The following is a 139567-nucleotide window of genomic DNA, read 5'->3' as shown; positions in this document are numbered from 1 at the left end:
AAGCAAACTCGACAATCCTTCCCAAAAGCAACGGCGTTTAGAGCAAAGCAGGCATTAGAGCTCTTACAAGCAGACTTCTGCGGTCCTATCTCTCCAGCAATCTTTCAACAGGTACATCTTTGTCATCATTGACGACTACACAAGATACATGTGGTCTATACTACTGAAAGATAAGAGTGATGCGTTTGATAAGTTTAAAACATTCAACAAAACTTGTTGAGAAGGACTTAAACAAGGAGATAGTGACATTGCGTACATATAGAGGTGGTGAATTTACTTTACAAGAGTTTCAGAGCTACTGCAACGACAATGGAATAGGAAGACACTTGACATCGCCTTATACACCGCAACAGAATGGTGTGGTTGAGCGTAGAAACCGCACATTAATGGAGATGACTCGAAGCATACTAAAAGCAATGTGTGTGCCTAACTATTTGATACGGCCTTAGTATGGCTGTCTTTGTCTGGATCACTTGAAGGGGATGGGATGACTTATATTAAGATGGTAATGAGGGTTTGTAGGCGATTGGATGGGATCAAAGTCGTTTCGAACTTGACCGATGAGTGGTTTCTTCACGCAAGGAGTATGAATATTCCTTGTGCTGCTGTGTCGGCTATCTACGAGTGTAACCTCGCTTGTTGATGCTTGATGGAGGTTCACGTATTCAGATGGGTAACCTTCCTGGTGATCGAATGAAAGCTCAAGAAGGATGAACTAATAGTCGAAGTTGCTCAAGGAGACTTTAGGTTTGCAAAAGAAAAGTTTATAAAATTCAAAGTGTCTTTTGTGCAATTGCACTTACATAAGTATATAAAGAAAACTTAAACCGACTTTAAACACCAAGTTGATCTAGAATAAGGAAAACTAATAAAAAGGAAAGTTTAAAACCAAATCTTATTAGAATATCTCCTTCATGATTATCTTCTTTTTTATCTTCTAGATAATAACAAACCAAAAGGTTGTAGATTATCTTTGGATCATTCACTTGATGATTATCTTCTTCTTGAATCAGCCTTATCAACACGCCAAGTGACTTTCTCAAGGCTTTGGTTCGAGCCCTTGTAATTGGTCCGGTTGAGTAGACAATCGGATCATCGGTCGAGCCTTGGTTGTCTGGTTCGTGACTCCTAGGTTGGTTTATTTGGGGTGTACCGGACGCACCAAGATCACCCGTAGGTTGACTCTCATTCGATCCTGTCTTTGGTTTGTCCAAGCGTCCTGAGCTCTCTCGATCAAACTCGTCCGACGAGTTTTGGTCAATGATGGCCGCATCATCCCCTCCTCCTTTAAAAGGATTTGACCTCAAATCCAAGTTATCTGCCACAAAAAGTTCAAGATCAGCAACATTGAAGGAATCACTGATTGGGTACTTACCCTGGAGATCAATCTTATAAGCATTGTTGTTGATCTTCTCTAAGACTGTAAATGGTCCATCCTTGCGCAGTAACAAGTTGGACTTTCGTTCCTCAGGGAACCTCTCTTTACGCATGTGTATCCAAACCTGATTACCCGGGGAAAGAAGCAACTCACGACGCCCTTTGTTTGCCTTCCGTGCATACATCTCAGTTCGTTCTTCAATGTTTCTCCGAACCTGTTCATCTAAAGACACCACAAACTCGCCCTTGCTCTTGACATCAAGATTAGCTTGTTCTTTCAAAGGTAAAGCAAAGAGATCCAATGGACAAAAAGGATTAAAAACATACACAAAAGGATTAAACCATACACAATCCTCACAAGTTTTGATATTTCGTTTTACCAAAGCGCGCAGTAAAGTAGACAAAGTCCTATTTACTACCTCAGTTTGCCCATCAGTTTGCGGATGACAAGTTGTAGAAAAGAGTAACTTAGTACCTAGATTAGCCCAAAAAATTCTCAAAAAGTGATTAAGAAACTTAGTATCTCTATCAGAAACAATGATTATAGGTAGTACATGCAACCTAAAGACTTCTCTAAAGAACAATTCAGCCACCATAGTAGCATCATCTGTCTTATGACAGGGTATAAAGTGAGCCATCTTAGAGAATCGATCTACAACCACAAAAATACTATCCCGACCCTTCCTAGTTTGAGGCAATGTGACACCCCCGATCTGGTCTAAGTATAAGTTGACTCGACCAGCCGTGCAACAATCAAACAAGAACATACACAGCCGATCACTCGTAACTGAAACCAAACCGAGAAGCCACAATGTGTACATAAACGACTAACCCGAAGTTCCCGAAATAAATCCAGGTACCTTAAGCCAACTGCCTAAGTACACATATCCTATTAGGTACAACCCGAGGCTTTACAACCTTAATAGTAATACCCAATAGTTGGTTCGTCCGGACAAGGACTAATATCATTTGGAACCCGTACTTTAAAAAAATTCTTTATACACTATATACTTATTCATTTAAAAGAATCTTACAAAATTTTATAGATTAACCTCGAGGTTTTCGGTCGACAAACCTTATACATAAAGTATATCAAAACGACTGCAAGGATAATAAAACTACTGCTGGCTAATGCCGTTCCTTCCCGTCCTAGAGTAAAGGTCTCCCACCTACTGGTTACCTGCATATCGAATGTGTCATGAGTAACTAGTTTACTCAGTGAGTCTAATCCCACACCCAAACACATATCAATAGTATCCCGAGCAAGCGACACCATTTGAATGCAGTGAAATTATATTCCATAATTAATATAATTATAAGGCCTCTCAATCCATCCATGTGAATCTATCGTAAACATCACCTCCACGATACCCGCCAATCACTTATACTCTTAATATATATATATATATATATATATATATATATGCTAAAACCGGAAAGCCACCAAGGCTAACCGAGCCTAACGGGGAATAAATATAACCATCATCTCCATCAGATATTCCAAGACAGAACATCCAACGCTGCATGCAGTTACACGGCCTCCAGGGTGCGACCCCATCATCGTGTCTTCATGATCTTGATCCATATCGCAGGACCAATTCACGGTAATGCGGGACTTTCGGGAGAGTGAGTATACAATAAGACTTCACATGATTCACACTTATTAATAGAATACTTCTAGATTAGTACTTGAGAACAAGTACTAAGGCTCGGGATAACCTCAAAGAATTATTCTTATTAATTCTTAAGTATTTAAACTAGATAAATACTTCATATATAAATATAGATCAAGGGATAATACTTAATCAATCAACCATAATTACTCCTTAATTAATCTATGATTAATTCTTAATTAATCAATGATTATCCCTTAATTAATTCTTAATTAATCAACCATATTCAATATGCAATTATGCATACTCATTCATAATTCATTCATCATCTATCAAGACTCACCTTTAAATCCACGAGATTGGCTAAGGAAGACTAGACTCGAGCTCAAGCTAAACACACTTCACTTCTGGATCACTCTCGGTTCAGAACCATCACAAGGATCCGGCTGATCCGAATACTCTCCTTGGCCATCTGAATTCAAAACATAAGAGTTGGAACATAAGGTTCACTAGTATGGTTCAAGAAGAAACTCAACTCAGTTCATAACATTTCAGTTCAGTTCTCTCATATCAGTTCGGTTCAAGACAGATTGATACCATGTTCAGCTTGGTTCAAGCTTTAACAATTTAACTTGGTTCATATCAGCTTAGTTCATGCTCAGCTAACTCCGGTTCTAATCAGTTCCCAACAGCTTAACTCGGTTATACTCAGACGACATCAGTTCAAGACAATTTCAGACGATAGAAAGCTCGGCTCAGATCAGATCAGAACATACTCAGCTCAATTCAGTTCTAAACAAGATCAAATCAGTTCGGTTTAATTCCCATAATTCTTGTCAGTTCGTCTACTGGTTCTATGAGATTGATTAAATCATAAACCAACCAAGACTGAAGAGAACAAGACCTTAGACAACTGATCCTGGCAGGTTAACCAACATACAGCAATTGGTTCTAATCAAAACATGGCTAAATCAAGAAGCTGAAGCTTACCGGTTTTACTCAACTAATTAAACTTGACTGGTTGTCTCTCTTCAAGCTAACCACGAATTAACCTGATCAACACCACAAGAATCCATGGTTGGATTTATTCAGAATTTATCTCCAGTGTAGGCAAACCAACAAAACTTCTCACAGAAACTAATCCACAACCATCTTACCGATCAAAATCAAAGGCTTAAGAACATGGGTGATTCTCTACTTCAGGACGCCAAATCTTCAGCTCTTAAACACTCCAACACTCACTGATTAAATTCACAGAAGGGTGAGAAAGGGTCGTCCATGCTCACTTCTCTTCTCTGATTTTTTTCTGAATTTTTGCATGAGTTTTTCTCACAGATTTTTCTCTTTCTCTCTGAAATTTTCTCTGGTTTTTCTTGTGCAACAGGACGTCCAGAAGAGAGAAGATGGTGTTTTATAATATAAGAAGTTGCTTCAGGTGAGGGTTTCACTCAGCACAAAGCAAGGCTGAGAAAGGACATGTGGAGAGCAGTTTCAGCACTTCCAACAGCAAGCTGCTGTCCTTTCCCTCCCAAGAAGAAAGCTGCAAGCAGCTGGTGACAATCATGTGACTGAATTAATGAGGAAGCAGGCAAGAAAGTAGGTGCAGGTCATGTGACCTAATTACTGAGGAAGCAAGTAGACTAGAAGTTGCAAAGCATGTGACTGTTCAGAAATAATTTTAAGAGTTTTGTCGATATTTTTTGGACTGTTTCTACTAAATATTTTTCATCATTCGAATCTCGTCCTGCTCTGAATCAACTCACCCAGCATGAATAAAAATCGACAATAATAATTAACACTCAACCAGAACCATCAAAAGATGGTTTTTCGACCAAAAGACAGCCCCGTCGAGATTAATTCACCGTGTTGATTTTTATTTAAATTCTGATCGATCAATCCTCAAACTGATCTTAAAGAATTTTCTCAACCAAAATTATATTTGCTCGTGAGGGTTATTACATTCTTCCCCCCTCAAAAGAATTCGTCCCCGAATTCTGAAAACATAATTGTACACTCTTTACTGAACAGTCTCTGAAAGGAGTTCTGGATATTAGCTCTTACCTTATCTTAATCTTCTCATATCAAAACAACTCATGGTCGATCTCTTGTTTCCCCCAACCGATCCTTTCTTTTCTGAGCAGCCAGTTTCAAGATAACCAAATTCTTTACTCTGCACAACTCTTGTCAACTGCGGTCTGCATACTTTTTCTAACAATTTTGTATCTGTAGACTATCACTTCTCAACCTTTTCTATGTGACTTTCCCCCCATAACAGCAACATGAAATTTGGAATGTGAGGTGATGTGCCATACGTGAATGTAACATCTCCAGTCTAGTCAATGTTAACTTGATTAACCGTGCAACAATCAAACAAGAACATGCACGATCAATCACGCCAACATGATTCGGACCAGGGGTGCTACTCTCAAATAAACACATTCACCCACTTATTCCAGGAATGATTTCCCTTACAGTATTCCATACCCTTCTTATCTATCTAAGATACTCTTCAAAAACTTCTGAACGACTCAATCTCACTGAAGTTTCGCATATCCAAGTCTTGTTTTATTACTTTCTGATTTCCTTCTTCTGTCTAGTAACAGAGGAATCAACAAGTCCGCCTATACCAAACTTGATTTACCAACGAAGTACTCTTGTATGATGACTTCACACTTTCTCTGTTAATACATCTTATGATCTCTTAACAACTTGAGCATTTCCATATGCCTTATGGTTATACCTTTTTCCTTGCACTCTTCAATCTTCCTTGGGATTTACTTCACATCTGCTTAATTTTAGGTTGAATTTGGGTTCCTTCTCCCACATCTCCACTTTATGAACTTGTACATGACACAGTCCTCATACTATTCTTCGAAATTCTCTTCACCCAATTATGATGATAATGGAATACGCCACTTCACTGTTTTCCAAGAGGTTCCCAACTCTCCAGACTGATATGAGCGAGGCTCCAACACTTAGTAGAATACCACTGCAGGCCAACGGTAACTGGTCTTCTCTCAAAGACTTCCTTCCTCAACAACATCCTAATTGAGCTCGATAACTAGATAGCCAATCTCACTCTAGATAGAAACAAACCGCTCTAATGGAAGTACTAAGGAATGGGGATGGGATACGAAGGCATACCATAACTCTAAATGGCAGCCAGTACTTCCACGAATAAGAACAGTGTACCTGAATTCACTAAAGTGAATCCTTCCTAAAACAATGACACTACCCGAGAACTACATCTACGTGTTGTTCCCGCATCAAACACAATATGGGCGGAAAATTCCGTCCATAGGCAAGGTCTCATACGACACCTTGACACTCCTTCACTTATTTATTTAATCAATCATAAATTTTTAAAATGCACACAACACGAAATGGGATAAGAAGCAAACCTGTGATTGGACCTTTTCAGAGGTTTTGACGGTCCAGGCAACTATAAAGTGTAGGCTCTACCCAAATAGCCAAACATTTAGTTAGTGACTAATGGTAAGGAAAGCGAACAAGTTTAACAAGTGGTACCCTAGGTATATGTAAAAAGATCGGGTAACTTCATGGGCCATGGTAGGATAACCTTTTTACTCATTACTGGCACCACCGAAGCGCGAAAGACGTAAGCGATCGAGGATTTTATATACTTGAACAATCATCACCTTACTCTCCTTGCTAGCCAAAACCAAAACAACTCAGGGTCCTCGGTCTTGATCTGATGAAACGTCCAACAAAAATTATCTCCATCGACTTTCTTGATTCATTACTTGAAACTGACCTTCTATCTGAATAGGTTGATAGTTAAATAATCTGCATGACTTGGTAAACTTCTTCAGAAAAAACGGCTTCTATAGAATTCATGTGATCCTCCACCAACTCCTCATAGCTCTTAAGCTTTATAGTTTAGGTTACTCTGAGATTAATGGCTAAGTCACAATAGTACATCTTCATGATCTTTAGCTCATCCTCCAAACCATAATGGATGAATCAGATTAACTTGACTTCGAAATCTTGGCGGAAACATCTCACTGTGCGAACTCCATATCGGTCCCATGTTTTGGGTAGAAAACACTCCATCTTGAACTCTTGAAAGAAATCCACCTAACTTGGACTAACATTTCCCAAATGATGCTTGACGCTTAATCACCAACTTACTGTATCATTCCTGATGATGTATGGTTCCATATCCTTCTTGCAATCTTCTGAACAATGGGCCACATTAGTTGTTCTGCTCCTAGTGTTGCATTCAAAATCTTCCTCTATACAAAATCTACATCGAATGGTTTAGTACTTGTCGGTGTTGTCCCAACTTCTTTATCTTGTTCACAAACTTCAAGATGTCTTGTTGCAACGGAATGGTGCTGGTGCATCCATCGTCTTGTACTACTGCTGAACTATCTCCGCCACCAACGTTAAGCTTGAAACAAGTGCTGAATCAATCAGGCTTGTACGTCGCTGGTTCTGGTACGTTTGGGCATAAGCTGGATTGAAATGAGCAGCCGAAAGAATAAGTCATATGAAGTCGGATATTCTGAACCGGATCATCACCAACAACGTCAACTTTGACTTCAATAAAACACAGGCCGAAGGTGTAATTGATGTGTCAACTCTGTCTCATATATCTTTGAATATCGATATCCACACTAGAAATTGTAGGAACCGCAGGAAAGCATGATGATACCAACTCCGAGCATGATGGTAGCAAACCCGAGCACATCGTTAGCTCACCCGAGCATGATGATAATGGATTGAAGTATGACCGGATTGAACCAAAACATGACGATAACAAACCGAATCATGACGGTAGAAAGCTCAATCATGACTGTAGGAATCTCGATCTTGACAGTATCAAAATTGGTAAGTCACTCCAATCCGTCGAGCTTGTCTTGATGCATCTCGTATGAAAGATAACAGTAAGGTAACTACCCATGACTATCTATCCTAAGATAAAGGAACCAGCCAACACATCCTAATTATCCTTGCGACTCATTTTGACTCGAAAAACGTTTGAAACAAGTTCCATTCAAGCATCGTATAACCATGCTCTGATACCACCTTTGTGACACCCCCGATCTGGTCTAAGTATAAGTTGACTCGACCAGCCGTGCAACAATCAAACAAGAACATGCACAGCCGATCACTCGTAACTGAAACCAAACCGAGAAGCCACAATGTGTACATAAACGACTAACCTGAAGTTCCCAAAATAAATCCAGGTACCTTAGGCCAACCGCCTAAGTACACATATCCTATTAGGTACAACCCGAGGCTTTACAACCTTAAGAGTAATACCCAATAGTTGGTTCGTCCGGACAAGGACTAATATCATTTGGAACCCGTACTTTAAAAAATTCTTTATACACTATATACTTATTCATTTAAAAGAATCTTACAAAATTTTATAGATTAACCTCGAGGGTTTCGGTCAACAAACCTTATACATAAAGTATATCAAAACGACTAGAAGGATAATAAAACTACCGCTGGCTAATGCCGTTCCTTCCCGTCCTAGAGTAAAGGTCTCCCACCTACTGGTTACCTGCATATCAAATGAGTCATGAGTAACTAGTTTACTCAGTGAGTCTAATCCCACACCCAAACACATATCAATAGTATCCCGAGCAAGCGACACCATTTGAATGCAGTGAAATTATATTCCATAATTAATATAATTATAAGGCCTCTCAATCCATCCATGTGAATCTATCTTAAACATCACCTCCACGATACCCGCCAATCACTTATACTCTTAATATATATATATATATATATATATATATATATATATATATATATATGCTAAACCCGGAAAACCACCAACGCTAACCGAGCCTAACGGGAATAAATATAACCATCATCTCCATCAGATATTCCAAGACAGAACATCCAACGCTGCATGCAGTTACACGGCCTCCAGGGTGCGACCCCATCATCGTGTCTTCATGATCTTGATCCATATCAGGACCAATTCACGGCAATGCGGGACTTTCGGGAGAGTGAGTATACAATAAGACTTCACATGATTCACACTTATTAATAGAATACTTATAGATTAGTACTTGAGAACAAGTACAAAGGCTCGGGATAACCTCAAAGAATTATTCTTATTAATTCTTAAGTATTTAAACTAGATAAATACTTCATATATAAATATAGATCAAGGGATAATACTTAATCAATCAACCATAATTACTCCTTAATTAATCCATGATTAATCCTTAATTAATCAATGATTATCCCTTAATTAGTTCATGATTAATTCTCAACCATATTCAATATGCAATCATGCATACTCATCCATAATTCATTCATCATCTATCTAGACTCACCTTTAAATCCATGAGATTGGCTAAGGAAGACTAGACTCGAGCTCAAGCTAATCACACTTCACTTCTGGATCACTCTCGGTTCAGAACCATCACAAGGATCCGGCTGATCCGAATACTCTCCTTGGCCATCTGAATTCAAAACATAACAGTTGGAACATAAGGTTCACTAGTCTGGTTCAAGAAGAAACTAAACTCAGTTCATAACATTTCAGTTCAGTTCTCTCATATCAGTTCGGTTCAAGACAGATTGATACCATGTTCAGCTCGGTTCAAGATTTATCAATTTAACTCGGTTCATATCAGCTTAGTTCATGCTCAGCTAACTCCGGTTCTAATCAGTTCCCAACAGCTTAACTCGTTTATACTCAGACGACATCAGTTCAAGACAATTTCAGACCATAGACAGCTCGGCTCAGATCAGATCAGAACATACTCAGCTCAATTCAGTTCTAAACAAGATCAAATCAGTTCGGTTTAATTCCCATAATTCTTGTCAGTTCGTCTACTTGTTCTATGAGACTGATTAAATCATAAACCAACCAAGACTGAAGAGAACAAGACCTTAGACAACTGATCCTGACAGGTTAACCAACATACAGCAATTGGTTCTCATCAAAACATGGCAAAATCAAGAAGCTGAAGCTTACCGGTTTTACTCAACTAATTAAACTTGACTGGTTGTCTCTCTTCAAGCTAACCACGAATTAACCTGATCAACACCACAAGAATCCATGGTTGGATTTATTCAGAATTTATCTCCAGTGTAAGCAAACCAACAAAACTTCTCACAGAAACTAATCCACAACCATCTTACCGATCAAAATCAAAGGCTGAAGAACATGGGTGATTCTCTACTTCAGGACGCCCAATCTTCAGCTCTTAAACACTCCAAAAATCACTGATTAAATTCACAGAAGGGTGAGAAAGGGTCGTCCATGCTCACTTCTCTTCTCTGATTTTTTTCTGAATTTTTGCATGAGTTTTTCTCACAGATTTTTCTCTTTTCTTTCTCTCTTTCTCTCTGAAATTTTCTCTGGTTTTTCTTGTGCAACAGGACGTCCAGAAGAGAGAAGATGATGTTTTATAACATAAGAAGTTGCTTCAGGTGAGGGTTTCACTCAGCACAAAGCAAGGCTGAGAAAGGACATGTGGAGAGCAGTTTCAGCACTTCCAACAACAAGCTGTTGTCCTTTCCCTCCCAAGAAGAAAGCTGCAAGCAACTGGTGACAATCATGTGACTGAATTAATGAGGAAGCAGGCAAGAAAGTAGGTGCAGGTCATGTGACCTAATTACTGAGGAAGCAAGTAGGCTAGAAGGTGCAAAGCATGTGACTGTTCAGAAATAATTTTAAGAGTTTTGTCGATATTTTTTGGACTGTTTCGACTAAATATTTTTCATCATTCGAATCTCGTCCTACCCTGAATAAACTCACCCAGCATGAATAAAAATCGACAATAATAATTAACACTCGACCAGAACCATCAAGAGATGGTTTTTTGACCAAAAGACAGCCCCGTCGAGATTAATTCACCGTGTTCATTTTTATTTAAATTCTGATCGATCAATCCTCAAACTGATCTTAAAGAATTTTCTCGACCAAAATTATATCTGCTCGTGAGGGTTATTACAGGCAACCCTAAGACAAAATCCATAGATACATCTACCCATGGTGAAGTAGGAATAATTAAAGGAGTATACAAACCTTGAGGTTGAACCTTTGATTTGGACTGCTTGCAAACCACACATCTCCCGCAAACATGTTCTACATAAGATTTCATGCGCGGCCAGAAGAAATTATGTTGTAAAGAACTGAGTTTCTTGGCAACGCCAAAGTGCCCCATGAGCCCACCTCCATGGGTTCCCGAACGAATAGCTCGCGTAATGAACAAGCAGGGACGCACAATCGGTTGCTGTAAAAAAGGAAGCCGTCCGTCTGATAGAATTTATCAACCCCGTGCTTTGTTGTCGCCTGGTAGGTATCATGGAAGTCTGGGTCTTGATCATAATAAGACTTGATTTGCTCGAATCCTAGTAGTTGGGCTTCCATGGACGAAAGCAATGCATACCTCCTTGAGAGAGCATCAGCAACAACATTCTCAATAAACTCAACCCACCGAGCATATCTCTTATTCAACTTTTGTTGTCCCTTTAAGTGTTTGAGAGACTGATGATTTGTATGAATAACAAACTCTTTTGGCCATAAGTAATGCTGCCAAGTCTCAAGCGCCCTAACCAATGCATACAGCTCCTTGTCATAGGTCGGGCAATTGAGAGTTGCGCCTCCCAGCTTTTCACTAAAGAAGGCAATGGGACTTTTATCTTGCATAAGCACGGCGCCAATACCAATCCCAGACGCGTCACATTCGAGTTCGAATGTTTTGAGAAAAACAGGTAAGACCAACAATGGCGCATTAGTAAGTCTCTTCTTTAGTAACCGGAATGCATGATCTTGAGCAGGTCCCCAAGTAAAGCCTATGCTCTTCTTGATGATTTCCGTCAATGGGGCTGCTATGGTACTAAAGTCTTGAACAAACCACCGGTAGAATCCAGCAAGGCCATGAAAACTCCTTACTTCACCCATGGTTTTTGGTATGGGCCACTCCTTGATAGCTCGGACCTTTTCTTTGTCCACTTGCACGCCCTGTGAGGTAACTACAAACCCCAAAAAGACGAGACTATCAGTACCAAATGCACATTTTTTATAGTTAGCATATAAGGTCTCTTTGCGGAGAATGTCGAGTATCTCTTTAAGGTGAATCAGGTGGTCGGCCATTGATTGGCTGTAGATGATAATATCATCAAAATACACCACCACAAACTTCCCAATATAGGCTCGAAACACATGGTTCATCAGTCGAATGAAAGTACTAGGAGTTGTTTAGTCTTGAAGGCGGTCTTCCACTCATCTCCCTCTTTCATTCGTATCTGGTGATAGCCACTCTTCAAATCTATTTTAGAAAAAAATGGTTCAGCCATGAAGTTCATCGAGCATATCGTCCTGACGGGGAATGGGATGCCTATATTTCACAGTTATGTTATTGATTGCTCTGCAGTCGACGCACATGCGCCAGGTACCATCCTTTTTGGGAACCAAAAGAACTGGAACAGCACAAGGGCTCATACTCTCACGTATATGCAATTTTTCCAAAAGCTAATTGACTTTCCGTTGGAGTTCTTTGGTCTCGTCCGGGTTCGTCCTGTAGGCTGGCCGGTTGGGTATTGAAGCTCCTGGAACAAAGTCTATCTGATGTTCAATACCTCTGATGGGTGGTAATCCTATAGGGCTGTCTCCTGGAAAAACATCAGTGTATTCCTGCAAAAGCAACTCAATCTCTCTCGGTATGACCGAAACATCGTTAGAAGAGGAAGTCAATGACTCCCGAAAGATTAGTAATACCATGGATTGTTGATCGAAAATAGCTTGCTTAATGTCAGATGGTTGAGCAAGGAGACTTAAACCTTTTACCTCCACTTCCTCGGCGTTAGTTTCGGCTCTAGCTGCTATGTCTACTTCCCTTCGTTGCTTAAGCTGTATTTGATCTCTGTGTACTTCCACAGGTGATAAAGGGACCAATGTGATCTTCTTGTCATCGTGCAAGAACGTACGTATGCCTGTTGGAGAAACCATCGTGGATGGCTCGTTTATCAAACTGCCAAGGTCGGCCAAGAAAGATGTGGCTGGAGTCCATAGGCAGTACATCACATTCGATTACGTCTTTGTATCGTCCAATGGTAATGGGTATCTTAACCTTATTAGTAACACGCAACTCCCCTTCTTTGCTAAGCCATTGTAGGAGGTAAGGCTTCGGTTGTTTGTAAATCTGAAGGCCAAGTTTCTCTACCAGCACTTCGCTAGCTGCATTGGTGCAACTCCCTCCGTCTATGATAAGACTGCATACTTTTGTCTTGAATGAGACAACGAGTATGGAACAAGTTTTCTCGTTGCTCTTTCTCTTGTTCTTCCGTCTTTGGTTGAGCACACAGGGCACGTCGAGTGACTAACAATTCTCCCTGGACATGATAGTCAACGGCATCCTCTCCTTCTTCCTCGCATAGCTCCTCGTCGTCGGACACAACCTCCCCACTAGCTAGAACTAGCATAGTCCTCTTGTTGGTACATTCATTAGCATAGTGTCCAAATCCTTGATTTTCCGTGACTTTTTGGCTGTTACTGGGCCTTTAAGTTTATCGTCCTTGACTGGTGCGGTATTACTCCCCTCTTCTTTAGGTTTGTTGAATGCTTTGTCGTCTCGAGTGAAAGTGTTCTTGGAGGAACCAAATTGATTCCTAGAGATCCCCTTTCGTTTGTGTTGTTGTTCAATGAGAGAAGCTTTGTGAAGCATCTCTTCGATACTCTCAAACTCCTGCATCTCCAGTCTATCCTGAATATCTCGGTTCATGCCTCCTTGGAATCGAGCCATAGTAGCTTCTTCATCTATAACCACATCAGCTTTGATCATTAAATTATCCATCTCTTGGTGATACTCGGGCATGCTCTTAGAACCTTGTGTTAAACGCCTGAGTTTCTGATGAAGTTCCCGTCCATAGTAAGTAGGGAAAAACCACTTGCGCATCACTTTTTTCATCTCATGCCAAGAAGATACTTGGTTCTGATCATGACGCCTCCGAGTGTTGCACACCTGCTCCCACCAGTTGATAGTGTAGCTGTCAAATTCCATAGCTATTATCTTCACTTTACGTTCTTCAGTGTAGTTTTGACACTTGAAAAGATATTCGATCTTCTTTTCCCATCCAGATAAGCATCTGGATCCATCTTTCCCTGGAACGGAGGAACCCTCAACTTGAGTTTTCCTGTGATCTCTTCAAGTTGATGGCGTCTATAATTATTTCGTTCATGTCGTCCATCTTCTTCGTCTGAGTCGACAGGATTATCGTCCATCCTACGCATAGGTCGATGAGCAATCATTGGTTGTCAAGCAGGTCCAGCTCCCTCAGCACCAGGCCCAACAGCTCCGACTCGTTCATCTTCAGCGGCAACACCTACAGCCTGTATAACATTCTGAGGTGGAACGTCAGCATACATCTGTTCATTCTGTCGAGATAACTTTCTCCTGATTTCAGCAATCATTGCTTCTAGCTGAAGCGGATTGATGTTCACCACAGGTGGTGCATCAACATGTTCTTCTTCGTCATGTCCGTCCACCATGTTTCCTGAAAGTGGTTAGAAAATAAATAGGACAAGTAAACTCTCAATTTCACGTGTGTCTCTCTTGGTTTTCTGGTGACTCCACAAGCAACATTTTCGCTATAGGTTCAGCAGTGAGCAAACCAATCACCTAAGATCAAGAAACCCCAATCCTACGTGAACAAGATAGATAGATTGCAAGATTTTTGTCGTCAGGCCATATTAACCAATCCTGACCGGATTTCTCTTCGGTCGGCCAGATTTCTCTTCAGCCTCTTTCTTGGGTTTTTTTTTGGATTATAGGATGGTCTGATCTGACTAATACACGAGATAGAAAGAAAAGAAAAGATGGATGCGATGAGTACGAAACACAAACCCTAAACCCCCTTCAAGTAGTTCTGATACCACTTGATACAGCCTTAGTATGGCTGTCTTTGTCTGGATCACTTGAAGAGGATGGGATGACTTATATTGAGATGGTAATGAGGGTTTGTAGGCGATTGGATGGGATCAAAGTCGTTTTGAACTTGACCGATGGGTGATTTCTTCACGCAAGGAGTATGGATATTCCTTGTGCTGCTGCGTCGGCTATCTACGAGTGTAACCTCGCTTGTAGATGTCTGATGGAGATTCACGTATTCAGAAGGGTATTCTTCCTGGTGTCAAATGGAAGCTCAGGAAGGATGAACTAAGAGTCGAAGTTTCTCAAGGAGACTTTAGGTTTGCAAAAGCAGAGTTTATAAAATTCAAAGTGTCTTTTGTGCAATTGCACTTACATAAGTATATAATGAAAACTTTAGCCGACTTTAAACACCAAGTCGATCTAGAATAAGGAAAACCAATAAAAAGGAAAGTTTAAAACCAAATCCTATTAGAATATCTCCATCATGATTATCTTCTTTTTAATCTTCTAGATAATAACAAACCGAAAGGTTGTAGATCATCTTTGGATCATTCACTTGATGATTATCTTCTTCTTGAATCAGCCTTATCAACACGCCAAGTGACTTTCTTAAGGCTTTGGTTCGGGCCCTTGTAATTGGTCCGGTTGAGTAGACAATCGGATCATCGTGACTCATTGGTTGCTTTATTTGGGCTGTACCGGACGCACCAAGATCACCTGTAGGTTGACTCTCATTCGATCATGTCTTTGGTTCGTCCAAGCGTCCTGAGCTCTCTCGATCAGACTCGTCCGACGAGTCTTGGTCAATGATGGCTGCATCATTATTTGTGGGGAGAGGCTGTTCGTCACGCTACATATTTGATTAATAGAGTTCCCACAAGAGCTCTAAAGAATCAAACTCCCTATGAATGTATAAGAGGGAAGAATCCAAGCCTATCTCACATTAGAGTCTTCAGGTGTATGGCATATGCAAAGATAGATTCAGGAAAGCTGAGAGAGCTCGATGACAGATCAGAGGCTGCAGTTCACTTAGGAAATGAACCAGGATCCAAGGCTTATAGACTGTACAATCCTACTTCGAAGAGAATTATTGTAAGTAGAGATGTGGTCTTTAATGAAAAGGCTCATTGGAATTGGAAGGGAGGAAGTAAGCAAGTCCAAACTGAGCCGGGTATGTTCCATATGACATGGGAAAACACAGAAGACAATGGAAGCGATCCTTTTGTTGTCGGAGCCAGTAATGAAGAAGAAGTAACAGAACCAGTCGCTCAACCTAACAAAACAGAGGAAACAGAGGATGTAGTCATCGAACCTGAAGCAGATGAACAAGAACCTATACAAGAAGTAAGACGTTCATCAAGACAAGTTAAGAAACCAGGCTATCTCGAAAATTATATCTTATTGGCTGAGGCTGAGTGTGAGGTCCTACTGCTTGCCTTAAACGATGAACCGGGGAGTATACAAGAGGCACTTAAGAACAAGAAGTGGAAAGTTGCGTGTCTGGATGATATAGAGTCTATAGTTAAGAATGAGACTTGGACCTTAGTTGCGAAGCCACACGGAGTACAGGTGATTTAACTCAAGTGGATCTTTAAGATCAAACGTAACGCAGACAGAAGCATCAACAAGTTCAAATCAAGACTTGTGGCAAAGGGCTACGTTCAAGAAAAAAGAATTGACTTTGATGAAGTCTTTGCACCAGTTGCTCGAATAAAGACAATTTGATTGTTGATTGGCTTGGCTGCTGCGTGTAGATAGGAGATCCATCATCTAGATGTTAAGACATCCTTCCTACACGGCGAGCTAGTTGAAGAAGTGTATGTGACTCAGCCAGAGGGATTTGAGAAGAAAGGAGAAGAACACAAAGTGTTCAAACTTAAGAAAGCTCTAAATGGTCTGCGCCAAGCTCCTAGGGCATGGAACACAAAGCGGGATCAAATCCTAAAGGGTTTAAAGTTCGTTAAGTGTACTAAAGAAAGCTCTGTGTATCGCAAGGGAGAAGGAGACAAGTTACTTATAGTGGCTATATATGTTGATGATCTGTTTGTTACAGGCAACACAACTCAGAAGATAAGTGAATTCAAGACTGCAATTGTCTCAGAAGTTTGAGATGTCTGATTTGGGTCTATTGACCTGCTATCTCAGTATAGAAGTGAAGCAAGGAGCGCAAGGCATCATGATCAAACAAGAAGCCTATGCTCGACGTATACTAGAAGAGGCTGACATGGATACTTGCAACTCAACGCACATTCCAATGGAGTTTGGAGTCCATCTCTCAAAAGCAATGGATGAACCTGAGATAGATGCAAGCGGGTACAGAAGAAAGATAGGGTGCTTGAGATATCTAATGCATACAAGACCAGACATGGCATTCAGTGTCGGTAGACTAAGCAGATTCATGCAGTCACCAAGAGAGTCGCATGGGAAAGCTTTAAAGCAAGTGCTGAGATACTTGAGAGGTTCTTGTGGGTTCGGTTTGAAGTTTAAGAATGGAGGATCTCAAGAAGTTGTAGGATACAGCGATAGCAGCCACAACACTGATCCAGATGATGGAAGAACCACTACTGGACATCTGTTCTGTCTCGGTGACACACCAATATCTTGGTGCTCGCAGAAACATGACGTGGTGGCACTATCCTCTTGTGAAGCCGAATACATGGCAGCGACATAAGCCGCTAAGCAGGCCATTTGGCTTCAAGAGTTACTAAGTGAGATCACAGGAAGAAGAGCTCAAAGAACACTGATTCGTGTGGACAACAAATCGGCTATAGCACTCGCCAAGAACCCAGTCTTCCATCGACGCAGTAAACACATTCATAAGCGGTTCCACTTCATCAGAGAATATGTTGAACGAGAACTCATTGATATGGAACATGTACCGGGAAAAGAGCAACATGCAGACATACTAACAAAGGCACTAGCAAGGATCAAGTTCAAGGAGATGGGGGAACTGATCAAAGTACAAGATCTAAGTGAAAATGATGTGAAGCTTAGAAGGGAGAATGTTGGATAAGCTTCAAAGAAAGATTACTTAGGAAACAAGTTATTCATTAAAGATAAGTAGAATAACTTATATGTTTAGGATAATGATAAGATTCCTAGATATACTTGTAATAGGATAAGCTAAGAGGGTCCTATATAAAGAGATCCAATGTAAGATGATCTCATAACACTATTAAGAAGAAAGCAAAGAAAGAAATAAAACAAAGAAACTGTTTTATAGTTTTGTGTCTTGATCCACTTTAGTTCTTGCTAGCTTTGTATCATCCTTCAAAAACATTCCACCATGTACTCCTTGATTATAATATAATTTCAGTTTTTAAAGAAAAAATGAAGATCTTTTAAAGGATTTTTTTAAGAAAATAATATTATTTAAGTGGCAATCCGTAAAAAATTAGGTTAGCTTTAGAGATTCCGAGAGTAGTAGTTTATTTTACGAAAGAACAAACGAGAATTGCACAACTCTAGTTGTGATACCAAGTTGTTTTTTCCTGCTAAATTTTATTAGTTTTTATCAGAATATTACACAGAATGAAGATAGAAAACATCAAAAGCTATAAAAACTAGGGAAAAATGTTTTTTTAGGCCAAAAAATGATAACATTGTCCCATCAGGTTAATTTCTATTTTGTACCATTTTTGCATCTAATAGATTTAAGTATTTTCAAAAATAATTAAAATAAATAGTCTTAAAAACAAAAAAAAATTAAAAATAGTATCTACTGATGAAATATCTATATCAATTTAGTGTTAGTTTTTATAAGTTCAAAAAATGTTATAATCATAATTTCATGCTAGAGTTTGACCTGCACACTTGTGCGGATGTTATTTTCATTTTTGCATATAGATGTCGAATATTAGTTGTACAATCTCATTTTTTTTCTGATCTGTCCTCCTCTTGTTAACTCAAAAACAAAACTTTGATGTTTATTTATCAATGACATGTTAGAGTTTTTCCCTTTTAGGATATCTATGCCTTTGTATTTTACTGAGATTAAGATTTCTAAATTTACTTCCAAATTTCTCTTGCCATGTTTACATATTTAAATTACTCAGTTAATTGTTTTTTGAAAATAAAATATCATAAATATCAAAACAATAGAACAAAGATGTATCATAATGTTGTTTCTAAATATTTGTTTGTATTTGTCATGTCTCCATTTTCTTTCATCTCTAAATTCCATATGATTGAAAATAAAAGGATTGAAAATAAAAGGATTGAAAATAAAAAAAATTGAAAGTTGTTGACACGCTGTTTATTACTTTGGTTGAATGAAAGGAATAGAGACACACTTCTAAAACTTTTGATAAATCTTAAACATTTTTAATTAAAGTAAAATATACATTTCAAACAACTCATGGTATAAAAATCAGGTAAAAAATCATCTCAAAATATTAAAAGTAAGTACTATTGACCAAAAAAACAATATCTTGGAAAACATATCCTACAACATAACTTTGTCACATATTTTTGCTATTAAGTTTTATATTTGTTTAGGAAATGCAAGATTCCAATCTTTTATATTAGCTAAATATTATGTAATCTGGTGTAGCACATACGATTTTTTATGGAAACAATATTTATTATGTATTTTGTGATTTCATTTATTAAAATTATTTTTGGTTAAGAGTAAAAAAAAGGAGTGGAATTCACTTGTAATTCTTTAGAAAAAATCAGGGTTATTTTAAATTCGTACTCCTGTTTTAATAGTTTAGATTTTGTTCTACATAAAGTAAAATTAGCATTCAACGAAGTAGAAAATAAAATCCATTTTTTTCATTGTATCTACTATGTTCAGAGTACGTGATCTAATTAAATAATAGTAATATTAAAATATTTGGAATATAAATTTCGTGTTTAACCTATCGTTCTAAAATCTGCAGAATTCGGAATCTACACATTACAATAAATCTAAAAATTGTTGAAATCAGAATCTACACATTATTATAAATCTAAAAACATGTAAAAACCGAGTTCAAACATGTTTATTATATTATACGGATAATGATAATCAGTTTCAAAAAATATGGAAAGAAAATATTTGGAAATAGTTCGTTTCCATATATGAAAAAAAAAATCGATTGGTTCTACTAATTGAGGATTTTTACCAAAGATAACATGAAAGATTCAGTAGCCTAGTGGTTGGTTTATCTTCAGATAACGCCTCTATCCGGGTTCAAATGCCTAATCTAGCAGTTTTTTTCCTTTTTTATAATTTAGTTAAATTAAAAATCATTTTTTTTCATTCGAAGATGTTGTATTTAAAGTCTCAATTTGAGACGTACGCGTTTATTCAGGTCGGATTTAGAATATTGTTTCAGTTTGAAAATTATGTTCAAACAAGGTATTGTGTTTAGGACGTCAAATCACACTTGAAAAAGAAAGATTTTTAAATACTATGGTCTGATAAATTTCATTGCCAAAATATTTTTTACCTTACACTTATCTTTTGAAATATTTAAGGTATTTTCGATAAATCTCTAAAGCTCTTAGACATTTTGTTAACCTGTTGGTCACAACTTATCACTAAAAAGTGAAAAACACTGGCAAATAAAGCTCAATTCACCGGCCATGTCAATTACTTGAGTGAAGCCCTTTTCTCTGGCACTCGGTTGATAAGAATCACGAGAACAACATAGGGGCTTAAAGTCATAAATCATCATTTCAATAAAGTTTTAGATCATAGGAGATAATTGTTGTCGTCGAGACATTCAAGTCGTAAAGGTTTCTTAACATTAAACAAAAGATGAAAGTTGTAAAGGTTTCAAAACTGAAACTAAAATCCATTCAACAGAGTAGATCATTGCAAAACACTAGTAATTCAAAACCGAAAATACAAGAGCTCTTCTCCCACTTGTTCTTCATGTCTGCAAACAAGTTCCAGGATCAGATTGCAAGACTTAACAAAATTTCAACATTACAATACTAAAGAGCAACAAAAACCGAATTGGATGGCGGCTCCTAGGGTTTTGGCGAAAAAAAGGCGATCTTTGTCTCTATCCAATCCGCCGGCTCCTGTGTCAGAACATAGTTCTCTACGACATAAAGGACAAAGGAGACTCCTACACTCTTTGTTTCTTTGTTATTGCAGTGGATTGTGTTCTGTTTTCTCTCTAGCCTCTGCTACGTTTGCTTTTCACCAAGTTACAATACACTTTTAGGAGCACTTTTGCTCTGTTTGAATTATCTAGCAACTGCTACGATTTGACCACGTTCTCTGGTTGGTGCTAGTATTGCGTTTTGCATCTGTTTCGGTTTTTCTTTCTCAGGATGAGTAAATCTACTAGCCGGATGGGACGTGACGGAAGTTCTTCCTCTGTAAGAGAAGGGCGTGAGCCGGAGGAAGAGATCATCAAGATCCCGGACTGTGATATGACGGAGATGGCGGAACGGTTTAAACTGACGCTCATCGGCAGAGTCCTACACCATGGTAGCAGGAGCATTGAAGCTTTAATCACTCAACTTCCCAGGCCGCGTATTTGGAATGTCGAAGGAAGGGTACGGGGAAGGAATCTGGGAAATTGACGTTTCCAGTTTGATTTCGATAATGAAAAGGATCTACAGATGGTCCTTAACAGGAGACCATGTCATTTTAATCAATGGAGTTTTGCTCTTGAGAGATGGGAGCCTTTTACGAGGGACGACTTCCCAAACACTATCCCCTTTTGGGTGCAAGTGACTGGAGTACCGGTACATTTTTGGAATGACGGAACTTTTAACGAGATAGCAAAGGCTCTAGGAACTAAGTTGGCTGTTTATGCAAAGAGCGCTCGTATTCAAATCTCTGTCAATATTGACAAGCCCCTCCAGTTTGAGAGAACGGTGGGTTTCCCGAACGGAGATACGGGGAGGGTTAATTTCCTCTATGTGGGCCTACACAGATACTGCTTTACTTGTAAGATGATTTCTCATGATGAGAACAGCTGCCCAGAGTTAACAGAGGAGCAGAGAGAGCACAAACGTCTCCAACGCCTTACTGCAAATAATCATGGCTCTCAGCGACAGCTCCTACCTCCCGGAGCTGACTATGATCGTAGTTCGAATGGTAAACGACCACGATCCCCTACACTGGAACTCTCAAGGAAGTCACCTCCCCGTAAGCTTCACTATGATGCTTTCCATGGGAGGCATAAGAGCTATGGCCGTTTCAAAGATTCTCAGGGATACGAGGTAGATCAAAGCAGAAAACGGGGAGTAGAGCATAGAAAATATGGAAGCCCTCAACGATCCGGTGACAACGCTACTGGGAGAAACAAGCCCAGATCTCCTAGAGACTCCCCCCCCCCCCCCCCCCCCCCCGTCAAGCAGTTTGGAACCGTCTTGAGAGACAAGCACCGCTGCATCGTACACGAGGGAATGTCTCGAATTCAGACTATCTTTACCCAGGCAGAAAATATGGGGTAAAAGATCAATACCATGAGAATGCGGAAGGGGGTCGTAGTTCCAAAAGAACCAGGAGTTTTAAGGATTCAAGAATGCAGGAATGGCGCCCAAGAGAGTCTCAGACCCCAAACATCAATCGCTCTCAAAATGCTAGAGATGATCGGGCATACTTGCCTAGGGCTACGTCATATGAGAATCAGACGCCAAGACGTGTGGAACAAGATAGAGCAGATTCTCAAAGAACCATCTCAGAACAACCAGGAGCTATGGTTTCGAGAGAGAATCCCAGGAGTGGACATCTAGTGTTACACAAGAATGAGACGGAGGAGGAGAAACGCAGAAGACTGAAGGGCAAGGGAATCATGACTGCAGCTGACAGAACTCCTCTGTCCAAGGATAAAGCCGCAGCAAGTTCTGCTATCCTTATAGGCAGAAATACAATCATCATTAGAGAACCAACAGATGGAATCTCTTCCCAACAAAATCCTCAAGGGTCATACCAAAGAAGAGACAGTAGAGTGATAAGACGTCTCGAGGAAGGGGAGATACAGAACGTGGAATTTTTGCCATCACTTAGTATTCTGCCATCACATGGTAATAATCTGACAGCACATGTTACTACTGATGTAGGAGAAGATGGGATGTTAACGGAAGAACAAGCTAATCTGTTCCCCATGACTGAAGAAGAGGAAGCTGAAGTGGACAAGATGGTATCTGAATTTGATGGTGTTATGATGGATGAGAATATGATGGAGAATGATGATTTCTTGGTTGATGAACCGGGATTCAATGCTGAGAAGATTGATGCAATATCACAACTGTCTCCTATGAATATCCAGGAAGACTTTACTGAGGAGCGGGGAGCTAAGAACCATGAACAAACTGATGTGGAGATGGTTCATGTTCCAAATAAGACAACTGAGAACAGAGGAGGCCATTACCAGAATCGTTTGGAACTTTCCTCAGAAGGACTGGAGCCCACTAGGGGACCTCTGAAGAAGAAGCTAGCTACAAATTCTGAGGTAAAGGGTGCGCGTGCCTCAAGGAAGTTATTGGCACACAGGGGCCGTTCCTCCCCAAAGAAAACCAAAGGAACGGGTATAGCCTCGAGATCCTTTTCTCAAAAAGTCCCTCGTACTGAGGTGTTTCCTTCTGCTGTTAGTAAGAAATCTCTATCTCTTTCAAGTTCGGTGGTGTCCCAGAAACCACCCAGTAAGAAGATATGAAAATCATCTCATGGAACTGTCAAGGGGCGGGAGCCTACTTGACGAAGCAACACTTGCGAGAGTTGCACCGTTTTTTTGCACCTTTTTTTCTTTTATTATAAGAAACAAAAAATTCATTTTCTTTTATGCAAGACTTTCAGCATTCTTTTGGTTATAATAAATTGTTCACTGTCGAACCGGAAGGTCGTAGTGGTGGACTAGCTCTTTTTTACATGGATTCGCTTGATGTTAAGATAATATATTCGGATAAGCGGATGATAGATATAAAGGCGTCAATTGAAGGACGCAAAACCTGTTTGACTTTTGTCTATGGTGATCCGGTCATTGAGTGCCGTGAATATGTATGGGAACGCCTTACCCCGTATGAGTTTAGGGAGAACTGAAGCATGGTTTATGATAGGGGATTTCAATGAGATAAATAGTAATGTGGAGAAGAAGGGAGTTCGGAAACGACAGGAGACATCTTTCATCCCCTTTAGAACAATGCTTGCCAATTGTGATATGATCGACTTTCCCTATAAGGGTAACCCGATGTCGTGGGTTGGTTTTAGAAGCTCCGGAAAAGTCCAGTGTAGATTAGATCGGGCTATAGGTAATGAAGAATGGCACCACCTCTTTTCCCACACAAATGTGGAGTACCTCAAGTTGTGGGGCTCAGACCATCGGCCAGTCCTAGCCAGGATACAATCGCGGGATGTTCAAGTTCAACGCAGTTTCAAGTTTGATAAAAGATGGTTGGGGAGAGACGGCCTGGAGGAAGCCATAAAGGACGGATGGGGGATCTCTTCCTGCCGGAACTCTAATGAACTTCATTTCAAAATAAGTACTGTTAGAAGAGCCATCTCGAAATGGAAAAAAAACAACCCAACAAACTCTGCAAAAAAGATTGAAGACATTAAAGTCCTACTCGAGCAGGCACAAGAGGAGGACGGTGTCAGCAGTGAAGAGATCTTGAACTTAAAATGGAACCTGTGCGCAGCTTTCAGAGAGGAAGAGTTATATTGGAAACAAAAAAAGCCGTGTTCTGTGGCTGAAGGAAGGAAATCGTAACACAAAGTTTTTTCATGCAGTCACAAAGCAGAGACGAGGAAGAAACCGCATAATCAAACTCCGGAATTCTTCTGGAGGATGGGTGGAGGACAAAGAAGGTATAGAACGTGTGGCGACAACCTTTTTTCAGAATCTTTTTACCACATCTTCTCCAGGAAATCCTGAGGAAGCACTCCGGTATATTACCGCGCAAGTCACGCCTGATATTAATACATCTCTCACACGACCGGTGCTTGACTCTGAAATTTTGAAAGCGATAGGAGAAATCAACCTAGAGAAAGCTCCGGGACCAGATGGTCTAACGGGCACTTTCTATCAAGCGTTTGGGGAGATAATTGCGGACAATGTGATTCACACAGTTAAAGATTTCTTTAACTCGGATTCTTTCGATCCTCACTTAAACCAGACCAACATATGTCTGATTCCTAAGATGGATCGCCCTAAAGATATGACGGAATTCCGACCGATAAGCTTATGCAGTGTTAGCTATAAGATCATCTCAAAGATAATGTGTAAACGGCTAAAGAAATTCCTCCCGAAGCTTAAATCGGAGACGCAGTCGGCCTTTGTGGCTAGAAGACTTATTTCAGATAATATCTTGGTAGCTCAAGAAATCTTCTATGCGTTGAGAACTAATCCGATTTGTAAATTAAAGTTTGTGGCTATCAAGACAGACATGAGTAAGGCCTATGATCGCGTGGAATGGAACTTTCTCAAAGCATTGATGTTAAAGATGGGATTTGCAGCGAAATGGGTCACCTGGATCAAATGGTGTATTTCGTCAGTATCGTACCAGGTCTTACTAAACGGCGAGGCAAAGGGCAACATAAAACCCACACGAGGACTGCGCCAGGGAGACCCTTTATCCCCATTTCTTTTTATCATATTAACAGAAGCACTTATTTCTGAGATTAAAGGAGCAGAGGATGAGGGAAGACTCACTGGTCTAAACATTGCCCAAGCCAGCCCGGCAGTGTTTCATCTCCTTTTCGCTGATGATAGCTTATTTTTCTGCAAAGCAGATGTCCAGCAATGTGCTGAGTTAATGAAGATCATTAACAATTATGGAATGGCGTCCGGACAGCAACTAAATACCTCAAAATCCTCTATTCTCTTTAAAAGTAAAGTCTCAGTGGAAGTGAAACAAGCGATCAAAGCAGCGGTGGGAATACAAAAGGAAGGAGGGATGGGGACTTATCTAGGTCTGCCGGAAAAAATATGTGGATCAAAAAGACAGGTGTTCGCCTTCATACGAGACAGGCTAAACATCAGAATCAATTCCTGGACAGCCAAGTTCTTATCAAAGGGAGGGAAGGAAATTCTCATAAAATCGGTAGCACAAGCATTGCCAACCTACGTCATGTCGTGTTTTCTTCTGCCTCAAGATATTCTGAATAAATTAAAAAGCGCAATAGCTAAATTCTGGTGGAGTACGAAGCAAAATAATAGGGGTTTGCATTGGATGGCCTGGGACAAACTATGTAAACCAGCTGATAAGGGTGGCCTTGGTTTCAGAGACTTAAAGAACTTCAATCTCGCATTACTTGCGAAGCAACTATGGCGACTCCTCCATCATCCGGAGTCACTTCTGGCCAGAGTCCTCAAGGGAAGATATTTTAGATATACGGATCCTCTGGAGATCAGTAGCTCAAATGCTCCCTCGTACGGATGGAGAAGCATGCTCGCGGCCAGGGATCTCTTAAAGAAGGGCCTGCGACGTACGATCGGATCGGGGTTTAACACCCGCGTGTGGTTTGATCATTGGATACCGTCACAGACGCCTAGGCTAGCTCAGGACAACGGTACGTGGAGGGATCCTAAACTGTATGTCAACCATATTATAGACCACAATACGGGAGAATGGAGAATGGATTTGATCCGGAATATTTTCTCACCTGAGGATGTGAATCTGATACTGAATATCAAACCTAGTCATCGTATCAAACCTGATGGCTACTGCTGGACTCACACAAATTCCGGGTTATACACTGTGAAATCAGGGTACGAGCTCCCGTCTCTGACCCAGGAGGAGAGTGCCGAGAAGCAGATCCTCGAACCAAACATAAATCCCTTACTAACTAAGGTGTGGAGTTTGAAAGCGCCAAGGAAGATCAAACATTTCTTGTGGCAATGTCTAACAGGATGTGTGGCAGTTTGTAGTAGATTATCGGACCGACACTGTGGTAATGATCGATCATGTCCTAGATGTGGAGGGGATGATGAATCTATTAACCACCTACTCTTTCAATGTCCCCCAGCCCTCCAGACATGGGCTTTGTCAGACATCCCATCAGGTCCGGGACGTTTCCCGAGTGAATCAATATATGAAAATTTTGACTTCCTTCTGTCCCGAGTTCTGGAAAGGGGTGTCTCGAAACAACGGTTAGCGAAGTTCCCCTGGATCATGTGGTATGTATGGAAAGCAAGGAACGATAAGCTGTTCAATGGTGTTGAGATATCGCCACTGGATTCCCTTCACAAGGCGACACAGGAAGGAGATGAATGGTTAGTTGCACAAGAAGTTACAAAAGTCGCAAAGGAGAGAGAGAGGCCACAGTCGATGGAACAAGAGGAGATAAATAGGTTGCATAAACCAAGATGTCAAGTGGATGCATCATGGGCAATCAATCAATCTACTTTTGGTGGTGGTCTCATATTGGAGATGGAAGATGGGAGCACTTTTACGGGTTCCCTTGGGAGCAGGCAAGTCCCCTCCCCACTTCACGCGGAGTTCCGAACCTTGCTGTGGGCAATGAGTTACACGCTCCATATGAGTTACAACAAAATGCATTTCGAATCAGATTGCCTGCAAATGGTTAAGCTGATCGAAGAAGAAGAATTCTGGCCATCTTTGGCTTCGGAATGGGATGAATTCTCCCGCCTCTGGTCTTTGTTTAATTTCTTTTCAATTTCTTTTATTCCTCGAGAATTAAACTCCCGTGCTGATCTCCTTGCCAAAGGAGCTCGCGCGAAAGGTTCTATTTCCTCCCATGTAAACATTTTGGTTCCACCGGAGTTAGCTCAAACTAACCTTTTCGAACCAGTTTAATGAAATATGGTGATTAGCAGTCACAAAAAAAACAATACTAAAGATCAACACTCACCAAAAGTGTGTTTCTAAAATCACGTTAACTTAACCAAAACCATATAACCCATGAATACAAAACAAAAGAAATCTTATCATCTCTGCATTGAATCAGTTTGGTGAGTTTATTTTCTCTTTTCATATCATTTTTCATTCTAAAAGCCATCGAATTTATTTCTCCAAACATCATGATGATAATAACGCAAGAGACTTTTGTATAATAGTGTATCTATCTTTGTCTTTCAGCTGTCCATACTACAGGTTCGAAAAGAACATGAAAAAGACCGGTTTTTGTTCTTGCTTTCTTCTGGTATAAAGACGTATTAAAACCCGTTAGCATTTGTTGATCAATAAAATGGATCTCTAATTTTTCTGTACCTCGTTCTTGACTTGGAATAATTGAAAGGTGTTGTTTTGTTGAAATTGAACACGTGCATTGAATCCTAGAAAAGAAGAATAAATAAGTACAAGATACATGGAAGAAGAAGAAAAAGAAGAAAGCTTGAAGTGCAAAATAAAAGAAGAAGGAAACTTGAAGCACAAGAGACGGAGGAAGAAGAAAAGAAGCAAAGCCAATGTGGACAACAAGAAGTCAAGGACAAGGTTGGTTTGTGTAACCAGAAGTTGCACACTAAGAAGAACAACGTGTGTATGCTCTGTAGAAGCCGGTAAAAAATAAAAGCGATGTTAAGGAAATTAGACGAATGTAAAAACGAATACAAGAACGATAAGAAATCGTATTCGCTAAGAGATATGGAGTCGAGATATGATATATTTCCTTAATTCAAAATATTCGCTCCGTTAGTGAGATGGGACTGCACGAATATAGAGTCCTATGATACAACCATGGCAGACGAATCACGCTTCACTCTTGATCGCCCTATCGAACTATAAACTCTACGAAACACTCTCGTATTTACGACTTACGCTAAGGGATTTTCGCTGTTGGTTTGAAGTGAAAAAGTTGAGAAATGAGGAAGACATTCGCTCGGTTTATAAAGGGAAACAAGAGCTCTGTTGGTTCCGAAAACGAAGGCACGTGCGCACGAGGCGACAGGCTCGGAAAGTTGCTCGACATGCAGAGAGAGGGAGAGATCGTTGGGCGAAAAATCCGGATAAGATTTACTTCAAATTTTTTAATGTATACTCGTTTTTCGAATTTCAAAAAAAGGAAAAAAACAAAACACAAAAAAACTTGGTTTGGCCCAACAAATTGTTAACCTAAACTGGTCCAAAATGAATCATATTGGGCCGGGGGCCCTCCACCAAGACCCAAGCCTACGTCCACGCCGAGCCGAGCCGAGCCGAGCCGGCCGAATGGCGGCCGTGGTGCGCGTGTGGGGAGCCATCCTCTCCTCTGCAGCCTTTTACAACCTCATAACACAAGGGCATATTTATACTTCTCTATCTCTCTTCTCCTGGCCGATGTGGGACTCTTCCCCATAGCCATTTTCATTTAAATGACATTTCTTTTGGGCTGAGACCCATGTCATTTGTTATTCACAATATAATAAAGCCCAATAGCATTTATTGTTCCAACAATCCCCACATGAATAGAAATTACTCTAAACATATGCAGACTAAATGCAGACTCGATAAACACTAAAAGAAAATAAACTTATTCTAATCCTGACTAGACTAGACAGATTTATCGAGAGTGTTTGCGAAAACTTCACTGTGTTTGAGTTGGTGGCATTTTTAAGCTTTGAACCACTCATAGTTAGTATTTGCCGGGTTTACTTTACCAGAAGGTGAACATGATGTCTTAAACCAACCGGTGTTTTATGTAAACCGAGACAACATGCATAACGCAGCTTCATTTTCTCGTAGAACTTAGTTCTCTATTATGTTCATTGTGGCCCTGAACTATTCCTGGTTTTCATGAGTGAACTTAGAGAATATAGCCTTGCATTAATTCTCCTAGAAACGGCCCCATTTCACACTCATTAGGTGATTAACCATGGAAAGTATTGAGTAATATTCCGCTTAGAAGCTATGGAATCATTAAAAGCTTATGATTATCCTTCACACATTGTTAGCACTTTTATCATCTTAGGAGCTGGGAAGAGACTACTTTGTCTCAAGTGTTTGGTTAGATTCTGCTTGATTTTGTTTTTCCTTTGAACCTACGTCTTGGGATCTCCAGTCATGATAGGTAGGGTTGCAATCAAGCATCCTCATTCGTTATAGGCTTTAAACCCATTCCTTTTGATGATTTAGCAACGACATCTCGTGACAAACCTTTAGTAAATGGATCCGTTAGGTTGTCAGCCGATTTGATGTGGTCTATTGTGATTACACCAGTTGAGATAAGTTGTCTAATGGTTTAATGTCGTCTTCTGATGTGACGAGATTTACCATTGTAGAGATTATTCTGAGTCCGAGCTATAGCTGATTGACTATCACAATGTATGCGTATAGCTGGCACAGGTTTCTCCCACATAGGAATATCTTCCAAAAAATTTCTAAGCCATTCATCTTCTTCTGCTGCTTTGTCTAAGGCTATGAGCTCAGATTTCATGGTTGATCTGGCTAACACTGTTTGTTTGGTAGATTTCCATGATATTGCTGCTCCTCCTAGTTTAAATACATATCCACTCGTAGATTTTGAGTTTTTCGAGTCTGATATCCAGTTAGCATCACTGTATCCTTCTAAAACTGCTGGTTCTTTACCATTGTGAAGCCCAAAATCTTTGGTGTAGCGCAAGTAATTGAGTACCCTCGTTATAGCTTTCCAGTGTGTATGACCTGGATTACTTGTATATCGACTAAGTACGTTTACTGCATGCGCCAAATCTGGTCTAGTACAATTGGTCAAGTACATGAGACTTCCGATCACATGTGCATACTCGTTTTGTGAAACTGCTTCACCTGAATTCTTTGTCAAGTGCATTTGGGGATCTAACGGAGTTTTCGCCGTACTATTAGAGTAATTTTAAAATCTCTCTAATATTGTTTGAGCATAATGAGATTGGATTAAGATAATTTCGTTTGAATTTCTTGTGACTTTAACCTCGAGAATTACATCTACTAATCCCAAGTCTTTCATCTCAAATGTCCCTTTGAACATGTTCTTTGTTTGATTGATAATGTCTTTATTGCTTCCAATAATGAGCATATCATCTACATATAGACATAGTAAAACATACGCATTTTTGGCTGTTTTGTAGTATATGCATTTGTCACATTAATTTATTTTGAAACCATTTGACATCATTGTATTGTCAAATTTTTCGTGTCATTGTTTAGGAGCTTGTTTAAGTCCATAAAGTGACTTTACAAGTCGACATACTTTGTCTTTCTCTCCGGGAATGACAAAACCTTCAGATTGTTTCATGTAAATTTCTTCTTCTAAATCACCATTTAGAAAAGCAGTTTTTACATCCATTTGATGGATTTCTAAGTCTATTAAGGCTGCGATTGCTATCATCAGTCTTATTGATGTTATTCTCGTCACTGGATAATATATATCAAAATAGTCAATGCCTTCCTTTTGTCGGAATCCTTGAACTACAAGCCAAGACTTGTATTTTCCACCAGGTTTTCATGTCATTATCCATTTATTCCCTAATGCTTTGCAGCCAGGTGGTAAATCTGTTATGTAATAAGTATAATTTTGCATGATCGAATCAAATTCACTCTTGACAGCTTTGTTCCAAAATGGAGCTTTTGGTGAAGTCATTGCTTCTGCCAAAGTTTTTGAAATATTTTCTACTAAAAATGCCATTAGGAAATCTTCTCCAAAAGATTTTTCCTTCCGAGCTCTTTTGCTCTTTCGAGGTTCATCTTTTTCTTCATTTTTTGAAATATCAATTCTAGAAATCTCGACGTTTGTCTCAGTTTCTGAGTTTTTGTCATTGTCTCTTTCTTCTCGAGTTCGTTTTGAACCTTGATTTTCTTTATATGGAAAAATATTTTCGAAGAAAGATACATTTCTTGATTCCATGACTGTATTTTCATGAATGTCTGATATTTCAGATTTATGTACCAAAAATCGATAAGCATTACTGTTATGTGCATATCAGATGAAGATGCAATCCACTGTCTTAGGTCCAATAGTGACCTTTTTTGGTGGTGGTACCGCAACTTTTGCCAAGCACCCCCACACTTTGAGGTATTTATACGAAGGTAAATTACCTTTCCATAATTCATATGGAGTTTTGCCAGTTACTTTGTGTGGAATTTTGTTGAGGATATAATTAGTGGTAAGCAACGCTTCCCCCCCACATGTTCTGGAGTAACCCAGATTCCTGCAACATTGCATTCATCATCTCTTTTAGAGTTTGATTTTTGCGTTCAGCAACTCCATTAGATTCTGGTGAGTAAGGAGCTGTAGTTTGATGGATTATACCATGTTCTTTACATAATGCATTGAATGGACCATCATACTCGCCTCCTCTGTCGCTTCTAACTACTTTAATAGTTGTTTTAAGTTGATTTTTGACCTCGAGTTTAAATTCTTTAAATTTTTCTAAAGTTTCGTCTTTGCTATGTAATAAATATACATAGCAATATTTTGTGCAGTCATCTATGAAGGTCACAAAGTACGTTTTATCACCTTTAGTTTGTATGTATTTTAAATCACATAAACCGGTGTGAATTAAATCTAGAGGTTTATTAGTTCTTTCAACACGAGGTGATGGCGTTTTTGTGAGCTTGGCCTGTACGCATACTTCACATTTTTGTTTACTTGTTTTTCATTTATGAATTAGATTTAAATTCATTAATCTTTGTATAGATTTGTAGTTTACATGGCCTAATTTTTCATGCCATATATTAAAAGACTCAACCAAATAAGTAACTAGCTCTTTCTTATTCATTGAAACTTTTGGAGCTACAACTTTCGGAGGGACTGTTATTACATTCAACTTGACAAGTCCACCCTTAACATACCCTCTTCCCAAATACATCTCATTCTTTCTAATCACGAGCTTGTCCGCCTCAAAACTTGTGGCGAATCCATTCTTGTTGAGCAAGGTTCCCGAGACCAGGTTCTTCCTCATGTCAGGCACATGCTTCACATTCGTCAGAGTGACCTCACGTCCAGATGTCATCTTCAAAATCACATTGACGCGTCCTTCAATCTTGGAGACTGCAGTGTTTCCCATCCTGAGCTTCTCATGAGTCTCGCTTTTCTGATAGGTGTTGAACATCGCCCTATCGGTGCAAATGTGGGTGGTTGCACCAGTGTCATACCACCATTCATTGGGGTTGTTGCTTTCAACCACGTTGGCTTCAGTCATTATAGCAACGAGATCCTCCTTAGTGAGATTTGCATGAGCCTTCTCATCCTTGATCTTATTGCGACACTCAACAATCTTGTGACCCACTTTGTGGCAGTAATGACATTTCTCCTTGAACTTGTCCACATTCGCATTGATTCCAATACCTTTGTTCTTGAAGTTTTTTCCAGAAGCCTTTAAGGCTGCAGCCGTTTTGGAAGGCTTGGCAGGAGAATGGAGCCTTTCCTTTGCCTTTGTGCTTAGCCATGTTGACACTGTGCTTCTTAGCAGTGACCTTGTCAGCAGTTTGGTTTCTGGATTCCATCTGAACCCTCGTGATGAGCTCCTCGAGCCCAATCTTCTTCTTCTTGTGCTTCAAGTAGTTCTTGAAATCTGCATAGCTTGGAGGAAGCTTTTCAATGAAGCTGAGAGTTGTGAATGTCTCGCAGATGGACATCCCTTCAACAGCGATTTCATGGCAAATGAGTTGAAGCGCTTCCTTTTGATCCATGATGGGTTTTGAATCCACCATTTTGAAGTCGTGGAATTTTGAGACCACATACTTCGGGCAGCCAGCGTCATCACCTTTGTACTTCTTGTCCAGTGATCTCCATAGCTCTTTCACCGTGGGAATCTCACAGTAGATACGGTACAATGGGTCAATGAGACGATCCAAAATGTAACCTTTGCAGATGAAGTCAGAATGCACCTATATGTCAACAGTTGCGAGGCTGTGAACATCATCAATCTCGTAAGGCATAAGGGGCTTCTCCTCCTGGATGAACTTGTCCAGCTTCATCTTTGTCAGGAAGAACATCATCTTCTTCTACCACGTTTTGAAGCCTTTGCCATCAAACTTGTCTGGCATCACTCCTTGAGTGAACACACTAGGGACAGCCGGAGGAGTTTGAACTGCCACCGGACCACTTGCAGTTGCTGAAACTAAATCCGTCTGATAAAGACCAGCACCGAATAGGCTACGGCGAGTGGTTTCATCAGCAGCATTTCCCGCATGGAGGATAGTGCTTGTTGTTGCTGCAGTGGTTGATGCTGTGATGTTTCCAGCGGTTGTCACTGTTGCATCAGTGGCTGCAACGTTGAGTGGAGTTGTTGTGACATCGGTGGTGACAATGGGGGTGTGTTGTTATCGTTTGTCATTTTTCTGTAGAGAAAACATAAAAACGGATTAGTACTTCATTCAATAAATAACATATTATTTAAAAGAAAATAATAGTCTAAAATCGATGTTCATTTTTGGTGTTTGAACCAAATCATATCGATATAATTCTTGAGAAAGAGTTTTGCAAACTCGCTTAAAAGCGTTCGCAGAAACCATTTTTATAGACTTAGAATGTTTCACAAACTCGCTTAACAAAGCGGTTACTGAAATCCTCCCTTCCCATGAATTCCTCTTGTCCCATAGACTTCCCAATTGCAACAGCAGAAGAAGCCCTCTCTTTGCCTGTGCGAATCTCTTCTTTCCCAGGTACACTTGACCCCACGCCGGAGTGGAGTCGAGAAGAAGAGATCGGCGCCGGAGTATCCTTCGATTTTAGCCGGTATTTTCGTCGCCACAATGAGACACAGACGAAGTCACTTTAGGAGGGAGAGACGCATTCTTAGACGCATTTTTTTAATTTGGAAATTTTTAATGTTTTTTTTATTTTAACTAGTATTCAAAGCGCTTTGTGTCATATATACAAATGATCACGTCGCATGATCTCTTGCTCTTTTTATTTGGTAAGTATGGTAGAATAACACGTGTCTCAATATAACTATAAAACTTCCATATTTGAAAAACAAAGACGCGTTGATAGTATAGTAAAATAAAAAGAAACCCAAAAATATATTTGAAGAAACTGCTGTTGTATAGGCCAGAGTTTCTAAATCCAATTTAGATGTGTCAGGTGTGTTTATGTGATGATGAAGAGACATAGTTAGGGAGACAACAAGTACCTGGGTAGTGTCCTTATTGTGGAGGTAAAGTGCAAATGTTTTATGTCGTTAGAAAATAGATGTTTTGTTTTGTTTCTCTCTGTTTCAAGATCAAGAGTAGGTATTTGTGTTCTTCTTGCGATCGTCGTCACGTTTTGTAACATTAACATTCTTATAAACTAAATTGGGATATTATTATTCATGGGTTTGTTTTGTTTTGTTTTACAATAGCGACAATGACAAGATGGACACAACAATAACATGAAACGGATATAAACAAGTTTGTATGTATGAAGACAAACTTTTTCATCTAGCATAAGAAAATTGAGACTAATGATTTCGTTTTGGATTTTTAGCTATCCAAAGAAATAAAACTCTTCCAACGTTAAAAAAAAAAAACAAGTAAAACTCTTTCTATTATTTTTTTATTTATAACGTTTCATTTGAATATCTTCTAAAAATTTGTAACTAGTTAACTGCTTAGAATTTTTTTTCCACCATTTTATTATTCGCTTGATTAGTGAAAATTTTATTTTGAAAAATGCAAAGACTATTTATAAATTTTAAAAATCTATTTAAATAGTCTAAATTCTTCAATTTGAAAAGTCACATTCTTCCAATTTAAAAGTAGTTAATTTGAAAAGATACTTATAAGAATAATCACAATTTTTCATTTTTTAAAAGATACATATATGAATTTTTAGAAAAGACACAACATTCCAACATTAAACTTTTTGAAAAGATACAACAACCCTTCTTGACATCTTTTAGAAAAAACACAACCTTTCAACATAAGTTAGATTCACAATCTTTGAAATTAATTAGAATTGCTATTATTAGTAGATTACTTAAATTATTGATTATATTTTAATATTCAACAATTGTTTTTTAATTGTACTTTCGAATTTATAATTGAAATTTTAAAAATATTATTGTCATTTTGAAAATAATTATTTATATAAAATTTACGAGATCAGTCTAATGTGACATAGTTTTCAATTTTTTGGCCTAAAAAAAAACAATTTTCCCTAAAACTATAACAATGAAAACTAAAAACCATGACAAGTTGACCAAAAAATACAATAAAACAGAAAAAAAAAAGGAACAGAGCTAGAAAAGATTTGGAGAAACACCAAGTACGAAAATGCTGCAATAGAGTTTGACATGTTAAAAAATAAATAAACTTTTAAGCCATTTGGCACTGGACCAGCACTTGCCTTTCATTTTTTATTTTAGAAATGGCTTTTGGAACTTCCCATGAACCCAAATTCTGTACATATTCTTATTCTTTCTCCGGTTTACTGCTTTGACACAACAATTTTCAAGCTCGACCTGCACTCAAGATAGAAACATTAATAAGACATGTGATCCATTCAAATGTTTTTGTCCCTATCCATAATTTTAAGCCATTAATACAGAGGACTGCCTGATAGAAACACCATGTAAATTGTAGAATATCTGAAAAGCAATGCATTAGTCGCAAAAGAAGAAGGATTACCTCGATGAATCCGGCATCTGTAAATAGTCTTTTAACAGTGTCGAGACAAAAGAAATAGGAAAGGGTTCCATCTGACCGCACGTATTCCCTAAACCCAATACATTTCTCTGGCTCAAACCGCAGCATAGTCATGTCATATAAGCCTGAATTTTACTTCCAAGTGTTAGTTTCTCCTTATTTGTATAGCATATGTGAACTCTTAAATGGTGAGTAAAGAATTACCGTAATCTCTGAACAAGAGCAGACCACCAGGTTTCAGCACAGCAAAGCATTCTTTGATAGCTCTCGGCATCCTTTCTTTAGGCACTGCCGACAATGTGAAAATCTGACAGAGCATAACAAGCCGAGTTACAATGAGCCTAAGAATCAGTAAATGAGACACAAATCTAGATCCAGTGCAGAAATGATGTTAACATACCAGAGTGACAAAATCCACTCCACCGATGCAATGCTCATTCAAAGAAGTATCATCACTCTCCCCTATTTAATGAAAAAAGCATAAAACGTAAAAGATTAGCAGATGAGAGATCAAAGTGTATCTTATCTGAAGGGACTGAAACCTGAATGGTGGCAATGTTTGTTGTGTCGACAATGATGACACGCCAACCAATTTGGGAATGCAGACGTTGAAAAGTCACAAGTGAAAGAATGGAAGTTATCAACTGTAGCAATAGCGCGATTAATGTTCTCTTTAGTCCTAACGAGGGCCTCACTGCTACAATCGCAAGCGTATACGGTAATGTTCTTGCTTCCACTGCACACAATAAGACGCAAAGATAAGCAGGGAACTGGTTAAGGAAGTAGCTCATAACTTAAGAACAACATAAATCACTATACCGTAAAACTGGAAGGACAGTACTCCCATTACCGCAACCGACTTCCAAGAGTTTAGTGTTTTCGCCACATAAAACTAACTCAGGAAATTCCTTCAACAGATACCTTCTTTCCTACATGCATTTAGATGAGTCGAGAAGTCGAATAAATCATTCTGCCAAAAATCTAAGACCAATTGATAGGATCCAAATTATATACACTAATATGAATAGCATCGTCAAATTATTTATTTAAAAAAAAGGGGTTTGGGAATGGGAAGACCTTGAAGAACTTTCCAGAGGAGTGACGGGAGTGGAAATCTTGCCATGGCTTCGAAACAGAAGAGGAGAAGGAGGAGGAGGAATCTACTAGATGTGGTTCTTGTAGATGGTGGGAGAGAGAAGGATCATTCTCGACCAAATTCTTCACAAACTCCCATTCGAAATCCTTTGAATGATACTCTCCTGCTTCCCCTCCTTTCTCCATCCTCGAGCAACGTTTTGCTCTCTTTCGCCGAAACTGAACCCTACGCTGAAGAGTCAAATTAGGCTCGACATTAATCTATTTTGGACCAATTGGCCAAATTCAGGCTTTTTTATTTCTTTTCGTGAACATATTTAATTTCATTAAACCCAATGGACTACGCTACATACAGAGGCAATAAAGTCTACAAAGGCCCAATTACATTAAGCTTAGTCGGTAAGGAAACTATGAACGTGAACTGTCCACCTGTTTATCCACCGAACAATACATGACCACGAGACAGCTAATGGAAACTGGTCTAGCGCTTTCCACGGACACCTCAGCTCGCCGTTCGCCGGCGAACTCAGCTCTGCCTTTCTGCCGTTCCAAGCTTCAACGCTTCCAATTTTTCATCACCTACAGACTTCAAAATACTTCTGAAATACCCTTATAACAACCACCGAAACATATGACCAGGTTCTCCGGTCTTCATCTTCAATTAATTCCAGAGAGCTTGAAAGAAAGAGATGTAAACCAGTTGTTGAGACATCCATTACAAGACCCCAACTCTTCTTAGTCTAATCTCATCTCCTCCAAGAATCTCCCATCATCTCGATTTACAGTCAACGAAACACTTCATGCCAAGCAAGCCCAGAATATTAACCATAAAGCATGGAGATTTATAATCAATGAAGCAATCCAGCCAAGATGATAACAAAGAAAAGATAGGGTATAGTTGTCGGACTTTTGAATGAAGAACATATAGAGGGTTACTCCGGTCTCTGGATCGGACTTTATTATCTCAAACCAAATCGGAGACAGAAGATAAACAAGAAGATCAGCTTCGATATTGGTTTGAAGAACAACACAAAATCGTCAAACGATATAAACAAGAGAAAAAGACTACGATAGCACCAAGTTTTTGTTCCCAAAGTAGCATTCAAGGTTCAAAGTCACAAAAATAAGTTTCATTAAAGAGGTAAATATATATTTATACCTATTGGGTTAATTAATCCAAATTTTAAGGTTTAGAGTTAAGGGGTGGGGCTTTAGAATTAGGGTTTAAAATTTTATAAAAAATAAATACTAAAATAAAAAATAAAAGTTTTGAAAACAGTTTCAAAAAGTATTTTTTAAATTATAAAAAGAAAATTTGAAAAAAAATAAAAAAAAATTTCGAAAAAAAAAATTTATAAAAATTTCGAATCTGAAAACATATAATCTGAAACTATAAAAAAAAAAATTTATTTTTTTTATTTTTTTATTTTTATTTATTTTTATTTTTATTTATTTATTTTTGTTTGTTTATTTAATTTTAAACCAATGGTATTAGAGATATTTCACCCTTTAATGAATGTCATTTTTGTGACTTTCTCCTTCTAGTGCTATTTTTGAGACATAAACTTCAAAAGATGCTATTATTGACAATTGTCCTATAAACAAGTCGCCTAGCCAAAACAAATCCGATTAAACTGCAAAAAAAAAAAATTAATTAATGCAAAAAATTTAAATTTGAGGAGTAATAAAATATTCTAATAAATTAGTTAAAATATTTATATGGTATTTACTTTGTTATAAAAAAATAAAAATCAATAATTAAATTAATTTTTACAAAATGTGAAAATAACTAAAACTTATTAAAAAAATACTCTAGTTCTTATTATAATATTTAGGGTCACTTTTTAAGTTTTTATTACATTGAAAGACAGTTGTTTCTACTGAGGTAGTTTCTTTTAACCAAATCAAAACTAGAAGCTGCTTGTTTGGTTTCTTTTCTTTCCGGTTAACAAAATTTATTTTTAGTTGTTTTTTAAGAAAAAAAGAACATAAAATTTGAAGATCTAAAAATTAACAAATGAGAGAGACGATGTTGGCTTCCTCTGCCAAAGACACTCGTGGTCACCATGCCAAAATTTTGTACCTCTTCTGTCACAGAGTTTCTTGAACTGTGCCAACACTACGCAACCATCTCCGCCGCGTATCCTCCTTCTCTCGATACACAGCCACAACCAAGCTTAATTCTCCGTCGTGAAGCTTGTTCCTCGCCATGAATCCGTCGTGGTGGCCGTCGGGAGTCATCCTCGCTTCAGGCTTCACGTCACGGAAGAGCTCGAGCAACAATGGTGAATTGTCTTCATTTTGCGCATTTGGTCCTCTAATTATATAGTTGTTCTCCATTTGACCTTAAACTCTCAAAAATGGAATATATATCCTCGCCAATTAACCCCAAATTTCTAAGAGTACATTTAAGCCCTTTTCTAATTGTATGAACGGTTCCTCACGATTAGCTCTGGTCGCAATTTGGCTCCAAACTCATGAAATTGCAGATATGTCATTTATATTTGATCCCAAACTTTCAAAAGTGCACTATAACCCACATTTTATGCAAATAAACACATAAATGCAATATACACACCTAAATTCAAGCTAAAATGATCTAATTAAACTAAAATAAGATGCTAAAATCCAATAAATATCATGATATCAAGATTTATTATTGGTCATACATGGAAATGTGTATATATGTACATTCAAACATGTGAATGTACATTATAAATAAATCACAAAATTATACCATAAAATTTGTAATATATTATTTTCTAATTAAAAATAATTAGATAGTATTATAATCAAGATTTACTATTGGACATACATGTGAATATGTACATATATATATATATATGTGTGTGTACACATGTACAAAGATTACATGTGTTTATGCTTATATATGCACATGTGTATATTATCAATAAAATCGCAAAATCGTATCATAAGAATTATAATACATTATTTACTTATTAAAATATAATTAGACAGTATAATAATCATTATTCATACATACAATAATTCTTATGTATTTATTTTATATGTACATGATATATAATATGTAAACAAAAAAAATTTACCATCCACATGTACAGCGATATACATGTACATCAATTAATTTGTGCAATAAGGCATATGTACACCGGATAAATTTGGTATATAGATTTGAAAGCTTAAAAGCTAAAGACATCTATGAAATGCAATAAAGATAACTAAAGACACGTCGAAATGACTTAAATGTACAAAAACAAAATATTAAGTATAAAAAAAATCATAAGATATAACTACATAATGTGTAGTTAAAAACGTTTTTCTTAAAAATGATGTAGACATGGAGAGAAGGAAACTCATATGGTTGAGAGAAGGAAACTCATATGGTTGCTATCATAGAGCCTCCACAAAATATTAAGTATAAAAAAAATCATAAGATATGAGCAGAATTTGTGGTGTGCATAATATAATAAATAATAATATCTGAAATCTATATTATCCTCCTATACATTAAAAGAGAAGTCACTTTAGTGAATTCTGCTCATGTGGCAATCACATAGAGCTTCTCAGGAAAATTCTTATAATTCTATTGGCTGATTTTTTGGAATTTTTCTTTTTCATTTATTTTATTCACTCGCCTCCGCGGAGTGGAAAATGCCGTCGTATCTCATGAAGTTTTTTTTTTTTTTCAATCGTGTATCAATTGAAGGGGGATATGGTTTCAAGCCGATGAAGACAGTCCGACCAGATGAGTTTGCTTCTCCACACTCTGAAGACTCAATCATATCAATCACGTCAAGAAGCGACAACCATATGAGTTTCCTTCTCTCCACCATCGATACTCTCGGAATTTACAGATTTTTTTGTTTCTCTGATTGGATTCGACTTTTAAACTATGAGGCGAAGATTTTTTGGTTTCTCTGATTGGATTCAACTTTTAAGCTATGATACAAAGATTTTTTGGTTTCTCTGATTGGATTCGACATATGTTAAGCTATAAACTACGATCTGCTTATTAACATTTTGAATCTTTGTATCTAATTGACTGATTAACCTTTTGAGATCGAAAGGTTGAAGAAGCTACATACATAATCGTTAAACAACTTCATTGACCAGGTATTATTAACTTCTTGAAGTTTTTCTACCTATCTGTTTCTTGCTGTTGAGGTCTTGATTCTCTTAAACAATAACATTCAGCTTCACCATCGAACTAATTGCCACGACCAGAGAAGTATTTCGCGGACTGTCTACTGATGGAACAAGAAGAGACAACTGACATTTACAACAAACTTGGATTTGACTTCAGTCTCTGAAGAAGGACTGTAAGATTATCTTCTCCTTAATAACTCAACAAGCATTTAGACAGTCCTCTCTTGAGATTTTCAAGTTTGGTTTTCTGTTTCATTAGCACGATTTAGAGCTTCACATTACTAATTTAGTCAGTCTGTTGCATCGCTAATTGCAGCACGATTTAGAGCTTCACATTACTAATTTAGTCAGTCGGTTTCATTCCTTGCGGTTCCCGGTCTGTTGGTTTTCAGATTTTCAAGTTTGGTTTTCGGTAATATTTGGGAAAGATCTTCTTAATTAGCTTTAATTATCTTAGGAGAGAAAAAATGTCTTTAGCCTATTTAGAAAAGCCCAAATATATTGTCGATTTAGTTAAGCCCATATATTTATTCGCTTGGGGGGATAATAATTAGATAACTTGCGCAAGATTGTTAACTAATTTGCATATTAATTACTTTCCTTATTATTCGAATCAATTGCTTGCGCCGGTTGATATCATATTTATTACATTACTTGCGCAAGTTAAAATCATATCATATGCAAATCACTTTTTGACAATACACATTTAATATCTTTCTTTAAACGATTTCATTCTTTATTAAGGATCATTAATATGATAAATAAATCGCCTTTATATATATAGGACACACCCGAATGCTTAAAATACAAACATTCAGCTCTTACAAGAACAATGACAATGGTGCGAGCCTCCAAAAATATTGTTTCTTATGTTAGAGAATTAAAACCCCGTAAAGATACATCGCGTATTGAAGTTAGGATTGTTCGCTTGTGGAGAAACTATAACAAAGAATCAGGAAACACCATTGAAATGGTTTTTGTTGATGAAGAAGTAAGTATAAATCACACATAATTTCATTTTTTTTGAAAGCATCGTTTATGATTCATTTCGAGATATATACTTATGATGCGTTTATAAAACTCTTATTTTTTTTGTGACCAGGGGACAAGAATTCATGCTTCAGTTGGTGAACAACTCATCAAATCACTTATTCACAATACTCTTATATTCCTACCGACGCCTCACTGAGAAAGATGAATTTGTTGTCTTGGCAACTGATGGGGTAAGAGATATCACACTGTCAATGAAATAGTATTAGTAAAAAGTCCAATAGTTCTGAATAAATGCATATAATAGATGTACAAAACTATTTGGTCTCTTAAGTGTATTCTTGAAACTTTGCTAGATATGGGATGTATTGACGAATGAAGAAGTTGTGGAGATTGTAGCGAAAGCACCAACACATTGCACAGCTGGTCGAGCCTTGGTGGAAGCTGCAGTGAGGAATTGGAGATGGAAGTTCCGCACTTCAAAAGTCGATGACTGCGCTATAGTTTGCCTCTTCCTTGACTCGAAACCAGACAAATTATCAACTGCTTCTTTCTCAGTGGATAAACACATCAGCAATGGCCTTACTGAACCTGACACAACATCAACGTCAACTCCAGGCTCGGGAACCGAATCACTTGAGCTCAAAGGAGTCGACAGAATCGACACAATCGTGACAACCAAAGAGTAGGGAGATAGAACTGAGGCATGAGGTGAAAATGTGAGATTAGACTTTGTCTATCTCTCTCTCCCTTTCAGTTTTTTTAGTCTCTAAATGTCTCTTATGCTCTATGTTCCCGTCAAAAGTCATTGTTTGTGTATATAACAATGCTAATACTTTTGCTACGGTCTCTCTTTTTTTTGTCCTTTTTTTTGTAAATAAATTTCTGAAGCCGCATTTCTGTTTGTTTGAGCAATTTTATATGTTAGAAACCACATCTTCTTTTTAGACCCAAAGTGATGTTCAGAGTGTTTACCCTGCTTTTGTGCCTTTAAGGCTTTATTTTGGTTTGGATGCTGAGAGGCACATAAATCCAAGGCAAGAGTCCTTGAATCTTGATCCTTCCTCAGATAACATCAGCGTTTCAGAAGAACTGATAAATAATGAATCTAGAATGTGGCATGCCAAGGAATCTTTTTCAAATAGTTGTAAATCAGATGATCAATTTATACCGACTTTAAATTTTTTGACCCAGTTTAATTATAAGAGACCCTAAGTTTTCTCTATTTATTAGAAATTTCATGAGCCTTTTAACAGAGCCTTTTAAAAATTCTAATAACTGGTCAAGAAGGGGAAGCCGCGGACAAAAACATTGAATGTTGTCTACAAAAAGTTTTTCAGAATATTCCGTAGTCACGCTATGTAATTTTAATCTACTTTTTTTTTCAAATACAAATTTTAAAATATATAAACTATTACAATTATTTATTTTTTGTATTTGCCAGATGGGTTGTGATGAGTTAGGATACCGATGACGGTATGTAAATTTAATATTATTTCGTGTTCAATAAAATTTAGAAATTTATAAATCTATCAAATAATGTTATCCCGTCAAATTGCTTACAAAATTTATTTAATTTTTTTGTAGGTTTCTAATTGAATTTGCTTTATTTATCGAGAATTGTACTTCATAATTTATATTATTTATGGATAATATTTTCAATTTTATTATATTTTCTTTTAATATGTCTACAAAAATGTTTGTTTATTATTTATGGAAAAATAATATTATTCACCTAAAATAAAGAATTACGATACATATACAATACAATTCTGATATAGAATCTGTTACTTCTAAAACTATACACTATTTATTCTATTTTTTGAATGAAAATATCTTCTTAAACACATAAAATATTTTGTGACGTTGCAATTATACATACACACAATATCTGCCTCTTCATACTGACGTTACTTTGTTCCTTCTCCTCCATCTCAAATATTGACTACCAGGTTTTTTCCATGGCTGATGAAATCTCCCAGAGACAGTGGTATTATGTTATAAAATCCGTTACTTCTAAAAACTATATAATATTTATTCCATATTTTGTATTTTCTTATGTCCGCACAGGGTGCGGGCCGGTCACCTAGTAAATACTTAAAAGTCAACATCCACACTGAAAATCCAATGCATAAAATAAACATTCAAACTATTATAAAGTATGCAAATATCGGTAACAACATTAAACCGAAAATCTGAAATAGGAAATAAACATAAACGCAAAAAATCCAAAGGCCCAAAAGCATAACAGCCAAAAAGCAACACCAGTCCGATACAATCACTCATGCTCGTCGGTCTCACTTTAAAGGGGAAAAGCAGGAGGAGTGAGTAACAGGAGAGTCACTCAGTGAGGTATGAGATGCGAAACCACAAACCACTGACTCTAGCATGAAACAAACATGGTGCCTATTACACCGCACATAGCAATCAATATATATCTAGTGCACTAGACATCTACAACCAATGTGCAGATAGTACATAGCTACTCTCTGCACCCTGCATTCTCCTCATATGGATATACATATATAACACAACATGCATCGCTAGTACAGTAGTCCACACTGCACCCCGCAAATCTCTAAGGCGTCGTAAGTACAAACGTCTTTGTACCCCCGCAATCTCCACAATCAGGTGTCGCTAGCATAAACGGCATGGGTCATTACAAACATATTAACATTTTATAACATTATAAAATACATTATACTTTAATTTTATTTATAACATAGATATTTATCACAAAAAAACAATATTGCTATATATTTTAAAAATAATTAGATGGTATTATCATATAATTTAATAATATGAAAGTATTGATTTTGTGACATTAGTCGTTTCTTCATGAAGAAGATACTGTTTCTTATTATGTTTAGTGTTCATATTAATACATATTTTGTGAGTTAAATTGGAAAGATGGAAGATTTTGAGATTTAAGATGAAGATAAATATTTGACAGAAAGTACTTCATCGTACTTGGTTATTAAAGATGGAGAGACATGCATAAAAAAGATGGAAAAAATATAATGAATAGTAAATCTGAAGTTTACTAACATTATTGTGAAATATTGAAAAAATCAATTTTTTCACATATTGTACGTCTTAAAGAAAATAAAGAACCATCATGGAAAATGAATCATCAAACAAGTTCATTGGACATGATTTCTTTAACCAGACTCAAATCAGAATTTCACACTAACGAATTTAAACATAATTCAAGAACCATGATGGATAATATAATTTGTTATTGGTTCTAAAGTGAGATTCAGTACGAGATAGATGGACAATATGGATAATATAATATGTTAGGGTATCCAGATTCAGATTTGAATCCATTGGACCCATGATCTTAGTCTCCGGATCCGGATCCGTGCCTTCTGGATATTCAGATTTAGGATATCTGTGTAGACATTGTATTATCCGCAAGTATTCAAATCCAAAAATTAAAAAATGTTGTAAATTAATGGGAGAAAGAGATTGTCAATTTCTCATAATTATGAAGCCCTTTATATATATATAGAGAATTACAATAGACCGTCATAGATAAATAAAAAGTATACAAATCCTAAGTGATTAGGAAAAGGAAATCCTAAGCATACAAGAAAAAGGAAAATGTATAAATAGAAAGGAAATATGCTTATTTGGTTATGGCATTCACAAATCGGTTCATAACACTCCCCCTTGAATGTTATAACATAAGAGCTCGTAATACACTTTGGATGTTGCCTCATTAAAACATTTCCAGGAAAACCAAGTGGGACAAAACCATAGATAAGGAAAAAGAGTACAACACGTATTACTCCCCCTGATATGAACCTCACTGAAAGGTTGATGTTGGAAGTAACTTGATGAATAGATCTTCTGAACTGTCACTTGCATGAACATGAAGTACTTAGACCACTCTCGTCTTCTAGAACTCGTTGGTGAAGAAAACTTGGGTAGAATATGTTACTTAGCCGTCGATCATCCTATACTCTGATCGAATGGACCTTGACTACACGCGCCTACGGCTTGCCATAGTTGGTCTTTCTTTACCATCAACCACAATCTGATCGAACATATTGAGTTATGGACCTCCAACCCTGCGGCCAAATATACTCACAAATTTCTTGGCTAATGTTGCTGCGATGGTTTGTTTCATAACCTGTCTGAGATCTGATAGATAACCTGTATCAACAAAACCAATTAACCCTTCTTTGGGCTGGTTAGTATAAAATAAATCAAAATATATGTCTAATCCAGTCCCAGTGCCTTTAGGTCAGATATGAGCTAAGTTTAGATAGTAAATACACGGCAAAACATGTATATGGCCTAGTGTAGCTTGCCAGATACATCAAAACTCCTACGGCACTGAGATATGGCATTTCGGGACCAACAACTTCTTCATCCTCTCTCTCATTGGACCATGCACACAAATTTGTTCTTTATCAAATCTCTTGAGTACCTTTTCTGTATATGCCATTTGATGCACAAGGATTTCATTATTAATGTACTCAAACTGTAAAACCAAACAGAATTTTGTTTTACCTAGGTTTTTCATCTCAAATCTTTCTTAAGATATTCAGCTGTTTGGGACATGTATCCAGAGGTTCAGATTATCTACATACATTGATATTTTCGAATTTCTTTATGCAATGTTGTTCTCGAGAACTTTTTTTATCTTTGAGCTCAATAACCTCTGGTACTTCTATCTTTTTATCCAGTGGACCATCTAATTTCCTTTCTCATATATATAGCCAGACTTATTAGGAATCTAAAAGTATTTGTATCCACCACAGGGGAGTATATTTCTCATAACCTATTCCTGGTCTATTGTGAGAATCCTTGTGTAATAAGCCGTGCTTTATATCTCACGATTTCTCATATTCATTTCTCACAAGACCCATTTATATCCACTGGTTTTAACATCATATGGCGTCTTAATCATATGGCCAAATACGCATTTCTTCTTTAAACTATTTAACCCCACGTTTCCATTCAATCCAATCTTTTCTACGAGTGCGCACTCTTATATTGACGTGGGTTCATGATCCTCGCTTATATTCATAAATTCAAGTGCTACCTTGTATGCAAATAAATCATCTTATGTCGACATTTCTTATTGGTTCCATTATGTTCCAGACATGATATAATCGATTGAGATTCATTATTATCAGGACCTTTAATACTTTGCAGCTTGGCGTCCCAAGCTACAATGTTTGGTACCTGTACCTTAGAGCCGGCCGGCCTTATCTCCATGTCTGGGATGGTTTCCTTAGTAACCTCGGATTTGGATTTTGATTATCATTCTCTGCACCTTTCCTTTGTTTCCGAGGATTCTTATCTTTTGGAACCTATTGGTCTACCACGTTTCATATCTTGTCTAGACTCTGTAGCAACTTGACTGTGTCTCTTTTTGGACATCAAATTCGTTGGTGCTTTACAAGCTGGTTTATATATGACTTAGTCATTCTTTTTCGGGTCAGCAAATGTGTCTGGCATTTGATTAGCTAGCTTTGTAAATGTATAATCTTTGGACGTCTATTTCACATTCTTGAGTCCAAGGATCTTGCCAAGACATTGATGGTTGATTCCATTCTATTTCTTTTACCATTCTTTTACCAGCATATTACTTTCTCCCCCTAATCCGTATACCTGGCCTCAAACTGATCACCCATATTTGGCTCAAGGTACTTAATAATCGTGGGAGAATCATATCCAACATATATTCCCATCCTCCTTTGAGGTCCCATCTTAGTTCTCTGTGGTGGAGTAATTTGTATATGGACGGCACATCCAAATGTCTTACGATGGGATATGTATGGCTCTTCCGTTATCTAATATAATCGATGGGGAATATCTATGCTCACTAACTGGCCTGATGCGTATTAACTTAGATGCATGTAAATTTCGTGTGGCCCAAGCTGTGACTGGGAGTTTTGACCTCATAACTAATGGTCTAGCAGTCTGATGTATGCGTTTAATAAAAGATTTCGGCCAAGCCGTTCTTGGTATGGACATGTATCACGGAATTGTCCACACTTACCCCCATGGACATACCATAGTCATTTAAACGCTTGGGACATGTAATCACCTGTATTATCTAGACATATACTGGTGATTGCCTAATGAGTTTCCCTTGTGTTCATGCTACACACGTAAGATTCTTTGGGATAACTCTTCTTATCTTTTAATGTGTGCCTTTTGAATATCAATTTTCGCATCATGTTTGGACCAGGATGGCCAATCCGGTCGGGCCAATCCGGTCGTGCCATAAAGTGTATATTTTCGCAGGCTTTTAGCCTCTATCATTCTGATCTATGCATAGTCTAGGTCAGTTGAGAATGTAGGTATAGTCTTTAGGACGTATTATGGCCTTGGGCGATTTTATACATATATCTGAAGGAACTCTTTGTTTTCTTCGCCCATTTTTTTCAATATGGAAACCATTCATTCTTATATCTTCAAATCTCAATGGGCTTCTATGAGTGAATATAGATCATTAGATCTCTTTAGTCTGGCCGTAGCCTATCATGAGAATGGTTATACCCGCAACTATATTTCTTATAAACTTATATATTTGAAAAATCATTCATTCCTTTTATTAAGTTCAGAGCAAAAAAAGCAATAAAATAAATTCAAAGTGATAAAACAAAACAAGTATAAAAGCAAAACAAACACAGAAGTCGAAATCATCATTATTCTTTTAGGCAATCAAAAGTTTCATATTCCGTAGGGTCATCTCTTTCATGATCAAAAATCATCTTTACCATCTTTATATACCAGGTGGGATTCAGGATTCTTCCCTTTTAGACTCTCTTGATAGAGGTCACAAAAATGTTTGGGAGTCCTACATATCTTAGCCCAATGGTTCCCCATTCCACATCTATGGCACATTGATTTGGTCAAGCTTTGTGGTTTATAGGATATACCATGGTCTCTGCCTCGACCATGGCTCAAATTAGGTTGATACCCAGGGCCTTTGCCATAGTGGTTCCCACGGCCAAATGTATAATAGTGGCCATGGCCACGTCCTTTCTACTCTCCACGGCCATGGCCGTGTGGTCTATCATCCTGGACGTGGTTAGATTCTTTGGATTCTTTCTTTTCCTTTGCGGCCTTATTGGCTTCAGGTAATGGGGTTGATCCAGGAGGTCTCAATTCATTGTTTCTTATTAGCTAGCAATAGACTCATCCACAGACTTGTAGTCCTGGATTCTGAGATTCCTCCATAGATTTTGGTAATACACCTTTCTTTGGTGATCATATCTCGATTTGAATTCAGTCCAAAGGTCTAGAGGATTCACAATTGTCAAATACTGATCTGTGAGACTCTCAATAAGATGATGGCGAATAATTAATATTGTCCTGTATCAATCTTTCTCATTGGCATTATTGCCTTCTATGATACATTCACCAAGTCTTTTTGACTTTAGGATAATCTTTGTATCCAATGCCCACGGTAAATAATTATCTCCAGAGAGATTTAGGGCAGCAAAATCCAGGTTGATTTTCGACATCTCAATCATATATCACTCAATATTTAGGTATAATTTTCATGCGGCCTTACTCTTAAAAACAATCAATTCGGATTTCAATCTTGTGAGGACAATGAAAATATCAATCTTAAAGGCATTTAATCAATCAGTCAATTTCTAGCAAGTCTCAGCAATACTATTTATGTGTGCTCATAATATTATGGTTTATCAAGACTAGCAAAAACAGATTCAATTAATCATGCAATTAGGGTTTAACAATCAATGAATTTTAGCAAGACTAGTAAAAAGATTCATTAATCACTCAATCAGTTTCAAGGCTGATTTTAGCAATACTAGAATATAGATTTCAAGCATGAATTTCAATGAATCAGTTTCAAGGCTGATTGGTATTTAACATAAACCGTGTGTAAATAATCTATCTAGTATCCGAATTTATCAAACATCAAAAACATATAATCAGATCAATCAATTTAATAGAACTCATAAGCATAATGAATTTAGGGTTTCAAGTTTCAGATATGCGGATTAAGGTTAGGACTAGAATTAGGGTTTCATGATTTCTAATCAGATCAATCAATAAAATCGAACTTAGCATACAATCTTAAACCTCAAGACATTAGATTTTATCATGAATCTATCAACCTAGCATACGGATTCTCTATTCTCAAAGACATTCAAATCAGATCAATATAACCTATCATACGGATTATTTAGGGTTTTTATTTAAAACATATCAGATTACAAAACTATCAATCCTAGCAGATGATATTAAACCTCAAGAATCATGCAATCAGATCATTCGGATTTTAAACAAGTAAACCTCAATCAATCTATCAACCTATTGGATTATATAAGCAAATCAAGCTAGCAACCTATCGGATTCAATCAATGTTTTGACAGGCTGGTCGGTTTAAACAATTTTAAATCAGATGAACAATTAACCAAGCAGGATGAGAAAATAAATCTATCAATCCTAACTATGATTAAAGCATTAATAAAAACAAGCAGGTCGGATTAAATCAAGACTTAAACAGATCAGAATTATTAAACTAGGAGGATGAGAATAATAAATCTAGCAACTTGACGGTCAAACAATTCTAGCAACATAGCATCAGATTCAATCAGATTTAAAACCTCAATGATCAAAACCGAAAACAGTTTTGATTTCAAAAATATTCGATTAGGATTTTAATATGTGATTTGATAATTATAGTATAATTAATTCTGATACTTATATTATTTAGGGTTTATAGATATAGGGTTAGGGTTTATCGGATTTTAACTTGTAAAATCCGATTTGGGGGTTTTAATCATGTAGGAACATGATTTAAGGTTTATCGGATTATTAGAATCCGATTTGGAGTTTTAAGGTTTTAGGGTGTAGATGTTTACCTTATCCTCCAAACAGGTTGAACGGACCACCGAGAATCAAGAAGAACTTTGCGAGCTGGTACGTGCCGGATCGGATCGTCGGGTCGCGAAGAGCAGTCGGGATCGTCAGTCGGATCGTCTATCGGATGCGCTATCAGGATCGCCTGGTCGTCGGTACATCAGGATGCGAACATATCGTCTAGTAGGGTACTTATCGGATCGTCGGATCGACTGAGCTTCTATCGGGTCGTCGGATTGACTGGTCGTATCGGATGGCTTTATCGTATGAGAGGGTAACCGCCGAGAGAGAAAGAAAAATTAGGGTTTATGATGATAAAGGTTTCAAAACGAGATAGAAAAGGAAAATAGGGTTTCTGGTCGATTTTAGAATTCATGGATTTAGGGAGCTTCGTGCTGATAACGTGTTGTAAATTAATGGGAGAAGAGATTGTCAATTTCTCATAATTATGGAGCCCTTTATATATATAGCTAGGGAATTACAATAGACCGTCATAGAAAAATAAAAAATATACAAATCCTAAAGTGATTAGGAAAACGAAATCCTAAGCATACAAGGAAAAGAAAACTGTCTAAGTAGAAAGGAATTATGCCTATTTGGTTATGGCATTCACAAATCGGTTCATAACAAAAAATAGTTTTTTTACTAAAATTCTAAAATAATACATAATTAAATATTTTTATATATTTATAATATATATATATGATTTTAAAAATTAAATATAAATATTATAAAACTAATTTTATGTATAAATATTAATATATCAACTATAATTATTTATAAAATTTTAAATTCAATATTTCTACAAAATCCGGATCCGGTTCGAGATATCTAAACTTAAAATAAGTTATATGGATCTAGAATCAACAGATCAAACATTTTACTGTCCGGCTCCTGAGATTTATTTTTGGAGTGGATCTGAACTGTATCTCGAATTTGTTCCGAATGTCGGATAATAAATCCCAACCTTTCTTTTGTCAACTTTATTATACAACAATAATAAAATTGAAGAGTTTTTTTTTTACTTTTTATAAGAAATAAAATAGACGTAAAAACAAGATATCCGGATCTGGATTCGACGGATCCAATAGTTTACTATCTAGATTTGTATCCGCCTGATAATCTATTTTTGGAACAGTTCTGAAGTGTATCTCGAATTGCTACTGAATTCCGGATAATAAGTCCCAACCTTTTTTTGTCAACTTTATATTATACAAAAGGGTGAATTGGTAGAATGTCCATATTGAGAAAAAATATTAAGTGAATAATCATGTAATAAAGTTGAGTTTTCGATGTGACAATTTGACACAAATATGGACCACTTTATCCTTCTCCGCGCGTGAACGATCGACAAATGCATTATATTAAATTTACTATACTATGTTTATTAGACATGTAGTATGGAACAAAATATTTGTGCATTTTCAGTATTATTTTGTCTCTTTCGTTTCGTCGTTTTAGAAAATTTTCCCTAATCACTAGAACCAATTTTACACGTCGTGAGAAAAAAACAGTTACAAAGAGTTTGAGAGTTAGCACTGAGAAACACATGCACGAGGAGCGGTAGAGTTGGGTCCGAAGAAAGAAAAGAAGAGGAAGAAGAGGAACATGAAGAGGCAGATGAAGATGAAGAGAAAGAGGGAAAGGATGAGTTAGTGAAGTTGTTACCAAAATCTTACAATACTAAAAGGAGAATATGAGCTCCTCTTAGACTGTCCACGTCGGCTACTTAATTCCAACCAATTAAAGAGTCACATGTCAGCTTCATGTAACCCTCATAACACCTAGATTAATCGTTGATCAATTATGGGCTTCCTTCGCTTCACATTTAGCCCATTTGCTATTTTTTTTAATTATCCTTTCAAATGGCCCGTGAATAGACCCAAATTATTTGACAAGCAGATCATAACCCACACAGACTCATCCACTTCGTCTTCCTCCTCCTCCTCTGAAAATCCCTTCCGTTATCTCAACCTCCAAAATTCCTCTGAAACGTTCTCACGCTATCTACTGTTTCAATTCTCCGCCTCCACACAATATATATGTCTCCACGCTTTGGCTTTTCACCTTCACAAAAGTCATCAGACCCTACTAGTCGAAGGAACCAATGGCGCTATCAAAATGGTGAAATCTAATGGCAAGAAACCCACAACTCTGATCTTGAACGACTTCACTCTTGGTTTGGGAGAGGCGGAGCTCTGTTTCCGGTTAGTACACTTCTGGGAAGCACGAAACTCATCCAGAGGGGATATGCTTATTAGTGTTGAACTGCTTATGACCAATGAACAGGTATGAAATCAGTGTCCTCTTCCGATTATGTTTTGTCTGAGTTTCCAAATCCAGTGACTAACTTCTTTCATTTACCAAAGGGTGTTGTTGTACCATTTGTTTGATGGTCACAGTCTCTCCATTAGTTTCACACACAATTCCGCTTCAAGACAACCAGGTGGTGATTGACTCAGATAGATTCAGTTTCCATTCATTAAAAGAGTTTGAGGCGCCTAAGAGGTGACTCTACAGTAAGATTTATTTTTTGTCACCTCCTATAATTATTTACTTAAATTTTGTACATTTGCTAAGGCTCTCCTAGAGGACTAATTTCTTCAATGATAGTGGCTGACATAGTTGGCCACATGAAGCTCGTCAATGAGTAGCCTCTCCACCAACGGCCGGTTCTTGACAGAATGGACATAGCAAGTTGGTGAGTCCTGGTGCATCTACAGTCTAAAGAGTAGCAGATGCAGTTTCATAGTAAAATTTGTCCTATGATGTTAACTCAGAGCTTGATTTTAGATCAACATGCACGATTATTATGTTAATGTTTTACTTTAACTGATTTTGTGTCTCATTTTATTGAAGCACCTGAGAGAAGAGATGGGGTTGGGCTATCTGGCTCAGAAGATTATTTCAGTTGACCCCCTATCTCCAGCATCCCGGAATAGTTTTTAGAATGTTCATTAACTCTTCAATCTTAATCTCAAGAAACCAACATGATTAACCGCATACGTCTGAGTACAGACTTTGACACCCGCAGCTTTTAACCACCAAGCAAGCTTTTAGCACTAACTTATTCCTAAACCTGAAACTGCAGAGATTTTCTTTTGCCTTGGACTTCTTTTTGCTGTAATGACTGTCTTAGTTTCTTCAGTTCAACCTCTTTTCTACCACGGATTTTACAGTTTTGAGTATCGTGCGGTAATGAATTAGACTCTCTTCTTCTTTTCCATTGGATTCTCTTTCATTTTTTCGTATGACTCATTGCTGTTCTTAGGTTACAGTGTTCCAATGAGCCCACTTGCTGAACATAGTGTGACAACCCATCCCGCTCACTCGAAATCCGGCTCACAGCGCTGCAGCGCACCGACCCCAACCCCTCCATTATGAGTTCTCTCTAACTCCATAATTAGGTTGTTGGTGAGCCTCAAACCCAGGACCTCACCCTTTAACAGCATTCCCACAGGACAAGCTGTCACCAATTGATCTGCAGGTCAATTGGTGACAACTCATCCTGGAGGAGTGTTGTTAAAGGGTGAGGTCCTGGGTTCGAGACTCACCAACAACGTAATTATGGAGTTAGAGAGAACTCATAATGGAGGGCTTGGGGTCGGTGCGCTGCAGCGCTGTGAACCGGATTCTGAGTGAGCGGGATGGGTTGTCACACATAGATTCATGAAAATCTGGGGAGCCGGGTTTCTTTTTCAGCTCATAAAAATGCATTCATGACATTGTCATCTGTTCTACAGATATTTAGCTATCATTTGCAGCTGTGTAAACCAACCTTTAGCCTTTTGTAGTTCCTGCATTTGATCGTAGTTACGTCAGCGCTGACCTTTTTTTTTGTGCAGGTAGGATGAGAGGCTTCATAGATTGTGTTTTCCATCTACCCAACTTGATGGCATCATCATCTATACTGCTTTTGGGGAGTGACCCTTTCTCCCGAGATAATGAAGAGCAGAATAACCAGTGTATGATATTCTGTCTTTCTTTCCTCATACCCTTTGTTAGTCTACTGAACGATTGATGCAGGACTTTTCAAGGGTCCAAGATCAAATCAATGTAGTATAAAAGATTGTCGAACCCACAGAGAACTAGAGACTTATACACCAAGAATACACAAGCTTTCTTAATCTAAGCAAACAAGAAGATGGATGATTTGTAACAAGCTAAGATCCTACAAATATAAACAAGGTGATCTCAAATCCAATCAAGAAACAAGTACAAGAACTCAATCAAATGCTAAGGATGGATTCATGGGTAAGGATAATTGATATAAGGTGATCAAGGTCCAATCTAAAGGTGGCAACTTTCAATCAATCTATCAACCTTATGCCGCCAAAACTGCGTTTTCCCGCCAAAACCGCAAAACCGTGTTTTCCCGCCAAAATAGCAAAAGCACGTTTTCCCGCCAAAATCGCAAAAATGCGTTTTCCCGCCAAAAACATGTTTTCCTGCTAAAACCGCAATAACGCGTTTTCCCGCCAAAACCGCAATAACGCGTTTTCCCGCCAAAACCGCAAAAATGCGTTTTTCCACCAAAATCGCAAAAACGTGGTTCCCTCCAAAACCGCAAAAACGTGTTTTCTCGCCAAAAACGTGTTTCCCGACAAAACCGCAAAAACTTGTCTTCTCGCCAAAACCGAAAATTTGTATTTTCCCGCCAAAACCGAAAAATCTCGTTTTCCCGCCAGATCCGAAAAATCTTGTTTTCCGCTAAAACCAAAAAATCTTGTTTTCCCGCCCAAACCGCAAAAAAATAAAACTCGTTAATTTTGAAATAATTCTAATGTAAATATATTAAATTAAATAATTAAATGTAATATAGTTAAAATTAATATCAAACATATGATTAAATCAACATAAGGGTATTTTGGTAATTTGTTTGTTAAACTCATTTGAATGGAAATGAAAATAAAGAAACAAACATAAGATCTATTTAGATGATTCATCTAGATGAGCTATGTGGATGGACAAACAAACAATCACAAAAATCTGAATGGATCATTTGAATAGATCATACAAATGAATCATTTGAATGGAAATGACAAATGGTGAAACAAACGGCCCCAAAGACATATGAATGCAATATGGATCCTAAAAGTGCTTAATTCCTAATCTATATGATCAATGTGTACAATATGGATGGTTAAAAGAATGCAAATATGCAAGATATCAACGATGGTTTATGGGTTTGTATTTTACAATATGTTGACGTTATTGGATGCGTTTGGATTTATTACCTCTTAACCTCTTCTTCTGCTAGATGACCATATCCTCTGTGTGTCGCTCACTGTTTTTCTTCTAATGTAAGAAAAGGCAATTCATGTGCTCTACTTTAATTGGGTTTGAATTGCTTCACAAGAATTCACAGCTTTTTAGAATTTTAATGTTGCTGATACTTTGGGCAATTGCCTCGACTATCCATGATGTTGAATTATTTCCTCACCAGAGGTTTCTCTTATTGGTTCTTTTTATATTTTCTTCAACTAATAGCTTCTTTTTTTTTTAATTGAAAAGCAGGTGTGCTGTTGGGAATTGCTACAGTTTGTGTTAAGATCACGAAGCTGCTCTTAAGATGTTTCAGATAGCTATCCAACTGAATTAAAGATTCACCTATGCACATACCCTTTGTGGTCATGCGTACAATTTTTTCGGTTTGTCCGCTTTGTTCATACTCTTATTAAATTAAACAATCAAAAACAAGGCTGCCCTTTTCATGTATTTCTATGTTCATGTGAACCGTTTTGTAGAGGCCAGTGTATCCATCTTCTATGCCGGTAAAAAGACTGGGACAAGCTGGAAGCTGAAGTGAAGACCAAGTTCCTCTTTTAGCTCCACAGAGGCGCTCAAGTGGATACGCAGGAATGGTGACAGAGAGATAACATTGGTAGCAGAGAGAAGCTCCAGAGAAAGCAGAGACAGAGCCATTGGCTGGCCGAGTTATCTTGAGAGGAAAAGAAGAAAGGCTCAAAGATACGAGTTAATTATCAACAAAATATAGAGAAGCAGAGCTGAATACTGGGGAGATTCTCTTGCGTCTTGCAAGGATAACATAAGGAAATTGAATAGGACCTGACTGTGGCTATGTGCTTAGTTTTGGTTTACTGATTTTAATCGCTTATGATCCTAAGTTGTGGAACTAGAAGCTACTCACGACTATACTCTATAGAATTGCAGCGGTGGTGCCATTATAATCTACATGAACATGCATGTAACAAAAATGAAGTGGCTCAAATAAGAGAGTCAAAGCAAGAACCGTGGATTGAAAGAGAGAGTGATGGAATTTATGAGGAAACAAAGTAACACGTCACATCACTCAAATGATTGTTTTGACCCAAGAAACTGATGTGTTGTGAATATTTAGTTAATGAAGGTCAATTATTTATAAGTTCCAAAAGAAGATCAATTATCACTTTATTTACAATCATATAATCATGTTTTAAGTATTTTTTGGAACTCATACCCTAACCCTAAATGGAAGAAGTTAAAAGCGTATAAAACAATCTCTTTTAGTTGGAATTCAATGATTTTAAAGCAAAAACAAAGTTTAAATCAATTGAAAACTTATACAGTTATTTTGTATAAAAGCATAAATAACCTAAACAAAAGAGTAAATAAATTATAACTAAAGTTTAATTAACTTTTATTCATCATTCCATGTATAATTCCATTTACAATTATAAAAAATTGTGAGTTCTTCTTTTGACATCGATTTTATTTATATAAAACATAAAACTACAACAGAAGTTTATAAAATAATAAAGATACAACCAGTTGTGTTAGAAAAAACATTAATAAAAAATTTGTTTACCAATTTAGATTTAAAAAATCGTTCTGATATATATATATATATGTATATATCATGTATATTCAAAAATAAATATAGAAAGTCTAAATTTAATTAAAATCTAAATATAACATATATATTCAAATATATTTATCTTTGAACTATTTTCTTACTCCCTAGATGATGAACGTTAAGAGTTACATGTAAATGTTTAGAGCATCTTCAGCTCCATCTTTTTACTCTAAAATAGAGTTTGAAATAAAAAATATTTCAATCCTACTTTATTTTATACTCTATTATAGAGTAAAAATAAAATCATTACATTTTTTGTTCATTTTTTCACTTTAAAATAAAGCGGGATTGTAGGAAACTCAACTCCACTCCATTTTGAAGTAATGTAGGGTATTAATTCATTTTTCATTTTTCTTCATGATCAAACTAGGTTCCTCTTATATTTTAGACATGTATTCTCGAAATTTGAAATTGTAATGTTTGCTTACTTCCGAGGCTCAGATCCCTTAACCTCTTATTAAAGGAGAAGCTGTCAAATGTGTTACCAATACCTAATATTAAAAACACACCAGGTTTATTTTTCTTTTTGATCAAACACCATGTTTACCCTTTGGCTCAGATCCCTTAACCTCTTATTAAAGGAGAAGCTGTCAAATGTGTTACCAATACCTAATATTAAAAACACACCAGGTTTACCCTTATTGAGTTATTGTCCAGTTCATGTACTCTAATAGTAACTGAAGGTATTGCTGTATATATATGGTCATTCTTTCAAAGGTGATAGAGATTGTGTCACAAAACTACGAACGAATCTTTCACGATACACTCTTATAAATTTATGAATATGATTTGAGTAAGAAAAAAATTATTCACGTGGGATGAAAACGGTCAAGAATTAATGAAAACAAAACAAAATTTATGGGGAAAGTTAATTGTGTATATACAAAAAAAAGTTACAAGAGAATGAAGAACTAAGGCGGACACAAATAACAAAAACCAAGCAAAAACACATACAAACCAAAATTAATTATACCTCATAATTCGAAAAAAAAACAATCACACGATTATATATAAATCATTTCAGAATCATTCAATCACAAAACTTAATGAAAACAAAAAACAAAAACAAAAAATAATGCGCAATACACGTATTGGAAATTGCCATAAAATCCTAGCACTGGCATCAGATAATACATGCGTAAAAGATATTAGAAATATTAAAATGGATATACACTATCCTTTCTGTTTTTTTTTTTTTTTTGTCACAAACACTATCCTTTCTGTTTATTTAAAATAATTAATAGATAAACACAATTTGAATATATTTCATATAAAATAATAAAAAAATGGGGAAATTACATGTTTACCACTTTTCATTTTTACCACCACTAAGAAGACATTTTCAAAAATACCTTCTTCATTAAGTGGCAAAAGACTCTATGCCCTTGTTATTTATATATATAATAAATCATTATTTAAATAAAAAATAAAAAATAAAAATTTAAAAAATTACAAAATAAAAAATAAAATAAAATAAAAATAAAATAAAATAAAAAATAAATAAAAAGTAAATTTTTTTTTATGTTTTCGAATTATACTTTTCAAATTCGAACTTTTTTATAAATTTTTTTTGAATTTATTTTTTTCTAATTTTTTTTTATCTTTTTTTTCAAATATCATTTTGAAAAACAAAAATTATGTCTGAAACTATTTTTAAAAAATTTTAAGTATTTATTTATATATTTATTAGAATCATAAATTTCACATTTCAAAAGCACTACCCTACCCCTCAACTCTAAACCCTAAGTCTAGATTAGTTAACCCTAAGCGTATAATTGTATTTTACCTTTCATTAAAAGTGAAGATAAAAGTGGTTAGTGCAAACATGAAAAGTGGTACTATGAATGTGCTATTTGTGGCAATTTCCCTTAAAATTAACATATTACAACTAATTAACCTAACATTCAATATGTAAGATATATCTTTTGCTATTCTTCTTTGTTAACCAAATAAAAAAATTTATATCATAACAAATCAATATAAAATTACTGTCACATTTTAAAACAAAATTGGTATGATACTTTATTAAATAAATGTTTAAAGAAAAAATGAAACATGAAACAATAGAAAATAAATCAAAAGAAAATGGAACAACAAACAAACATTATATATTAACTAACTAGGTGGACCGTCCGCACATTAACATTAATATTAATAACATGGAGAGGAAAAGAACAAAAATAAACGGAGAAGAAGAATCCCCCATAAAATTATCAGTAATGGTGTTCTCGTCTATGAGTTACTTATTGATTATCATACACATGCGCAAGATCACAAAAGTAGAATTTAAATTAGAACGATCAAAAACATATGAAAACTTAAAAGATAGATGTGTGAAACTAATGGGGATGGCGTGATATTTATATAGCAAATTAGTTTAAGTTTCTAAATGACCTAGCTTTCAAAAGAAACTATGAGATAAAATATCCTCTAATAAATTTTAATTCAACTATGAGATAGAATATCTTCTAATAAATTTTTAATGATATTCTGGTTATAATATATACATAATTTTGGTAACTCAAATTTTGCTATATATATATATATATTTAAATATTAAATGCATGATATCAGGAAAGAACATATCTCATCAGTTGCAACTGGTTTTTGATAAAACAAAATCCACTATAAGGATTAAAATAATAGATAATAAGGAATGAATAAGGAATTTTAACGTTAAAACCCCTCAACTAAGTTTGTTTTGGGTAAAAACCCCCAAACTAAGTATTTAACAAAAAACCCCCTAAACTAACTTTTTTTAATGAATTAAACTCTAACATGTCATACTTACCATTACTACCAGTAAATCTTTAGTTTAGGGGTTTCTACACTAATTAAACATAGTTGAGGAATTATACCATTAAAAATGAAAAAAAATTCAAAATATTGTAATAGGAGGATAAATTTTCAAAAGACATTTTATTCATTAATGTATAAGCTTCTATAAATGACTTAGAACCTCTTATAATAATTTAAAACATCTGATAAGACAATATAAATAATTTTATAAATGTATTTATAATTTTATAAATGATTTATAAAGCATGCATTGAATTATTAGACATTAATAGTTATTATGATACTTTATATACAAATATAATTCTTTCAATACGAATATAAAATTATTAATTCAAATAAACATTTTTGTTTATTATTTTATGTAATTTATAAATATATAAAAAAATCACATTATTACTTTTTCATAGTTTCAACAATTAGTTACCATAAATAATCATTTCTAATATTATGTAGATTATTTGGAAAGTGGTAATTGAATTATCTTTTCCTTTTAGATATAATTATAATAAATACAATTATAAATCATCGGTCAATCAAATTATAACAATTTGAAGAGTTCATCTGTGATCAACACATAATAAAAACTCACTTATGTGTCTTCTCAATTAATATATAGTAAGATTTATATTTTTATAAATAATTTATAACATTATAAAAATAATTTTATAATTCTGATAAATGTATCCTGTAAACAACGATAAATAATTTAAAAATCATATTAATAGACATTTTTGGATTTTGTAATATTTAAAATAGTTATTATATAATTATATTCAAATACAATTCATCAAGTAAAGTATAAAACTATTATAATTATCTTATATAAAAATTTGTTTATTATATTTTATAATTTATAAATATTAAAAGTAATAAATAAAACATTATTAATCTTTCTATAATTTCTAGAATTAGTTGACGTAAATGGTTATTTGTAATATTCCTTAGATTATATGGCAAGTGATGTTAAATATTTTTAGACTTACCTTAAATTTTTAGATCTAATTTAAATAAATAAAAATTAAAAACAATCGACCAATCAAATTATAACAATTTTTTGAAACTTCACCTATGAGCGACACGTCACCAGAAATCACTAAAGTGACTTCTCATTTAATATATAGAGGGATTAAAATACACTATCCGCGCGTAGCGTGGAAAAAGTCTCTATTTATTTTCCGGCGCTACGCACCGTGTTTGTATGTTTTATTTTAATGATTTTAAAATTAATTTTATGTTCTTAATAAATAAATTACTTTTAAATATATGAAGATGATAATATGTTGAAATAGAATGGTAATTGTTTTGAGGGAAAATTGCCAAAAATACAATTTTAAAAGTACCATTTTTCATGCTTACACTAACCCTTTTTATTTTCATCTTTAATGAAGGGTAAAAGACATTTATAACCTTTTGATTAACTTTGACAAAAAACATATGGTTAACTAATCTAAACTTAAAACATAAACTCTAAATCCTAAACCAACAAACATCAACTCTAAACCCTAAATCCCAAAACATCAACTCTAAACCGTAAACCTTCAAATCTAAACCCTAAAACATCAAGTCTAAACCTTAAACCCTAAATGTAAACTTAAAACATCAACTGTAAACCCTAAATCATCAACTCTAAACCATGAAACATCAACTCTAAACCCTAAACCTCGAAACATCAACTATAAACCCTAAACCCTAAACTTTCAAATCTAAACATCAACTCTAAACCCTAAACGTAAACCCTACACCCTACACCCTATATTTTTCTGAAATTCGAACCCTAAACCCTAAAACCCTAAACCTTCAAATCTAAACCCTAAACCATCAACTCTAAACCCTAAACATAAACCCTAAACCCTAAAACCTTAAAACCCTAAACCTTCAAATCTAAACCCTAAAACATCAACTCTAGGGTTTTAGGGTTTAGGGTTTAGAGTTGAAGGTTTAGGGTTTAGGGTTTAGAGTTGATGTTTTAGGGTTTAGGGTTAATTTTTTAGGGTTTAGAGTTTACTTCTTATGGTTTAGGATTTAGTGTTGATGGTTTAGGGTTTAGAGTTGAAGTATAGGGTTTAGGGTTTAGAGTTAATGTTTTAGGGTTTAGAATTGAAGGTTTAGGGTGTAGAGGTGAAGGTTTAGGGTTTAGGGTTTTAGGGTTTAGAGTGGATGTTTTGGGGTTTAGGATTGATGGTTTAGGGTTTAGGGTTCGTATTTAAAAAAGGTTTAGGATTGATGGTTTAGGGTTTAGAGTTGTGTTTTAGGGTTAGGGTTTGAATTTTGGAAATAGTATAATTTGAAAAAAAATTAAAAAAATTATTTTTTAGATTTTTATTTATTTAAATATTTATTTATTATATATATAAAGAACAAATGCATAAGAGTCTTTTGCCACCTAATGAAAAAGATATTTTTGAAAATTTCGTTTTAGTGGTGGTAAAAATAAAAAGTGGTAGCATGAAAGTGGTAAACATGTAATTTGCCCTTGTTTTGATTCATTTGATAGAAGTGTATTATTTTGTTTTGAACTTTCTTTGGTCCAAGAGGAATAACATAAGTAGTTTTAATTTTTTGTATTTTGTTTTATATTATTAAATTTGATTATATTAAAATATCACTATTTAATTTTGGTTAGATTTAAAATGTATTATTTATATTATTTAAATATATTTAATCAGATATTATTATAACAAAAATTTAAAAATTTCAGTTATATTTTAAAATGTGCTGCTTGGTGATCTCTCTTTATTCAGGTGCTGAAGAAATTTTTAGATTTGATTAGTATAAACATTTATCCTCTCATGTCTCTAAATAAAATCAATTAGTATTTTAAATCAACCAACCTCTATTTATATAATGAAAAATTATTTTCTCATTAATTATATTTTAATTAAATAGGCAACCAAAATTTATAAACTTTAAAACGAAATTTTGAATAAATGTTAATTGTTAAATACAAATGAAAGTAAAGTTTAGTTGTTTCAAATAAGTTATGGTGGGACATTCCAATTTCTAAAATAGTTAAATATTTGTTTTTTTTTTCTTGGGACACTGATTTTTTAGATTTTTTTCTTGTTCCATAAAGATAGTTTTTCTATATTGTTAAGGTAATTTGTTTTTATACCTTTGTAGGAAAAGAAAGAGAAGTAAGATGAATATTTCTATTCTATGTTTTTCCAATAAAATAGAATACACCAAATATTTCATTTTAATGTGAATTTTTCATCTTTTTAAAAAGTGAATGATAAGAATTATGAGGAGGAGAAAGGGGATATGATTGGTTACAAGAGTTGGTGGAATTTTCAGCCGAATTAATAAAGAAGAAACAAGAGGAGGAACATTTATATTTTATATTTCCAAATAGAAAAAATACAACAAAATAATGTAGTTTAACGTGAACTGTTCATATGTGTTTATTTTTGTGTATAGTAAACACTTTTGAAGTTTAATTTGATTTTATGAAGTGTTTAGTTAGTTAATTAAGTTTAGGGGTTATGTTTAGGGTCTAGACGACTTACATTTCAGTCGTCTGGGAAGTCTTCTATTTTAGTTTTCCGCTAAAAATATTTTAATTTTCCGCTAAAAATATTAAACTTTTCTGGACGATTTACAAGTAAGTCGTCTAGGAAGTCGTGTGAATCAAAAATATTTAATCTAATTGGATTTTTTGTCTCCCTATATAAAGAAAAATTTACACATTCTCTCTCCTCCTCTCAAATGGCTGCAACAAAAATGTAATGTTCATCATTTTAAAACTCTTCAACCTCTCTCTAATCTTTTTGACTTGAAAACACCAAACTTTATATGAATTTTTTAGTTTTGTCTCATGTATTTCTTACTAATCTATCTCTTTTGCAGGTTTTTAATCACATGGTACTCATCTTCCAGTAATTTAAAGGTAGATCTATTAATTTTAGATATGTATTTTTGTGTGTTCTACAAAGGTAGATTTATCTAATATTCCACTCATTTTCTCTGTTTTTAAGTCATTTGAACGTTTTTGGATATGCAGGTTTTTCAGATCAGGATTTAATATGCAGGTTTTTCAGATCTGAAAGACTTCTGGGATGAATTACATGTTAGTCGTCTAAAATATAATGCACTAAACGACTTCTAGGAAGTCGTCTGGACTTCCTGGAAGTGATTTGGACTTCATGGAAATCTTCTGACAAAGTCTCCCTTTCATAATAGATCTGAGCGTTTGGTATGTTTTTATGTCTGATTTTTCTTCATTTGGTAACTTTTTGTTGTATAAAGTTCTTACTTTTTTTCCCAATCTAAAACTCTCCAAACCCACTCTAATCTCTTTGACTTGAAAACACCAAAATTTATATGAATTTTTCAGTTTTGTCTCATGTCTTTCTTACTAATCTATCTTTTTTGCAGGTTTTTAATCAGATGGTACTCATCTTCCACTCATTTAAAGGTAGATCTATTAATTTTAGATATGTATTTTTGTGTGTTCTATAAATATAGATTTATCTAATCTTCCACTCATTTTTTCTGTTTTTAAGTCATTTGAACGTTTTTGGATATGTAGGTTTTTCAGATTATGATTTGATATGCAGGTTTTTCAAATCTGGAAGACTTCTGGGACAACTTACCTGTTAGTCGTCTAAAATATAATGCACTAGACGACTTCCAGGAAGTCTTCCAGACAAGACTACTTCCATTTCAGTCGACTGGACTTCCTGAAAGTCGTCTGGACTTCCTATAAGTCGTCTGGACTTCCTAGAAGTCGTCTGGACTTCCTAGAAGTCGTCTGGACTTCCTAGAAGTCGTCTGGCAAAGTCTTCTTCCTTATCAAGTGGAGTCCAAGCTTGTCTTTGTAGATGAATGATCTATAATAGTTTTGTTTGTGGTCTGCTTTGTGAATTGCATGTCTACTCTTTTAGTTGTGAATTTTTTGTAAAATCAGTAATAATGTTTCCCAAGATGTAATACATGTGCTAACAATGTGTTTACATATTTACAAATCAATGAAATAATAGACCTCAGTAGCCTTTTTCTTATTTTTGGATCTCTCATATGCAATAATAAATTCCAATGGCCTTTTTCTCATCTTAATAAACAAGAATGTTGGTAGCTTCATATTGATACAACATTTTAAGAAGCATTTTAACCCTTCTTCCAACTCATAACAATAATCATCATTAGTGTCTATAACAATAATACTTAAGAGATGGAAACAAACAATAGTAACTAGTCAAAGCCCTTGTTCGAAACTACGCTAGGCGTAACGCGTGCGGTCGGGTAGGGCCTAGCGCCGAATCAATAAATTGGAGATTATACGTAGATTAATCGGCGCTTTGTTTTTGTTATTTACGATATAGTTTTCTAACATTTCAGTAAAGACAGTGTGGTGCAGTGGTTGGTTTTGTTCTCATTTACCCTAGCAACCCAGCTTCGAATGTCAAATGGTGCGCTTTTTAAGTTTTTCATTAAATGAGGGTAAAATCGTCATTTTCATTTCGTCTTCTTCCCTAGTTTTTTTCCTCCTGCAACTTTATAACGCAAGTTACGCAGCGGCTGTATGATTTCGACGATTTCTAAAGCCGTTTCCTTCATTTTTCTTATTGTTTTTGCCTAAACTTAATAGATCTTAAGTAGATAAATCGATTTGCAAGTTGAAATGAGTGAAACTTTTAGATTTTTTTTTTCAAATCCGATTTTCTGAACGCATAACTTAAATTCGCCACGGTTACTCACCGTTGAGCGATTTCTCGGCCGCTAAATCGGCTACGCAGCCGAGTTTTAGAACAGGGGTCAAAGCATATCATATTTTTTATAAGTTTGTGTTGAAAAACTTAGTCAAATTTAGTAAAACTAAGGGAGAAAATATATTTTGTAAATATTAGTTTTACATATCTTGAATTTACTTATCACTCTTAAAAGTACAAGTTATTCAAAAATTACGTAGAAGACTTAAAAATTAGCGGAGAAGACTTCCGAAGTCTTCTCGAATCAGTTAGGAACTTTAATTAACGTGAATGTTGGTAACCTCATAAATATCACCAATTATGTCATAAATTTCATTCAGTAGCCTAAATATTCATTAATAAATATGAATTAACAAGAAAATGTTAAAAAGTCTTTATAGTTTTAGAGAAAATGCAAGTTTATTAAACATTGACGCATACGACATCCACGTAGGTCATCTAGTAGACTTCCAGAAAAGTCGTCCATTTAAGTCGACGCGGACGACTTCAATCTAAGTATTCCAGGCGACCAGAATCTCGGAATAAAATCCTGGACGACTTACATGTAAGTCGTCGGGCGGATGGCTGAATTGTAAGTCGTCTGGGTATAATTAAATATTAAAGTTTTTTTTTCAATTGCAAAACTAATCTCTAACGACTTAATTGTAATTCGTCTAGTGTTAATAAAATATTGATATTTCAATTTTCACCAGACGACTGAAATATGTAAGTCGTCCGGGAAAGTCAAACTTCTGAAATAATGCAGTCAAATGCAAAACTAACATATGACCACTGAAATGTGAGTCGTCTAGGTTCTTTGGAGATTTTTTTGTAACCAAACAAAATCAGACGACTTAACTTTCAGTCGTCTCAGAAAACAGATTTCAAAGTCAATTACAAACATAACCTATGCGTTGACTAGACGACTTCCAGGTAAGTCGTCTACTGCCAGACGACTTCCCATGTAAGTCGTCTGACGAACAGATCTGGAAAAAAATTCGATTTCATACCTTAAATTGGTGTGATAACTTCTTTAGCACACATAAGGCTTCTTCAAGCACACATAATCTCAAACGAAAGTGACCCAACAAAAATCGTTAGCTTCTATGACTCTATGAACCATAAAAAATGTAGAATCAAAATCTTGGGTTTTTTTAGCTCAATGTGGAGAGAAAGTGAGAGATATGTTGTGTTTAGTTCATAAGAATGGAAAAAGAAGAAGGGTAACTCGATTTTGGGAGCATTAAGAGCTTCAAATTGGTTGTTCATGGTCTTTGGGGTATTGATGACAATGGCAATCTTGTAATTACTTGAAGATGATGAGGGTGAGAGAGTAAAAAAGTGATTTTCGGAAAAAAAAATTGATGGCATTTTCGTGAATTATATGAACTTGTGGGGTGATTAGAGCAAAACCAATTTCCGAAAAAAGGGAGGTTAGTTTTGTGTTTGACTTTAAGTTGTAGGTCAATTCTGCAAAAAGCCCTTGAAAGAATTGTAATTAAAATTGATGGACAAGAAAAGAAAAAAAGGAGCTGAGATGTAATAAGGAAGAGGAGGATTGAGAAGTGAAGGATGAGACATGATGAGTGAAAAGGAAAGTGGAGAGTGAAGAGTAAAGGAGAGGAAGAGTGAAGGGTGATGAGGGAGAGGAGAGTGAGAACCGAGCATGTGTTAAAGCACAGTTTACATATTATAATATGTTATATTTATTAAATATATAGTATAAAACAATAGATTTATAGTGAACCTGAAAGTAAAAAGTGAAAATAAAAAATAAAAAATTAGAACTGACGAGTGAGGAAGAGAACAAGGAGATGGAAGAAAGTGAGGAGTGAAGAGGGGAATGACAATGACATATTATAATATAACAATAACATAGAGTAGTATGTTAGTGTATTTTATACATGGTTGCAGACTGATTGTTTTGGTGTAGAATAAAAAGAAACTATGAAAAATGTGGTTGTACAAGAAGTCAGATTTTATGTTTTTTTTTTTTTTTTTTTTGACGTCGAACGGTCATTCTATTACTCAAGCTTGAGGTGGTCTGGGTAACCAGACCGGAATAGAACAACCAATGAAAAGTAACTCTCTACGAAAGCTTCTAGCAGTCTTAGCTAAAAAATCAGAAAGCTGATTGCGCACTCGTGGTACATGGGTGATTTTGAAATCGGGAAAACAAATCTGCAGCGTCTCTATCTTCTCCAGCTCTGTCGCAAATCTTGGCCACTCCTGGGGTTCATTTATCATTGCAATCAGCTCCTTGCAGTCAGTTCCAAAGCTCTGGCACGGCGAGTGTTGAAGCATGTTCTCCATCGCCCATCGCAGCGCTTCTACCTCCGAATGCAGCGCTGATTCACATCGAGTGAAGTTTCGTGTTCCCATAAGTTGTATGTCCTCCCTACTATCCATCCAGACCCATCCACATCCACTAAAGCGGTCAGAAGCTGTCCAAGATCCATCTAGTAGACAGATATTACCCAAGCTTAAGACTTGGTTTGCATCATTATTGGTAGCCTGGACGTGTGGCGGTATCGTCTCATTCGCGTTAAACCAGGCTTGACATTCACTCTCTGCGTATCGAACGAGTTCCAAAGGGTCTCTGTCTATACCCCTGAAAAGCTTATCATTGCGAGCCTTCCAAATATACTATATTAGCCAGGGATAAGGATCCCTGCCTTGGTCTGGTGCAATGATATTATTCTTCCTCCAGAAGAGATAGTCCATGTTTGTGTAAACGCTTGCCACTGGGAATAATCCTGGACTTGTAGGAGTTGCCGATAAAGACCATACTTGCAGGGCTGGAGGGCATTCAAATATTGCATGAGTCACAGATTCCTCTATTTCCCCACACCTTGGGCAATAATTATCGCACCTCATATTACGTCTTACTAGATTCCTCGTTACTGCTACCTGTCCCGTTATCAATTGCCATATAAGATGGCACATCTTCCTTGGTGCTCGTAACTTCCAAGCAAAGGCTTGAAGTTTAGTGATACTTGGCTCTAGTATTTCCTTTTCCTCTCCTTGCTTCAACAGGTTCTGAGCAACCCAGTATCCAGATTTGACTGTGTATTGGCCATTCCTCGTGTAGTTCCAGCAGAAAGTATCTCGGCGATGAGTAGAGCTTATGGCTATGCTGCGAATGAGTGGTATATCATCAGGATGGACATAATCATCTAGTAGTCCTACATCCCACTCCTTTGATTCCTGATTAATGATGTCACTGACTCTCATGTTTAGGTGCATCACAGGCGCTATAGGTCTAGCTGGTCTAGCAGGTGTTGTTGGAATCCACGGATCCTCCCACACCCTGACATCATAGCCAGAGTGAATCTTCTGTCTGATACCTAGCAGTAAAAGCTTCCTTGCTGCGGAGATGCTTGTCCACACATATGATGGGCTGCTAGTAGAGATCGCTCTCAATGGCGAGGTCATCCTATAATATCTCCCCCTTAATACTCGGGCTACCAGTGAATCAGGGTATTGGACCAGTCTCCATAATTGCTTTGCCAGTAGTGCTAGATTGAACTCATGAATTAAACGAAAACCAATACCGCCCTCCTCTTTTGGTAAACAAACCTTTTTCCCATTTCGCCCAGTGTATTCCTCTTTTTGGTGGATTCGAGCTCCACCAAAATTGTGCAATGGCACTAGCGAGGTTTTCACAAATCTCCAATGGGAGCAGAAACGTCGACATAACATATGTCGGAAGAGCGAGTAAAATGGATTTGATCATTACTTTCTTTCCCCCTTTTGAGAGCCATCGACCAGTCCATCCATTGACTCTATGCATCAGATTAACCTTTAAAAATGCAAAAAGTTTACATTTAGAACCACTAATATCCTCTGGGATCCCCAAGTACTTTTCCATCCCTCCATCATTGTGTATTCCAAGTGTATCTTTAACCTCTTGCCGGGTGGCTGCATTAATCCTCTTACCAAAGAGTAAGGAAGACTTGTCAAAGTTTATACATTGGCCAAATGCTTTACCATATTTCCTGACTACTTTCATTACTTCTTCACATTCACGGGGCTCCGCCTTATAGAAGAAAAGGCTGTCATCAGCAAAGAGAAGGTGGGATACCGAAGGACATGCGCGTGTAATACGCATCCCCGTTATCTTCCCTTGGTTCTCTGCATGATTGAGAAGGCTAACGAGCGCTTTCGTGCACAAAATAAAAATGAAAGGAGACAAAGGATCTCCTTGACGCAAACCTCTACCTGGAACAATATTCCCTCTTGGCTGCCCATTCATGAAAACTTTGTATTTGACCGACGTAATGCACCTCATAATCCATGTGATCCATGTCTCAGAGAATCCCATCTTACGCATCACAGCTTCGATAAACGACTATAGTCAGATTTTATGTTTAAATAACTCTAAACAAGGTGATTCATATCAAAAATATTTAATTGTTTATAACTTTATATTACACAAAAAGCTGATCTCTATTCTATTTGTTTAAGTAAAAAAAATAGAATAGACTATTTAATATATGTAGCACTGTTCATCATCTTCTATAGTTTGATATCTGATTTTTCTATTTTTCTCTTTCCATCTTTTGCTAATTCAAAACAGTTAACCACAATTTGAATCTACTAAATTTGTGTCATAATTTTTTTTTTTTTGTCAAATATTGATCATTAACACCTTTTTTAGTTAATGTTATTTCATGGTTGGTCAAAATAAGTTTGGAATAGAAAACAAATACTTAATAATGGATGAGAAGAAAATCATATAAGCTGCAAAAGAAAAAAAACATGAATATGTGCGTGTGAGTTTTTAGGAGGATAAATGGAATAAATACATATTATATATGCTATATTATAACCATTAGGCTCGTCGTGTGATTAGACCATGATAAACACGGTTGCTTAGTTGGGTTTTTTTTAAATGTAATTAGGATTAAAAAAATAAATAAAATTAGCTGTTAATAGAAGAAACGTTTCTTAATAAAGTGCTACAAGACACGGCTCTTATGAGACACGTGTCCCCATTGAAAGAGTTGCGTTCATCTCTATCTCTCTCTCGATGGAATCATTTCGCGTCTCTCTCGCTCTCCTCGACGATGAATTACTATGCGTCTCTCTCGGTGTCTCTCTCTTGATGGAATCATTCCGCGTCTCTCTCGCTCTCCTCGACGACTGCCTCTCTTTCTTAATCTCTCATAGACGATGAATTTCATCACTCCGCATATCTCTCGGTGTCTCTCTCTCGACGGAATCACTTTGCGTCTCTCTCACTCTACTCGACGACATCAAATCGGCGACTATTGATGTTGATGCTCGGTCGAATCGATAAGTAAAGCTATGTTTTTTTCTTCTTTTTATGTCTGAATCCTTCAATTTATGCATGTCTTAGATTGTGCTTCTTCTATGTTATTTTGATTTGTTTGTTGTGTTGGTTTATGTCTCTTGATTCTGTCTATTGTGTTTGTTTATGTCTCGTGATTAGTGTATCGCTCACCTCTGATTCTTTTTGATTTGTTTCTGTCTTTGTGTGTTAAGATGGATGGATCAAGAGACATGAAAGTTCATCAGAGAAGAGGACTACAATTGCAATACAGGTAAAACAATTTTCTTTGATCTGTTAAATTGAATAAAAGTCTAAGAAAAAGCATTGTTTATAGAAATATTTACGCCTACAGACACATTTTGTGTTATGAATTACACTCTAAGGCACTTTGGTTTTAGTGGACACTTTCTTATAGTGAAATGTCAAGCTTAACCCTCACCTCTATCGAAAGTGTGTTTCATGAATTGTCTAACCAGAACAATTGGTTTTCCTAACTAGTAAACCACTAACTAGAGAGAGACTGAACAAACATAGAAACAATAAAACAAATAATATATTTTCAGATATTTTTTACATGAATTTTGAAAGAGTCGATCTCTTTACTCTTTCTCATTTTGTAGATTCCAAGAGACAAACCCTAGTTTTCTCTCTTCACAAATCAAGTTTGTAAAAATCAGATCTTCTCCGGCGATTCTCGATTTCGTCATTAACCACAGCCAGCCACCGTTGATTGAGAGAAACCCGCCATGGAAGGTGAGTTCCGTTTCGTCCTCTGTCTCCGCCGCCGTTGTTTCTTCATCTACCACCGACAGCCAGCGTTAACGATTTTTCTTTTTTTTAGATTCTGCAGAGGACGCCGTAGAACACCGTCTTCCAGTGAGGCTCTTCGCAACTAATAGATTCCAACGTCGCCGTCTGATAGTCTACTCAAGGCCGAACATCCTAGCTTTCCTCCGCCATATTCTTCGGGGTTCTCCGGTGTTTACAAGGAGAGTCTCCGTTGGAAATCTTTTTGATCTCCCCGCTCGGCAGTGCCCCGTTTCGTGCAAGCTTATACACGGTTTCGTCTCTCGTCACTTGCTCTGCAACCAAGAACACACGCTGTGGACAGTGTTTGGTAAAGACCCCCTGAGATTCAGTCTTGAAGAGTTTGGGACCATAACTGGTCTTAACTGTGGAGCATTTCCAAAGGGGTACGAAGCACCCGATCACAACCAGAAGGGTTCAAACAAGCAGAAGGGCGCACACAAAGACCCGATGTGGAAGGAGATAATTGGCAAGTACAACAACATCACCATCGCTGACTTTGCAGACGAGCTTGAGAATGACGAAGAAATGGATGACGAGAGGCGATTCCAGCTCGCCCTTATCATTATCGTGGATGGAGTGTTGATTGCCTCCCAACAGATCCACCGCCCCACGCTTAGGTACGTCCAGATGTTAGGGGACGTAGATGCTTTCCTCGAATTTCCCTGGGGCCGTGAATCTTTCCTCCACACTGTACGGTGTATGAAACCACCAAAGTTCGAGAAAGGCAAGCCCGTTGAAGACCGCGTTGGTATGCTTGTCCAAAAACTCAAACAATCATCATTCTGTCTCACCGGATTCCCACTAGCACTGCAGCTACTCGCTTTCAGAGCTATACCAATGCTGCAGTCGAAGATCCCTGCTCAACGAGCTGACAGTAATGGAGCTTACCGAGCTTATTCTGCCTAGCCATCCTTCGATTGAACTTGACTCGGTTTTACAAGTTGAAGTTAAGCCCTCTGTAAGCATATCTCTTGATTTGTCACATAAGAACATAAATTGTCTGTTTCACTAGTCCTCATGTTTGTGTGTATTCTGCAGCTCCTCGTGACACCAATTATCCCAACCGTCCGCGGACCACAACCTGGGTGGGGTGTTTGGCCAAATGTAGAGGCTGATGAGAAGGTGGGATACATGGAGCATCTGATTGCCAACAACCATCAATTCACAAAATCTATGTGGCCTGGAGGAGACTGCTTGGAACCTGTATTCATTGTTACTCCGCCACCACAACAACCTCCCCACAAGAAGCATACTGTTCCCAGGAAAAGAAAAGAGTCCAAACTCAAACCCAGAAAATGCTCTAAGAAAAGAGCATCTACCACATTTCAAAGGCGCATCACCCGCTTGTTTGCTGCCTCGTCTCCAACCCTCGTTCCCTACCAACGACTTGTTAGAAGTCAGAGTAATTTCATTGGAAGCCAAAGTTCCAGTATTGGAAGATAAAGTCACCTCTTTGGAAGCCACCGTCGTCACACTGGGAGCCACCAACAAGCGTCTCAAGACTCGTCTGAACCACCTTCTAAATCGCAAGCGGAGAAGGAGCACAGCTGGTTCTTTACTTTCACAGCGCCTTGTCAAGCATCGGCGGAAGAGCACAACTCAAACCCCACAGAACATTCAGGTAACAATTTATTCCGCAGAACCACAATTTTCTAACTGCAGTTTTTTTAGAAAATGACACTAAAGAGACACAATGTGAATTTATTCATACACTCTGGTTAAAATTTTCTTTTCAGGAAAAGAAGACGGATGATTGTTTAGTGGGATCTCAATCTCCCATTCTCAGTCAATACCAGCTCCACCAACATGAAGACTCTCTACGTTCTCATGAGCACCACTCTCCCATCCACCAACAACCTGGCCACCAATCCCAAGATCAACAACCACTCGCTCACCACGACACGCATAACTACAAATCACCTGCTCCCTTTGCATTCCCCACAGACGACCACCAAACCGCCAACAACCAAACACCCCCCACTGTGATTCCCCACCCCCGTCCCCAACCACCACTCTACTGACCACCGCTCTCCTGACCACCACTCATCAGACCACCAATCCCAAATACCCACAACACTCTCATCCCACCAAACTCAGCACCAACAATCACCTGTCCACCCCTCTTCAGCCGATCATCCAAATGTCAACCACCAAACTCCCCTCCCCTCTGATTCGACTCTACTCTCTTCTGACCGCCACTCTTCTGACCACCAGTATCATGTCCACGTCACTCCTGAACACAAAGCTCCTGACCACATAACTCCCGACCACCAAACTCTAAAACACAAATCATATGATTTTAACTCACCCACCCATCCCTCACCAAACCATGTCTCTACACCATTCAGCCCTCCCACCCACAACCCCCCAGCTGACGCATTTAACGTCACTCAAGGAAGCCCTTCACAACACTACGCTCAAATAGCTACTTTACCCCAGTTTGACGCTACCCCTCTTGAAAAACAATCTCCCGAGAGGTTATGTCAGGACCTGATTCTTCTATGTTCAGTGCCCCCTTCAAGCCTGCCGTCACGACGACACCCACCTGCTCCCCTACCAAGCATGCTCCCCACAAGCGTTCTCTCCACACTCCTCGTCACCCAATGCTTTTGCAGCGCTAAAAAGGTCTACCAATACGTTCCTGACCACTCCCAACCGGCAAGGTAACTGTGTTTTCACATCCTCAACCCACTACCTTCTATATTGGTTGGCTCACTCACTTCTATAATGGTTGCAGGATGGCAAAAAAGAGGAAGGGGAGAAAGAAGATAGTGACTCCGGCTCCCCGGACACTAAAGTACGAAAGATTGTTGTTGAAGTTAATTTATTGCCTCCACTCTTTAGCCTAATCCTCTGCATATTTAGAAATTTTTGATAGCGGAATCTGTACTCAACCAAAGAAATGATCACTCGACCTCTTTTTCGCAGGTGCAAACGGCTGAGCAAGAGGTTTGCGAGCTTAGTGACTCCTCGCCGGCCAAAAAATGAGAGCTCACTTACTGTCTGCAGAGGAAATTGCACTACACCAAGCACTCAACCACCCTGATTTCCCACATTATCTTCTCATCACATCTCCGCCTGTCGAGCTCTGGAGCCTCTTTGCAAAAACACTAAAAGCGTTCAGAAATGTGTAAGTACAAGCACACATCAGTCCTCTCTCAATACCTTCTCCTAATTTACTGATACACCTTATGTTGTACTAATCCCGCCTGCTAGCTTCCACGTTACACCTTCAAAGCTCGACTTCAACAACTACTTCCTTCTCCAGCTAGCCACCCCCAAACAATGGACAAACACACTTGTGAGCCCCTACTTTTGTGATTAATATTATGTATGTACCTCTTCAATTCTTTCATCACTATATAACCATGTCTCCAGCACATGATCGTAATAATGCACATGCTTGGAGAACGTCACAAGAGCGTACTTCTTATGCACAATTCCGCGTTCACGACGCCTGAATTGACTTCGTTGATGCTGTCCAAAGATCGTCAATTCCAAGCCGCAGACAGAAAAGATAGGCTTCGTTGGGACACTCGACTGACAAAACTGATCCTGGCTCCTGGTCTAACTTGGATGAAAGAAGTCCACACGGTCTACACTCCTATGATATGGGCAGACAAGCACTGGGTTGGTCTAGCTATCAACCTCGCCATTGAACTTGTTGAAGTGATGGACTCACAATCCACCCTGTACGACGCTGGCGAGGTTCTGAATTTCATCAAGCCCATTCTTCAGATGCTACCCTACCTTGTTCGCTATGTGGCAAAGAACAACGCTCGCGACCTTTCACCTTTTACATGGGAGCGCATCGCCGACACCTACGAAAACATTAGGTGTGGTGACTGCGGTCCCGTTTGTGTGAAGTTCATGTAAATGCACCTCCACGACGATCCATATCCACACATGTCAGGGATCACAGATGCCATGGTTGACGAGTTCCGAAGGTTCTACGCAATGGATGAGTACAAAACCATCGTCATACCAGCTTACCAATCTACTACAACTGCGTAGTCTTCTCATTACTAGGACTTTTCTTTTGTTCAGGAGGCACCTTATCCTTTTTTGTACTACTAATGTGCCCATATCGGCTGCTACTACTTGTTTTGTGTTTCTCCTGCACCTCGGCTAGGACTTGTTATGTAAGCTACCGACTAAAACTCTAATGCTAGCTATTCAACTAATGAAGTCTACGTATTTCTCATTCCTCACCATTCCTATTCTAACCACACGTGACTGTCCACTCATCCCTACACACCAACACACTGCTAGTACCAACCACTGTTATCCGTCCACGAACTCAAACCCACCACGTAGCATTTTTGTGATACAGGACCCACCAACAAATTGATAAAAGAAGACAAAACCAGATCTTTCCTCATAATATCTCCAACTCAAAATACCTCTTCTGTCTTCATCTCAGATCTAAAAAAACATTAATCTCCAAAGAATGGAAAATGTACAAGGAATACCCAGGCAGTGCCATTGTGGGTCTCAGGCTATTGTTCTCACATCCAGAACCCAAGAAAACCCAGGGCGAAGGTTCTTTCGTTGCGGGGCAACCTCTGGTCCAGGCCACCTTTTCAAGTGGGTTGATGAAGCCAAGTCGGAAGAGTTGGGACTGTTGGCAGATAAACAAGCTACGCTCGAACAAGACCTGACCCAACTTAAGCAAGATCTTCTCGACCTCAAGACAGATATCAGTGAGATTCTTGATGTCCTAGAGAGTATTAGATCTAATGCGTAGATCCTGTGTTTTAACTTATTTCAATCATCTAGTAGAGAACAATGTATCACTTCAACCATGCAATTATTTCTGCAATTATGTATCTTTATTGCTTTTCTTAACAAAAGCATACTCTGATTTCCAAAAAAATTTTACAAAATCCTCTAACGAATAATTATGCACATAGTCATGTTCCAAAGCCAACACGTAGACCACACACATATCATCCACACCCATACAACCACATACATAAGAAGTAGCCAACACATTTGGGTTTTACCATCCACAACAATGCATCCACACCTGCAAAAAACGGTTTCAACATCCTCACAGACATTACCAAATTCAGAACTGCTGCCTACCACTCTAGGGCATCATACTCACCACAGATCTTTCCCCCCTCCCCCCCTATCCAAGTCCTTCTCACTGGATGTAACATTCAAAACATCACCACAATAAATAAACAAGTTCTCAACAAACATAACATCCAAATCAGAACTATACAAATTTGAAAACAATTTAATCAACCACAAACAAGAATCCATATCCAAACATCCTCAAGTTCAGAAACATTGAGATACAAGTCCCAAACACCAACCGATCTCACTAACTACCAAAGTATTCCCAAACCCTATACCATATACCATATACCCTATACCCTAAACCCTAAACACAAAAAATACTTCTATATTTCCCAAATCACTTAGCTCATAAAAACAAAACAAAAATGGTCTTCAAGAATTTACAACCTCCCACCAAACTCTCTATCTTTCATTATACTGAGTCTCTTATATTTATACATAACTATGTATTAGCATCCCTACAAACCAACCACACCCCAGCCATCCACAAGCTTAAAATTTGCGGCTTAACTAAACTATTCCAAAACCCTATACCATATACTCTATTCCGTAAACCCTAAACACAAAAAAAAATTATATATTTGTGGATACTAGTCACTCATTGTCGTGCAGTTGGCGCATACAATTATATAGCTGCGTGGTTATCAAGTCGTTGGTTAGCTTCTTCACAGAATCAACTTCTGCCATATACCAAACTCGTGGTCAAAAAGCTATGTTTCAATTTCGGAAGGATATGTCAACACACAACAACCAGAACAACAATAATAACTAACTTCACCGCAAACACATCATCCAAATCCGAACATCACATTCCGTGAGAAAAAACATACAATTCCTCGCCAATCAAACATCAAAAATAGCATCCAACAACTGAAAAACAATTGTCAATCCTACCGGTGGTCTGTTCTCAAACTCCACTCACTCTTACATCAAACCAAAAAAAAACACATCAACCAAAGGCGTCATCACCCCAAAAGCGTCCTAAGGCCTCCTCTCCCACTCATGTCAGCGGAAGCGGAACCGTACAGTTTGTCATGTTATGCCCTGTCCCCCTGCTTCTTCCACACCTATTCGGAACCGCCTTCTTATTTGGTCCATGCCACACATGTCCACACCTGAGATTATTATATTCACAGATTCGGGGCATAAAAACATTCTTATACGGTTTAAGAAACAACTTATAGGGATCTCTCTTGTTGATAGGAAGCGTTTTTTCTTCCGCCTTCCTGGTGGTCTCTTCGTCACCGGTGGCATCAAAACCTTATTCCTCACCTCTTCAGGAATATCCTCATCCCCTGGATCGCCTATTGGACTGATCACCCTGGCATACGTTTCCCTCCAAGCCTCTGTCTTATACCAGTGCCCAACTAGTGTAGCGTAAGGTACCCCAATGTTGTCAGCATCGAGCATTGCATGACCACATGGTATCTTCATGTGGTCAAAGTACTTGCAGGAACATTTTTTCTGATATAACATTACGCTTTCATAACTTCCATACTTCCCTACAACCTGACTGCTCCAACTAGAAACTGAATTTATTTTGCTGCCACTGATCAGCGCCATGCTCTTTGTCATTACCTTATCCACCTCAACAGTCATCAACCCCCTATACCTCTCAGACTTCTTCCTACGAGCACTAAACCACCTGGTCATCATCTCTTGTATAAACATAACCAACTCAATTATTGGGAATGATCTTCCTTCCACCATGCTCAACTATGTTACTTGTAATTATGTTGTAACGCTCGCCTTTGAAGTATGTCTGCGTCCAGTGTGATGTCCCAATCTTACCCAAGTAGATAGCGCAATCACTGTTAGCCGCCTTAATCTTGTCACAGTAGTTTTTGTAGTCACGCACCCTGTGAGCACAAGCTGCGACTGTCACCATCCTAGCAAGCCCCTTGCATGAATATCTAGCATTCACATTCCTTGCTAAATGAACAATGCAGTACCCGTGATGTGCTTGTGGATACACACGACTCACAGCCGATGCAATACTAGTTGCTCTATCTGAAATAATGGTGACATTTGGAGAATCAGCCAGAATCCTTTCAAGCTTCTGAAAAAACCAGGTCCACGCATCCACATCCTCGGCATCCACAACAGCAAATGCCAATGGAAACACTTGGAAATTTCCATCATGACCACTAGCTGTCAACAGAACACCTTTGTACTTACCACTGAGGTGTGTGACATCAACCACCAATACCAGCCTCAGCTTCTTGAAACCTCTTATAGAAGCACCAAACGACAAGAACATGTACACAAATCGCTGACTCTATATAAGCTATTGTGCCTGGATTTGCTAGTTTCAGCATTTACAAATACTCTGCCAGCTTCGTATAAGAGTCATCATCTGGTCCCCATAAATCAAGGACAACTTGCTACTTTTCTCTATAACCACGCTCCTCATTGTAAGTGTAAGAACTGTGGGCTCGCCTAGCCGCTTCCATCTTAACCAGACCAGGGTCCTCTTTATCGTTGAATATGACCTCCACAGCATTTGATCCACCCAAATCACCAGCAATTAGTGGTTCCCAGAATTGATAGTCATATCTTCTTGGCTAATATCCCTCTCATCTATCTCTTTGCGACCAACATAATCACCATTAATACCTTCACTGCAACTACTCAAATCTTCTACCCTTGTGTCCATACTCTCAGCCTTCATTCTTTCTTCAAACCTCTCCACCTCCTCCACCAGCTCAACATTGTAGTCATTGATGAAGTTAGTTTTTGGAAAAGTTTTAGACCCTACACTCGATACGTTTTCCCCCTTCCCACTAAAACGGCTACCAGCACGCTTCTTATCCATTATAGGTGTATCAAAACCAATGCTCATACCTACAGAGGCTTGAAAAACATCTCTTCCTAAACGTTCAACCGTAGCAAACAGATTCATTGACCCCTTCACCTTCATATGCGTGAAAAAATACTTCAATGCTCCATCGCTCGTCAGCACTACAAGTGGTGTTTTAATCCCCGTCGCAAGCTCCAAAATTTCGCTCATGTAAGAAGCTGATATCCTCAGATCTTCCAGAACAAGCCTCTGCAATTCTCCCATTTTAGGGCTTTTACTTGGCTCCTTAAATTTGGCCTTGTACACGGCTGCAATTACTCGGGTTGTTCCTCTCTTCATGTAACCATTCAGACTCTCTATTGGGCAAGAATGAACTAGTTGGGCTTTTCGAATTTAATAGTACCCAGTACCGCGTATCTCATGTTCTGTCACTCGCCAATCGCACTTTTCTTCCGGGCACTCGCACACAAATGAGTCAACTTTCGTACGAGTCTGTGTGAATCTGATCTGATTCTTGATGGCATAAATAGCCAAAGCGATTTGACAATCAACCTTGCTACCATACACTTTTCCAACATACACCACACCATGTGTCTGACACCCCCGATCTGGTCTAAGTATAAGTTGACTCGACCAGCCGTGCAACAATCAAACAAGAACATGCACAGCCGATCACTCGTAACTGAAACCAAACCGAGAAGCCACAATGTGCACATAAACGACTAACCCGAAGTTCCAGAAATAAATCCAGGTACCTTAGGCCAACCGCCTAAGTACACATATCCTATTAGGTACAACCCGAGGCTTTACAACCTTAAGAGTAATACCCAATAGTTGGTTCGTCCGGACAAGGACTAATATCATTTGGAACCCGTACTTTAAACACATTCTTTATACACTATATACTTATTTATTTAAAAGAATCTTACAAAATCTTATAGATTAACCTCGAGGTTTTCGGTCAACAAACCTTATACATAAAGTATATCAAAACAACTGCAAGGATAATAAAACTACCGCTGACTAATGCTCTTCCTCCCCGTCCTAGAGTAAGGTCTCCCGCTTATTGGTTACCTACATCACAAATGAGTCATGAGTAACTAGTTTACTCAGTGAGACTAGTCCCGCACCCCAACATATATTAATAATATCTAAAGCAATCAACTTCATTTGTATACAGTGGAAATATATTTCATATCTGGATATTTATATATAAGGAATATTCTTTCATCATTGTGAATCTAATCATATACCTCACTTCCTATTCCCGTCTCTCATATCATTCATATAATCATATTTATATATATATATATATATATATATATATATATATATATATATATATCAGACCTGAGAAACCACAAAGGCTAAACGAGTCTAGCGAGTTAGCATCACCATCATCGCCATCAGATATTCAAAAATTGAACATCTAACGCTGCATGCAGTTACACGGCCTCCAGGGTGCGACCCCATCTTCGTGTCTTCGTGACCTTGTTCCATATCGCATGACCAATTCACGGTAATCATCATTCATACGGAAATATTTTGGAAGACAGGTTTATAATAAGACTTCACATGATTAATACTTCCATACTTAATTATATTTAATACTATACATATGTATTAGTACTTGAGAACACGTACTAAGGTTTGGAATAAACCTCTATGATCATTCATAAATATTTAATAAGTGTTTACACTAAGTAAACACCTTACCAATTCAATATTGATCAAGAGACAAAGCCTATCAATCATCTACAATCAGTACGTTCAATCAAGAAATATTCATTCACTACTCATCAATCATCTATCTAGACTCACCTTTGATTCTTTGAGATTGGCTAATCAAGACTAGACTCGAGCTCAAGCTAATCACACTCCATTTCCGGTACACTTGAGATTCATAATGGTCACAATTATCTGACTGATCCGACCACTCTCCTTGATATCTGAATTCAAACCAAGTAACTGAGCGGCTACAAGGAGTGACTGGACCGATCTAGCAAAACTCCACAACCAACTAGACAGAAAACGGTTCTACTTGATGAACCAGTCTTATCCTTCAACTTTACTCGACCACTGACCTGAAACAGAGCAGTTCATAACATGATCTTCAATCCAACAGTTCGGTTCTGAAGAAGATATTTTAATCAGATCCTAACAGCTCGGTTTACAACAAGGTTAATCAGTTCAGCTTATGTGTAGTCCAGACCATGACCAGTTCATTTCAGATTAAATCCAATCAGTTTATAATAGATGAGATAATTCTATTCCAGCAAACTGATTTATTCTGAAATAAATAAATCTGAACCGAAGAAAGGTTAGACAATTGATCCATGACAACCGCTTAACTAAATAACATCTGATTCTGATGAAGACATGTCTGAGACAAGAGATTGAAGCTTACAACAGCAACTGATGGCCATATGAACTCAGATAACCCCCCCCCCCCCCTGAGCTAGAGGATGGAACAAAGTTATCTAAGATCGTGGCTAATTTTTCCATATTTTTTGTTCTGATTTTTCTCTCACTTTTTCTCTTCTTTCTCATTGTTTTCTCTCTGAAAATTTCTCTTGTTATGCTGCAGGTTATGAACGTCCAGAGGAGAAAAGAATGTGTTTTAAAGCATAAGGAGTTACTTCAGATGAGGTTTTACTCCCACACAAGGCAAAGCTGAGGCTAGACAGGTGGAGACATGTTTCAGCGCACCAAGCAGCACAAGCAGCTGAACTTTTCCTTCCCATGAAGAAAGCTACAAGCAGCTGAAGCAAGTAGCTTGTGACCAGCATGTGACTTCTAATGAGCAAGCAGGCAAGCAAGTAGGTGCAGGTCATGTGACCTAATTACTGAGGAAGCAAGTAGGCTAGAAGTTGCAAGGCATGTGACTGTTCTGAAATAATTTTCAGAGTTTTGTCGATATTTTTCAAACTGTTTCGACTAAATATTTTTCATCATTCAAATCTCGTCCTGCTCTGAATAAACTCGCCCAGGATGAATAAAAATTGAAAATAATAATTAACACTCGACCAGAACCATCAAGAGATGGTTTTTCGACCAAAAGACAGCCCCGTCGAGATTAATTCACCGTGTCAATTTTTATTTAAATTCTGATCGATCAATCTTCAAACTGATCTTAAAGAATTTTCTCGACCAAAATTATATCTGCTCATGAGGGTTATTACATTCTTCCCCCCTCAAAAGAATTTGTCCCCGAATTCTGAAAATGTAGCTGTACACTCTTTACTGAACAGTCTCTGAAAGGAGTTCTGGATAGTAGCTCTTACCTTTTCTTAATCTTCCCATATCCAAACAACTCTTGGTCGATCCCTTGATTCCCCTAACCGATCCTTTCTTTTCTGAGCAGCCACTTTCAAGATAACCAAATTATTTACTCTGCACAACTCTTGTCAACTGCGGTCTGCATACTTTTTCTAACAATCTTGTATCTGTAGACTATCACTTCTCAACCTTTTCTATTTGGCTCTCCCCCATAACTACAACATGAAATTTGGAACGTGAGGTGATGTGCCATACATGAATGTAACATCTCCAGTCTAGTCAATGTTAACTTGATTAACCGTGCAACAATCAAACAAGAACATGCATGATCAATCACGCCAACATGATTCAGACCAGGGGTACTACTCTCAAATAAACACACTCACCCATTCCAAGAATGATTTCACTTACAGTATTCTTTACACTTCTGATCTATCTGAAATGCTCTTCATAATCTTCTAACTACTACTAGAACTCGGCAAGAACCACTTGGTGAGATCCCTAGGCTATTGATCCAAGTTCAACAAGAATACTAAACAGGTTACTTTTAGATGTCGACCATCTTTTCAATGCCTTAACCACATCTACATATTTCCTGATTATCAGAATGTCTTCTACTCTGCTCCATTTCATCTTCAACTTTCTAAACAACCAAGTTACTAGAGTACACTTCTTCACCTGTTCCCAAAAGTTCTTCAACACGCCATACTGATTTGAGTGATACTCGAACACTTGGTAGAATACCATTGTAGACCAACAATAGCTGGTCCTCTTCAAAAGACTTCTTTCCTTAATATCCTAATTGAGCTCGGTAACTAGATAGTCAATCTCAGTCTAGATAGAAACACACCGCTCTAACGGAAGTACTATGGAATGGGGAAAGGCATACCACAAATTTTAACTAGCAGCCAGTACTTCCAAGAATAAGAACGGGTACTTGAATTCACTAAAGTGAATCCTACTTACAGCTAGTTGTAGTTCCCGAATCAAATACAATATAGACGGAAAATTCCATCCATAGGCAAGGTCTCTTACGACACCTTGATCACAATTCACATTTTTTTTTTTAATTTCAATCATTCATACAATTTTAAAAATACACACAACACACAATGGGATAAGAAGCAAACATGTTGTGGGAACCGAAATTTTCACTGTCGATTTCCGTTTAAATAAGGAAACTAAGAAAACCCTAATTTCCCAGAGGACCTAGATATCTGCTAATTACCACACGTCAAGCAATCAGAACACGAGAATAACAACGATAAGAATAAGAAATCGAAAAAAGAGAGCAAAGTAGATCTTATTCCGAATCTGCGTATGAGCGTTTACAACAAGGTATAAGCCTGGGCTCGAGAGCTGTCGGCGAGATTCCTAGTTCTAGCAACCCTAAGACGGCCAAACCTAATTGAGTAGCAGCTCGAAATAACAAAAACGGAAAATTGCATAAATTGCTCTAAGTGCTAAGTTTGCTCTGAAAAAGTTCCCCTCTCTATGCTCCTCGCCTAAGACTCCTTATATACTAGCTCCAAGGTCGGTTTGCGCTTTTACTCTTCTGCCCTTAAGCCGTCATAGCATAAAAATGGAATATCCCGATCTTCACAATTATCTTCAAAACTTCCGTATTTATCCGCGGAAACTTGACATTATTGTGACAACCCACCCCGTGGAAACTACCTGCCCCTTGGGCCCCAGGCTCACAGCGCTGCAGCGCACCGACCCCAACCCCTCCATTATGAGTTCTCTCTAACTCCATAATTAGGTTGTTGATGAGCCTCGAACCCAGGACCTCACCCTTTAACAGCATTTTCACAGGACAAGCTGTCACCAATTGATTTTTTGTGACAACCCGCCCCGTGGGAACTACCTGCCCCGTGGACCCCAGGCTCACAGCGCTGCAGCGCACCGACCCCAACCCCTCTATTATGAGTTCTCACTAACTCCATAATTAGGTTGTTGGTGAGCCTTGAACCCAGGACCTCACCCTTTAACAGCATTCCCACTGGACAAGCTGTCACCAATTAATCTGCAGTTCAATTGGTGACAGCTTGTCCAGTGGGAATGCTGTTAAAGGGTGAGGTCCTGGGTTCGAGGCTCACCAACAACCTAATTATGGAGTTAGTGAGAACTCATAATAAAGGGGTTGGGGTCGGTGCGCTGCAGCGCTGTGAGCCTTGGGTCCACGGGGCAGGTAGTTCCCACGGGGGGGGGGGGGGGGGGTTGTCACAAAAAAAGTCGACTTTTTATTATATATATATATATATAATGGACCAAGCGTAAACCGTGCTGTGGTTTTACGGGCTTTTGGTTAAGAAATCGTAGGATGGGCCCCGAGTCGTGTTTTAGGCCCTTTTTGGGCTGTCTCCCGACTCGAAGCGTTTACTACGATTTCTTTCGATAAAGAACGAACTTTCCGCGGTTTCTAATCTGCGAAGTTTGATCGATGATTTAGAACAGCGGAAAACATGAACTGAGCTTGCTACGGTCTTCGGGAGATAGCCTTTGAAGGTTTGACGAGAATGCATGGACTGGTGGTGTATCGATGTTTGGAAGAGCTTGGTCGCTACGCAACGACCGAACTTTGGCTCGAGCCCAGTCGCTACGTAGCGACCGAGCTTTGGCTCGAGCTCGGTCGCTATGTAGCGACTGAGCTCGACCGAGCTCGACCGAGCGAGATGAACGCTCGGTCGCTACGTAGCGACCGAGCGAGACGAATGCTCGGTCGCTACGTAGCGACCGAGCGAGACGGATGCTCGGTCGCTACATAGCGCCCGAGCTTGGCTCGGGCTCGGTCGCTACGTAGTGACCGAGCGAGACGAACGCTCGGTCGCTATGTAGCGACCGAGCTTGGCTGAGCTCGGTCGCTACGTATCGAACGAACGAGACGGATGCTCGGTCGCTACGTAGCGACCGAGCTTGGCTCGGGCTCGGTCGCTACGTAGCGACCGAGCGAGACGGATGCTTGGTCGCTACGTAGCGACCGAGCTTGGCTCGGGCTTGGTCGCTACGTAGCGACCGAGCGGGACGGACGTTCGGTCGCTGCGTAACGACCTGTTTTGAGCTTTCGTCGGACGTCTCGATTCTTTCTTCCGTAAAGCTTTTTCGTAAGAAAGAATCTATTTCGAAAAGTATTCATCGGAGAAATTCTTATTTTCTTCCTCGGACGTTTTGAATGTTAAATTTGTCGCAACCGTTTTTGACCCCAACAGTTAGCCCCCCAGCCCGTTAGAGTTGTGACTCTAGCGGGTGGATAGATGACTTTGACAAGGTTAAGCGTATTGGACGAAATTCACACTTTAAACTCCGCGGAAGAAAAGTTATTGAGATAGTATTCCGAACCCATACTTCTATAAGTAGTGAGCTCTTGTCATTCATTTTCTTCACACCTTCCCTTCTTCATTCCTTCAAAAACCTCTCTAGTTCCAGAACCTCTCCTTTTAACATGTCTTCCTCCCAAGGTGATAAGAGAGATTCCGACGTCGAGATGGGCGAGGCCACTTCTCCGGCTCCGGTTCTGACTTCTCCGACTGAAGCGCCGGCTTGTGTTGCCGGTCATCTTTCCTTCCTAGAGAAACTAGTTCGTCGCCAAGCCGAGAAAGAACTGGTTAAAACTGGCTCCGAGTTCCCGTCTTCTTCTGCGCAGGTTGTTGCCCCGGGTCATGGGACCGAGGTCATGGCTCCTCTTCCGCAAGCCCTACCTGCGGGATCTTCCACGACTCTGATCCTTGTCGACGACAAGGAGAAAGCCGCTGACTCTATGCCTCCTCCTCCAGCCAGGAAAGAAATCGTTCTGGCGTTGCGCACTCCTAGAGTTGTTCCGGTTGCTCAGCCTAAGAGTCGGAAGAGGTAACTTGCCAAGAGTGGTGACGGGGAGACTTCGCAGCCAGGTGGATCGAGCCTAGCATCGGGACTTCACGGAAAGGTTTGTCTCTTGCTTGAATTCTCGATCGTCTTATGTGCATTCTTTCTCGGACTTAGTCTTAAGAATTTTCACCGTTCGCAGTTCATATCGTTGATCGATGGGATGATCAGCGAGTGTGGTTCTGAGACCAGTCGCCTTTCCGGGGAGTTGGTGGAGCTTCAGGGCAGATGGTCTGAAACCGAGACCATGCTGACGGCTGTCAAGGACTCTCACTCCGCGAAAGTGTCGAAGCTCGAGGTCGCGATAGGAGAGCTCGAGAGGGACCTTGGGAAGACGGCGAGTTCCTTGCTTAAGGAAAAGAAGGCCAGGAAGGCCAAATCCTCGGAGGTGCGTCGGCTCCAGCGTCAGATTGAGGGTGATGCGGGACTAGCGAGCTGCGGGATCCAAGAGGCCACGGATGCCCTTCGCGCAGAGTTTCAGGCTCGCTTGGCGAATATTTCTGCTTCCCTGGGTTCTCTCGAGTGTATCCGGAGTAGGGACCTAGCTTTGGCGACGATTGAGGGCGGGATGGCCGTGGTTCGGTTGTTCCAAAGTGAGACTCCCCCGACCTTGGAGGCCGGAGAGGCCCGACTGTCCGGCTGCAAGGGAGATATGGCGGCCGGTGATGGAGATTTCGGTCTTATCCTGGCTGACCTGAAATCTGCGTGCTTCCTTCCGACGTGTTCAGAAGACCCAGAGGGGAAAGACCCGATGGTCGGAGAAAACGGAGGTGACGCGGCTCCAGGCTCGGACGAGGCAGCGGGTGAAGAGGGGGCGTGAGTTCTGAGGATGACTTGGGTTAGATCTTTTATGTTTTTATGTTTCGGCCTTGAATGGCCTTGTTTTGTATTTCGGGAGTGGCCGTGTGTGGATTTGAATCCCTGCCGCTCCGTGGCTTTTTTTTTATGGTAAGATAATCGAATGGCGCTTTTTATGAGTTTGTGAATAGTGGAGAGGAAGGTGATGAGTTGTCGTCTCATATCCCTCTTTGATTGTGAAATGTTTCATTCGAGATCTGTTTCGAGAGTTCTTCCGCGAGATGTGAACTCTGCGGGGGTGCTGAAGATGTCGAATATAAACATAGAGGCAGGGTTTAGGAATCTCTTATCTTTCGATATCATGCCTTGAGATGTTAGAGACCAGTGCGCTGGATTTAGGGCAAGACCTAGGTTTACTTTCGGTTTAAGGATTGTGCGGTGACTAGCCGGCTATCGTTTTTCCTGTTGTTATTTCTTCCTGATTCGTATCGATTTAAAGTCCGCGATAGGTTCTCGGCTTATACGACTTGTTTGATACGAACCAAGCGTAAACCGTGCTGTGGTTTTACGGGCTTTTGGTTAAGAAATAGTAGGATGGGCCCCGAGTCGTGTTTTAGGCCATTTTTGGGTCGTCTCCCGACTCGAAGCGTTTACTACGATTTTTTTCGATAAAGAACGAACTTTCCGCGGTTTCTAATCCGCGAAGTTTGATCGATGATTTAGAACAGCGGAAAACATGGACTGAGCTTGCTACGGTCTTCGGGAGATAGCCTTTGAAGGTTTGACTAGAATGCATGGACTGGTGTTGTATCGATGTTTGGAAGAGCTTGGTCGCTATGCAACGACCGAACTTTGGCTCGAGCCTGGTCACTACGTAGCGACCGAGCTTTGGCTCGCGCTCGGTCGCTACGTAGCGACCGAGCTTCGGTTCGAGCTCGGTCACTACGTAGCGATAGAGCGGGACAAGCGCTCGGTCGCTACGTAGCGACCGAGCGAGACGAACGCTTGGTCGCTACGTAGCGACCGAGCTTGGCTCAGGCTCGGTCGCTACGTAGTGATTGAGCGAGACGAACGCTCGGTCGCTACGTAGCGACCGAGCTTGGCTGAGCTCGGTCGCTACGTAGCGACCGAGTGAGACGAACGCTCGGTCGCTACGTAGCGACCGAGTGAGACGAACGCTCGGTCGCTACGTAGCGACCGAGCGAGACGGATTCTCGGTCGCAACGTAGCGACCGAGCTTGGCTCGGGCTCGATCGCTACGTAGCGACCGAGCTTGGCTCGGGCTCGGTAGCGACCGAGCTTGGCTCGGGCTCGGTAGCGACCGAGCGGGACGGACGTTCGGTCGCTGCGTAACGACCTGTTTTGAGCTTTCGTCGGACGTCTCGATTCTTTCTTCCGTAAAGCTTTTTCGTAAGAAAGAATCTATTTCGAAAAGTATTCATCGGAGAAATTCTTATTTTCTTCTTCGGACGTTTTGAATGTTAAATTTGTCGCAACCGTTTTTGACCCCAACACATGTGATTGGACCTTTCAGGGGTATTGACGGTCCAGTCAACCATAAAGTGTAGGCTCTACCCAAATAGCCTAACACTTGGATGTGGACTAACGGTAAGGAAAAGCGAACAAGTTCAACAAGTCTTATCTTAGGTATAGGTAACATAGATCGGGTAACTTCATTAGAAATGGTAACTTAAAATCCGAACTCTTCACAAGAACCACCAAAGCGCGAATGATGCAAACGTTCCAGGATTTCCCAAACTTTGACAATCAAGACCATTCTGTCTGTGCTAGTCACAACCATAACGACTCAAGGTCCTCGATCTTGATCTGAAGAAATGTACACCCAAAATCATTCCCAACGACTTACTTAACCCACTTCTTGAAACTGACCTTTGATCTGCAGCGGTTGGAAAATAAACGGTCTGCATGACTTGGTTAACTTCTTCAGAAATAATAGTTTCTTTAACATTCACGTCATACTCTAACATCTCCTCGAAGCTTTGAAACTCCATAGTCTTTTATCTTCTCCAAAATTCTTGGCTAAGTTCCCAAAGATTTTCTGTATGATCTTTGGCTTATTCTTCAAACCATAATCGATGAATGAAATTCACTCGACCACATATCTCGATGCTGAAATTGTTGTATATGATTAACTCGACCTGAACCTCTTGGTGGAAACATCCCACTGTACCAACTCCATAAACTAAATCTTCAATCGGTCCCATACCTTGTGTAGAAATAATACTTCTTGAACTCTTGAAATCAAGTCCAACTCGATCTCAACTCCTTGAAGTAATTCCTGACTCTTGAGTAACAACTCATAGCGTTCATCTCCAAATAGCTTGCTGCCAAATCCTTCTTGTAATTCTTTGAACAGCGGCCACGTCAATATTCTGCTCTGAGTGTTGACTCCCAAATCTGCCTCAAACCAAAGTATACCTCGAACGGTTTAGTCCTTCTTCGGTATCTTATGGTCCCAACTGCTTCTTTCTTTGCATCATAAGCTTCATGATGTCTCATTGCAAACAAAATGCTTCATGTGCTTCTACCATCTTGTAATAAAGTCGAGCTATCAATTCTAAGCTTAAAACAAATGATGAACAATTCAGGATTGTACGGCTCTGGTCCTGGTACGGCTCATCATAAGATTGATATTGATAACACAAGAGTCCGAAGATGTATTCGATGTATCAATTCTGTCCCATATATATCTCTAAAGAATTGGCATCCCCACTAGAAATGACGTTACTGACTCCTAAAACGACGATAGTGAACCCGGCCATGAGGGTAGAAAACTCGAGCATGATGATAGCAACATCGATACGTACGGTCCACCCGTTCAAGCTTGTCTTGGTGCTTCTCCTATGAAAGATCACTGTTAGGTAACTACCCATGACTATCTATCCTAAAATAAAGGAACAAGCCAGCATATCCTAGTTATCCTTGCGACTCATTTTGACTCGAAAAACATTTGAAACAAGTCCCATTCTAGTCACATCCAACTAGACAGAAAACGGTTCTACTTGATGAACCAGTCTTATCCTTCAACTTTTCTCGACCACTGACCTGAAACAGAGCAGTTCATAACATGATCTTCAATCCAACAGTTCGGTTCTGAAGAAGATATTTAAATCAGATCTTAACAGCTCAGTTTACAACAAGGTTAATCAGTTCAGCTTAGGTGTAGTCCAGACCATGACCAGTTCATTTCAGATTAAATCCAATCAGTTTATAGTAGATGAGATAATTCTATTCCAGCAAACTGATTTATTCTGAAATAAATAAATCTGAACCGAAGAAAGGTTAGACAATTGATCCATGACAACCGCTTAACTAAATAACATCTGATTCTGATCAAGACATGTCTGAGACAAGAGATTGAAGCTTACAACAGCAACTGATGGCCATATGAACTCAGATAATCCTCCCCTTGAAACTGAACTCATGGCTGGACTGTTTTAAAAGCATAAGTCAGAATTGGTTCATCACAAAAACAGAACAAGACCTAGGGTTTACTTTGGGTACCTCACCTTCTGATCTTCTACACAGCAGGGAACTGAGCTAGAGGATGGAACAAAGTCATCTAAGGTCGTGGCTAATTTTCCCATATTTTTTGTTCAGATTTTTCTCTCACTTTTTCTCTTCTTTCTCATTGTTTTCTCTCTGAAAATTTCTCTTGTTATGCTGCAGGTTATGAACGTCCAGAGGAGAAAAGAAGGTGTTTTAAAGCATAAGGAGTTACTTCAGATGAGGGTTTACTCCCACACAAGGCAAAGCTGAGGCTAGACAGCTGGAGACATGCTTCAGCACACCAAGCAGCACAAGCAGCTGAACTTTTCCTTCCCATGAAGAAAGCTACAAGCAGCTGAAGCAAGTAGCTTGTGACCAGCATGTGACTTCTAATGAGCAAGCAGACAAGCAAGTAGGTGCAGGTCATGTGACCTAATTACTGAGGAAGCAAGTAGGCTAGAAAGTGCAAGGCAAGTGACTGTTCAGAAATAATTTTTAGAGTTTTGTCGATATTTTTCAAACTGTTTCGACTAAATATTTTTCATCATTCGAATCTCGTCCTGCTCTAAATAAACTCGTCCAGCATGAATAAAAATCGACAATAATAATTAACACTCGACCAGAACCATCAAGAGATAGTTTTTCGACCAAAAGACAGCCCCGTCGAGATTAATTCACCGTGTCGATTTTTATTTAAATTCTGATCGATCAATCTTCAAACTGATCTTAAAGAATTTTCTCGACCAAAATAATATCTGCTCGTGAGGGTTATTACAATGTGCCTCTTCGATATCGAGCCCAGGTATCTCAGCAGCTTCGTACTCTGTGTCATCATATAAATGAGGAATGTCAAACTCTTCGTCGTCCACGTCGCCTAAATTTTGTTTACCTTCATCCCGTCCACCAGTATCATGTCCACGTGATTCACAACCACCAACCCTAGTTCTTCCCATCCACGAGAAATCATCCATGGGTACCTCTGCGTCATCATCGCCTTCCCCCCATCCACGGGACGTCTGACCACGCTCCCCATTGTAAGTGTAAGAACTGTGGGCTCGTCTAGCCGCTTCCATCTTAACCAGACCAGGGTCCTCTTTATCGTTGAATATGACCTCCACAACATTTGATCCACCCAAATCACCAGTAATTAGTGGTTCCCAGAATTGATAGTCATATCTTCTTGGCCTAACATCCCTCTCAACTATCTCTTCGGGACCAACATAATCACCATCAATACCTTCACTGCAACCACCAAAATCTTCTACCCCTATGGCCATACTCTCAGCCTTCATTCTTTCTTCAAACCTCTCCACCTCCTCCACCAGCTCAACATTGTCGTCATTGATGAAGTTAGTTTTTGGAAAGGTTTTAGACCCTAAACTCGAGACGTTTTCCCCCTTCCCACTAAAACGGCAACCAGCACGCTTCTTATCCATTACAGGTGTATCAAAACCAACCCTCATACCTAAAGAGGTTTGAAAAAAATATATTCCTAAACGATCAACCGTAGCAAACAGATTCATTGACCCCTTCACCTTCATATGCGTGAAAAAAATACTTCAACGCTCCATCGCTCTTCAGCACTACAGATGGTGTTTTAATCCCCGTCGCAAGCTCCAAAATATCGCTCATGTAAGAAGCTGATATCCTCAGATCTTCCATAACAAGCCTATGCAATTCTCCCATTTTAGGGCTTTTACTTGGCTCCTTAAATTTGGCCTTGTACACGGCCACAATTACTCGGGCTATTCCTCTCTTCATGTAACCATTCCGACCCTCAATTGGGCAAGAATGAACTAGTTGGGCTTTTCGAATTTCATAGTACCCAGTACTGCGTATCTCATGTGCTGTCACTTGCCAATCGCACTTCTCTTCCGGGCACTCGCACACAAATGAGTCAACTTTCATACGAGTCTGTGTGAATCTGATCTGATTCTTGATGGCATAAATAGCCAAAGCGATTTGACAATCAACCTTGCTACCATACACTTTTCCAACATGCACCACACCATGTGCCTCTTCGATATCGAGCCCAGGTATCTCAGCAGCTTCGTACTCTGTGTCATCATATAAAGGAGGAATGTCAAACTCTTCGTCATCCACGTCGCCTAACTTTCTTTTACCTGCGTCCCGTCCACCAGTATCATGTCCACGTGATTCACAACCACCAACCCTAGTTCTTCCCATCCACGAGAAATCATCCATGGGTACCTCTGCTTCATCATCACCGTCCCCCCATCCACGGGACGTCTGACCACGCTCCCCATTGTAAGCGTAAGAACTGTGGGCTCGTCTAGCCGCTTCCATCTTAACCAGACCAGGGTCCTCTTTATCGTTGAATATGACCTCCACAGCATTTGATCCACCCAAATCACTAGCAATTAGTGGTTCCCAGAATTGATAGTCATATCTTCTTGGCCTAACATCCCTCTCATCTATCTCTTCGGGACCAACATAATCACCATCAATACCTTCACTGCAACCACTAAAATCTTCTACCCCTATGGCCATACTCTCAGCCTTCATTCTTTCTTCAAACCTCTCCACCTCCCCCACCAGCTCAATGTTGTCGTCATTGATGAAGTTAGTTTTTGGAAAAGTTTTAGACCCCACACTCGAGACGTTTTCCCCTTCACACTAATACGGCTACCAGCACGCTTCTTATTCATTACGGGTGTATCAAAACCAACGCTCATACCTAAAGAGGCTTGAAAAACACCTCTTCCTAAACGTTCAACCATAGCAAACAGATTCATTGACCCCTTCACCTTCATATGCGTGAAAAAAATACATCAACGCTCCATCGCTCGTCAGCACTACAGATGGTGTTTAATCCCCGTCGCAAGCTCCAAACTATCTGGTGGCCAGTAAGACAACGAAACACCATACTCCAATTCTCCAACACGGAACTCACCAAGCACTAGACGTTCTAGCTCTTTGATGGACATTCCCATTTCAACCGCTACCATCCTGGCCATTCTTTTCTTGTCCACTACGAATTCCCATTTACTGTTTGAACCACATACCCAACCACCGCACATCACCAAACACATCTCACCAATCTGCTTATCACACCACAAATAACACAAAAAACAACTTCAACATCAGCAACCATTAAATCATAACCATAAAAACCCAAGAAACCGCTTTTGAAGACGAAGTTAAATAAACTAACCGCTGATATGTCTGCTTCGCGAAACTGTTTGGACAAAGAGACACAAGAGGTCTCACTTCCTCTTTCACCTTAGTCCTCTCTCTCAGATCTGAAAATCAAAAGAGAGAAACAACTCCTGGAGGAAATTAATGGCTTTAACCTACTTAATGAAACAACGTCGTATCCTTCTTAATTGCACCCAACCCCCAGTCTAAGACACTATAATATCCACAGCCGTTGGATCTCTTGTTCGTTTGATTCTCCCACCAAAAACCCATTAGCTGTATCCAATATACCTTTACATTTATTACAACTGAACCATAATATCTATCTATCTATCTATAATAATAAAACAGACTTGTCTCTCTCCTCATGCGTCCACGTCAGCAGGAAAGGAGGGGGCAATTGAAGACATGTGTCTTCCTTTTAAAGCATTTATTCTCGATATGTTTCAAGTTTAGACATCTTTTTTACTTTCAGTTTGGGCTCATTTAGTTGTTTTGGCCCAAATTATAATTACCTTAGAGAAACCCTACCTTTCCTCCTTTCGCCAGAGTAAAAAAAACGCAACTTTGGCGACTCCCTTTCATCTTCTCAGATGACAATTAATCAACTAATCCCACTACGTACTCTTCAATCCTTTTTTAATTCGACTCACCTTTCACCTGCTTCGTTACATATAAAAATGAGGATGAAACGTATGAGCGATAAAGCGAAATCTTTTTGCTTTTCAAATTCTAGAATTCGAGTCCATTATCACTAAAACACCACACCTCTCCACATGGTGACTTCTCAAGTTCACTTATCAGAGCTGAAGGTTGGCCGCAGCAGAGAAACTGTTCAGATGAGACTAATTCGATTTGGGACGCCCTCAATGTGAAAAAGGCGGTGAGCTGATGGTGATCGACATGCTACTTATTAATGCGAAGGTTTAGCCGGAACTTTATTTCAATTTTTAATTTACGATTTAAAGTTTTCTAACTTTTCCTGTAAGTGGTTCATTACGATCTGTTGATCTGAGTGCTTTTGATGTTGCAAGAAGCAAACCAAAATTACAGTTTGGTGACTCTCCTGTCACGATTAGAATTCAGAGGTGTTCCCATTACGTTCTCAGTAACTTACCGAAGCGTGTGCCCAAACCGGAAGTTATAGCGTAATCATCTTCCTAAAGCAAAAAAAAAACGTGTTCTTCAGGTCAATGCTTTGGTAATCTAATTATGCATTTCCAAACTTTCTGTGAAGTGGTTGAAGATGATAATAGTAGTGCGCAATCCACGGAGTTCATTCTTGCTAGGCAGAGTAAATGTAAGCTTTGACAATGAGTGTAATCAACTTTACTTAACGTTTCATGTTATTTTCTGAGTATTCTTGGATTTGATTTTGTTTGCTTTAGGAAAGATCATTGTGCAAGCAAAAATAGGAGAAGAAAGGTTGTTTGCTTTTTAAGTTAGAACTTTAAAGTTGACTTTAAACAATGATGATCTGTGTTTTCCTTTTGCATTACAGTTGCTGCTTCTCACGTTGTTTGGATGGGTGGTGTGGTGAATTCAACGAGGTCAAATAGGTTCGCCAATGGATTAAATATCACTCATGTTGCTGCTCTTTTTTATTCTTCTACAGCTTTTGCGATCAAGAACCATGGGTGAGTACTACAGCAGTAACATGTTATGTGATCTCGAACTCAATATACTAAGATGATGATGTTATGCATGGCGATAAAACCCTTGAAATACCTTTGGTCAATGCTTCCACGTTCCAACTAACATAATTGTAATTTTGCAGGGATGTCTATATATGCTGAAGTGTGTTCGACGGCATAGCCTACAAATTTCATATAAAATTTCAAGCCTTTGGCTCAAAACCTAAGGTTTTGTTTTGGTATAAATCCAGAAAAATGTTAGAGGTGATATACTACGTGTCTTTTTAATCTTCTGCATCTGGAACATAATAGCGATGTTTTATTCAAATGCGTCAATTAACTCATCTTCGTATTAACCTTAAGCTAACTTTCTGTTCAGGTCGGTTATTCCTCAACACCACTTCAAGCACTCATTTATTCTTTGACTCGGAAACTTCAGGTCAAAAGGTTGTTGACTGCTTAGTGGATAAGGTTGAAGATGAAGCCTGGAGCTTGAGGATACAGAGGTCGAGCCGCTCGCTGCACCATACTTATACAAATTGGAGGTGAGGGATATCATTTCCTTGGGTTTTCTTGATGATTCTAAAGATTTAAATTCTTTGAGCCGTGTAACTGCATTACCTTCTAATAGGAAGTATGTTGCTCTCTAGGATGGAATTTTTGTTGCTGATAATCTCAAAGTATTAACCGCGTTTAACCGGAAAACTTTACGTCGTATGCTTCTGATGATCTTCTTCTTCCGGGGCTGAGCAAAGCAGATAAATCTAAACATGACAATCTATCTTGTAGTGTAGTTTATTCTCATAATTTTCTATAATATATAAAGATATATTGAAATCTTTTGTTATTTTGCAATACTAAATTTGATCTCCACAAACGGTTGTTCGCATTCTTTATAGTTTCTGTGAAGAAAATTTTCTAAACACATTCTTACAACACCAATTGCAACAGATCAAACAAGTTTGTGTGCTTAAAACTGTCGGCTGAATATTGTGCCCACATTTAAAATACTACTCAAACCTATACAACCAACTAACGAAAACCAGTTACATTCTGGGCACATGTGCTAAAAGACCCATGAAAAATAAAATATATATTCCCTCACACCAATGTACGAAATACAATATTTATTATAGAAGTAAATAATCGGTTTATAAATATATTTTTAAATATATATCTTTATCATTATTAAATAATAAGAAATGAAAATAACCTCACGATTTAAAAACAAGAATTATTTTTACATTTTAATCAGCTAAACTCGAAAATATATAAAGTGATGTATAGACTGAGTGAGACAAGTGAAAATGGAAGTAGATGAAACAAAAGAGAAAAAATATAAGAAAAATTAGAAAATTTTGATTTAAGTTGCATTTTTTGTATTTTATTGTGGTCCTGTTCGTTTACCGTTGTCTCATACGGATCAAAATTAGAAAGAAAGAGAGAGAGAGAGACAAAAAATGCATGTTGTTTGGACTAAATATGAATCCTGAATTAATTTCTCTGTGTAACTTTCTGCCACAAATGGCATAATCATAAAGAGAGAGAGAGGGAGAGAGGGAGAGAGAGAGAGTGATAGAAAGAGAGAGAGAGAGAGAGAGAGAGAGAGAGAGAGAGAGAGAGAGAGAGAGAGAGAGAGAGAGAGAGAAACATTTAGTCCCAACGAAGCGGAAGATCAAGTTGGTTAGCCGTGTGATGGGAAACCTTCCCGTACGGTTCCCTTATCATCCAATTAAAAGCATGGAATACATGTTAACATACCATGACATTCACAACACTCACAACAACAAAAGCATGGAATACATGTTAACATACCATGACATTCACCACCCCAATTCAACATACCTTATCGAAGAAACCATCCAAAACATGATGAATGAAGTAAGAGACGACATCAATATCTTAGCTAATCAAAATTACTCTAACTATCAAAGACTATAACCAAAACGCAACATCAAGACTAGACGTTGATCTGATCATCACCGATCTAGAGAGTACTAATAGGCCTCCAACTACGGAAGAGGAAAATGATATATGCATTTTATGCTACGGAAATTACAACGATGGAAACAATCTTTACTCTCTTACTTGCGGACATAATTTCCATTTTCCTTGCAGATCAATGGCTTCGTACAAAAATAAATTGTCTGGTATGTAGAGAATGTAATTTATGATGCCAGCTTATAAAATAAATAAATAAAAAGGTTTATTGGGTGCTAATCTCCAATATCATGTCACTTTTCTCCTCATTTCGATATTTTTCTTTTAAATATTTTTCTTTTTCTTTCACACCATTTAGATATTTTCCTTTCTCACCATTACAAATTTCTATATTTATTAAACTACACTGTTTCCAAATCAGAAACTCAAATTTACATACCGCAAATATAAAATCACCAATGCAATAAAATATATCCATAACCGTGTATTGAAAAGTACCAAATCGCAAGTTAAGCTCCCGAAAAATGACATTGTTTCCTTATGAAAATGGACCGATGCTACAGAATTATAGATTTATGTTAATTTTCAATTTGTACCTCTATGCTTTGTTTGCTGCTCCTTTTTTTTTTAAAAAAAAAAAACCCTCCCTTTTAATATATTATACTTATTAACCCTACTCTTTCTGTTCTCATGCAATCTCCTCTAATCCCACATCCTTATACAACAATAACTTTCAACCCAAGCTCCAACAAATTCAACCTTAATGATATGTAAAAGGTTGACACCAAAATTCTATTAAAATTTATTTTTTTATCATATACATATAAACTCTACTATTCATGTTCCCGTGCATTCTCCTCTTATCCCGCATCCTCTTACAAGAATGGCTTGCAGCCCAAGCTCCGGAAAATCCACAGCATTCACTTCCACACAAACGCCTATGAGTGGTATTGTTAAAGTTATATTTAAATAAAATCAAATTAGAACACGAAAGAACACAGCCTGAATATGTGTTGGTTGAGAAATATATCTCTAAGAAGTATGTGTCGATTAGAGGTGTCCTTGATTCAGTATATAAAGCCTTCACTTGATATATGTAAAGATACAAACTCATTTTATTATTCAAATTATATTTAATTGGGTGCAACTGTCACCTATATATATTATGTTATCCAAATTATATTTAATTCTCATTCAAATATGAGATACAAGTTATGATATTCATCTTTTGCCTGGACAATTACAAAACAGACAAATATATTACTATCACTAACCAATACCAAATAGGTCAACAAATCCTTAACAACTTATTATACAACAAAACGTACAAACCCGGCGCGTAGCGCTGGAATACCTCTAGTAGTTACAAATAAAGCAACATGACTACTAAAAAGAAAACACTCTCTTTACAACAAGCAGGGGTAGTTCTGGCAAATAAAGAACAGCTGGCGGGAGAAAATGGAAGGAAAGTGTGCCAAAATCACATTGTGTCTCTCAGCGAGAAACAAACACACATTGTATCTCCTTATGTAAGTCTCTCTTGTTTATATTCGTAGGTCGTTAATAAATGTTTTGGTTAGTGTTAGATTATGGTTATGTTACGTAATAATTTGATGTAATGGTTAGATAGAAATCAATGTTGAAATGTGATGAATGTGTTAGATATATGAGCAATCGATTTGGTTGGGTGTGATGAATGCGTTCATCTATTAAACGCAAATGTTATTTTCTTTCTTTCTTCTATAAAACACAATCCTTCTTCTCTTCCATCTATCAAAAACATTGTTCTTTTCTTTCTCTCTTTTTTGACATATTCGGATATGGATTCCAATCCATATACGCAGAAGTCAAAAGTTTGTTGAACTTCTTAATAGGCAACAAGAAACTGTCTTTTGTTTAGTTTACGATAGTGTCGAACTATCTTCATCACAAATCCATGTTTTTGACACTCAAGGTACTGAAGCTTCAAACTTTGGTGAAGACACTCCTGCAGAGCGTAGAGAACGAAGGAAATGGACGCTAATAGATGATGTTGTGCTCATCAGCTCGTGGTTATACACACGCAAAGATCCTGTTGTAGGGAATGAACAAAGATCTGGTACTTTCTGGAAAAGGATTGCAGCCTACTTCGCGGCAAGTCTGAAGGTTGCAGGCTGTGAACACAGAGAGCCAAGTCACTGTAAGCAACGTTGGCACAAGATAACTGACCTAGTCAGCAAGTTTTGTGGGTCGTATGAAGCTAAAACAAGAGAAAAAAGTAGCGGTCAAAAAGGGGAATGATGTTCTCAAACTATCTCATGAAATCTTATTCAACAACCATAAAAAGAAATTCAGTCTTGAACATGCTTGGAAGGAGCTGCGCAATGACAAGAAATGGTGTGACCTTTCTACTTCTAAAACTGATGGAAACGCTAAAAAGAGGAAGTGTGATGACGGTGCACAATCATCAAGCTCTCACGCAAATGAAACCAACATTGCTGAAGATGACCAAGGAACCAATCGTCCACCGGGTGTTAAGGCAGCAAAAGGGCATGGTAAGAAGACGATGGTAGAGGGGAAGGCACTGTCTGAGTTTCAGAGTATGTGGTCCATTAAACAGAAGGATTTGGCAATGAAAGAAAGACTGTCAAAGATGAGTCTGCTTGACAGTATAATTGCAAAAAAAAAGAACCGCTAGCTGAGTATGAAGAAGCTCTAAAGAAAAATTTCATTAATGACTTGTTGTCTAATTAGTTTAAGTTGAAGTTTAAGTCTAAGAAGAAGTTTGTTTGTCGTAGGTGTTGAGGTCGCGGAATTTAACTTTCTGTTTGTTGTTTGTTGAAGTTTAAGTCTAATGACTTGTTTGTTATTTGTTGTATTTTAATTATCTGTCTTTTTTTCTTGTAATGTCATGAAGTTATTATATTTTAACTATGGCTACTCTTTATTTTATGTAAACGCTTTCTTGTTCTGATGCCTTGTCGTGTGTCATTACTTTCTGGTCTTGAAAGAGTGAAAGAGTGGAGCATTGGGAGTGGAAGAATCACAGACTGAATTGAAGTCTTGTATTCTTGTGTAAACTATGTATTTATTCTGACGATAATTTAGAATGAACAAGCCATTGTTCATGCATATTGTTGATCGACTCTCCAATGAAGTTCAATTCTTTCGACAAAAGAAAGATGGTCTTGGAAGGTTTGGTCTCTATACACTTCAAAAGTGTACAATAGCTATTCGTGTTTTGGCATATGGTATTGCGGCTGATACGGTTGACGAATACCTCCGGCTCGATACAACTACTACTCGGTCATGTTTGGAAAATTTTGTGGAAGGAATAATATAGTAATAATATAGTTATTTGGTGATGAGTACCTAAGAAGATCAACACCGACTGATCTTCAACGTCTACTTGATATTGGAGAGCATCGTGGATTTCCCGGGATAATTGGAAGCATCGATTGTATGCATTGGGAGTGGAAGAATTGTCCCACCGCTTGGAAATGTCAATATTCACGTGGTTCAGGAAAACTCACAATCGCTTTAGAGGTGCTTGCTTCATATGACCTATGGATATGTCATGTGTTTTTGAACCTCCAGGTACATTAAATGATATCAATATTCTTGATCGCTTCTCTATTTTTGATGATATAATTAAAGGTCAAGCTCAGCAAGTGACTTTCTCTGTCAATGGAAGAGAGTATCATTTCGCTTACTATCTCACCCGATGGTATTTCTCCAAAATAGGAAACTTTTATCCAATCTATTTCAATTCCCCAAGGGCTGAAAGCAGTTTTATTTGCTCAACATCAAGAAGCTGCCCAAAAAGATGTCGAGCGTGCTTTTGGAGTCTTGCAAGCTCGATTTGCCATTGTTAAAAATCCAACACTTTTTTAGAATAATGTCAAAATTGGCAAAATTATGAGATCATGTATTATATACTCCATAATATAATAGTAGAAGATCCATAATATAATAGTAGAAGACGAACGAGATGGATACAATCAATTTGATGTTTCAGAGTTCCAACAAAGAGAAGAAAACAAAAGTTTACATGTGGATCTCACGTATTCTACAGATATCCCTACAAATATCGCTAATATGATGAGTGTTCGAACTAGAATTCGTGATAGACAAGTTCATCAACAACTGAAAGCTGATTTGGTTGAACATATATGGCGTAAATTTGGACGTGATCAACATAACAACTGAGCTTGGATGTTTCTTTGAAATTATTATCTTTTATTTTACTAATCTATGTTTTAATGTTTTTATTTTAAAATCTATATTTTAAATGTTATCTTTGACTATGTTTTATTTAATAAATAAATTTCATCTTTAATAAAACAATGTTTTATAATTTTTTTTAAGAACCCTAAATTAAGTTCTACCATTGGAGCACTCAGATTATTATTATTTTTTTTAACAAAAGTTCTTAACTTAAGTTTATTAGTTAAATATTTATTAAGAATCCCATTAGGGTTTCCCGTATTAATTATGTTTTTACTTTCTTAATTAATTTTAGGGTTATTGCTTCTAATTTTCCTATACAAAAATAATAAAAGTGAAGAGCCTTTTAACTTTTATAAGAAAGAAGAATAAGTAGGGACATGAATCGACCACATTGCCTTTTATATTATACAAGAATAATAAAAGTGAAAAGATTTTATTTTAAAAAATAAGAATAAGTGGGGACATGAATCGACCACAGTGCCTTTTATATTATTTCTCTATTATTATAAAGAGGAGTGTCTCTCTTCTCCTAGGCTGCCATGTCACTAAATAGAGAGAAGAAATGCCGACACCTGTCCCCTGAAACAAAACTCACCGTTTCATTAATGTCTTATTGTGTATTGGTCGCTTTGTTTTGATTCTTTATGGTTTTGATTATTTATGGGCTTATTGGACTCATATTTTCTTATTTAGTTTTGTAACCCAATCTGATTGGGAGAGACGATCTGCTTCACGATCTCACCAATCGTCTTCTTCAATCTGTGTTTTGTGATGATCTAAACCAAAGCCGGAGTCTCTGAATGTCGATTGAGATGAAACGTTTTTCGTTTTTCGTTCTTACCCTCGAAGACGTTACGATGTCTTGATTCATCGGCTTTAAGAAACCTCTTAACTCCATCAACGGCTTTAAGAAACCTCTTAACTCCATCAACGAAAATCAAGCAGATGTCTCTGTAATGACCCAAATTCTGGCCCAAAGAATTCAGGTCGAGGCTCAAATCCATTCCCAGAAGCCCATGGTATTTTTCTATAAAAATTACCTCTATCCACTTTGTTTTCTCCAAAACATCAAAAAATTGGAAAACAGAAGAGAGAGTTAAGAGAAATGGGAAAGTTGAATTGTAGAGTTCTGAGATCTTCACAGGAGCCACCACACACCGTGACCGCGCTGAACTCGTCCCCACCATTCGCACCCCTAGGTAACCACCGCAAAACGCCATGCATTTAGTTCAGTTTCGACCGTTTTAGTAAATCAAACAGAACTTCCTAACTGTTGAAAATGTCGTGCATTCAAGACCATCATCGTGTTCCTCTCGTCGAGACAAAGCCATAGACACCAACCGCGCTGCAATCGGAGTCCGGACGAGCCCTCACGCGCCTCTGGAAGATCACGCGCGCGCCGCCGTCTCCGACCGCCGTTTGCCAGAGCCGTCGTGCTCGGCCGCCGTCAGTCCAACGCTGGGAAGCCGCCGCCGCATTGCCACGCCGCCGCATCGCTGTCACCGGTGACTCTTCCGGTAAGCCACCACCCTTTGATAGACTATGGATTTGACCCGTTTTCATTCAAAGTTTATAGGTGTTACTAATATTTATATTATTGTAAAGTCTATTTATTATATTTATAAGATCAGGAATGTTTTGGAGATAAGTGATGATTTTGGAGCATTTTAGAGATATTTGGAGCAAGCACCCGAGATGACCATCGATATCGACAATCGGTCGATATTGGAGAGCTAGAATCGATTGATACACAAGTAATGGTGTTGATCGATAGCAAAGCACGCATAAACCTGTTTGGTCACAGCCGACTTGAAGCCCAAGATTTCACTATTTTACAAGATTGCCCCTGACGTGTTTTACCCTAATTATCTAAGCTTTGCTGCCATGTTAGAGGCAAAGTGTGCTTTCTTTGTGTTTCATTGTTTTATTGATAGATATGAGCGAAGATCCAAAGTTATAATTTGTGATTGCTCCATTGATATTTATCTTATTTATTCTATGAAGTTTTTATACTTAACTATTGTTATGAATTGATTAGCCAAGTCTGAGTAGTTCTCTTGTTAGATTTTAGGGTTTAAATAGGTTAGGAGAGATTAGCCCCAACTATAGAATGCTGAGTTGTGATAATCATCTTTAGAATTGTTCATTAATGCATGTGTCTAGATTAGCTACCTAGAACTTGCCCTAGGATTGATTGATAAAAGCCATAGCTAATTCTCATCCTGAAAACATTCTAATTGAACTTTTTTTTTGCTATGAGCAAGGCGAGAGCTGATCTAGTGAGCTTAGTAAGCATTCATTCAACCTGCGCAGAAAGCTTGACTAGAGTGCGTCGATTGATATCATACTTGAATAATCGATCGGCGGTGCAATAGGTGTATCGATCGATACGCCCATTGGAATATCGATCGACACTTTCTATAGATCAATGTAATGAGAGTTAGATCATAGATCTAGTTAATAGTCAACAAGTCAATGCTCGCAAAGGCCGAAAGACTTGTTGATCAAATAGTTGAGCTTTACGTTATCATGCATGCAACTCATTAGGCATCTACAGGATTATAATTCCAACTTACCTGAATAAAAATCCTAAGTCTAGCTATTTCCTTTTTAAGCACCAAAACCCCAAAACTTGCTATTGAACAAATACTTGTTCAATATAAAACTGCAATTTACTTTCAAAACTATTAAAAACATCTTTCTTAACAAATCATATTAAAATCTCTAGGTTCCCTACCTCCATGTAAATTTGATCCCTAAGTACTACAACTCGACCTCTTATTTGAGAGAGTATAAATCACTCCTTAAGGTAATTTGAGTGGTATCACCCTTCGCAGTCGTCACCGATGACCAGCGCCGGTGACTCGCGGGCGACTCGCCAACCCAGCCGAGTCGACCCGGTGAGTCAACACGGTCAACCGGTTGGTTTGACCGGTTTTAAATTGATTTCGGTTCGGTTAAGGTAAACAGGCCGGTTAGGAAAAATTGATTTCTGGTCAAGGGTTGACCAAATTGATCTTTGACCAGCGAGTTGACTATTCTATAAATCTTGAGCAGACCCGTTTTAAACCGTTCGAAAGGCGTTCTGGCTCGATTTTTTGCCCTGATTTCAGATTTGGAGTCTATTTGAGCATCAGGAGTTCATAGAGACCACGTCTTCTTGTTGCTAAGGTGAGGGCTTCTCCGTTTAAATACCGAACTATTTTAGTACTACCGTTATGGAAAATTTAGTTTTGAAACATGACCCGTCTCTGTGAATCGAGTCTGTTTGAGAGTCTTTTTTTATTATTATTATTGACTATTAAATCGGAAATAGGATAATAGAGGATTCAACAATTGTGTGAAATGATTGATGTTAAGAACGATTATATATATGTATATATATGCGAGTCCATTTGTGGTGGATTGCGGGGTACAGATACGTCTGTACTGGCTGCCTATGTTTGTGGATTGCGGGGGCACATGACGTCTGTACTAGCTATGCCTTGTTTGTGGAGATTGCGGGGTATAAAGATGTTTGTACTAACAACGCCTTTTGGATTGTGGGGGTACAGAGTGGACTACTGAGTTATATACGTATATCCTTATGAGGAAAATGCGGGGTGCAAAGAATACATATGTACTATCATCGCATTGTTTGTCGTTGTATGGTGCAATAGGCATATGATTGTTCTGTGTGGTGTGTTAGACACCGTGTTTGTTTCATGCTAGAGCTAGGCCTACATAGTTGTAGTGCTATGAACTGAGTCAGTGGTTTGTGGGGCATCTCATACCTTGTTGGGCAACTCCCATGTTGCCCACCCCTCCTTTTGTTTCCCCTTTCAGGTGTGACCGACGAGCAGAAGTGATTATCGGACCGGTGCTATTGGGATTTTGGGCTACTATCGCTTCTATCTCTTTTATCGTTATTGGGCTTTTAGGCCTTTGGACTTTTATCGTTATGTTATTTCCTATTTCAGACTTTCGGATTTATGTTGTCTTTATATTTCGGACTTATGTCGTTATTTATATTTCGGATGTTATTTTATATTATGGATTTCCAGCATGGATGTTGACTTTTAAGTATTTATAAATGGAAATTTCAGATATTATTATTTATCGTATTATTATTATTATTATTATTATTATGCAAATCGGGTGTCACAGTCTCATTCAATGCTGTGTATCCCTCTTTTATCAGTGTTTCTCCACCTATAAAAAGGTAAGCTTTCATCTCTTGAACATCATCCCCAATTGAACATCATCCCCTGTGATAATCAAAAACGTTTTTGCAGTATAATGGCTGGCTAACTCATCTGTTCTTCAGATGGCCGATGTTCTTCCACCATTGAGGTGCGACTAAACTCCTCCTTGATGCAAAGGTTTTCCAGTTCTTAAATCTCATGGTTATTGTATTTTTAAAATATTGGGGCGTTCACATTCATAAGTATAGAACTTTTATATTTAGATCTTTATTGAACCTCTTTTGAATGAGTTTTTTTGAAACGGTTTGTTGATTATGCTTTCTTTTTCAGATTTGTTTCAGTCGACTCTCATGCCAGCCACTGTGAATGGTCAACGTCTCACCACTTTCCGACACCGTCTCAAGGCTGGTTCAGTGTTTACACACAGCTGATTTGATGTGACTCGATGCAATCAGAACTACACGCTCTGTCTGACTCTTCTTATTTTCTATTTTTCCTTATTAATACACTTATTATTACGATTAATTTATAATATAAGCAAATATAACCAAAAAATATAACACAAAAGAAACAAATAAATGCCAAAAAAGCAACAACAATTGTTAATAATATCAATTACTAACATTCTACAAAACAATTCTAATAACTTTGAAAAATAGTTCCTCTAAATGAGAACTTCATTCTTCAATATTTTATAAACACTCACAAAAGGATACAATGGTATTAGAAATCTCGATCTCCTTCTCTTTTGATCGAATCCGATTGATTTATGTATTTTATAGTGTTTTAAAACTTAAAACACTATAAAAACTTACAATTCAGGATTAAAACATCAAAAACACTAAGAATTCGATCATTTTAGTTATATAATTGAAATTTGGTGTATACAACATCATAATCATACTCATGCTCAAATTAACATAAAAGAAAATTTATACAAAATTATATTTTATGTAAAAACAGACTCATCAAATCCTGCGCGTAGCGCGAACCTCCTCCAGTACAATAATAATAAAAGTGAAGAGATTTTTAATTTTTATAAGAAAGAAGAATAAATGGGGATAGGAATTGACCACAGGGTAGGCCTGAGACTTATTATCCGAGATCCGGATTCGATCATAGATCCTCTTCGGATCCGCTCTGAAAATAAGATATCTGTGGTGCCTGGACCCGAATCAAGATAGTAAAATCTTGGATCCGTACAATCTGAATCCGGATATCTAAAAAATCCGTATAAATATTTAATTTATGTATTATATTAAAAAATTTAGTATTTTTTTATAAATATTATTTTTAATTATTTTTACGGATTCAGATCTTGATATCCGCGGATAATAAAATATCGAAATCTGAATCCGGATTCTGATATCAATTTTACGGTTCTGGGTACCCTGAATTTTATCCGAATTTGTCCCAGGCCTATTTTTTTTTTTTTTTAACTTAATCCCCATCCGAATTTGTCCCAGGCCTATACCTCTACCATTTGCGCAACATCCCCATCATCTTTGCCTGAACGACAAACCAATATGAGCTTCACCTCTCATCTCCAAGCGACCAACCTCATGGTGATCGGAGCAAAATCGCCGGTGGATCGTCGCCGGAAAGCACTTGAGAGAGTGAATAAAGAGCTCTCAAGAGGCAAGTACGAAACTGCACTCTCTCTCGTCAAGCAACTCAAGGGAAAACATGGCTGCCTCTCTGCCTTCGCCTCTGCCAAATTGGTCTCTCTTCTCTCTTCTCTCCTATCTCCTCTTTTTCATTCTTGCTTCTTCTTTTAGTAACTCCCTTCTTCGATTTCTTTTTAGCTTCCCAAGAAATCACCAGTAATAGATACATTGGGTGAGTTGATCGATTCAGTCTCCAGAAGCTTTGAATCTGTTTCTGCTGAAGCGGTAATCTTACTATTAGCTATCCAATTTTCAGTGTTTCTTGATTGCCTTTGGAGTCGTTTGTCTTAAGCAAAACTGGTTTTTAATTTGCAGAATTCAGTGAGAAATTTTCAAGAGCACAAAGCTATAACTTCTCCCTCTGAAGAAGATTGGTTCGCTGTTGTTCAGGTGAAAATCTTGTAGCAAAATAAGTTTTTTTTTTCTTTTGTGATTTAGCTGTCTATGTCCAGTTTCTTTCTACTTAACATGTTTATATTTCGTCATAGGATCCTTGTGTAATGTATCTATCTTATGGATGTGTATGTAGCATGAATCAGGCCATTTTCTGGTTGGTTATTTGCTTGGAGTTCTTCCAAGACGCTATGAAATACCAAATTTGGAAGCTATGAGGGATAATGTAACTGGGAGAGTAGAATTTGTGGGCTTCGAGTTCCTCAAACAAGTGAGTTGTTTTGGTGCATAGGGAAAATGTTAAATGAATGCTCAAGCCTGTTATTACTGCAGGTTGGTGCTGCAAACCAATTTATGAAAGATGATGTGGATCTTTCGGTATGTAACTAAACACTCAAGCTGCAATAGACAGTTTCGGTTACTGGTTATTGGTCATTAATGTGTCTTTCCGTGGTTTATTTGGGATGAGTTTTTTTTAAGAAGACTGGATTTGTGACCATGTTGCGGGTTTACCGATCTTTTATGTATCATTGTGTATCTTCTTGACTAACATGTTTTGACTTATACCATGAAGGTCTCTCAAGGCTATATATCGTCCAAGGTAATATTTATCTCAAACTTACCTGTGATTGATATATAGATTTTCATAGCTAGAGCTGTTTCTGTAGTGAGTGGTTGGAACTGTAAGTGCAGACACTGAACAACTTCTCTTGTGTGATACTTGGAGGAATGGTAACAGAACATATGCTTTTCGGATACTCGGAAGGTTTCTACTCCGATGTTGTCAAGGTTATGTCGTCTCAAATGTCTTACTCATATGCAGAGAGATTAAGTTCTTATGTTTTGTAAAAAAATTCTGGTTTTGCAGTTGAACAATGTTCTGCAATGGCGAGGGTTCACAGAAATGGAAAAGGCGGCTCATATCAGATGGGCTGCTTCCAACACTGTATCTTTGTTACATTCATACAATGAAGCAAGAGTTTCACTAGCAAAAGCAATGGCCAAAGCCAAACCGATTGGTGCTTGTATTGAAGCCATTGAATCTGCAATTTCTAGACATTATATGTAAACTAATTTTGTATTCTTCCTAATAACTTCAGCTTCCTTTTAAGAGACACTGTATACATTACCGGATATGCAAACACCCAATTTAAACCACATTTTTTAGTTTTTTTTTTTTTTTGAACAACCCCAATTTAAACCACATAAGATCTCAAAAATCTTATGAAAGAGAGACCAGACTATTTTACAGGCTTAGACTCAACGAGGGTGGGTCATGGAAATGAAGTAGAAAAAATCAAAACGTTATATTTTTTAAAAAAATTACTTGAAATATAAGTTGGCTATCACTTTTGAAAATATAATCAATTAAAAATATCTAAATATATAAATTATTATTGAAATTTTTATAAATTATTTTTTATTATAAATGATTTTAGAGTTTTAATTTAGGTTTTTTTTTTCAAATATGACTCAAAACAAAAAGTCAAACATAAAACTAACCCATGATTTTGGAACTTTCATTTGCCATATTCATTTCAGAAGTTCGGATTATTTACGAAAATGTCATTAACTACATCTCTTTCATTTTCTCTCTATGTTCATAGAAAAAAAAACCAAGATTTTGATTTTCAACTTTGTAAGGTTCAAACTCATGATTCTTGGTCATTAACAAGTGGGTCGGTTTCGAGGTGAAGTTCTGTGTGATAGGAGAAGCTAATCAACTTATTTCACTCGTTAAAAATATGAAAATAATTTTTTTTCCAGATCTATTCGTCAAAAAACTTATACGGAAGCCTTTTGGTCAATGTAGAGGTTAGTTTTGCAATTTACTTAATGTGTGATTTTAGAGAATACTTCTCTCGAAGTCTTCTAACTTTTCTTTGTTACAAAAAAATCTTAAAAATATCAGAGAAGACTTCTTGATAAGTCATCTAAGATAAACAAGTTAGTTTTGCAATTGACCGGATTGTGTCAGAAATTTGACTTTTTCTAGATGACTTACACGAAATTCTTCCGCCCTGTAAGTCTTCCGAACTCTCATTGTAAGTCTTCTCACTGTCGGTGTAAGTTGTCTCGGGTTACTTTTGCAATTAAAAAATAAAACTTAAATATTTAATTTTAGTTTGATGACTTCATGTAAGTCTTCCGAAAGATGACTTACACGGAAGTCTTCCAGAATTTTATTCTGAGATTCTGGTCAAACTTTGGTTATCACATAAGACTTCCGTGTAAGTTTTCTGTCGGAAAACTTACATGGAAGTCGTCTAATTAAATAAAATATTTAATTTTTATTTTTCTGGTGGAAGATTTATGTAAGTCTTGTAGAGAAAGTCAAATTTCTGACACAATTCGTTCAATTGTAAAACTAACATGTTTATCATAGAAAACTTCCCGGTAAGTCTTCTCTGGTATTTTTGAGATTTTTCCAAAGACAAAGTAAGCCGATAATTACAAAGGAAGACTTCCAAAAAAGTCTCCAACTAACATGTTTATCATAGAAGACTTTCCAATAAGTTTTCTCTGGTATTTTTGAGATTTTGCTGTTTAGGTGCGGCCAATTGTTGTCTGTTACGAGCTCCGAGTTCTCGCTGGTATCTTTGCTCACTACAGGTGATAGGGCTTTGTTGTGAGATCATTTTTTGGAGGCGAGTGTCTAGACAAGCCAATACTATCGACTCGCGACTCATGTTATAACTGATGCCTTACTATGGAGTTTCGGATCTTGCATGATGCATACTCTTGGCGACTTTCTCAAGTTTCTCTCGAGTGCTCTCTCCTACGTCTTCTGGTATCTGTCCTTCAATCGTGTTTTTCATTACTGTCTTCTTTTTTGTTATGTTAGTAGTTTCATTTCGGTGTTTGTATTCTCTGCTACTACAATCTCTTTGTACCGTCTGTCATAAACTCAAAAATTGGTAATTCCATCTTTTAACATATTTACCAAAAAAAAAAAGATTATTCTTTTTTATGCCTGTTTTGTTTCTTCTTTTTTTTTTCTCTTTTTTCCAATGAATGTATAAAGGTACACGTGAATTACAAAGAAACCAAGAAAACAGTCCATGCAAATAGAGAGACCGTTGATAACGAATAATCCATTTACAAGCATTTACAGAAGCAGATGATAAAAGGAAATTGATTTTGAACGTTTTCTTTAGGGTATTAAGATCCATCTGTGAGTAATTTGCAGCGAAAGGGATTAGTAAGCGAACTTCCGTTCTCCATTAAAGATTGGCCATAGTTGAACTAAAAACTCAACCTGAAAATAGAATATCCATCAAAAACTGATGATTCAATGCATTAGAAAATAGAACAGATCAGATAAATAAGCCCTTCTCACCTTCTTCGGAGAAAGCAAAAACACCACCAAGCATGTCGTCATCGTCATCATCATCATCATCTAGTTTTCTTTGATCAGATGGAGCATTCTTGTTCTCTGCTTCTTTAGCAGTTTCCTTAAAAAACTGCTCAAAGTTTGGGTAGCCATCATCAACATGTCCCTCCTCACTTTCGTCCGCAGCATTCATGCTGAGATCAGAAGGGTTAGACCTTACATTTGAAGCTCCGCTTGTCCCGCTGTTGTTTACAATTGTTGTTTCAGCGGGCAGGGAGGCGTTCTTTAGCAACATATGAGCAACGTCGTCTACAGTATAATCAGTGTCTTTCACAGCAGAAGAAATGGAAACCACTGGTTGTTTGAATGTTACAATTCCGCTAAGAGGGTCTTGGTTCGGAGTTAGTGCAAAATGGGAGGAACTACTTCCTCTACCTGCAAAGTTCAGTTACAGGGTTTGAGAAACGTCGACATGCATCTATTATAGGAAAGTTAATTTGATTACCTACCTTTAACTAGCCGAGGATCAGAATAAGAAGAAGAAGAATCTGAATCTCTTTCAACGGGAGGAAATCCTCTGCATGCAAAACAAGGATAAGGGTTATTGACAAACGCAATTCAAAAACATGTGATGCAGTAAGTTTTACCTGTTACGCATACTGGAATACACACTGTGAAAATTATCGAACACAGGCAGCAGATCCTTGCGCCTGATATCAACCTCATTTGCAGATACTTTCTCGATTTCCATCTCCCCGTGGTTCAATCCAGCGGAGTCCGGTCGAAACATGGGATAGAAAGATATCTGGATTTTTAAGGGCAATGTTACCGACATGATGTTTTTTTTTATATTATTGTAAGGAAATAGCAGACAAGTAAACAGAACCTCTGAGTTCTGCCAGATTGGTTTTCTTCCCGAGTTTATTAGAACCTCTGCATTGGCAACATAAACGTGGTGTTTCTCGAGAGGCTTCGCTAGATCAGAAGCATCAACGCTGTCCTCTGCAACTCTTCCGCATACATTCTCTTCTCTCTCTGGCCAATCAGTTCTCCGGCAGACATCCCAACACTGAACGGGTTCGACTTTCACTCTTAATTCCTCTTCAGCTGCTCCTATTCGCGAACTGCTCTCAGCCTGGTCTCCTCCTCCAAGAGATGGAATGAGTTTGTATTGAACTACATGACCCGATGGAGTGTAAACCAGTAGATAGTCTAACGCAGGAGCTGACACCTGCGGGACTGCCTGATGGAAAACAGCAGCAAGACAGCCAGAAGGGAAGGACGGTTTTCCTACAACGGAACTGGCAGCATGGAAGAAATTGTTGCATTTGATTCGGCTAACCACCGAAAGAGTTACCGACGCTGGTGGTGGAAACGTAAAATGGGTGGTGCTAAGCGATGGGCTCGACCACCACGGCAGGGACAATGTCGGAGCAAGCGTTGGTCCATCGACATGAGAACTCCGTATCTCAATAACATTATCTCCTCCAAACGGGGACAGAACATAAATATGGCAAGTACCCTTAGATGACACGATTGCAATCCACTGGCTGTAGCTACTAAAGCAAATATCTTGTATTACCTGTGGGAATACAACAGCAACGTTCACATTAGCTAATAATACAAGAGAATAAGGAATAAGGAACATACAGCTGATGTCATGCCACGATGCAGTTTGTAAAGAGGCACATGGGAAGAGCTCCAATCATAGCTTTGGGGACCTGGTCCATTCTTTGAAGGCGATGGCATAATCCGGAAAACGTTAATATTGTTACCGTGGATCGAGGCCGTCACTAATAGAGTGCCACTTTGGTCGAAGCAGAGCGCCGATATTGGACTGGTGTGAGCCCTGAACTGTGCTATAACAGCTCGGGATTCAAAATCCTTGACAATAACCTGATCGACATGATAAGAGAGACATTAACGTAATAACATAATTCACTAGCGATAGAAGACATGATACTAATGATGCTTTCTCTAGGAGACTAACCGTTCCAGCAACATCTGAATCTGCAGCAGAAGTTGCGCCGCCCCGACCAACTTTCTGGCCAGGACTGGAGGAAAGAGAGGAACCAGGAACGTCATGTTTTAGATCTTGACAGTATTTAGATATAGTCTTGTAACCTTTGTCACCTAAATTAAGTAAACCCGCCGCCAGATGCTTACTAGATTCCATGGCGTATCTCGCCACTAGATTACCACCGCTAGGGGAGGTAGATGGACTGACTCCAGGGGGAGTAACGTTCTGAGGGCTAAGGCGACCTATGCTAGAGGACAAGGGATTATTGGAAGCATAAGCTAACCATCTAGATCCGACAGCCATTGGTCCATATCCGACATTGACGACACCTTGGTTTCCAAGCTGAGGAACAGGATATGAGAGGACACTGAACTTGTTTTCAAGAGTTAGCGCATCAAAACAGTATATCTGCATCAAAATGCAAAATGAGGTAAGCTAAGCTCTCTACCATATAACAAGAGATAGAACGTAGAAGCTGACCTGTGAACCGAGGCCAACAGCTACAATCCGGGGACTGCATCTGACCATATAGACAGTAGATCGGAATCTCAAAACATGAACGTAGTTGTGAGATCTAAGTGAATAGAATCGCACAGCCGTGGGAGATAGGGAAAGAGCATCATCATCAAAACCATTTCTAATAGGAGGAACTGAGCCCTTGGCTTCATCAGCAACTGCTATAAGCATGGGATGCGAAGCTCTAAATCCTTCGGTTCCTTCACATTTAGCAGGTAAAGGCTGCATCTGTAGAAACGTAACTGGATCATCCCGCCTCGACACAAGTTCGCTGACATCACTTGCATCGTCGATATCAAGGACTTGAAACCCGTTGGCATAACCTAGTAACAGAAGGTTCTTGAAACAAGATTCACTTGTATGTAACCTATCGAAGGAAGACCACAGCACCTGCTTCATCAAACACATGAAAGTTAGGCATCATTGTAGAATCTCAATGCCATCATAAGATGATCATTCTCGTACAAGTCAAACCTATAACAAAATAAAAAAAAATGTAATATTCCTAAATCTAATCATAAGATGAATTAATCAGACTTTAAATTAAAAGACCCAAAATCGAAATCAAATTGAGACTAAACCTGATCCTTGAGCTCGTGGGATTCGGGGGAGAGAGAAGCAGCGACGGAAGCGCTAGCTGAGCGCACGCCGGAGGAAGCGGTTCGGATACAGGTTGATATGAATTTTAGGGAATTAGGCAAAAAGCCATTTGTACCGTTTCTCGTCTGATGATTATCTCCGTTGTTGATATTGACCTTGCTGCTGCTGCTGCTCTTCATAATAGTGATAAATAAAATCCTTTTGAAAGCATAAACCGTCGGCAAGGAAGGGATAATAACAAATATTAGATCTTTCAATTCTTGAAACAGTGAAGCCACCACCACACCTTTGTTGTTAGTCGGATTAGCGGTGGAATTTGTATTATAATTTTTTTTTGTTGCTTTTGATGACCTTATTCACGGGGAAGAACACGAAGAAGACGAGACCAAGAAGATGAAGTAGTAGAAGAAACGGTTCTTTTCTTTTTCGATTTCGTCTTTTTTTTTTTTTTTCCTTTCTCTCTTTTTTGTTTTGTTCTGTTCTGTCCTGAGGCTTTAGTTTTTGGTTATTATTTTTTTAATTTTCACTTCGATTTTGTAATATTTCAGACAGTCGCTGTCAGACGGAAATAAAAAAGGGAGTTACTGTCGTGCCGTGTGAAGGGTGTTAGATTGCTAGAGAAGCAACAGTTGAGCAATTTTCGTTGATACTTGTTTTTTACGCGAAAGGTTTTGGGCCCAAGCGCATCGAAGACGAGCCATTTATCCAAACTCGTCTTATAGTCCAACTACATGTATATATCACATCAAATGAGGCAAACAACATTGAATCTTCTAACTTTCTATTTCCAGTTTATTTAAACATAAGCTAATAACTAAACATGCAGGCACCAAATAGATTCAAAACAGACTTAATTCACGCAGATTTATTAGAATTAAAATAGAGAAATTCTTTCAAATAACTATTTTTAAGTTTTTGTCACAAAAATAATATTCGAAGAAGAAAATGACTAAAATAGCCATAATATTTATTTTTTATTTATTTAAATTTAAAACCCTATCCGCAAAAACTCACTCATTAACTCTAAACCCTAAGTATAGATTATTTAATAAAAATGTATTTTTACCCTTCAATAAAATTTATTTTGGTTATTTTTTTCATTGAATGATATTTTTGTGAAAATAAACTAAAAGTGGTTATCATAAGAAATTTCTCATTAAATGTATCTTGCAAATTCTATGACGCGTACGGAAATTACGAGAGTAGCTCTTATCGTAAAAATATTAAAAATGGTGTGTACAAACCTTGGTTGCTCAAATGGACTCTAAATTGGAACGGTTGAAATAGATACATGGTGATCTCGTTAAAATGACCAGAAAATCTATGGTCAACCCTATCAACTCAAACCCAGACTGGTTAACTCAAAACAAATTTAACAAAATTGAACTAACCGGTTAACTTTAATCCAAAATCAATTAAAAAAATTAATTTAATAAAACCATGAAGTAAACCGGTTAAGCAAGTCACAAGTAGGGGTAGCAGTTGAAATCGAAAAGCTCTTTTGGTGGTCCTCGTCTTCCCAACTGTCGATCGATGCATCAAGATTCCTGTCGATTGTGGCCTCAAATCGATTGTCGAACGATGGCTTAGGCTGGGTGTCGATCGATTCTTCATTGTCTGACTCGCGTTTTGCTCCAGAATCGGAGTGACATATTGCTATGAAACTCGGGTCATCTCCAATCTCCATGTAGGACGTTTGTGGCTTCACAAATCTCACTGGATCATAGTCGATATTAGGGTCTATGAGTGTCAGGTACAACTGGTTAGTCTGCATGTAACAGACTGCTCCTACAGTAGCCATGAAGGCTCTCACAAGTAATAGAGAAGAATTCCAGTTAAGCTTAATATCCAGTGTTGAACAAAGTGATCAAATAGAGAAGGCTGCATGATAATAGACTGAAGGTTTAAAGAAGCATAGAAGAATGGAGAGGAGTTGAAGTCGGGTCGTCCGTACAAAGGATGGTCGTACAAGTGGCCGTACGAGGCCGAACCATCCGGGTCGGCGAAAGCATATTGAGTCGACCACAAGTTACCCGATTGAAGTTAACTTGGAGTTTCACCATTCTTACATCCGTTCCTGCATCAGACCGTCGAGAGGATAAGACCACCTCCATCGGTAAAACCGATCAAGGTTTCTAAAAGAAAAACAAAAATTAATATTATAATGTATTTATCTTTTTGAAGCAGGTGAAAGGTTTTGAGAGTGACATCTGTTACTTTATGGTAAAACCCAGTTCTGAAAATGTCCAAACAAGAACCTTTGATGCTTCTCTTTCATAATTTTCTTATTTTTTTTTACTTTTAATTGTTAGAACCCCTTACTATCTATACCGATGGAGCTGCTCTAAGGCAGGCTGTCAAGAGCTGTAAAGTAAAAGCAACTTTAGCCCTTGGCCAAAGCGTGTGAAGCTCCATAGCCGTTTAATTCAAAACGGGATACTCCTTCCCTTTGACCTCACGTGCTTTTCATTTAACCTAGCTAGCCTATGTCATGTCTAAGCCTCCTATATATTGTAAACTTGTTCATTAATTAAAGCAACACGATTCTGAGAATCTTTCTCTAATGTTCATCACGAATCTCACATATCTTTACACATAGTTCTCATACTCTCTTTTTGTCTCTTTTTAATTTTTCAATACCTTTCTTATTCTCTAAAATCATATGGTATTAGACCGAAGTTAGCTTTGGTATTTAGTTTCTGAATGTTTTTCAGCTTCAGTTCAAGATACAATCTTTATTCTTCATTTTGTTCTAGCAAGACAAGATGGAAGGAAACCACAAGGTTATCACGGTTCCGGTTGCTCTAAAGGGTAGTTGGAACTACCTGTTGTGGTAAAGGCTGGTGAAGACATCTATTGGGAGACTAGGGTTGTGGAGTCATATCACAGATGTGGCGCCAAACTAGTGGCCAAGGAAGGAGAATGAAATGTAGTTGGTGGAGATCTAGCTGCGGCCACCGAGAAGAAATGGATTCAAGATGATCTAATGGTGCTTTCATAAAGGTCCCTTGAAGTCCATCTCTTGGAAGCCTACAACTACTGTGATAATCCTAAGCACCTATGGGAAACACTTTTGAAGACGTTTGGGAACACTACCAATCTGAGCCGAGTGTTTGAGCTCAAGAGAGCCATCAACAACCTTGCACAAAAAGAGGAGGAGTTCACCAAGCACTTGGGAAAGTATAGATCACTATGGTCTGAGCTTGAAACCTTGAGGCCAAACACAACAGATCAAGAGACACTGATGGAGAGGCATGAGCAAGATCAAGTGTTTGGATTGATGTTGACATTGAATCCGACGTTCAATGACGTGATCAAGAACATACTACGGTCTCCAAACCTTCCATCTATGGAGGAGGTATGTGCATAGCTACAGAAGGAAGATGGATCACTCGGCCTCTTTGGTGGGAAAGGAGACATGGCGTTATCCAACAAGGCCGAGACCATCAAAGCTAACAAAGCTGCTTACCGTGGAGAGGAAAGGAAGTTCAGTGGTAACTGTGATCATTGTAAGAAGCCAGGGCACAAGAGGAGTCAATGTTGGATCCTACATCTCCATCTCAAGCCGGCTAAATTCAACAAAAAGAGGGAGGGAAGAGCTCAGCTTTCTGCTGAGGCAAGTGAGGCCGGTTCATCAGGAGCTGGTTCATCTGTTCAGGCGGGTGAAATTGAAGGTAGAGCCTTGGCCTCTCATCATCAAGGAGCCGATAAGAACATGGAGCATGAGATGATTACGAAGTCTGACATTGATGCCCTGATCAAAGCCCTTAAGGAGTCTGGTAACAAACTCGGAAACACTCTTGGTTACTCATATACTGCTCATAGAATGTCTAGAACTTGTGATAACTTGCTAGATAAGATGACATGAAAATGAGACTTGAAACACCTAGGACTCACATTGCGCAAAACATGATTAAGCCATTGATTATAGATTCAGGTGCATCTCATCTTATGATTAGTGATATGATTAGTGATCATTCTCTGATTAAAGACATAGAACCTACTCATGGACATGTAATGATAGCTAATGGTGATAGAATTCTTATTAAGGGAATAGGAAACCTGAAACTATTTGATAAATAATCTAGAGCTTTTTACATGCCTGAGTTTACTTCAAACCTTTTATCTGTCAAGAAATGCACTATTGATCTACATTGCAATGTTATTTTTAGTCCTAATGATGTTAATTTTCAGGATATTGAGAGCATTAAGTTGATTGGGCAAGGAGTAACCAAAGAAGATCTTTATCTACTTGAAGACATTGCCCTTATTTCTGTTTCTAGTTGTTTGTTGAGTTTTGTTTTAAGTAAGGGTGCATTATGGCATTCTATGCTAGGACATCCACATGTTCAGCCTTGAATTTAATGTTACCAGGTGTCATATTTAAGAATAATGATTGTGAAGCTTGTATTTTGGGAAAACATTGTAAGACTGTGTTTAAGAGATCTACTACTATCTATGATAATTTCTTTGATATGATTCACTCTGATGTATGGACAGCTCCCTGTTTATCTAGAGATAATTACGAGTACTTTGTCACATTCATAGATAAAAAATCTAAATACACCTAGATAACACTCATTAAAACAAAGGATAGGGTCCTTGATGCATTTAAAAACTTTCAATCTTATGTATCTAACCAGTATAATGCCAAGATTAAGATTTCCAGGTCTGATAATGGTGGAGAGTATACTGGCCATGCATTCAAGAATCAGCTACCTCAACATGGAATCCTTCATCAGACAAGCTTTCCCTACACTCAACAAAATGGAGTGGCCGAGAGGAAGAACAAACATCGTATGGAGGTGGCAAAGTCGATGATGTTCCAAATGAGTGTGCCAAAGAGATTTTGGAGTGATGTCATGATCACTGCTTGCTATCTTATCAATAGGATACCAACCAGGATCTCGGAGGATCAGTCACCTTATGAAGTTCTCAACAAAAGCAAACCAGTTTTAGATCATTTTGAGGGTATTTGGGTGTGTGAGCTTTGTTCTGGTTCCAGGAGAGACAAGGAACAAGCTTGAAGCTAAGAGTGAAAAGCTATGTTGATTGGGTACTCAACTACACAAAAGAGATACAAATGCTTTAATCCAGAGACCAAGAGATTGTGTCTAGATATGTCAAGTTCTTTGAAGAGAAGAGCTATTATGAAGAAAAAGAACGGAAAGACTTGGAAGATCTTTCTCGGCCATCATATAGAGCCACAAGCTTGAGACAGATATTGGAAGGACTTGGGATTGGTGTATCCCAAGATCAGCAAGAGGAACACTCATCAGTAGTACATGAAGCTGAAGAACCATCCCACATTGATCATGAGGGAGGGAACGAAAATGAGGCTGATAATCATGAAGATCAAGACTTGAATTATCCTGATCAAAGTGGACACAAAATGTACATGAACCTGGTAATGAAGAACACCATTAAAACCAGGAACCAGGAGAAGTAGAAGCAACTGAGCCAGCGGCTGTTACTTTGAGAAGAAGCACACATCTCAAGAGGGATGCTTCCAACTGGGTAAACACGAGAATGTACTACAATGCCTAGGCTGTGGAGCATCCTTCTCAGGCTGTGTGTACCTTTGCTAAGTTCCCTGAAGATAATTGTGCATTCATGATAAGTTTGGACGCAAGTTATGTACCAAGATCATATGAAGAGCAATTATGCATGAGGAATGGAACAAATCAGTAGAAGATGAGGAAAATGCTATGATTAAGAATGATATCTGGTATGAGAGTGAGTTACCAAAGGGGAAAAAGGCTGTGAAAAGTAGATGGATCTTCACGATCAAATACCTACCTAATGGAGAGATTGATAGGCACAAGACAAGATTAGTTGCAAGAGGATATACTCAGACCTATGGAGAGGATTATATTGACACCTTTGCACCTGTTTCCAAGCTTCACACAATTAGGATTGTCTTATTCTTGGCTGTGAACCTTGAGTGGGGATTTTGGCAAATGGATGTGAAGAATGCCTTTCTTCAAGGGAGTTGGAAGATGAAGTCTATATGCATCCTCCACCAGGTCTTGAAGGTCTAGTGACGTGATATCACTCAAATTACCCTAAGGACTGAATTTACTCTCTCAAATAAGAGGTTCAATTGTAGTACTTAGGGATCGGATCCACAAGGAGCTAGAGAACCTAATAAATCTAATTGGATTTGTTAAGTAAGGTGCTTTAATGATTTAAATTTAAAATTGCAGTTTGTTGAGCAAGTAATTACTCGATTGATTGGTTGAGGTTTTAGTGTTTAAAAAGGAAATAGCTAGACTTAGGGTTTTTATTCAGGAAACTTGGAATTATAATCCTACAGATGCCTAATAAGTTGCATGCATGATAATATAGAGCTCAACACTTATAAACGAACCACTAGACTTTCAGTAAGGCCCCAATCCGGCTGCCTAAGCCGCGGTCAATACCTCACGTCGCTCGGTCCATACACTGACCGAACCTCTCAAAATTTTGCCCTTTATCTATATTATCGCCCATAGGCGAGGGCTAACTTAGACCTTAGCTTAAGACTACCTTAGTCATTCCCTAGCTTAGATCATTTCAACTCATACGCAGCGGATATTCTCTACTTAACTATTGGTCTACAGCCAATATAATACTTGTCTGGTCGAATCACCTCAGCTAATGGTTAGTATACTCAACTACCAGCTAGCACCAAGGTCAATCCCGAATCCAAATCAAGGCATACAAATCTGAGGTTCCATTCCCCTAACCATTCTATCTAGATCTATGAAACATTGCTAGATCATACCTTTGCCACATCCACGGAGTTTGTTAGCTCATTGTCCCAGCTGACTTAGCTGTTTAGCTAGCTCATCTAGCTAGCTGAGCTAAACCACTTCACTTGAGGTTCCATCACTCTCGACCAGCTGATAGAGCTGTGAGGTAGCTTTGACCAGCTCCCCGTCTACTCGTACAGCTCTCTTATACCTTCATAAACTCTTCCCTTTGGTACTTAGTCATTCAGCCAACCATCCCCACAGACTAAGTACCTTTGGGAAGTCTCCAGCTACATTTCTGGCCACTTCCAAAAGTGCTCTAAAAATTAATTAAAATTCATGAAAACTCATGATAAATCCCAACTAAGGGATTCCCATAATTGAAATCCAATGAATCGGCCCAGATCATATGGATCCCGATCATGATCAGTCCGGCCAAGGCCATGGACATCATCCTTGAACCGGCCAAGGCCATGGTTCTGTGCTATCAATTCTTAAGCGTATTCTCCCCTGGAGCCAAGTCCTCCCATGGACTAATAATGCCCATCAGATCCTAAGTCAATCAACCAACCACACCACATGACTCAGAACTGATGAGTCTTCACACTTACCTGACCGGCCATGGAACCATGTCCCAATCAACCCGATAAATCTTACTCTTACAACCAGTGCATGCTTTGATCAGTCAGATCAGACACTTTGATCCATCACCTATGGATCAGGTCTTCCATCCTTGCCCAAGACCAGATGACACACGGCCTTCTCCTCATGCGGCCACTACCGCTGTCCCATAACAGTTTCCGTTTACTCGGTTAACTGTCATGGATAACTACCTTGCTGAAACATCACGACTCTTCACCCCTGGACTATGATCATGGCCAATCATACCCATCAATAGATCACACTCTGATGGACCAGGCCGTGATCAATACAAACCCAGTTTCCATGTCCCGCCCCATATAGTATGGCCGATGCATTGCATCCATCCATCACACCGTATGGACGAGTTGTACCAACTATGATCCGGCCCCTTCCTCAACTACTGGATCCTTATATCACTTCACAATATATGTAGTCTTCAAGGGCGTGCCATTCTTGGCCAGGACCAGTTTCACAAGAGACATAAACATAAACCGGAAAGTAATCATAAACTGGTTACCTTATACATGATCTGATTAGATCATGTGCCTTCCCTTATCATGGACGTCCATGCTCCTCCAAAGCATGCATCCATCATGTATTATCAAACCCTTACCATATAATTACAGTAATGATAAGATCTAGGCAAGGGTCGCTCATCTCTTCCCTTGAACTCCCATGAAACTGATTTCTGCACTACATCCGCCTTCAAGGCTGTCTATGCCATTAGGAGTGGAGTCCGGCCTTCTCCCTTCTCTCATGGTTATTTGCCTGTGTTCCCAAGATATAGAGGAAGCCTAAGATGTGATCATCCATGAACAAACTCCATCACAGGGTCGTTCCCAACTCCCATGAAACTGCCTTCCCACATACCTCTCTCCTTAAGGCTCTCTTGGCCATAGGAAGTGGAATCCGGCCATCCATCTTCTCCCATGACTATTTGCGTGTGTTCTCAGGCCCTGGAGTATTCTTTGGGTGATGTCAACATGAATCAAAACCAATCAAAGGGTCGTTCATAACTTCCCCTTTTGATCTCTCCTAAAACTGTCTCTTTGTGTCCTTCACACCACTCTTGGGGTTGGATGTTGGATCTGACCAACTCTCTGTCTTTTCTCTGTTTTTCTTTGTGTTTCAGGGTGTAGGAAGAAGTCCTGGCGTGCCTGCCTTTTATAGAAGAAGGGGTGATTACATCTTAACCTTGCATCCCTTCGCTATCAATTCTGGCCATTGATTTAATCAATGGTACAGATTGCACCCTTTCGCTTATGGCAGTTACCAGACGTCTTGGAACTGCCAAACCACTCCTGGACATGTCCAAAACAATCCAACACGGACTGCCCATGCCCCTGACTCAATCCCAAGAGCCCACCAACCCATCGGCACACACGGGTCGCCCACATGGCCCGGCCACTGTCTAGACCCGGCACAATTGCCCGAGACGTGAACACTCAGTCCAGATGAGTTGAGCTGATCCCCAGCTGATCCAGCTGAGTGAGCTAGACCATACAGCTCAGGGAGCTGACCTACACTTCAGTGAGCTACACCGATCTGCACTACACTTCACCTAGCTGGTCGAGCTTGCTTACTGCATCGCCCAGCTGTTATACACTGTGTCCAGTTTGCTTCCTTTATCTTCTTCAATCCTTCTAAGTCCCTTGGTTTATTTCCAGACCTAGACTTAGTTCTCCCATGATCCATTTGGATCACTCACTTCATCGAGGTTCACCCGGATCTCGTCCAGCTACCAGCTCGCTTGTCCAGCTCCTTTGAGCTTGCCTCTGCCTTATTTTTGGTTAAGTTCCAGCTACCTGATTCCCTTAACCACGTTTTGTACCATGACACGCTTGTCTTTAGGTCATGTGACCTGACTGGTGCGTCTCCTCGCACTAAGGTCTGTCCGGACGATCCTATCCAGGATCGGGGATGCTGCAAGTCTCCCCCACTTAGAATGGATTCGTCCTCGAATCTGGTGGTGCTGACGTCCTGCCTCAAGACCTTAGGTTCCAACCTAACTCTTTGCATCCAGAACATGGAGCATGCTCGTTTGGTTCTTCCAAACCAATTCATTGCATCTCCCTCTAACCTCCTTCTCATTGATTACACCTTGATCATCATATATACAAGTCTCCCCCACTTGATAGAGATTAACCCACAATCTTATCAAGTGGTCCATCAAGCACCCATACAAGGACATGACTGGTGTCACTGACCCAACTCTCCAGGTTGCGGCCCTTGTAGACACCAAGTCCATATCTCTCTTTAGAATGTTGTCTACTCTAGACTTCACTCTTTTTCGGATCTTTATCCATGACTAGAACATATTCAATCGCTAGGAACATACTGCGTACTCAAGTCTTAGAAGATTCAACCAATCTCCAAGCCACTCGATGCACTAGCCAAGTCCTAGAGAACATGTTCCAATCTTTAGGCTGCTCACTCTACCATGAGTCCTAACAGATTTTTCTGTTTCCTGAAGTCCTTCCCGGACACTAAGGCTTATGATTCCAGCCACCAATTACTGGATCATTCCTTAACCGGCCACAGCCTCTCCCAGCTTGGCCATATTGCGATCTTAGTCCCTACAAGACTAAACGCCTCAACTTGACTTCTGTCCAAACTGGACTTTGTCATATTTTGATCCTGGTCCATTTAGGACGTGATCATATTCCAGTCCATCACACCCCGACCATAGGTCCATCTCCGAGTAGGCCGTGTCCTGATCCTCATCCTTTGCCGGACTTGATCATATTGCAGTTCTGGTCCACTCCAGGACTCAACCATCTCACCCCAACCATAGGTCAATCTCCGACTTGGTTGTGTTGCGATCCTCATCCCTTACTGGACTTGATCGACTTCAGCTCAGCTATCTCGGCAGTGGCCATACAATAGGGACTTTTGGACATTGGGGCCGTCCCTGGTTCCAGTTCTGCTATGTTCGGATCAGCCATATCAGGGGGAATGCCCTGTAGCGTCTGAAACACGTCCTCGAACTCAGTGACCAGCGGAATCCCGTCCGGATCACCAGCCCCTTCAACCTCCTTAGTGGCGATTGTGGCCAGTAAGCCTCACAACCCTTCTTAAGCATCCTTTCCACATGGATTGCTGATATCACTAAGCATCCAGAGGTCGGACAAATACTTTGGAATCTGATCGGGGGTCCACGCCCACTCTCAAACTGCACCCAACTCCAGTGACAGTCCAAGGTGGCCTGATTCTTTCCAAGCCAGTCCATGCCTATCACCTCATGATTCTCAAGGCGGACAACAATCAGATCCGCAGGCATTACCCTGAGTGTGATCAATACCAGGATGTCTCTTTCCAGCCCTAGTGAATCCATCACCCGCTCACCGGCTTCATTCACTATGACAAGACAATCCTCTGTTCCCATCTGGAACAAACCCTTTCCGATCATTAAGTACCTAGAAGAGTAAGATTTTGGTTTGATCACACATCTGGAAAACGTCCCATACCATTCTCCAATGTGCCTCACTTCTGTGAAGAAGTGTTTATAATATCCTCAATCCCCATCATACAAAAATACTTAACATCGTGTTCCCAATTCCTCTTAAAATTGATCCATTCCATTCACTCAATCTTAAGGAATCTTATCTTGACTTACACTGAGTCTGAGCTGATCCATCTGATCACAAGCCCACTCATGTACTAGCCATGTAGTGTCTCCCTTAAACCAATATGAACATCGCATATGTTCACTTGTTTCAAACGGCCACCAAGGGATAACACGAACCTCCAGGAGAGTGCTGCACGTTTCTTTCAACCTAAGCCACTCTTTGGTCCATGTTACTTCCCTTGTCCAGGTCGTCCATACAAAGATCTTGCATTGTCCAATCCGTCTATTACTTCCAAATAACTAGATAACTAACCTCTCTGTTTTCAGGGTCTTGCCCTTGGAGAGTGCATCTTGGCTAAGCCGGCTCATCTTGGAACTCCCCGGTTCACAAGCATGTAACCCATTTTTACCTCAACTCTCTCTTGGCTCACCACAGCTAAGGTTCCAAGTCATCTCAGTTTTCAGAAATAATTTCGGTTTGGGAACTCAACATCTTTGAGCACTGTCCTTAACAGCGTCAAGCATGCTCGGATACCAACTTGTAAGGCCCTGACCCGGCTGCCTAAGCCGCGGTCAGTACCTCACGTCGCTCGGTCCATACACTGACCAAACCTCTCAAAATTTTGCCCTTTATCTATATTATCGCCCATAGGCGAGGGCTAACTTAGACCTTAGCTTAAGACTACCTTAGTCATTCCCTAGCTCAGATCATTTCAACTCATACGCAGCGGATATTCTCTACTTAACCATTGGTGTACAGCCAATATAATACTTGTCTGGTCGAATCACCTCAGCTAATGGTTAGTATACTCAACTACCAGCTAGCTCCAAGGTCAATCCCGAATCCAAATCAAGGCATACAAATCTGAGGTTCTATTCCCCTAACCATTCTATTTAGATCTATGCAACATCACTAGATCATACCTTTGCCACATCGACGGAGCTTGTTAGCTCATTGTCCCAGTTGACTTAGCTAGCTCATCCAGCTAGCTGAGCTGAACCACTTCACTTGAGGTTCCATCACTCTCGACCAGCTGATATAGCTGTGAGGTAGCTTTGACCAGCTCCCCGTCTACTCGTACAGCTCTCTTATACCTTCATAAACTCTTCCCTTTGGTACTCAGTCATTCAGCCAACCATCCCCATAGACCAAGTACCTTTGGGAAGTCTCCAGCTATATTTCTGGCCACTTCCAAAAGTGCTCCAAAAATTAATTAAAATTCATGAAAACTCATGATAAATCCCAACTAAGGGATTCCCATAATTGGAATCCAATGAATCGGCCCAGATCATATGGATCCCAATCATGATCAGTCCGGCCAAGGCCATAGACATCATCCTTGAACCGGCCAAGGCCATGGTTCTGTGCTATCAAGTCTTAAGCGTATTCTTCCCTGGAGCCAAGTCCTCTCATGGACTAATAATTCCCATCAGATCCTAAGTCAATCAACCAACCATCCCACATGAATCATAACGGATGAGTCTTCACACTTACCTAACCAGCCATAGAACCATTTCCCAATCAACCCGATCAATCTTACCCTTACAACCGGTGCATCCTTTGATCAATCAGATCAGACACCTTGATCCATCACATTCCTTGCCCAAGACCAGATTACACATGGCCTTCTCCTCATGCGGCCACTACTGCTGTCCCATAACAGTTTCCGTTTACTCGATTAACTGTCATGGATAACTACCTTGCTGAAAGGTCAGGACTCTTCACCCCTGGACTATGATCATGGACAATCATACCCATCAGTAGATCACACTCTGATGGATCAGGCCGTGATCAACACAAACCCAGTTTCCATGTCCCGTCCCATATAGTATAGCCGATGCATTGCATCCATCCATCACACCATATGGACGAGTTGTACAAACTATGATCCGGCCCCTTCCTCAACTACTGGATCCTTAGATCACTTCACAATATATGTAGTCTTCAAGGGCGTGCCATGCTTAGCCAGGACCAGTTCCACAAGAGACATAAACATAAACCGGAGAGTAATCATAAATCGGTTACCTTATACATGATCTGATTACATCATGTGCCTTCCCTTATCATGGACGTCCATGAGAGTTTTAGAAGATTAAAGAGAGTTTAAGAGTGAAAAGTGCAAGATTGAGAGAGTTTCCTTGAGAGTGTGACAAAGAGAATAGAAGTAGAATTAGTTTCCCTTACTTGATTTGTTACATATGACATGATATTTAAAGACATACAAGAGTGAATAAACAATTAGAAGATAGTACAAAAGAAAGAATAAACAAAGGGGAAGCAGATCCGCGGATGGCTCGTCCAGCAAGAGGGATAGTGACAGCTCCCAAAGGTCAGATCCCTCTCTCCTCTTAAGCAAACCCGTGACTCCTCCACTCACTTCTCTTCAACGGATCCTTCCCTTCATATGTCGACATTCCCACTCACTTGGAACTCTTTTAAACACTTGACCGAGTTGATTAACTCATGACTTGCTTTCTTTCCTTGCAAGTCACTCTTAGATTGTACGGACAACCTTGTTCTCCAAGTTACCTATCTTCTTGCTTTGTTCTTCATGTCAACACTCCCCCTCAAGCTTGACAGTAGTGAGTGTCAAGCTTGGAAATCCATGAAGCATTCCCTCATTAAAACCTTGACTTGGAAAAAACTACTTGGGATAAAAACCAAGCAAAGAAAAAAGAGTAGAGTACTCCATGGTGAGGGGATCATTGACATGGAAGGTTTATGAGTCCAAGTCTTGGAAGAATGGACTCACAAACTTTGCTGCTGGCTGCCTTGGTGAAGATGTCAGCCAGCTGATCCTCACTTCTTGTATAGCATGGGAGAATCACTTGCTGCTCTACTGCTTGTCTCACCTTGTGGCAGTCCACTTCTATGTGTTTTGTCTTCTCATGGAAGACTGAGTTGGATGCAATGTGTATTGCGGCTTGATTGTCACAATGCATGGTCATGGGAGTGGTGATCTCAATTCCCAAGTCGCCTAGAAGCCCCTTTATCCAGATAAGCTCACTAGTTAGCTTCCTCATTGATCTGTACTCTGCTTCTGCACTTGAGCAAGACACTACCATCTGTTTCTTGCTCTTCCAAGTGACCAGATTCCCTCCAATGAATGTACAATAGCCGGTGGTTGACCTTCTGTCTACTCTGTCTCCAGCCAAATCTGCATCACAGTATCCTATCACCTTAGTGTTCTTGTTGCAAGCCATCCATACACCCTGACCTGGCGTCTCTCTCAAGTATCTTAGGATCCTCCCCACTATGTTCCAGTGATGAACCTTGGGAGTTTGCATGTGCTGGCTTACTTGATTAACTGCAAAGCACACATCTTGTAACCTTCTTCAAGTGGTGTCTTGGCTTGCATTCCTCCAAGATCTTCTGCCTCCTTTAAGATGTCCAGGGTATACTTTCTTTGGGACATGAACGATCCTTCCTTTGATCTGCACATCTCAATTCCGAGGAAGTACTTCAGTTCTCCTAGGTCTTTGATATCAAATGCGGCTTTAAGAAAGGTCTTGGTTGAACTGATACCCTCCTTGTCACAACCAGTTATGATGATATCATCCACATAGACTAGAATCACAACAATCCCTTGCTTGCTGGTGAGAGTGAAGAGTGTGTGATCCACTTGAGACTTCATAAAGCCTCTCCCATTCAGTGTAGTGCTCAGCTTGTGATACCAAGCTCTTGGTGATTGCTTCAAACCATAAATGGCCTTTCTGAGTCTGAGAACATTCCCTGGTTTCACCATCTCTTCCATTCCCGGCGGTGGTCTCATATATACCTCATCTTCTAGTTCACCTTGCAAGAAAGCATTCTTCACATCCATTTGCCAAAGATTCCACTCTTGATTTACTGCCAATGAGAGAATGATCCGGATTGTGTGAAGCTTGGCCACTGGTGCAAAGGTGTCTAGATAGTCTTCTCCATACACTTGTGTGTATCCTCTTGCTACCAATCTGGTCTTCTTTCTTTCTGGCTTCCCATTTGCAAGGTACTTGATGGTGTGTATGAGTCTGCTGGTCACGGCTTTCTTCCCTTTTGGAAGCTCTGTCTCATACGAGGTGTTGTTCCTCTCCATGGCTCCCATTTCATCATTCACTGATTCCCTTCATTCGTCATCTTCCAAAGATTCTGCATATGTTCTTGATATCCGTTCCTGATCCAATGAACCCACAAAGGCTTGATGTTCTTCTGGATAGTGAGCTAGGGAGCACACGCCACTGGGTGGGTGAGCTACTGCCTCTGCATCGAAGTAGACTCTGGTGTTGTTCCAGTTTGAAGCCGGCTTCTTGATCCTAGTACTGGCTGAGCATCTTCATTTCCTTCTCCACCTTCCAAGTTCTGATTCTGATCCTCCACTTCCTCCTCTTGGTCATGGTGCTCTTCTTGATCATGAACTTCCTCAGATACTGGTGGTTTACTCTGATTTCCCCCCTCAGGATCAAGGGGAGCAGCTTCTTGGATCTCAACTTCATCTGTAGTTGTCTCGGTTTTCTCTTCAGACCGGCTTGATTCTCCCACATTATTTGATCTTGCTTGTCCCGGCTCTTCCATAGGTAAGTTGACCCCAAGTCTCCTCATGACTTGTCTAAGATTGGCTGCTCTATCTGATGCGGATTGAGACAGGTTCTCCAGCTCATTCCAATCATTGTTGTTGTAGTACCCTCTGGTTTCTACAAACTTCACATCTCTAGACACCAGGACTCTCCTAGTCTCTGGTTCATAGCACTTATAGCCCTTCTGGTTTAGTGAATACCCAATGAACATAGCTCTTGTGCTCTTAGCCTCCAATTTGTATCTTAGTTCTCCTAGTTTCAAAACAAAACAAAGGCACCCAAACACACGCATATGATCAATGGATGGTTTAGCTTTGTTCAATACCTCAAATGGAGAATGATCTTGGAGAACTCTGGTAGGAATTAGGTTGATCAGGTAGCATGCAGTAAGGACCGCATCTCCTCAAAAACTCTTTGGGGAACTTGTATGGAACATCATGCTCCGAGTGACCTCCATGAGGTGCCTGTTCTTCCTCTCGGCTACACCATTTTGTTGTGGAGTGTATGGACAACTGGTTTGATGGATCACACCCCGTTTGGATAGATGGGCTTTGAATGCATTGCTGGTGTACTCTCCTCCATTATCTGATCTCAAAATCTTAACTTTGGCATTATAATGGTTAGAGACATGTTTCAAAGTTTATGAATGCATCTAAGACCCTATCCTTTGATTGTAAGAGAGTGATACATGTGTACTTGGATTTCTCATCAATAAAGGTCACAAAATACTTGTGATGTTCTCTAGAAAGACTTGGAGCAGTCCATACATCCGAGTGGATTAAATCAAAGCAGTGTTCATAGATTGTACTAGACTTGGGAAATACAGTTTTGCAATGTTTTCCTAAGATACAAGCTTCACAATCTTGTTGAAATGAAATACTAGGCAACATGATGTTCAAGGCATGAGAGTGAGGATGTCCTAATCTAGCATGCCACAATACATCTTTAGGAAAATTAAAACTTGAATTGAAAGCAACAGATAGATCGGATGCAAGCTTAGTGTCTTCTAGAAAGTACAGGTTTCCCTTGCTCACACCTTTGCCAAGCAACCTACATGAGTCAATATCCTGAAAGTAGACATCATCAGGCGTAAATATAACACTGCAATTCAAGTCATTGGTCACTCTTTTCACAGATAATAGATTAGAAGTGAAACTAGGCATGTAGAAGGCTTTGGATTATTTCTCAAATAATTTAAGTTCACCTTTAATTAGAACCTTGCTACCATCAGCTATCATAACATTTCCTACTGCAGGGGTAATATTCTTAATCAAGTTTAAATCACTAATCATGTGATGAGAGGCTCCTGAGTCTATGACTAAGGGCTTAACTCTATCAGATTCATGAGCAACTTGAAAAGCAGTGACTAAACTCCTAGGAAATTGATAGGATACACTAAGAGAGGTACCAAGAGTTTTACCAGACTCCTTGAGAGCTTTGATGAGTGCCTCAATGTCGGATTTCTTGATGGACTCATCCTGGTTTCTCTTGCCCTCATGAGTGCGGTAGGCTGTGGAAGCTTCTCCTACATCACCTGAGTAGTTTGCTCGACCATCAGTCTTGAACTTAGCCGGTTTGAGGTGTGGGTGAAGTATCCAGCACTTGTCTTTGCCGTGACCCTTCCTCTTGCAATGATCACACACCCACAGTTTCTTCTCCACCGGCTTGTAGTACCCTTTTTTGGCTACTCCGGCAGGTTTGCTCTCGGCTCCTTCAGCTTTATTGGCCATCGCCAGCTCTCCCTTTCTCTTAAAGAGACCCACTGATCCGTGCTCCTTCTGAATCTTAGCACACACTTCATCTAGATATGGGAGCTCCTTGTTTCTCAGTATGTGCCTAATAAGGTCATGTAGAACATCCAGATCAACTGTGGCAGGTCTAAGCATCTCTAGCTCAGCCCATAGGGACCAGAACTTCCCAAAATGAGGATCAAAGTCTGTGTCCTCTTGACTGAGAGAGTTGATTTCTCCTTTTACTTCATATACCTTGCTGATGTTGGATTTGTTGGCATACACCTTCTTGAGAGTGTCCCACAGGTCCTTAGAAGTTTCACAAAATGCATAAGCCTCTTGGAGAGAAGGGGCGAGTCTATTCTGGATGATAGACAACACCATGAGGTCCTCCTGACCTTTCTTTTTATCCCCAGCATCCGCAACCACCACTTCTTTGCCATCCTCTCCTAGGACAGTCTCCTTGGTTGGGCGGCCTTCTTCAACAATCTCCCAAAGACCTCTGCCTCAGAGAGCTGTTTTGGCAAGTCTTGCCCATGTCAGGTAGTTAGGACCCTTGAGAGTAACTGGTATCATTACCATCTTTGGGTTCTCAGAGGTATCCATCAAGAGAGAAAGAAAAATAAAAGTTTTGAATGAACTTTACTATTTTTGGTAAATTCTGGAAATGAGATTGAAGAACACCTCAAGAACAGGATGAACTTTGCCAAAAATAGAAATAAAACACAGAGAATTTGCAGAAGAAAAAGAGATTTAGGTCTCAAGAGCAAAGTTGCTCTGATACCATGAAAGTTTTAGAAGATTAAAGAGAGTTTAAGAGAGAAGAGTGCAAGATTGAGAGAGTTTCCTTGAGAGTGTGACAAAGAGAATAGAAGGAGAATTAGTTTTCCTTACTTGATTTGTTACATATGACAGGATATTTAAAGGCATACAAGAGTGAATAAACAATTAGAAAATAGTACAAAGGAAAGAATAAACAAAGGGGAAGCAGATCCGCGGATGGCTCGTTCAGCAAGAGGGATAGTGACAGCTCCCAAAGGTCAGCTCCCTCTCTCCTCTTAAGCAAACCCGTGACTCCTCCACTCACTTTTCTTCAACGGATCCTTCCCTTCATATGTCAACATTCCCACTCACTTGGAACTCTTTTAAACACTTGACCGAGTTGATTAACTCATGACTTGCTTCCTTTCCTTGCAAGTCACTCTTAGGTTGTACGGACAGCCTTGTTCTCCAAGTTAGCTATCTTCTTGCTTTATTCTTCATGTCAACAGTCTATGCTCCTCTAAAGGACGCCTCCATCATGTATTATCAATCTCTTATCATATAATTACAGTAATGATAAGATCTAGGCAAGGGTCACTCATCTCTTCCCTTGAATTTCCACGAAACTGATTTATGCACTGCATCCGCTTTCAAGGCTGTCTATGCCATTGGGAGTCGAGTCCGGCCTTCTCTCTTCTCTCCTGGTTATTTTCGTGTGTTCCCAAGACATAGAGGAAGCCTAAGACGTGATAATCCATGAACAAACTCCATTACAGGGTCGTTCCCAAGTCCCATGAAACTGCCTTTCCACACACCTCTCTCCTTAAGGCTCTCTTAGCCATAGGAAGTGGAATCCGGCCATCCCTCTTCTCCCCTGACTATTTGCGTGTGTTCTCAGGCCCTGGAGGATTCTTTGGGTGATGTCAACATGAATCAAAACCAATCAAAGGGTCGTTCATAACTTTCCCTCTGATCTCTCCTAAAACTGCCTCTTTGTGGCCTTCACACCACTCTTGGGGTTGGATGTTGGATCCGACCAACTCTCTGTCTTTTTTTCTGTTTTTCTTTGTGTTTCAGGGTGTAGGAGGAAGTCCTGGCGTGCCTGCCTTTTATATAAGAAGGGGTGGTTACATCTTAACCATTGCATCCCTTCGGTATCAATTCTGACCATTGATTTAATCAATAGTACAGATTACACCCTTTCGCTTATGGCAGTTACCAGACGTCCTGGAACTGCCAAACCACTCCTGGACATGTCCAAAACAATCCAACACGGACTGCCCATGCCCCGGACTCAATTCCAAGAGCCCACCAACCCATCGGCACACACGGGTCGTCCACATGGCCCGACCACTGTCCAGACCCGACACAACTGCCCGAGACGTGAACACTCAGTCCAGATGAGTTGAGCTGATCCCCAGCTGATCCAGCTGAGTGAGCTAGACCATACAGCTCAGGGAGCTGACCTACACTTCAGTGAGCTACACCGAGCTGCACTACACTTCACCTAGCTGGTCGAGCTTTCTTACTGCATCGCCCAACTGTTATACACTGTGTCCAGTTTGCTTCCTTTATCTTCTTCAATCCCTCTAAGTCCCTTGGTCTATTTCCAGACCTAGACTTAGTTCTCCCATGATCCATTTGGATCACTCACTTCATCGAGGTTCACCCGGATCTTGTCCAGCTACCAGCTCGCTTGTCCAGCTCCTTTGAGCTTGCCTCTGCCTTATTTTTGGTTAAATCCAGCTACCCGATTCCCTTAACCACGTTTTGTACCATGACACGCTTGCCTTTAGGTCATGTGACCTGACTGGTGCGTCTCCTCGCACTAAGGTCTGTCCGGACGATCCTATCCAGGAACGGAGATGCTACACTTTCCCTTTCTAGGTTCGTATATTGACCAGTGTTGATCGATGATTTTATATGAATATCGGTCGATAAACTATTCACAACGTCAATCCATTATTTTATTTGAATATCGATCGATGCTATTGGTCAAACGTTAATGCGCGGATTGAATGTGCTCACTAAGCTCACTAGATCAGCTCTCGCATTACTCTAGCGAGAATCTTAGCTCAATTAGAATGGTTTCAGGATGAGATTGAAGCTATCGCTTATATCTAACAATCCTAGGGCAAGTTCTAGGTAGATAATCTAGAATCAGGCATTAATGACAATCCTAATGATTATTATCACAACTCATCAATCTATAGTTGGGGCTAATCCCTTATAACCTATTTAAACCCTAAAATCTAACAATGGAACTACTCAAACATGGCAAGCAATTCATAACAGCAATAAGGTAAGAAAACTTCATTAGAATAGTAATTAGATATCAATGAAGTTCCAATCACAAATATAACTTGGATCTTCTCTCCAATCTATCAAAATCCTAGAAAACCTTTGCTTAAAATAATAAAACAAGAAAACACAATAAAATCACACTTTGCCTCTAACATAGTGGCAAAGCTTATATAATTAGGTTAAAACTCGTCAGGAGTATTCTTGTAAATTGGTGAAGATTTAGGCTTCAAGTCGGTTGTGACCAAACGGGCTTTCTGCGCGCTTTTCTCTCGATCGATGTTCTGATGTGAACATCGATCGATATTTCTCCCTCAGTATCGACCGATGGTCGAGCTCGATGGTCATCTCGGGTGCTTGCTCCAAATATCTCCAAAATGCTCCAAAATCATCGCTTGTCTCCGAATCACTCATGATCTTATAAATATAATAAATAAACGATAATATAATAATTAGTTATAAAAATACCTATAAACCATGGGTGAAAGTGGGTCAAATCCATGGCTTATCAACTCTCCTAGACTTACCATTTTGCTTGTCCTTAAGCAAAACAAACATGCAGTCTCTCTGAAAGAAGTTTGAAAACAGCAGGGACTCACACAACTTTAAACTTACTACTTTTACCTCTGCAATGTTGCAAACCACATCAGATCAGTACCAACTTTAGAGGCAGTTCATCTACTAGACCTTAGCTTAGGAACCAAACCTTTCAGCCCACAACTTAGCTGATTCCGCCTGACATACGCTCAACTGACTTCATTTATGCATATAAATGTGTAGGCTAAATCTTGGGAGTATCGATCAAGGAACACATGGACTCTTACTCTAGCAGGTATCTGAGTAAACATGTAGTCTTATTCTAGTTTCTTTTATCCCTATATTTCTCTTCTCTGAATCCCATTAGTTTCAATTTCAATGAAGGTTGATGCTGATGTAGCCATCTTGTTCATCTCATTGATTTTCCTACTTTTGTAGCTCTTTTTGACAAAGTGTAGCGAATAATGGGGTTACAGGAGACTCCTACCCCTCGTTTCCACAATGTGTGATCATTCCTTTCAGATTTAGAATAATGGGGTCACATGAGACACTCCTACCCTTCTGCCTCTTCTAGGAAATCATTTCAATCTTTTTTTTTAATCTTTGAGATGCTAAAGAGAGAAGAGAAGGAAACCAAAAAATTACAGACTTGTACCTTTTAGACCTGAAAGAGGAATCCGATCTAATGTATACCAAGCCCCAAAACAAGCAAGTTGAATTGATTAAGGTTGGAATTCAGCTTCGGTTCCTTCAGACTTTCTCAGCTAGCATGGATGTTATTGGTAGGTGATCCACTTTGGTGTTTCCATTCAGTACACCCTACAATCAATAACCTCAAAGAATGGTGCTAGAGAGTGGTTGTATAGTAAGTAAAAATTGAAAAAGTTCATCATCCCCTTCTTGACTCAATAAAAACTTATTTTTGAAAATATATAAGACTCATAAATAAACTAATATCAGTAAACCTCCCCCAGAATTAAACTACACTGTCCCTAGTGTAAATTCAGTCGGAGTTATGGTGATAATTAAATCATAAGGACTCAATGTAACAACTTAGAACAATATACCAGACCGGAATGGATGTCAACCGATGTAAGGATGTTGATATCGGTCGCGGCAGGTGATGCTCTGTCGATCGATGTCGGCAGTGTCTCGTCGGTCGATACTCACGGCAATCGTCTACTCGGATTTTTTTTTGATGATCTGCAATAATTAAAAACCAACATAAATACTAGATTAATAAAAACCAAATAAATATTACTTAATAGTGGGTTGCCTACCACTCAGTGCTTTGTTATAGTCATTTAGCTTGACTTTGAAGGTGATTGGGCTAGTAATGTTGAAAGCTGGCACTTGTTGCAAAACAAGTCTCCATCTCTTCTTTGCGCTTGTCGAACCATGTATCAGTGAAGTCTCTCATTGCTTCATCTCCTCTGCGCCATTTGTCCTTCATTATTGTAGTTGCATCTTCTATCTTCTGCAATCTATCTCCAAGACTCTCAAGATTGAACTGATGTCTCATAAGTGTCGCGTATGTGTCAGCTAAGATCTCCGCTCCATGGTTGTGTATCAGACATATCTGATGTCACCTTTTGTACTAGCCTCCCTCGGTTTGTAGCGTCGTTGACCGATGTACGTCTATGAATGTCGGTCGATTTGTTGTTGCGTCTGTCGGTCGATGACGACGCTTCTGGTCGACGGGCAATGTAACTCTGAATCTCCACTAATTCCTTTGAATAGCTTCTATCTTTGAAGTCAAAGCACTAATGCTAAGATCCATTGGGAAATAGATGTCATCACATCTTCTATCAAGTCTCTCTTCTGTAGTTTCCAGGGCTCTGCAGATCCCTTATACTAACTGATCTATCTCTGCCTAGTATGAAAATCTGGTTGAGACTTCATCGTGTGTGAGTGTTGTGGATTGTCGTCGACCGATGCTGGTAAGCGGTTGTCGATCGATTCTGGTAAGCGACTGTCGATCGATGCTTGTCGATGTTTGTTGATCAATGTAGTGCGAGAAACGTTGGTCGCACGCTGAATTCTGGCTATGTCTTGCCTCATCTCTTCCATGCAAGTAGTTATCCAACTGATACTATCGTTCAAAGGATAGTAGACTCCATCAAGCTTCATCTGGAAATCTCCTTTATTCTTCTCTTGTTCTCCGCAGACTCCAGAGAACATCTCATTGATCTTGTCCTTGGTGTAGATCTATGGTACTAGCTTGGTTTGTGAGAATGATCTAGCATGTTCAGGAAGAGAGATGTAGTTTGGCTCATCTCTTGAAGCTCTTTTCAAAAGTCTTCTGATATCATTGTTGTGATCACGAATGGTGTGTCCATCTATATCTCTGGCGTATCCCTGATCATCTTTGTTGATTCCATACTCATCCTTCTCCTCCCAGTAGAATCTCCTAGTCCCAAAGAAATCAAAGGCTCTTCTGCCAAATTTTGGACGTTTGTCAACCAATGTTGGGATGTCAACGTCGATCGACGGTCGGTTAGGATGTCGATACTTCTGCTTGAAGCGTTTATCTATGCCACTAGCTGTGTCATAGAAATCCTTTGTAACCTTCTGTTGGTGCTCTAGAATATTTTGTTGTTGCACGAAGAGGTTGTCTGCTCCATTGGCTGTATGAAGGATGTATGCAATATCCTCTCGAGATACGTGAAGTGTACGTCCATCTATTGCTTTTGTGTAGCAATCAGGGTCCCTGAAAATACCAAATTCTTCTGAAGTTAGATACTGGTTATAAAATTTAGGTTTTTTGCTTACAGTGGTTTTTGGTTTTGGACGGATGTCGATCGATGTTGTATGGTCGATTTCGATCGACGTTGAAGGATAGATGTCGATCGATGAATAGCTCTCTCTGTCGATCGGATGGCTGAAACATGTTCTTTCCCAAGCAGCTTCTGCTAGTTTCTGATCTGTTTCATCGCTTCT

General features: G+C 38.7%; 5 protein-coding genes, 4 long non-coding RNA genes and 1 pseudogene across 9 annotated transcripts; 7 read left to right on the top strand and 3 right to left on the bottom strand.

Moving 5' to 3' along the window:
- The first annotated feature begins 34730 nt into the window (after nt 1-34730).
- On the top strand, nt 34731-35868 carry LOC103844384 (annotated as a pseudogene).
- On the bottom strand, nt 35748-38440 carry LOC103844395 (tRNA N(3)-methylcytidine methyltransferase METTL6). The gene is made up of 7 exons (XM_009121188.3): nt 37361-38440; nt 37103-37212; nt 36826-37019; nt 36684-36745; nt 36488-36590; nt 36266-36408; nt 35748-36099 (listed from the first exon to the last, which is right to left on the bottom strand). Exons 1-7 carry the CDS (start codon nt 37562-37564, stop codon nt 35995-35997), a joined length of 921 nt encoding a protein of 306 aa, XP_009119436.1. The 5' UTR covers nt 37565-38440; the 3' UTR covers nt 35748-35994.
- A 386-nt stretch (nt 38441-38826) lies between these two features.
- LOC117133415 lies at nt 38827-43467 on the top strand. Its single transcript, XR_004457203.1, has 2 exons — nt 38827-42729; nt 42853-43467. It is a non-coding gene; the product is annotated as an uncharacterized LOC117133415 (long non-coding RNA).
- A 12711-nt stretch (nt 43468-56178) lies between these two features.
- LOC117133413 lies at nt 56179-59177 on the top strand. The gene is made up of 2 exons (XR_004457199.1): nt 56179-58755; nt 58845-59177. It is a non-coding gene; the product is annotated as an uncharacterized LOC117133413 (long non-coding RNA).
- Nucleotides 59178-61354: 2177 nt separating this feature from the next.
- Nucleotides 61355-64130, top strand: LOC117133417. The gene is made up of 2 exons (XR_004457205.1): nt 61355-62984; nt 63201-64130. It is a non-coding gene; the product is annotated as an uncharacterized LOC117133417 (long non-coding RNA).
- An 8612-nt stretch (nt 64131-72742) lies between these two features.
- LOC117126757 lies at nt 72743-73712 on the top strand. Its single transcript, XM_033275795.1, has 2 exons — nt 72743-72749; nt 72847-73712. Exons 1-2 carry the CDS (start codon nt 72743-72745, stop codon nt 73710-73712), a joined length of 873 nt encoding a protein of 290 aa, XP_033131686.1.
- A 27397-nt stretch (nt 73713-101109) lies between these two features.
- Nucleotides 101110-101553, top strand: LOC117126754 (glutathione S-transferase T3-like). Its single transcript, XM_033275787.1, has one exon. It carries the CDS (start codon nt 101110-101112, stop codon nt 101551-101553), a length of 444 nt encoding a protein of 147 aa, XP_033131678.1.
- Nucleotides 101554-101780: 227 nt separating this feature from the next.
- On the bottom strand, nt 101781-108448 carry LOC117133412. The gene is made up of 2 exons (XR_004457198.1): nt 104001-108448; nt 101781-103970 (listed from the first exon to the last, which is right to left on the bottom strand). It is a non-coding gene; the product is annotated as an uncharacterized LOC117133412 (long non-coding RNA).
- Nucleotides 108449-108668: 220 nt separating this feature from the next.
- LOC103844420 lies at nt 108669-110487 on the top strand. Its single transcript, XM_033289434.1, has 9 exons — nt 108669-108686; nt 108736-108990; nt 109075-109161; nt 109252-109326; nt 109466-109600; nt 109663-109707; nt 109904-109930; nt 110023-110118; nt 110198-110487. The coding sequence occupies exons 2-9, from the start codon at nt 108796-108798 to the stop codon at nt 110396-110398; spliced, it is 861 nt and encodes a 286-aa protein (XP_033145325.1). The 5' UTR covers nt 108669-108686; nt 108736-108795; the 3' UTR covers nt 110399-110487.
- Nucleotides 110488-112029: 1542 nt separating this feature from the next.
- Nucleotides 112030-116799, bottom strand: LOC103844433 (autophagy-related protein 18h). The gene is made up of 9 exons (XM_009121220.3): nt 115781-116799; nt 115164-115589; nt 114654-115091; nt 114314-114559; nt 113550-114245; nt 113311-113468; nt 113173-113240; nt 112670-113098; nt 112030-112588 (listed from the first exon to the last, which is right to left on the bottom strand). Exons 1-9 carry the CDS (start codon nt 115976-115978, stop codon nt 112584-112586), a joined length of 2664 nt encoding a protein of 887 aa, XP_009119468.1. The 5' UTR covers nt 115979-116799; the 3' UTR covers nt 112030-112583.
- Nucleotides 116800-139567: the final 22768 nt, after the last annotated feature.

The sequence above is a fragment of the Brassica rapa genome, chromosome A01, assembly GCF_000309985.2.
Source record: "Brassica rapa cultivar Chiifu-401-42 chromosome A01, CAAS_Brap_v3.01, whole genome shotgun sequence".
In the NCBI taxonomy this organism is placed as follows: Eukaryota; Viridiplantae; Streptophyta; class Magnoliopsida; order Brassicales; family Brassicaceae; genus Brassica; species Brassica rapa.
Note: the sequence above shows the minus strand (reverse complement) of the source record. Positions and strands in the feature narration are given on the sequence as shown.

Excerpts from the sequence above, each read along its gene's own strand:
- LOC103844395 (XM_009121188.3), bottom strand. The coding sequence starts at position 37,564 with ATGGAGAAAGGAGGGGAAGCAGGAGAGTATCATTCAAAGGATTTCGAA. Across the intron at positions 37,020-37,102 it reads ACTGTCCTTCCAGTTTTACG|TGGAAGCAAGAACATTACCG; the intron begins GTATAGTGATTT and ends TATTGTGTGCAG. Across the intron at positions 36,591-36,683 it reads GAGTGGATTTTGTCACTCTG|ATTTTCACATTGTCGGCAGT; the intron begins GTATGTTAACAT and ends ATGCTCTGTCAG.
- LOC117126754 (XM_033275787.1), top strand. The coding sequence starts at position 101,110 with ATGAAGCTAAAACAAGAGAAAAAAGTAGCGGTCAAAAAGGGGAATGAT.
- LOC103844420 (XM_033289434.1), top strand. The coding sequence starts at position 108,796 with ATGAGCTTCACCTCTCATCTCCAAGCGACCAACCTCATGGTGATCGGA. Across the intron at positions 108,991-109,074 it reads CCTTCGCCTCTGCCAAATTG|CTTCCCAAGAAATCACCAGT; the intron begins GTCTCTCTTCTC and ends ATTTCTTTTTAG. Across the intron at positions 109,931-110,022 it reads AAGGCTATATATCGTCCAAG|ACACTGAACAACTTCTCTTG; the intron begins GTAATATTTATC and ends CTGTAAGTGCAG.
- LOC103844433 (XM_009121220.3), bottom strand. The coding sequence starts at position 115,978 with ATGAAGAGCAGCAGCAGCAGCAAGGTCAATATCAACAACGGAGATAAT. Across the intron at positions 114,560-114,653 it reads ATTCAGATGTTGCTGGAACG|GTTATTGTCAAGGATTTTGA; the intron begins GTTAGTCTCCTA and ends CATGTCGATCAG. Across the intron at positions 113,469-113,549 it reads CAATCTGGCAGAACTCAGAG|ATATCTTTCTATCCCATGTT; the intron begins GTTCTGTTTACT and ends TTAAAAATCCAG.